The 124,040-nt window shown below is 40.1% G+C and overlaps 2 protein-coding genes across 2 annotated transcripts; one reads left to right on the top strand and one right to left on the bottom strand.

The window, feature by feature from the left end:
- The first annotated feature begins 23,159 nt into the window (after positions 1-23,159).
- On the top strand, positions 23,160-46,402 carry LOC127567990 (filensin). Its single transcript, XM_052011234.1, has 7 exons — positions 23,160-23,515; positions 30,562-30,622; positions 33,803-33,898; positions 37,485-37,574; positions 41,317-41,537; positions 43,094-43,185; positions 45,501-46,402. The coding sequence occupies exons 1-7, from the start codon at positions 23,160-23,162 to the stop codon at positions 46,400-46,402; spliced, it is 1,818 nt and encodes a 605-aa protein (XP_051867194.1).
- A 4,866-nt stretch (positions 46,403-51,268) lies between these two features.
- Positions 51,269-120,412, bottom strand: pcsk2 (proprotein convertase subtilisin/kexin type 2). Its single transcript, XM_052011629.1, has 12 exons — positions 119,831-120,412; positions 102,629-102,733; positions 96,577-96,690; positions 94,450-94,558; positions 94,082-94,119; positions 79,895-79,971; positions 74,883-74,971; positions 70,965-71,140; positions 66,588-66,803; positions 66,277-66,377; positions 60,521-60,748; positions 51,269-52,174 (listed from the first exon to the last, which is right to left on the bottom strand). Exons 1-12 carry the CDS (start codon positions 120,014-120,016, stop codon positions 51,679-51,681), a joined length of 1,935 nt encoding a protein of 644 aa, XP_051867589.1. The 5' UTR covers positions 120,017-120,412; the 3' UTR covers positions 51,269-51,678.
- Between the last annotated feature and the right edge of the window lie 3,628 nt (positions 120,413-124,040).

Genomic DNA, 124,040 nt, shown 5'->3' with positions numbered 1-124,040 from the left:
AATACATGACAAATAAAGATCTCAGTTGCCTGCCTTTATTAAAATGGAAATGTAAAATTCAACAACTGGAACTGACAAGAGGCCATATGGGTAGAGCTGAGGAACAGGAAAGGTGTGGCCACACTAATAGGGTTGTATTATAGACCATCCAATAGTCAGAGAGAATTGGAGGAACAAATCTGTAGTGAGATAGCAGACCGATCTAAGAAACAGAAAGTTGTAATAGTAGGGGATTTTAACTTTCCACATATTGACTGGAACTCCCACACTGCGAAAGGGCTGGATGGCTTGAAATATGTCAAATGTGTTCAGAAAAGTTTTCTAAATCAATATGTAGAGGTACCAACGAGAGAGAATGCAATACTTGGTCTCCTATTAGGGAACCAGACGGGTCAGGTGACAGAAGTATGTGTAGGTGAGCATTTTGGGTCCAGTGACCATAAACTCATTAGTTTCAAGTTAATTATGGATAAAGACAGGTCTGGTCCTCGAGTTGAGGTTCTAAATTGGAGAAAGGCCAATTTTGTGGAAATGAGAAACGATCTAGGAAAAGTGGATTGGGATAAGTTGTTTCTGGCAAGGATGTGTTCAGTAAGTGGAAGGCCTTCAAAGGCGAAATTTTGAGAGTGCAGAGTTTGCATGTTCCTGCCAGGATTAAAGGTAAAGTTAACAAGCATAGGGAACCTTGGTTTTCAAGGGATGTTGACGATCTGGTTAAGAAAAAGAGAGAGGTGTATAGCAGGTACAGGCAACTAGGAACAAATGAGGTACTTGAAGAGTATAGAAAAAGTAAGAAAATACTGAGAAAGGAAATCAGGAAGGCAAAAAGAAGACATGAGGTTGCTTTGGCAGATAATGTGAAGGTAAACCCGAAGGGTTTCTACAAGTATATTAAGAGTAAAAGGATAGTAAGGGACAAAATTGGTCCCCTAGAAGATCAGAGTGGTCTTCTATGTGTGAAGCCTCAGGAGATGGGGGAGATCTTAAACAGTTTTTTTGCATCAGTATTTTCTCAGGAAACTGGCACAGTGGATATGGAAGTGAAACAAGCAATAGTGTCATGGAACATATAGAGATTAAAGAGGAGGAGGTGCTTGCTGCTTTACAGCGAATAAAGGTAGATAAATTCCACGGGCCTGATAAGATATTTCCTCGGACATTGAGAGAGAGTAGTGTAGGGGCCCTGGCAGATATATTTAAAATGTCCTTAGCCACGGGTGCAGTGCCAGAGGACTGGAGGGTAGCTCATGTTGTTCCGTTGTTTAAAAAAGGATCCAAAAGTAAACCAGGTAATTACAGGCCGGTGACCCTGACATCAGTAGTGGGTAAATTATTGGAAGGTGTTCTGACAGATTGGATATACAAGTATTTGGACAACCAAGGGCTGATTAAGGATAGTCAGCATGGCTTTGTCCATGGTAGATCGTGTTTAACGAATCTTGTAGAGTTTTTTGAGGAGGTTACCAAGAAAGTAGATGAAGGAAAGGCTGTGGATGTTGCCTACATGGACTTTAGTAAGGCCTTTGACAAGGTCCCACATGGCAGGTTAGGTCAGAAGGTTCAGACATTAGGTATCCGTGGAAAGGTTGTAAACTGGATTCGAAATTGGCTGTGTGGGAGAAGACAGAGAGTGGTTGTGGATGATTGTTTCTCAGACTGGAGGCCTGTGACTAGTGGTGTGCCTCAGGGATCTGTGCTAGGGTCATTGTTGTTTGTTGTCTATATCAATGATCTAGATGATAATGTGGTAAATTGGATCAGCAAGTTTGCTGATGACACTGAGATTGGAGGTGTAGTGGACAGCGAGGAAAGCTTTTAAAGCTTGCAGAGGGATTTGAACCAACTAGAAGAATGGGCCAGAAAATGGCAGATGGAATTTAATGCAGACAAGTGTGAGGTGTTGCATTTTGGAAGGACAAATCAAGGTAGGACATACACAGTAAGTGGTGGAGCACTGAGGAGTGCAGAGGAACAAAGGGATCTGGCAGTTCAGATATATAGTTCCATGAAAGTGGTGTCACAGGTAGACAGGGTTGTAAAGAAGGTTTTTGGCATCCTGGCATTCATAAATCAAAGTATTGAGTATAGGAGTTGGGATGTTATGGTGAGGTTGTATAAGACATTGGTGAGGCCAAATTTGGAGTATTGTGTGCAGTTCTGTTCACCTAACTATAGGAAGGATATTTTTAAGATTGAAAGAGTGCAGAGGAGATTTACTAGAATGTTGCCGGGTCTTCAGGAGTTGAGTTACAGGGAAAGATCGAACAGGTTAGGACTTTATTCCTTGGATCGCAGAAGACTGAGGGGAGATTTGATAGAGGTTTACAAAATTATGAGGGGTATAGACAGAGTTAATGCGAGTAGGCTCTTTCCACCTAGATTAGGAGAGATAAGTACAGGAGGACATGGCTTTAGGGTGAAAGGGGAAAGGTTTAGGGGGAACATTAGGGGGAACTTCTGTACTCAAAGAGTGGTGGGAGTATGGAAAGGGCTGCCATCTGATGTAGTAAATGTGGGCTCACTCTTGAGCTTTAGGAATAAATTGGATAGGTACATGGACGGGAGAGGTCTGGAGGGTTATGGACTGGGTGCAGGTAAATGGGACTAGTGGAATAACGTTTCGGCAGAGACTAGAAGGGCCGAATGGCCTGTTTTCTGTGCTGTAGTGTTCTATGGTTCTATGGTTAAGGCACAAAAAGCAATATTAACCCAGGTAATGAAAAGCTTGTTCAAAGGGGTCTGTTTTAAGGATTGTCTGAAAGGACGAGAGAGAAGCATGGTTTAGTGAGTGCTTAGAGCCTTGATTCTGGTGTGGAATTCATTAGCTAAGATATTAAGAATAAGTTCTGATAAGGATATGAGAAGTCTATTTCCTACTAATTTCTGCCCACAAATTATTATGTTGAACTTTTCTATTACCTACTTTTACAGAGATTATCAAGGTACAAACTGTACGAATGAAGTGTCTGTGGACGAAGTCAAGACAAAATTATTGAAGGAATTTTATTTTGGAGCAAAACAATATTGCATTTCATTATTAAAGTGATACCAAATAAATGTGACATGTGTAATAACATACGAATGGATCACTCATCCCTTGAGCATGTTCTGCCATTCGTCTGGATCATGGCGAATCAGTATTTTAACCCCTTCTATCTGCTTTGGTTCTGTAATCTTGAATATCCTTGCCCGATGGACTGTTCTCAGTTTTAAAAAGCTATGAAGGTCATCAGGCAGGAAGGAACTTTGTGACTTCAAAAGGGTCAGATAGAGGAATGATGAGGGAGTGGGTTTGCAGGGAGTCAAAGTGGGAATCAAGATACAAGGTGGTTTGAAGATGAAGAGCCTTAAGAAGCAGCAAAAGTGAAATTCATGGTATCTAGTTATGTACAAAGTACCGTTTTATTTGTAGTTGACCAACATCAAAATAGACGTATGCCCAGTATTTATTGTTAGTCACTTGAACAATATTAGCTTGTGTTAAGTTTTATGCAAAGTGTTTTATGTTTAGCAATATATACCATAATGTATTCAAAGTTATGTAGTCAATTATACTGAAGTAACAATTGCAGAACATCTTGTGAGACAAGATGTGTATAAAGCCTTTCTGGAGAAGTGATCCACTGGAATTATCTGTGCCTGGAGAGAACACTTCTGAGATGTTAAATAATGGTCATAATGAACAGTATTCTACATGAGATAATCAAGGGACTCAGTCAATTTATAACTGGTCAAATATGTAATATAAGACTTAGTTGACTGTAGTGATTCATTTATGTAAATAGTTAACTGATTATATATTCTATGATTGCTGACAGTTTGTTTGGGTTTATCACTTTTTTAAAGGGGACATGGTGTCATATATATAAATGTAAGTACACCTTTAAGAACTGAGGGTATCATGTGCTTTGTTATTTGATACATTATTACAACCATTAGTTAAGGCTTTACTGCTTTCAATACAGGATGTTCTGTTAATAGCTCTATCTCTGTTTTTTGACTTAGTGAACAGCAATGCCAAAGGGAAACAGACATTGCTCAATGGCGTCATCTTATTGGAGACATTCATAGAGTCGTAGAGTTTTACAGCATAGAAATGGGCCCTTTGGCTCAACACACCCATGCCCACCTTTTTGCCTATCTATGCTAATCCCATTTAAATACTATTAAAAATGAATAAACAACTAACACATGATAAAAGTCACTTTTTCAAAGAAAATTACCTAAAAGTATGCCTAAAGAATTAAATGCATTACCAGCAAGCACAAATAATTAAAAGTGTAACTTATCATGTTCTTAGACACAATAAATTCTGCAGGTGCTGGAACCTGGAGCAATACACGATAAGTGCTGGCAGGTCAGGCAACATCCATGGAGGGAAATAAACAGTCTATGTTTTGGGCCGAGACCCTTCATCAGGACTGAGGGCAGAAGCCAGAATAAGAAGATGGGGGGAAGAGGAGGAGCACACACAGGCAGGGGGTCGGTGAGTTCAGGTGATAGCCGAGTCCAGGTGAGAGGGGGAAGGCAGTGAGTGAGAAGTGTCAGAGATGGACCAAGTGAATCTGAGGATAGGGTGGAAGTTGTAGGCAAAGTTGATGAAATTGATGAGCTCAGCATGGGTGCAGGAAGCAGCCCCAATGCAGTCATCAATGTAGCGGCGAAAGAGTTGGCGGGGGGGGGGGGGGGGGCGTCACCTGCGTAGGCTTGGAACATAGACTGTTCCACGTAGCCGACAAAGAGGCAGGCATAGCTGGGGCCCATGCGAGTGCCCATGGCTACACCTTTAGTTTGGAGAAAGTGGGAGGAACCAAAAGAAAAGTTGTTAAGAGTGAGTACCAGTTCTGCCAGACCCAGGAGGGTGGTGGAGGGGAACTGGTTGGGCATTTTCTTACCTTTTTTCCTCACAGTTTCAACACCCCCATAGAATCTGCATTACACCTAACCGGTTTGTGAATGTGATTGACAGTAATTTTCCTTCTGGGAGCAGGAGAACTCCTTCATGTAGTTGGGGTTAGGGGTATTTGAATCTGACACATTCTTGATGACTAAAGCACAATAGCGTAAGGGGCGGCACGATAGCGTAACGGTTAGCGCGACACTATTACAGTGCTAGCGATCGGGTTCAATTCCCGTCGCTGTCTGTAAGGAGTTTCTACGTTCTCCCATGTCTGCGTGGGTTTCCTCCAGGTGCTCCGGTTTCCTCCCACATTGCAAAGATGTACGGGTAGGTTAACTTCGGTTTAAAATGGGCGGTGCGGACTCGTTGGGCCGGAAGGGCCTGTTACCATGCTGTAAATAAAATTTTAAAAATTTTTTTAAAATGCACTGGTAAAGCAACTTCTGTGTGGCCACTTGGCAGGTGCTTTCATGAAACAGCTGCATTGAGGATATTGGGAGAGGTGATCAAATAGTTTGGCTGAAAATGTAGGTTTGAAGGGGCATCTTAAAGGAACAGAGAAGTTTAAGGAAGAAATTCCACAGCTTTGGGCCCAGGCAGCTGAAGGCATGGTTATTGATAGTGGAAAAACTGCGATGTGCAATAAGCCAGATTGGTAAAGCACAGAATTCTGAGAGGGATTTTGAGCTGGAGGAGATTACAGATACAGGGAGAAGGCAGGGCCATGATAGAGTTTGAAAACAAGCTTGGGAGTTTTATAACTGCTCTTGCTTTTAAGTACAGGAACAATCTATGAACTGTAAATGGAGAAATAAGAGTAAATTGGTAAATTAAATGGTTTATTATTGTCACATGTACCAAGGTACAGTGAAAAGCTTGTCTTGAATACCATTCACACAGATCAATTCATTACAACAGTGCATTGAGGTAGTACAAGGGAAAACAATATCAGAATGTAGAATAAAGTGTTACAGTTTGTATCGGTTTATTATTGTCACTTGTACTAAGGTAGAGTGAAAAACTTGTCTTGCATACCGATCGTACAGGTCAATTCATTACCCAGTGCAGTTACATTGGGTTAGTACAGAGTGCATTGGGGTAGTACGGGTAAAAACAATAACAGTACAGAGTAAAGTGTCACAGCTACAGAGGAAGTGCAGTGCAGGTAGACAATAAGGTGCAAGGTCACAACAAGGTAGATTGTGAGGTCAGAGTCCACCTCATCGTATAAGGGAACCATTACAGCAGGCAGACAATAAGGTGCAAGGCCATAACGAGGTAGATTATGAGGTCAAGAGTCCATTTTATCGTACTAGGGGACCATTCTATAGTCTTATAACAGCACAGATACTGGAGCAAAAAGTAAACTGCTGGAAGAACAGAGTAGGTCGAGCAACATTGTGGAGGAGAAAAGAGATGTGTTGACATTTCAGGTAGAGGTGCTGCATCAGGACTGGGGGGAAAGAGGAAGGATGGCCAGTATATAGGTGCAGGGGAGAGGTGGGGCAGGGGTTGGTAGGTGATAGGTGAAACCGGATGGGGAGAGGAATGATGGGCAGAAGGAGCTGGGTGGGGGGGGTGGGGGAGGGATGGAAAAGGTGAACACTGGGACAGAGATCCTGGGTTGACTGGCAGGAGTGGGAAAGGAACACTGGGGGTGTGGGTTACCTGAAATTGGAAAATTAAGTGTTTATACCATTGGGTGCAGTGTACTCGTGAAATATGAGGCGTTGTTCTTTTAGTTTGTGTTTGGCCTCACCATGAAGGAGGTGCGAGTTGAAAAGTCCTGCAACCAGAAGCTCAAGATGGCTGTTGTGGACAGAGCGCTGATGCTCTGCAATATGATCACCTCATTTATGTCTGATCTCACCGATGTAGAGGAGGACACATCGCGAACACTGAATGCAAAAGACCAGATTGGAGGAGGAAAATATGAATAGCTCAGCAAGTGTGTTAGAAGCTGCCCTGGGAAACTTCAATAGATGGTTATGGTACTGACACACAATGAAATATATCTCCTACTGGATATTTCATACAGTCATAATTCCTTAACTCTGGTGGCTAAATTTCTCACCAAGTTTCCTTTGCATGCTTGACAGAACTACAAAGTTAGCTGCTGATGTTAATTCCACCTTTCAACAATCAGCAACAATTGTAAATGTATGATTTAATCCTCAGTTAGAAAATGACACAAAATTAGTTTTGCAGAAATCCATCAAGTATCTGACATGAGGGGTATTAAAATGTTGGTGCACTAGCACCATGTAATGTCACTTACAGAAAGTTAACTTGTTTTACAAAAGAATTTATAATGTACTATATGAGTAAAATGTCTTTCCCAAATTTGAGCTCAACTGTAATTCATTCATGCCATTAATGCAAAAGCAAGATGCTGAAAATCTGAAATAAAAAAGATAAATGCTAGAAACATCTGGCAGGTAAGGTGGCATCTTCTGGAAAAGTTAGCCATTAAGATAAATGGCCTTTGAATTCTGAAAACGTGGCCACGTTAGACGAAATAGTTGAAAGGTTGATGATAATCCTTTGCATAAGCCAATTGGTAAACCTTAGCTCATTGGAAACATCTCTGCCTGTGTTCTATGCCACGCTTATCCATCCTCCTGTTCTCACTGATATGGTTCACATTGCCTTAAATTTAACAATCTCATCCTCCGTGGACTTATCATCATCTAGTAACCCAGTCCAGCTCTATATCCTCAGCTACCATGCTGCACTTCATTTGATTTGCCCCTTGTACACTTGTCCTGCCAGTGCTTTCAGGTATGTTGTCTTTTCCTTGCATTTCAATGAAGCACCCTGGAACATCCAGCAGAAAAAAATAAATGTAAATTGAGGTTACCCTGAGGTTTAGATTCTTGCCAAAGCTACAACCTTCACATTAGTAACAGATAAAATGTCTTTTCCTTAATGGTACAACGTGTTAACTACTGACAGCTGATGAACAAGATTGCCAGATGAATAGAATATAACAAAGAATCGGATACCATGCAGAAGGCAAGATAAGTATATCTGTGTGCTTTTGCATAGGATTTAAGCATACAATGGTACAACACAGGAGAACGACATTCAGCTCATCAAGCCTACAACAGCTCGTTAGAGGAACAATACAGTTAGTCCCAATCCTGCTCCTTTGCCAATATTCCTATTTTTTTCTTCTTCAAGCATCCAATTCTCTTTTGACGGCTACTATTTAATCAAATTCCATTGCCTTACCTGGCAGCACATGGCAAATCCTAATATCATTATGCCATCTCTGGTTCTTTTCAGCCTTTTGAAACTTGCAGAATAGATAAGGATGAATCAGTAACTGTGGTGCATTTGGATTTTCAGAAGGCTATCGATAAAGTGTAACACCAGAAGTTAGTCCCTGCCATTGAGGATACCTTCAAGATGCGGTGCCTCAAGAAGGTGGCATCTATCATTAAGAACTCTTACCATCTGGGACATGCCTTCTTCACGTTACTACCATCGGGGAGGAGGTACAGGATCCTGAAGACCCACACTCAACCGTTTCAGGGATAGCTTCTTCCCCTCCGTCATCAGATTTCTGAATGGTCCATGATCTCATAAACAATACCTCGTTATTCCTCTTTGGCACTATTTATCCATTTTTGTAACACTCAGTAATTTCTATGTCTTTATGTCTTGCACTGTACTACTGCCGTAAAACAACAAATTTCACATGTGTCAGTGATAATAAACCTGATTCTGATTGTGATTAGAGTGCTTGGGATTGGGGTGATAGATACGGGCATGAACTGAGTGATCAATGAACAGAAAGCAGGCAGTAGGAATAAACACTTTTTTTTAGATTACAAGGTTTTAACTAGAGAAGTGCCTCAGGGAACAGTGCTGGACCCCAGCTGTTCACAACTAGATCAATGATTTGAATGAGCAGGACAAGTGTTATGCATCCAACTTTATTCAATGTACAAAGGTACATGGCAGTGTGAGATGTGCAGATAATGCAGAGGGCTTCCAAGGGTACATGGACAGACTAAACAAATAGATAAGGGCAATGCAAATGGAATATATTGTGGAAGTTATCAGGTCATCCACTTTGGTTGAAAAAAAATGAAAAAGTGGAATATATTTGAAATGATGTTAGACTGAAAATTGTTGGTTTGAATTACTGTAAAGTTGGTTTGGAATTACTTGTTATGAATTACTGAAATTTAGCATGCAAGTAGAGCAAGTAATTAGGAAGGTAAAAGGCATATGTGATTATTGTAAGAAAATTCAAATGCAAGAGAAAAGGTGTCTTTCTGCATTTATAAGGGGCCATGGTGAGACTGCACATTGAATACTCTATGCTGGTATGGAATTCTGCCTTATGCCCATTCGGTTAAAGGGAGTGAAATGAATGGGCATCAGATTGATTTTTTGGGTGGATGGGAATGGGGGAACGTATTCTACTGTGAGATGAGATAAAGCAAGTTAAGTCTAAGGTTTCTTGAGTTTAGAGGAATGAGAGATGTTCTCATTGAAATGCAGAAAATTCTTACAAGATTTGTTAGGGTGGATGTCTGGACTTGGGGCCACAGTCTCAGAATGAAGGCTAACCTATTCAGGACTGAGAGGAGTAGAATCAACCAGCTCCATCACAGGCACAACCCTCCCCACCATCGAGGACGTCTTCTAGAGGCGGTGCCTCAAGAAGGCGACATCCATCATTCATACCATCCAGGACATGCCCTCTTCTCATTTCTACCATCAGGGAGGAGGTACAGGAGCCTGAAGATCCACACTCAATGATTCAGAATCAGCTTCTTCCCCTTCCCCATCAGATTTCTGAACGGTGCACAAACCCATGAACACTACCTCGTTATTCCTTTTTTTTTGCACTATTCATTTTGTTATTTTTGTAATTTTATGTCTTTGCACTGTACTGCTGCCACAAGACAACAAATTTCACATCATAAGTCAGTGATAGTAAATTTGTTTCTGATTCTGAATTTTATAGCACAGAGACAAGCCATTTGATGCGACACCAGCCTCCCCTCCTTGGACTCTTGTCTTTACCTCTCATTGTCTTGGTGTAGCAGCCAGCATAATCAAAGTCCCCACCCACCCGGGACATTCTCCTCTCCTCTTCCATCGGGTAGAAGATACAGGAGCCTGAGGGCACGTACCACCAGACTTAAGGACAGCTTCTACCCCACTGTGATAAGACTATTGAACGGTTCCCTTATATGATGAGATGGACTATGACCTCACGATCTACCTTGTTGTGACCTTGCACCTTATTGCACTGCACTTTCTCTGTAGCTGTGACACTTTGTACTGTTATTGTTTTTACCTGTACTACATCAATGCATTCTGTACTAACTCAATGTAACTGCACTATGTAATCAATTGACCTGTATGATCGGTATGCAAGATAAGTTTTTCACTGTACCTCGATACAAGTGACAATAATAAACCAATACCAATACCAATACCAAGGCTTTGTTTATTCTTCAGAAAATCCCACTTTCACCTCTCATCAGCATCCTTCTTTACTTGCTCCTCCTGTGTTTATCTAGCTTTTCTTTGCCAGGTACATTTGTGGTGTGAATATCACTTATCCATCCATACCTAAATGTTGTCCAGGTTTTGTGATGAGCAGAAACAGACTTCTTCAATATCTGATTTTTTTTAACAGTATCTGTGCTTTGTTGCTGATCCTCAGGCTTTTTACTGGAAACTAAGGGCAAATAATTGATTCCTTGGAGCATGTCCAGAGACTGTCATTTGTTGTCATCTACTCCTTCAACCTTCCTCTTGTACTCACACCTACTCCAGAATCCATCAAGAAGTGACCAAGTGAGAGATCCTCTCGGTACTGGAGTGTGCCTCCAAACCAGTCCATGCTAGCTAGCTCCATTATACTACTGGTGTTTGCTTGGACCTCACTGCAAGGATGCTTCAGTTTGCTTGTGTGAATTCTGACTGGAGTCAGGAGCTAGGTGTTCAGGGGGAAGTCCCATGCAGCCACTGTTGGCCTTCTGGAATCTTCTGGAATCTTGGCCCAGTCTATATACATGCTGCCCCTCCTACCAGTGATGCTGGAGGCCCAGCAGGTTAGCCACCAAAGGGTCCATATCTCCAAGGAAAGGTGGTCCTTGTGTCCCAGCAACTGCATGCTCATTCAGCACAAATGGGCTTTAACTGCTGTAAATGTAAACTCAGCATTCTTGCCTCCAGTCAGTCACTAATAAACGTCACTTTAATTAGCTCAGGTGGTGGTGGTGACACGGGGTGGTCTTTACTGACCAGGAGTCTTCTGGTGATACCAGGATCATCAAAGTCTGATTTGGCAAGTTAGTGTCAAACTGGTGTCACGGGAGAACTGACAACAACACGAATATCTTCGTAATCCTGGTCTGCGTGTGTGATGCACTTTCTAAAGTGCTGCCCGATTTGCTGAGTAGTGCAAGCCAGGCTAAAAGTGTGTGCTCATAGTTTGCAAATAATATTGAAAGAAAGTTGACAGCCACTGAACATGAAATGTTATTAAGTGGCTAGACTTTGCACGATTATCTGATTTATTAGGGCTGGATTAAAGGTTTCAGAATGGGGAATGGAAGGGCAAAGCACAATAAAGTGTTAGATCTTCAGGGTACTTCTGCTTTGATTGTCTTCTAACCTTGTTATTCACAATACTCCCCTTCTCAAAGTCCTCACCCTACTGACAATCACGGCACCACGACTTACTCCATCTCCTCCTCTATTTACTTCCAATGCCCACTGCTCACCATTACTGCAGCACTCCCTTACCCACATTTCACATCTTCCATGGCAACTTATGAGCTACTCAACCATGACAGGCACATTACTTAACTACCTCACAAGCTATGTCCCCAAGCAGCTTTTCCGATCTAGGGAAAGTGTACTGGCCACGTTAGACAAGACTAAAACCTGAGGGAAACGCAGCTGGAAAAGAACCAGTGCAGTGTTTCTAGGATGGTTTATTTGGCACAACTGCAGCAGATCAAGAACATGGCTTACCACCACCAATCTCAAAGGCAAAAACCCATGCTGGCCTTGCCAAAGAGGTCCGCATCCTAAAAATGAATTTTAAGAGCTTCCCTCAGTAACTGACTCAAAAGATGACCGAATTTTAAATGCAAATTACATCCAGCGCATATCACATTTCCATGTCCTATGTTCCACTTTAAATAAACAGTAGCCTAGAAACAGACCCCACGCACATACCAGACCATATACTCAGGATGAATTGATCACCAGGGTGGAGTTCCACTAATTATGGTCATTTGCCGGCCTTCAAGGTGGCTCTAAAACTTAAGCTGATTTGGGGTGCACATTTTAAAAGCTTTAATTTACTTTAAAAAAATCATCCACTGCCAACCAACACTGCTACCAAATGCTTCTGCCTATATTTCAAATAAATTTTCAGCAGTTTAAAATCTGACTACTCACAGGAGTGAACTAGACCCTCTGATCAATGTGTTTTATATAATAAAACCATTTTCAGCTGTGCTATTCAAAATATACCAAATTATCTCACTTAAATAGATAAAGGAATATTTTCAAAAGCACTTAGTATATCAAACCATATCTTCAAGCCTTTTTCTGCAGGTACAAGTTCTGTCAGGTTTTGTTTTTGACAATATGCTATGATCCAAAACTCAGCTGAAGAAAACAGCTTTCAAAATAGGTTAATTTTGGGCACAATTTGTTCCTGAATTACCAACCACATCCAAAACACAAGTCCTGCCTTCTAATGTCAAAGGTGTTGAAGTGACCTTAACTTCAAAACCCACAAGTGTGATCCAGTGTCATTATCTCCCTGAGGTGAGCTTTGCTGACTCCATGGTGCTGCTGGTGACATTGCCACATGCCCAGCACAGTCTGCTGCTACGCTGCCCCCTACTGCAAAATTGACAACATGTTGCACAGAGCAAGCTTTTCTGCTTTTTTTTATTTCATGGTTTTGATGTATTAATACCCATCACATTCAATGACTTAAGAAGAAAACTGCCACTGGTTTTGAATATTAGGAATAAACAACTGACCAGGGTGGTTCCAGGGAAGGTTGACTTTGATTCTATGCAGCGAGTGGAGAAACTGAGGTTTTTCTCCTTAGCACAGAGAAAGATAAAGAGATATTTAATAGTGAAGTTCAAAATCATGAAGAGTTTTGATTTTGTTAGGATCCAGAATACACTGATATTTCCTGTCCAATGCTATTGAGCACAGTCAAAATGGTCTGCTTTATGTTAAAATTATCCTTACAATCCTTCTGTTTTTATATATGCAACAATCTCTCATGGAAGGCCATAGTCATATGATTAATTGCACATCTGGACCCTGCAATGGGATATTACTTTCAGAATGATTTTTGTTAGGATTTGAAAGCTTGTTGGCTCCAGAAATTGCAGTGGATATGCATTTGGGAAAGCAATATAATTGCTTCAACTTTGTTTTAACTGTCTCTAAGTTTGATATAACAAAAAATGCAACAATTTTGCCAGATTAAATTATGGTTGCTTTTCTGTGAAAGTGCAGTGAGTGGGTACATAATAGTTATGTAATACAAATGAGATGCACAAAGTTACTTAGCAGTGTTCAGACTCCAGGTGTAAATGAAATGATGGCATCTGTGTGAAACCCAAACTATCTTATTTCTCAGATAAAAAGCAGAAAATACAGAAAAACACAGTATGTCAGGCAGCATCGATGGAGATTTCATCAAAATCATACAATTATACAAATTTATGCCAGGGAGCCCTTCAGGAGCATAGAAGGTGTAGTTGGGTTCTTAAAAATGAAATTAGGAGAGCAAAGGGAGGTACAAAATATCACTGGTGGACAACATTAACCCCAAAGTATTTTATAAATGTATTAGGGACAAGAGAATAATGAGTAAGGCATATAAGGGATTAAAATGGGAGTCTGTGCATGGAGCCTGGGAATGTAGTTGAGGTATCAAATGACTGTTTCTCCTCTGTATTCACTAAGCAGAAGGACATTACAAGTGGAGAATTCAGGGAGGGGGATGGTGAAATTCTAGAATAAGTTATCATTAAGAAGGAGGAGGTATTAGATGTCTTAGGAGGCTTAAAGGTGGATAAATTCCCTTGGCCTGGTGAGATGTATCCCAGGCTGCTATGGTCCACAATGGAGAAGATTTCTGGGGACCTGGCAGAGATTTTTAAATCTTTACAGGCTGCAGGTGTGGTGCCAGATGACTGGAGGGCAGCAATTGCTGGTAGATGGGATTGGTATAGATAGGACTCAATAATCAGCAAGGACATAATGGGCTGAAGGGCCAGTTTCTGTGCTGTATTACTCCATGACTCTGACTCTAGGAGAAGACCATCTAGTCCAACATGTCCATTCTGGCCATAGGTTAATCCTAGCTCTTGGTCCATAGCTCTTAGTCCGTAGCCCTGCAGGTGCTTTTAACTGCAATAAGACTTCCTTCCTCCCGCTAAGGTAGTGAGTTCCAGATCCCATTGCTCATTGAGTGAAAACAATTTTCTCATCTGCCCTTTAATCTTTCTGCCAAATAGCTTTAATCCATGCCCCATTGTTACTAACTTCTCTGTTAAAGGAAATAGTTCCTTTCTGTTTACCCTTTCCAAGCCTCTCATAACCTTATATATCTCCATTCAGTCTCCTTTGTTCCAAAGCAAACAGCCCAAGCCTAGGCAGTCTCTCTTCATTATTATGATTGTCCAGGCCTAGAAACATCTTGCTACTATACTTCCAATTACATGCCAAAAAGACTGTCCTTCATTCAATCTGAAGAAAGTTGGCATTTATTCCATGTAGGAACATTTTTTTATGGTTGACTCTATCAGAATCATTTTCAAATTTATTTAGATTCCAATATGCAATTTTGAACCATTTGAATCACCTTCCATTTTCTCATAAGTGACTTAAAGCTACATTTAAAGTGGCAGCTGAAACTTAATCAGCTACATCTGACTCTTTAAGATCATTAAAATCATTTTTGCTCTATTATATTTACAATCCACTAATAAAATAATGGGAGCATGCTTTTTAAAACATCCAGTTTAAGTAACCATGAATCTGTTAGCAATGACACACTTTAATGATGCTTAAAGCTTCCCTCGCAGCTAATGTGGCACTTAACTTGTATAAATATCATTGAGTCTGTCAATATTTCAGAATCAGAATCAAAATCAGATTTATTATCACTGTCTTAAATGACATGAGACTTGTTGTTTTGAGGCAACAGTGCAGTGCAAAGACATAAAATTACAATAAATTACAAAACAAATAAATAGTGCAAAAAAAGGACTAATGAGGTAGTGTTCATAGGTTCATGGACCATTAGGAAATCTGATGGTGGACGGGAAGAAGCTGTTTCTGAATTGTTGAGTATTGGTCTTCAGGATCATATACCTCCTCCTTGATGGTTGTAACAAGAAGAGGGCATGTCCGGGATGGTGAGAGTTGGCGAATTTATTGATGGTGTTTGAGCTGTGCTTAGCCATGCAGTCATGAATGTACAGAGAGTAGAGCAGTGGGCTAAGCACACATCCTTGCGCCTGTGTAGATTGTCAGCGAGGAGGAGATGTTATTACCGATCCACACTGACTGTGGTCTCCCGATGAGGAAGTTGCAGAGGGAGGTACAGAGGCTCAGGTTTAGAAGCTTGGTGATTAATGTTGAAGGTATTGAATGCTGAGCTGTAATTGATAAACAGTAGACTGACATATGTTTTGCTATTGTGTAGGTGCTCCAAAGCAGAGTGGAGAGCCAGTGAGATTGTGTTACCTGTTGTGGCGGTAGGCGAATTGCAGTGGGTCCAGGTCCAGGAGTTAATTCTAGTCATAACCAACCTCTCAAAGCACTTCATTATGGTAGATGTGAGTGCTACGGGGCGATAGTCATTGAGACAGCTCACCCTGCTCTTCTTGGGCACCATACGATTGCTGCCCTTTTGAAGCAGGTGGGAACCTCAGACTGCAGCAGTGAGAGGTTGAAGATGTCCTTGAACATTCCAGCCAGTTGGTCAGCACAGACTTTCAATACCCAGCCAAGTACACCATCAGGGCTTGATCTTGCGAGGGTTCACCCTCTTGAAGGATGTTCTGAAATTGGCCTCCGAGACAGAGATCACAGGATCGCCGGATGCTGTAGGGATTTCCACAGGTTTAGTGTTATTCTCCCTTTCAAAGCATGCTTAAGAGGTGTTGAGGTTGTCAGGGAGTGAAGCATCACTGCCATTTATGCTGATAGGTTTCGCCTTACAGGAAGGAATGGCATGCAAACATTGCCACAGCTGTTGTGCATCCAATTGTGTCTAATTTCACATGGAATTGCCTTTCTGCTCTCACAGTGGCCTTCTGTAGGTCGCACTTGGACTTTTTGTAGGATTCTGGATCGTTGGTCTTGAACGCCACAGGTCTAGCCCTCAGCAGACTGCGAATCTCCTGGTTCATTGAAGGCTTCTGGTTTGGGAAAACTCAGTAGGTTCTTGATGGCACACACTCATCCACGCAGGTCTTGATGAAGTCAATGATGGCCGTGGCATATTCATTCAGATCTGGAGATGAATTGCTGAATATGGTCCAGTCCACAAATTCAAAGCAGTCCTATCAACGCTCCTCAGCCTCCCTTGACCATAACTTTGCGGTCCTCACCACTGGTGTTGCGGTCCTCAGTCTCTGTCTATGTGCCAGGAGTAGAAGTACAGCCAGGTGATTGGACTTGCCCAAGTGCGGGGACAGAATGGCACAGGAAGCATTCTTGATGATAGTGTAACAGTGATCGAGTGTGTTGGCTCCTCTTATTCTGCAGGTGACAAGTTAGTGGTAGTTGGTCAGATACTTCTTCAAGCTGGCCCGGTTGAAGTCCTCCACGATGATCGTTAAAGCATCAGAGAGCACTGTCTCATGATTGTTGATCATGGTGCTCAGCTCCTCCAGTGCCAGATTGACGTTTGCCAAGGGTGGAACGTACACCGCTACCAGGATGACGGCAGAGAACTCCCTCGGCAGGTAGAACGGACAATACCTCACTGCCAGATGTTCCAGGGTGGGGGAGCAGGATTGAGACAGAACTGCCACGTCTGTGAACCATGAAGAGTTAATCACGAAGCAGATGCTGCCGCCTCTGCCTTTACCTGATGCTGCCGTCCAGTCCAAGCGCTGTGTCTGGGGCTGAGCCATGTCTCTGTGAAGCATATTTGCTTTTAATTGGATGATCGATGTGTCCACCCTGTAGAGTGGCATAGTCAGAGAATGGGAAATCATAGACTCATATCATACAGCACAGAAAGAGTCCCTTTGATCCACTATGTTCATACCAACTATTAAGTACCCATCTATACTAATCCTATTTACCAGTACTTGATCCATAGCCTTCCACACCTTGGTGATTCAAGTGCTCATCCAGATACTTTTTAAATATTGTGAGAGTGCCTGCCTCCACCACCTTCTCAGATCCTCCGTCTGACTTTTTTTTCTTCAGATCCTCGATAACCCCTCACTCCTTACCTTAAACCTATGTTCTCTGGTTTTAGCCATCTCCAATATGGGGAATAGTTTCTTGCTGTTAACCCTATCTCTTTCCCTCATAATTCTGTGTGGCTCTCGGGTCAACCCTCAGCCTCCTCCACTCCAAAGAAAACAAACCCAGCTTATCCAGTCTCTCCCTGTAACCGAAGTGTTCCATCCTAGGCCCATCCTGGTGAATGTCCTCTGCGTCCTCTGCATCCTCCCCAGTGCAATCATTTCCTTTCTATAGTGACCAGAATTGCATACAATGGTCCAATCCTAAAGATAAAATTAATACATATTTAAATTTGCTTCTGACAGTACTGGCCAATATTCCTCACTCAGATGCAACCTCACTATCCACAGAAAGCCTGTTACACTTACTTATGTGACAACATTGCTAATGTTTCAGCATCACAACATTTGAGACTCTTTTTAAAAATGTGGTTTGCTACAATGATATTAGAATTAAGAGGTCTGGAGCCATGAGTCCAAAGCCCACCGTGGCAAATAGGGAATCTAAATTCAGGTTATCTAATAATCTCCATCACTCCATTCCCTGCATATTCATGTGTCTATCTAACATCCTCATAAATGTCACTTGTCGTACCTGCTTCCGTCACTTCCTCTGGCAGCCCGTTCCGGGCATCCGCCACTCTCTGTATAAAAAACCTGCCCAGCACATCTCCTTTAAACATTCTCCCTCTCAACTTAAATGTATGTCCTCTAGTACTTGATATTTCAACCCTGGGAAAAAGATTCCAACCGTCTCCCCTATCTATGTCTCTCATAACTTTATAAACTTCTATCAGGTCTCCTCTCAGCCTCCGACATTCCAGAGAAAACAACTCAAGTTTATCCAACCTCTCTTATAGCTCATACCTTCTAATCCAAGCAGCATCTTGATAAGCCCCTTCTGCACCCTTTCCAAAGCCTCTACATCCTCCCTGTAATGAGGCAGTCTGAATTGCACACAGTAATCCAAGTGCAGCCTAACAAAAGTTTTGTATAGCTGCAATGTGACTTCCTTACTCTTATACTCAGTACCCTGTCCAATGAAGGCAAGCATGCCATACACCTTCTTTACCATTCTTTGTGTGGCCACTTTCAGAGAGCTATGGACTTGAACCTTGAGACCGAACCGATTCTTCACTTCACTATTTCAACCAGGCTTGGAGTCCAAACATGGGTCAATGAGGCAAGTAGCAGAGCATTATCGGACATACCTAAATACATGCCAGAGTGGCAAAGCAGAAACACAAATCTAGATGCATGCTCTTTTTCCTGTTAGCATACATCTAAACCTGTGTTTCAGCTTTGGCAGTCTGCTACACAAGCAATGATCCATATTCCCAAGTACTGCAGAACCCTCACATCCAATTGTGAATTGTGGTGACTCCCTAGCAGGAGAAGGAGAGTCAATGAACATCCACATTCTCAATGATATCAGAGGCCAGCATGTGAGTGCAAAAGATGAGGCTGAAATGGTTTAAACCAGTGGATGCTTCATTTTGATCTCCCCTGAGGTCCGCTCATCATAGAAGCCCATCTCCAGCTAATTCAATTCATTCAAGAGGTAGCTGAATCCACTGGTTGTGGCTGTGTTTATGGGATCAGACAACATCTGACTGTAGTACCAAAGACATGTTCTGGAACTAGCCATGCCTCTGGACAACTATTTACAGCTACAACATTGGCATCAACACAACAGTCAGGAAAAATCTGACCACTCAATCAACTGATTCTCAACCATCAGCAAATTGATAGAAATGGTTATTGACAGTGCTAGCAATTGACACTAACTCATTAATTGCCTGCTCATCAGTGGTCAGTTTTATGTTCTACCGGAACCACTTGGCTCCAAGCAACAACACTGCATCAGCCCAAACATAGACCCATGAGGGAATTGTGAGATGAGAGTGACTGCCTTTGACTTTAAGACAGCACTTCAACAAATGTGATAATTAGCTGCCCTGAAATCAATGGCAATCAAAGGGAAGACTGGCCACAGGTGGGGGTCATATCAACGCAAAGGAAGATGGGGCGGGGGTGCAATCATCTCAGCCCAAAGATATCACTCCAGCACTTCCTCAGGATTGTGCCCTATGTTTAACCATCTTCAGGTGCTTCGTTAATGATATTGCTTCCATCACAAGACCAGAAGTCACTCAAGGAATACTGCAGCTCATTCTGGTAAGCTCCAAGACATAGACAATATTCAGGACTGTGTCAAGTGACATTTTGCCGCACAAGTGCAAGGCAATGACAATGTCCAACAAGATAACTACCTGCACTTTCAATGGCACTGCCATTCCCAAATCCCCCACCATCCATGTCCTGTCAATGGGGCAGTCGAGGGAAGGGTGAGGGGTTGAGAGGGGGGAGGGGCTGGTCATCATTGATCACAGATTTACCACATAACTCATCACTTAAATATTGTCAACTTGAGAAAGTGTCAGAGGATAGATATCCCTCTTCAAGTGACTCACCTCTTGGCTCCCCAGTGACCTTCTACCATCTGAAGTCAGAAGTGTGATAAGACATTCTCCATTTGCCTGGTCCAAGAGCACTTAAGAAGCTCCACCCAAGAGAAAGCAACCCACTTGATAGCCACCCCATCCACTATAATAGACACTTATTCCCTCCACTACTAGTACACAGTGGCTGTCATGTGTACTAACTGCAAAACGCACCACAGTTATTTGCCCAGTCTACTCTAACAGCACCTCCCAAACTTGCAACATCTGACCTTCAACAATAGATGACCACTGCAACATCTCAAAGGTCAAGGTTATCAGGTGCAGGGAACGTCTCATCTCTCCAAGTCACACACTTGCCTACCTAGGAAATACGTCATTGTTCCTTCATTGTTACTAAAGGTTGAAATTCCCGACCCAACAGCACAGTAGAAGTATCTGAACCACAAGGCTGCAGTGGTTCAAAAAGGTGGCTCACTGTTACATTCTCAAGGGGAACTATGGACATTAAATGCCTACCGGCAACTTCTCCCCACATGAGAGCATAAAACAAGGGCTCATACCAATCAGGGAAGATGCAATGGATGGGGTTTGGGGGGTGGTCATCTTTAGACGGCAGAACACTGGTCACCAAGAAAGTAGTTATCATGGAGCAATAGTTAAAGCAAACAGGAAAAGTATAGTTAAGAGTAGGCAGGAACAGGAGGATAAACAGGAAATTAAAAATTGGCCTAGACTTATTTGGGCAAATGGCCTATTTCAGAAGTACAAATACTTTGCATTGGGTACAATGCAAATTTGCAATTTGTACTGGAATCAATATTAAAGGGACTATATCCTCATAACCAGTATTAGGCAAACCCCTATAAATTCTGTACATAAAAAAACAATTTCTTTTGAAAAGTGAAAAAACTAAAAGTGCTGGAAATTTGGAATAAGACCCAAAAACTACCAGAGATAAGCAGCAGGTCAGGCAGCAAATGTGGAAAGAGAAACAGAAATAAAGTTTCAAATTGATGACCTTTCATCAGAACTGAAAAAGTGAGAAAATGGAGGTGCTTTAATTTGCAGAGAGGGGTTGGGAATGGGGCACACAAAGGGAATGTCTACAATAGAATGTAGACTGAGATTGTCCAGGTGATAGAAGTGCTGTTGGTACCATCTAAGAGAGGGAAGTGAATGCTTGTTAATCATAGCTGATCTGTCTGAAGGAGCATAAGTAGAAGGAGATGAATAAGTTCAAAAGAGAGAAATAAAAACATTGTTGGAACAGTGAAATGTAGAAAGCAGAGGCTGCTGGAAATCTGAAATAAAAGAGAATGCTGGAAATACTCAGCAGGTCTGTGGAGAGAGAAAAACTTAGTTAATGTTACAGCTGGATGACCTTACACCAGAACTGGACAATTCTGCCACAAACAGGAAAGAACAATTATCTAAAATTGTTGAATTCATTCTTGCATCCCATGGGCTACAGTGCACCTAAACACAAGATCAGATGCAGTTCTTTGAGCTTATGTTAGGCTTTGTTGGAGCATTGCAGGAAGCCAAAAGTAGGAAGGTCAGAGTGGGAGTCAGATGGAGAATTAAAGTGACAGGAAACAAAAAGCTCAGAGTCATTCTTGCTGACTGAACAGAAGTGATCCGCAATATTCACCCAAACTGCAATTGGTTTCCCCAATGTAGAGGAGAGTACATTGTGAACACCGAATGCAGTACACTAAATTCGAAGAAGTGGTAGTGAATAACTGCTTTCCCTGGAAGGAACGTTTGTGTCCTCGGAAAGCGGGAAGGGAAGAGGTAAAAGGGCTGGTGTTGCATCTTCATAAGACCATAAGACAAAGGAGCAGAATTAGGCCATTTGGCCCATCGAGTATGCTCCGCCATTCAATCATGGCTGATTTATTTTTCCCTCTCAATTCCATTCTCCTGCCTTCTCCCCATAGCCTTTGATGTCCTTACTAATCAAGAACCTATCAAATTCTACTTTAAATATACCCAATGACTTGGCCTCCACAGCCGTCTGTGGCGATGAATTCCGCAGATTCACCACCCTCTGGCTAAAGAAATTCCACCACATCTCTGTTCTAAAGGGAATCTCCTTTGGTTGCATGGAATGGAGAGTGTTGATGGAGGTAGAAGAGTAGATCAAGGAATCGATAAGGGAAGGGTCCATTTTGGAATGCTGAAGGGGTGGGAGCAGGAGACTTGTCTGGTGGTAGAATCTCGGTGACAGAAATAACAAAAGACGGTGCGTTGAACAAAGGTAGCGCTCTCCTTGCTCTCGCTGGGGGGAAAGTGGGTGACAGCAGAGATGTGGATTGAGAACCTTATCAACCATGGCAGAGGGGAAGCTATCGTTGAGGAAAAGGAAATACCCCAAGAAGCATTGTTGTGGAACATCTTGTCAGTAGAACAGATACAATGGAGCCAGAGAACGTAATGGAGTCCTTCCAGGAAGCAAGCATCAACAAGGCGTTTATTGTTACTTTTGCCGCAACTGTCTCCCATCAACTCCCCTTGACATTATGGATCTACGTAGCACTACCATGTACTTTAATGTTTCTTTCTTATCCATCAACTCTCTGAGCCTGAAGACTCAACTTTTCAGGAACAACTTCTTCCCCTCCGCCATCAGATCTCTGAACGGTCCATGAACCCATGAACATTACCTTGTTATTCCTCTTTTGCACTATTTATTTTTGTAACTTACAGTAATTTTTATGTCTTTATGTCTTGCACTGTACTGCTGCCACAAAGCAAGAAAGTTCATGATGTATGTCAGTGATAATAAACCTGATTCTGATTCCGCTTTGAAAATGTGTTTCAATCAACCAGCTCATTCGTTGTTTACTGAATTCTATCTATAAAGTGCTGAACAATGCATTGTGTCACTCACTTCTTCCACAAACAAATAATTTAGGCATGGCTTGCAAGTTTTAAGCACATGAGCTGGCTATGTGTGTCAATGGAATTTTCAATGCAAGCGTTTTGTGGAGACACATGATTAATCCCCGTGAGCAGTGAAATGCTCTGTCCATCCATGATTAATTTATTGACAATGCGTTTGAAAACTGCTGGAAGAAAATACAATGAGATCTATACACATATTGCCTGGGACTCTGCATTGCTTTGAAATGTATTTATTCTAGTTGAAGGGGGTGCGCTGGCCCTTCAAATACTGTTGATGCGGTCCAGTAGAGGAGGAGTCTGTTCAATGCATTTACTCTGATCCAAAGCATCCTGCAAACAGGTGCAGAGAAAGTCGACGTTTCCTCACGCACCAGAATGTCTGGAACGTGTGACTTACATGAGGTGGAGAAGGCAAAAGATGAAAAATCAGACCCGTTCAGTGTGTGGACCGGGACAGATTTTGCAAAGCCAGGTTTGCAAAGCTTAGAAGAGTTCAACATCCGCTTTAGCAGATACGTCAATCGAACCCGGACCTTTAACCAAAGTAGCACTTCACTTGGCAAGCAGCTGGAGAGTCTGCGACAGGTCAAAGAGCTCTCGGGTCTTGAGGATGTATTTACTGAACAGATTAAGCAGAACCAGCAGAGAATCTGGGACCTGCACAATGAACTTAACCGTCTTGAACAGGAATTGAAGGATGCGCAGCGTGCCCTGGATGACTATCGCACCCAGTAAGGATTCTTTTCCTTTATTTTGTCCCTGTGCGTTATTATAACACAACACTGAGTGTAGTGAAAAAAAAACCTTCTTTGGGTATTCTCATGCGGATACAGATGCCCAGCATTTCTGTAGTCTGGATGAGACCATTTATCATGCACATTGGAATGAGTGAGTTTGTTGTCCATGTTGAGCATTTGAAAAGGTTGCTCCTCTAATTGCAATCCAGTCTCTTGCTCCTAATCTATGGATGTCCAGTGCAGTGGAGAGTGAATTGGTTGGGAGACTTGTCATCAGTCTGCTCCTGCACCTGGCCAAAGTCCAAGCAGTGAGCCGTTTGGATCTCCATCCAAGCTGACTGACTGCTCCTCTTCCGAGGTTATATTCTTGCCAAGATGTCACTGGAGAGAGAACGAGCAGTATCCTCTGGCATACTGGAGGCATTCAAGGACCAATGGGCATAGCAAGGGCTGGAATCTATCTTGCAGAAGGAAGATAATGTTTTATTTTAACTGTTGTAAATGAAGTTATTTTAAAATTAAAGAAAAGTGTATTTGACAAACCCAGACTAAAGTAGGAAGGTTTGATACTAAGGCACGAGTAAAGTGAAAGTAGGAAATCCTTGTGTTCCAGTTTTACGTCTTAGGACTTCCACATCACCCAAGGTGTTTTATAGCCAATTCCCAATATTGAAGAGTGGGCACTATTGCAACAGGGGAAACATGTCAGCTAAACTCCCAGGTAAACAGCAACGTGGTAACAATCAAATGATTGTTGTATTTTTAACTGATGTTCGTTGAAAGATAAGTATTGTTCAGGTCACCAGGGAGAACTACCATAGAACCATAGAACCATAGAACAATACAGCACAATACAGGGCCTTCGGCCCACCATGTTGTGCCACCCTTCAAACCACACCTAAGACTATCTAACCCCTTCCTCCCACATATCCCTCTATCTTAAATTCCTCCATGTGCTTATCTAACAATCTCTTGAACTTGACCAATGTATCAGCCTCCACCACCACCCCAGGCAGCGCATTCCATGCACCAACCACTGTCTGGGTGAAAAACCTCCCTCTGACATCTCCCTTGAACTTCCCACCCATTACCTTAAAGCCATGTCCTCTTGTTTTGAGCATTGGTGCCCTGGGAAAGAGGCGCTGGCTGTCCACTCTATCTATTCCTCTTAATATCTTGTATACCTCTATCATGTCTCCCCTCATCCTCCTTCTCTCCAATGAGTAAAACCCTAGCTCCTTTAGTCTCTCCTCATAATCCATACTCTCTAATCCTGGCAGCATCCTGGTAAATCTCCTCTGCGCCCTTTCCAATGCCTCCACATCCTTCCTATAATGAGGCAACCAGAACTGGACACAGTACTCTAAGTGTGGCCTAACCAGAGTTTTGTAAAGCTATATCATTACTTCACGGCTCTTAAACTCGATCCCATGACTTATGAAAGCTAACATCCCATAAGCTTTCTTAACTACCCTATCTACCTGTGAGGAGACTTTCAGTGATCTGTGGATATGAACCCCCAGATCACTCTGCTCCTCCACACTGCCCAGAATCCTGCCATTTACCTTGTACTCCACCTTGGAGTTTGTCCTTCTAAAGTGTACTACCTCACACTTCTCTGGATTGAGCTCCATCTGCCACTTGTCAGCCCAGCTCTGCAAACTTGCTAACCCACCCTTCCACCCCCTCATCTAAGTCATTAATAAATATCACAAAAAGTAGAGGTCCCAGAACCGATCCCTGCGGGACACCACTAGTCACAGCCCTCCAATCTGAATGCACTCCCTCCACCACAACCCTCTGCTTTCTACAGGCAAGCCAATTCTGGATCCACACAGCCAAGCATCCCTGGGTCCCTTGGCCTCTGACCTTCTGAAGAAGACTACCATGCGGAACCTTATCAGACACCTTACTAAAATCCATGTAGACCACATCCACTGCACTACCCTCCTCAATCTTCCTGGTCACCTCCTCAAAGAACCCTATCAGGCTTGTGAGGCAAGATCTTCCCTTCACAAAGCCATGCTGGCTGCCCCTAATCAGTCCATGATTCTCTAAATGCTCATAGATCCTATCTCTTAGAATCCTTTCTAACAGCTTACCCACCACAGACGTAAAGGTCACTGGTCTGTAATTCCCTGGACTATCTCTTGAATAAGGGGACAACATTCGCCACCCTCCAATCCTCTGGTACCATCCCCATGGACAACGAGGACTCAAAGATCCTAACCAATGGTTCAGCAATCTCCTCCCTCGCTTCACGAAGCAGCCTGGGGAATATTCCGTCAGGCCCCGGGGACTTATCTGTCCTAATCTTTTCTAACAACTCCCACACATCCTCTCTCTTGATATCTACATACTCTGGAACAATACCCTTACCAACACTGTCCTCAGCATCATCAAGACCCCTCTCCTTGGTGAATACTGAAGAGAAGTATTCATTGAGGACCTCACCCACTTCCACAGCTTCCAGACACATCCTCCCACCTTTGTCTTTAATCGGACCTACCTTTACTCTAGCCATCCTTCTGCTCTTCACATATGAGTAAAAAGCCTTGGGATTCTCCTTAACTCTACTCGCCAAAGCCTTTCCATGTCCCCTTCTCACTCTCCTCAGCCCTTTCTTAAGTTCCTTCCTTGCTACTCTATCTTCCGCACGAGCCCTGTCTGATCCTTGCTGCTTACACCTTATGTATGCTGCCTTCTTCTTCCTAACTAGTTGTTCCACCTCTCTTGTCACCCATGATTCCTTCACCCTGCCATTCCTTCTCTGCCTCACTGGGACAAATTTATCCCTAACATCCTGCAAAAGATCCCTGAACATCGACCACATCTCCATAGTACATTTCCCTTCAAAAATGTCATCCCAATTTACACTCCCAAGTTTTCGCCTTATAGCCTCATAATTTGCCTTTCCCCAATTAAATACCTTCCCGTCCTCTTTGCTCCCATCCCTGTCCATGACAATTCTAAAGGTTATGGAGCAATGGTCACTGTCCCCCAAATGCTCACCCACCGATAGATCTGTCACCTGTCCCAGTTCATTACCTAAAACTAGATCTAATATGGCATTCCCTCTAGTCGGCCTGTCAACATACTGTGTCAGGAATCCATCCTGGACACACTTAACAAGCTCCGCCCCATCTAAACCTTTGGCACTAAGTAGGTGCCAATCAATATTTGGAAAGTTGAATTCTCCCATTATAATAACCCTGTTATTTTCACATCTTTCCAAAAACTGCCTCCCAATCTGTTCCTCAGTATCCCTACTGCTACCGGGACGGTCTATAGAATAATCCCAGGAGGGTAACTGCTCCTTTCTTGTTCCTAAATTGCACCCATATTGATTCTAGCGTGGATCCTTCTACGTTATCTACCCTTTCTGCAGCTGTAACAGTGTCCCTGACCAGTAACACCACCCCTCCTCCTCTTCTTCCCCCCCATCCCTTTTAAAACACTGAAAACCAGGAATATTCAATATCCATTCCTGCCCTGATATCAGCCATGTCTCTGGAATAGCCACAATATCGTAGTCCCATGTACTTATCCAAGCTCTCAGTTCATCTCCCTTATTCCTGATGCTTCTTGCATTTAAGTAAATGCACCTTAGCCCATCCACCTTACTACTTTAATCTTTTTCAAGAAGTGCCTTAGGAATCTTTTAGGTTTACCTGAGAGGCCAGATTTAACTTTTCATCCTTGGGTGAAATTAGACCATGCTTTGTCTATTCCTTGGTAAAAATTATAATCACAGGTGTTCAAATTCAGGGAAAAATATGCTGTAAGCAAAAGGATGTTCATCAAATTAATTTGATCACTGATGGCAGTGTAAATCATCCTAGGTTTTTGTTTTCCTTTTAATTCAATGTTTCTTTCAGCTTACTTTTTTTCAATGACCATTTTGTCTTTCATTCACCCTCTTCCTTCATTTATTTGTTTCTTCCCTCATCTTTAACCATGATTAGTTAATGAGGGACATCATCAATCCCACTACTCAATGAGATCCCAGATCTCCCTCAGCCCTCACTCTGCCTGTATCAGCTTGTACTTCCAGCATATTACACCTCAAATAGTAACTGAGCTGACGAGTGCAGGAGAAACATCAAGAAGTAGTGAGGTGCCAAAAGGTGACCTGTTCCAGCAAGAAGAGGTACAGGGCCTTACTAATGTGCTTCATCTGGGTATGACTGGCATTTCTGGGCAGGGTACGGAGATGTCTCATAGTTCAAACATCTTTTTACTTTCTCTCCTCTATTCTCATTCATCTCGCTCTAAGTCTCCACCTCTCTCAGCTGGCATCAACATCATCTTTGTCATTTAGTAACCCTTGTTCTCCACCCTATCATGGAAATGCCCTTTGTTCTCTCTGGCTCGCTCCAGTCTCTGCAATTTAAAACGTGCCTGTTTTCTAAATCTCTGGGTGCTGATAAAAGGCTATAGACCTGAAACATTAACTCTGTTTCTCTCTCCATAGATGATGCCTGACCTGCTGAGTATTTCCAGCATTTTCTGTTTTTATTATGACCAGGAGCTTTACACTGACACCAGAGGGTAGATAGTCATTTGCACAAAAGAGGAACAAAAGTTAGCCTGGTTTATAGAATGTTTTTATTCCTCTGGGGCCTGATAGAAAGAGGCAAAATATAGGAGGTGAAAACATTTCTCTGGTATGATTAATGGCAGGAATCAGAGACTGTGGACATGTTATAATCAAGATTGAAATGAATCCAAGAGTTATCAGTAACAATTTATGGTTAAAAGACTAACTTTGTTGCCCTGCTGACCAGTTTGATTGCCATTTCATTGTTGCTTTCAGTTCTGCTAATTAAGGTAATAAAGCTGTTAACTGGCATTTAATCAATGAAATTGAAAGAGACAATGGATTCATGATTAAGTAGTTTTAGTAGAAGTTTGTGCTACATTCTGATTTTGTGAGGGAAACGTGAGTTTTCAGATCACCTTCTTGAACTGTACATGCATTCCCTGGAATTTTGAGGGCTGTGGGTAAGTTGATCACATACAGTATTAAGATAGGGGAGATCAAGAAATCATTCTTGATGGTTGGAGAATGGAACATAACCTATAAATTAAAGTCATGTCTTTGAAGACAAGTAAGGAAACCCTTCTGTACACAAAATGTGGCGGAAGTTAGGAACATGTCTGAAAATGGTACATGATGTTCAGCCAATCATTTCTTTGAAATACAAAATTGACAAACTTTTTTTTAACCATTGCTAGTGAGGTTTGGACAGAGATATGAAGATAGGTGAAAGACCAACCACAGACTTATTAAATGTTGGTAAGGGTTTGAGGGGCTAAGTATCCAACTCCTGTTCAATCATCTGAGAAATTATACTTGACGCTTGTGACTAATTGGTTCTGTGTATCCACCTATATGTTCTCCAAATTAAGCATGGCACTCAAAGGCAAGCAAACGGCTTTTAATCCAAATGTTAAATAATTTCACCTTCTGAAAGTAAAAGCATTCAGGGTTTGCTAGCAGTTCTGTGCATAACTTGCCATTATCTCTCCAACCAACTTCCACGAGGTTTACAACTCCCCATTGTCTCTCCAAGTAATTTCCACAAGGTTTACAACTCCCTCATATCTTGAACTAAGTGGTACCAGTTCATCTGTGTTTTCCCATCCGTACTCCAAATTTGGACTCACCACTAAACTCCACGTGTAGTAAACTTTGTAGCTATTCCTCAGCAGTTACACTGCAGACTCCCTCCAAGCAACCTTTGCGGGGTTAGATATGTAAGTAGAGCAGCCTCTCTATTCACTTGAATGGGGATAAACAACTATGAGGGACTATAAGTTTCAGTTAATTTATATTTCAATTGTTTTAGTTTATTTAAGTGTTATAATTGCTTTTAATTACTTTTTTCATTTTTAAAGCTTTGTAATTTTTAATAATTTTGAAGCATCTTAATTGTAATAGAGTTGATGTTTTTGACTTTTTCTGAATGATAGAAACATCCCTAATGCTCCAACGGCATTGATAGCCAGCCAACCATGGGGAAAGCTCAGTTTTTCTCTGCATTTCCCTTGTATAAGATTGGTGTAGACTTGTTCTGGCCTCCTACACAAAGGACTAAAGCTCAGATTGCTCTGTCTTCACAAAGACAGCATCTTTGGAGATGGAGCCAACATTGTGCAAAACATGGCTTTGGGAGATCTATGCTCTGTACAGACTTTTTTTCATACATTAGCATCATGTGCAGGTGATTTGTAGGTGATCACAAAATCTCCTCTCATGTTACTACAGTAGGATTATGGATGTGATGTTTTTAGCTTAGGAATCAAAATTACATGTTATATTAATCTTAATTATTACATATATTCCAATAATAATAATTATTATATCCTTAAAATGTCGTCGGGCCATTCAACTGCAAAAGTTGCAAACTGATCAAGTTAAGCTTCCTGCCAGCTCTCTTCATCCAACCCGATCAATATAAAATCCTTTGCTTGATTCCACTTCTGCTTTTTACTCATCTGCAGCAGTAAGTTTAATATTGCCCCTAATCTCTGGATAAAAAGCTTGCTCCTGAATAAACCTACTGGATTTATCAATGACAGACTTTAAAAATTATATTACTGTTTTCTGATCTCCCCATAAGTGGAAGTGTCTTGCCTACATACAGCCAATCAATTTAAAACAAATTTTAGACTTCTATTACCCAATTGTAGTCATTTTTGCAGTGTAGCATCCAGCCTGTTCAATCTTTTCTGCTGTATGCACTTCCATTATTTTGCTAAATTGGCCATTTTCAGTATGTTTGCTGTGTAATCTTCTCTGTGCCTACATGAGACCAAACACAAAAATATTCCCCTGCTGCAGGAGATCACTTAAGAGAATTAGGCCCAATTTAGTATAGTAACAGATTTTGTTCACAAGGGTGAAATGGAGTATTCTAAGTTGCTCTGGTTTTTTTGATTATGTTTTGTACATTAAGGCTGCTTTATAAATAACAGTGGTAAAATGAATGCACTGTACATTTTCTGTACTTCAAACATTCTGTTTGTCCTTTCAGATACAGGACTGAATGTGAACATCATGAACAACTGCAGGATAGTGTTGCAGACCTGATTAAGGTGAGATCATTCATTTCTACTGTTCACTGCAAGTATGTACAACTATGTCTTTGTAGGAGCTTTGGGATATAGCTGGTGATTGGTTGCTTTGTAGGAAGATGGTACATTAGTTGACCAGGAATCAACACTAATGCTAACAGCATCGCATAAGAGAATAGCCAAAAAATGTCATGCTAGATTGTGCCTCCTTATTATAAAAAACAGTGAATCCTTGAACTGGCTACTTGTTTTAAAAAATCTCACTCTCTGCAACATTACAGTGCTGAACTTTAACATCATAGAATGAATGGGACTTAAAGATAAGTGCAGTAAACTTAATTGATGTTGCATTCACCTATTGCTTTAAGAATGAGACTGAAAGAAATTATACAAAAATAGAAAGACTTTGCTTCATATCATTTCTATTTTACTCTTTGAATTTTACAATTTTACCTCTTATAAAAAATATTTTTAAATTATATTCCACTTTTTACATTTTCTAGATGCATGTACCATATACCATTTTCAAGGTCTTTTTGCAATCTGGCACCTGTCAGCCAGAATTCACTGTAAAGAGGTGTTTTGAACTCTGAAGCGATACCAAAAGGCATTGTGTGCTCTTTGAATAGGGGCATGGAGCTCAGATTGCATTAGAGATGTTCTATGTCCTACCAGCGAGTATCAGACAACAGCTGATCACTGTTGCTGAACCACCAGTTGCAGGATGCTTTGTCTAAAATTTAGCTTTTCATGATAAATCAGGCATCTCTATGTGACTCCACTGATTTTATGTCCAAAAGTCACATTAAATAGTCTGCAAACTAAACAACGGAACAAACTAAAGAATGAAATAATCTTTTGAAACAAAATAAATTTAACATTCAATTTATCTTTAAATGAATTAATCAATGGAGTTTTGTACAACTAAGAACAATAGATTATACAAAAGATTTTTTGATAGTAAACGATACAGCATGTTCTCAGTCAGATAACTAAAAATACCTGCTACCATTCAAAGTTTAGAATGGGCAGCAATGCAATAACATTCTGGAAGGAGAGGAGGCCTTCATGGATGCTTCCATTAGTAGGAGAGTTTAGGATCTGAGGCCATAGCCTCAGAATATAGAGCTGAGATGAGGACAAATTCCTTCAGTCAGAGAGTGGTGAACCTGTGGAATTCATTTTCGTGGAAGGCTGTGGAGGCCAAATCATTGGGCATATTTAAGACAGAGATTGATAGGTTCTTGACTTGCAAGAGGATTAAGGGTTACAGGGAGAAAGCGGGAGAATTGGGTTAAGGGGGAAAAAATCAGCCATTTAATCAATGGCAGAGCAGACTAGATGGGCCGAATGACGTGCTTCTTCTCCTATATCTTATGGTCTTATGGTGATATGGTCATTGAGACAGTTCCGCCATTCAGTCAGATTATGGCTGATCAGTATCTCAACATGCAGTTGTTTTCCTTCAATATTTTTTTTACCAGACAAGATTATTGACTTACAACTAGTCTTCAATGAAGTGAGTAAACCAGTCATTGCAACTGAACACCAGAGATGTGCAATTGAATTTAATACAGGGGTTGATTGATTCCTCAATGACTGAATGTTTTATATGGTTTAATACTGGGCCATTAGGAAGGAAAAATATCAATTTTGGTTGAGTCGCACTTTTGCCTCTCAGTAAGACCACAACTGGCTCAAGTCTGACTCCACAGACTTGAGCACAAAATCAAGGTCGATGTGCAGTACTAGTGAAATGCTGCGCTAGGAGACTGAAAGTGATGTCTTTTGGCTGAGATGTAAAACAAAGGCCCCATCTATAATTAAACAGAAAATGCTGGAAATGCTCAGCATGCAGATATAGAAAAAGAAAAAAACAGAATTGCTGTACACTCATCAACCTGCAGCATTAACTCTGTTTCTTTTTCCACAGATGCTACCTGATTTGCTTTTTCTGTCTTCAGTTTTCAGCATCTGTAGTATTTTGCTTTTGCACCTGCAGTGTACATTCATTTCTGCTTATTAGTTCAATCAGTGACAACCTAGTGTTTGATTAACTAATTTGCCCCTCTTGCCTCAATTCCAACTGGCTTCACTGTACCTTAATTTTCTGACAGTTATGTGAAACGTTACAGCATTTAGGTCTTTCAGCCAAAGTAAGTCACATTCTGCTTTATGCTCATTCACATTATAAACTCCAATGAAAAGTTATGAAATGAAGCTGAAGCAAGCAGTATTATTTGTCTGAGGAGAAGACTGAGGCAGAATATGATGATTCAGAGCAGACTGACATGTAGCCAAATCAGGATCCATATTAAACTAATCCCCAAAGTGGCTAGTTACACCACTACTATGCAGCACCTGTGGTTTGAGAGAACATGGCAACAACAGAATGCGAGCAAGTGATTCAGTCCCTTGAATGTCGATGAGATCATGACCACTCTGTGACCTAACCCAATAATCCTGTTTGCTGCATATCCCTCAACAATTTTTCTAACAAAAGTCTATCAGTCTCATATTTAAAATTAGCAATTTTTCGTCATGGAAGAGAGTTCTAAACGTTAACGAGCCTTTGCATGTAAAAGTGTTTCACTTCTGAAAGGCCAGGTTCTCATCTTTAGACAGTTTCCTGGCCATAGTCTCCTCATAATTAGGTTGCCCTTTGGAAGTCTGGAAAAGATGAAGAACAGAGTAAGAAGCTCTATATGGTTATGAAGACATCAGAGCATACTACAGACTGAGGCATTACATAGTAAAAAGGAAAAGCACAGAAAATAGGAGCAGTAGTAAGCTGTTCTGTCCTTCAGACTTGCTCCACTGACTGTGGCTGATCATTCACGTCAGTACCCTGTTCCCGCTTTCTCCCCTTGGATCAGCATTAAGAAACATACTTCCCTCCTTCCTGAATATAATTAATGAACTGCTTTCTGTGGGAGAGAGGATTCCACAGATTTACCATCCACTGGGTGAAAAACTTTCAGTTCAATGTAACACAACCCATTACCAATATCCTGAGAATGTGCCTTCTGGTTCTGAGCTCCCCAACCACTGGAAACATCCTTCCTGCATCTAGATTGTCTAATCATGTTAGAATTTTATAGGTCTATAAGTTATAGTTGGTCAGTTTAAGGTCTGCTTATCACTATAACGAATAAACCTTCAGGCCTGTATAAATGTCATGAAAATGTGACTCCTCCATAGGATATAAATGAAGCTTTATTAAGGAATCTGGAACTCCAGGTCCGTACTCAGTTCCTGCAGGAAGACATAGACTCCACTAAAGAAAGAAACATGAAGGTATGTTCAAGCATCATTCTTTGAGCAATCACTTATTTTCACACAGTATTGGTAAGCAAAAATATTCAATAATCAAAACTGCTCATTATATTCATTCTGATTAAAAGCAGATGAGGTTCAATATGGAGAAGCATTAGACGAAATATCTTGGTGAGCAAAACGAGGAGAAAAAATGTAATCTAGATAGTACACTTTAAAACAAAACTTAAGAATAAGGGGACACTGGAATGATGTTGCTGAATACGTTAATGAAACAATTACTAAAGCATATGGGAACTTGTCCTTTATGATTCAAGGTATAGTATAGAAAGCTGTCCTTGGTTGCAATGCTAGCTATGTAATGTAGTAGCAACTGCACATTGTACTCTGTTTCACAAGAGGAACTTAATTTTGATAACTGGAGCTAGTTATAAGAAACTAGCTGGACTTCAACTGGAGAATTGTGTCTAATTCTGGCACAATACTTTCTGAAGGAAGTCAAGGCTTTGTAGGAAGATTAGAATTGTTTCTATGATGAGGGACATGAGAGATCATCGTTCACATGATAATGTAGAGAACCTGGGTGTGCTTTCCTTAAAGCAGGGAAGTCTGAGGAAAGTTTTTTGACATCAGAAAGAATTTAAGGAAGTGAAAAGAAACTGATGTCAATAACTAAAAGGTCAATAACCAAAGGGAACAGATTCAAGGTGAGAGACTAAACAACAAGAAATAACTTGAGAAAAACAGTTTTTACACAGTTAAAAGTTAGTATACCCTGCCTGATAAGACAGTGTATGCAGATTCAAAAGCGTAGTTGACAAATATTTAAAAGAGAAAAAAATGTCAAGATATAGGCTAAGAGTTCGGGAAGTGGGCCTGACTGGATTGCTCTTCACTGGAACTGACACAGATTTGATGCAATAAAAGACTTACTTCTGCAATCCACTCTTCTATGATTCCATAGTTACCTAGATCAAAAGCTCTGTGAAAATTATTGAATGACCTAAATTTTCTGTGTTTGCCTTTGGGTCTTCCTGATTCTGAATTCATGATTGTAAAATTCATACTTGTGAAATTTATTTTTCACCAGTAAGGAGAATTTGTCAATTGAGAGAAGCAGGTTTTTGAAGGACAGTTGTTGATGCGATATGTTAAAACAATATAGATCCTAGAATCATAAAAAAATGATGGAATGAGGCCATCCGGTTTACAGTGCCGGTACCTCTGCTTGCTGTTCAATTAACAACCAATACCACTGCTTTCTGTTCATTAACCTGTACATTCCTCCTCCCAAAAATATCTATCCAGCTACCTTTTAAATCTACTTACCGAATCAACTTCAACTATCTTTACAGGAAGGGCACAACAACCCTTCAGCCAAATAAAAACTCTTCTCTTCCCTTCATATCTTTGAACTTTGAATTTATGACCTCTAGTAATTGGCCCACTCACCTGTAAAATCACTTGATGGTCTTACTTGAAGGTGGTTCAAAGGAGCTGTATGACTATATCTGCTCCATCAAAACCACTCATCATCTTGGAATTTAGATTAGGTCAGATCTTCACATTCTCTGCTCCAAGGAGAAGTTGTTATTTTCCTGATATGTCCTCATGCTGTTTAATTTACCTGTCCTATTGTTCATTCATAACCTCAATAAAATTGCCACAGATAAAACTAAATTTGGGCCATTTTCAAAATATTACTGGATATGCATATTGTCATACTTTCTTATGACATTGAAGGAGGCCATTCAGCCCACCGAGTTCATGCCGACTCTCAGACCAATTCCATTCACCTTATTTTACTGTAACCTATTGTCTCTCAGTTGCCTATTAACATCCCCTGATTTTATCACCAGCCACCTACATTAGGGGTAATTAACAGGCACTAATTAACCTCCCAATCAGATAAATTTGGGATGTTGAAGGAAGGTGCAGCATTGGGGGAAAACCCAAACAGTCACAGAGAGAATGTGCAAATTCTGACAAGTGCAGCAAAGGAGGTCAAGATTAAACCTGGGCTGCTGGATCTGTGAGGCAGCAGCTCAATTCTCTTTTGTAAAGAAGAGAAACACTCAACAATACTGCTGAACAATTTTAACAATATCTCTGTCTAAATAATAGAATAAATGCTGCCTACACCAACTGAGCAGCACAGTTGTTGACCTTAATGCTTTAGGCCAGGTCTGGGATCTCTGCCATGTGTTTAACAGATATCATTGATAGAATTTGTCAGCAGGAAGCCAGCATTGTTTCAACAATAACGATAATATATTTATGTAGCAGTTTTTTTTCCTGCGTGTCATTCCAAGATGCTTCACAGGAGCAAATTTGACACTGAGCCATGCAAAGAGATGTCAGGAAAGATGACCAAATGCTTTGTCACAAAGGGAAATTTTGAGAATTATCTTGGAGGAGGAAAAAGAGGTAGAGATATGGGGACATTCCAGAGTTTAGGCTTTAACAGCTGATAGCGCAGCTGTTGGTACCTGTTAATTACCCCCAGTGTAGGTGGCTGGTGAAAAAATCACGTTAATGGGAGGCACAAGAAGCCAGAATTGGAAGAAGATGGGAATCATTGTAACTTATGCTAGTGGAGGAGGTTACAGAGATAGGGATGAGGTGAGACTCTTTATGCATGTAAAAACAATGATGACAATTTAAAAATCAAAGCATGGCTTATTCAGGTGTCAAAGTAGGTTGTGAGCTCAGGGGTTGAAGAGGGGTCTGGACATATTGCAGATTAAGACACTGGGAGCAGAATTGTGCATGACTTCAGGGTTTGAGGTTCACCAAGTTCTACAACTCATGCTCCTGTATCAAAATGCTCTGGCAGTTTTATTTTTTAATAAACTCCATCTTAGATGCTGAGAACATCAGACTGAAATCAATGCCAGCAGGACAGCAGACCTTCACCATTCACAAACACCTCCTTATTATGAGTTAAATAAATAATGAAATTGATGCCATTTTTTAAGATTTCTTCAAGATAATTGTGATCTAGACTTTGAGGGGGACCTTGGGTTTATGGGTGAAACAAGGTATAGGGAGAGAAATTGGTATTAAAGCCAAATCTAGTAATGAAACCAGGAGAAATGTGTTCATAGTGTAATTACGATGGCAAATTCACTACCACTGGAGCTGGTTGATGTGAATAGCTTAAATGAAAAGTATCTGGATACATGAGTAAAGGGAACAGAAAAATACTGAAAGGTGGAGACGCGGTAAATAGAATGAGAGCAGGCATGTCCCTGGCATAAACATCAGCCCTAACTAATTCAGCAGTATGTCCCATCCTTGTCCTGATTACTTCCATGCAGAAGACAGAATGGAATTATGATATGACACGATAATTGAAACATGCAGAAAATTGGAAAGATAGTTAAATTTATTTTAATTTCTATAGCTTTTGTGGAATTAAATATCATTTTTGTTTAGGGAAACTACAGGACACTGAAATTCCACAGGGATTCTCCTGCTCCCTTTTTAAAATATACAGTATCAGAATGGTACTTGTATCTTGGAACTGAAATTTCAGGGCTAAGTCTGTTTCAGGCTAAGTCTGTTTCAATTTCTGATACCTTTCTCTGCTGTTCTCTCTCCACAGAACCTAGCTGAGATTCAGAGCTACATGAATATCCTAAAGCAAGTCCACCAGCCCTCAAGTCATGAATCACCAGCTATGTTAAGCTCCGAGGTAACCACCATTCCAGTGCAATGGAAGGGAATGCCCATTTTTGCCTTCCTCAGCTTGAGATATGTAATCTCTAATGTTTCAAAAATATCAAGTTTCAACTCAGTCACCAATGTGTAGATTTGATGTCAGCTCTCCTGTAAGAGTGGTCCCTCCTCTTATAGGGAGAAGAAGAGCTACTGCTTGAGAAGATGGGCCCTTTGATGGAATGTCTTTCAGATGGTTTCAAAAAGGGTGTAGCTGCAGTGGAGGAATAGTGGAACGTAACTATGTTTCTCTCTCCACAGATGCTGCCTATCCTGCTGAACACATCCAGCATTTTCTGTTAATACTTCTCATTTACAGAAGTTGTCCCTGTATGTAACAGAGCCAGGTTAAAAATTAAGTCAGTTGGTGTGTAAAGTAAATCCAGCAAACCTGAGTTCATCATAATAAAATCCATCTGGGCATTAGTGTGAAGGATCCCTCTGCAATTATTCAGTTTTATTGAGTTAAATGCTAATAAACTGTTTAATGAGGTGCAGTTTATTAAACTTTGAACGGAGTTGCCACTGGGTCAGATATTGAAGAAAAAGAGTTTGCATAAATGCAGCACTTTAATATAGGAGGACATTGCAAAATGCATCATGGGAGGACTATTGTCAATCAACAATTTCCCTTTCAACCTATTGTAGTGGCACTTGAACTCTTGAGGTAAAAACACAACTACAATGGTGTACTGCTTTTGAGCACTGATTTTAAAGGTGTCATGAGGGCCATTATCATGGTTGGTTCCTCAAGTTGCATTAAAGCATCATGGGACTGAAATGGCCTATCCACATAGGAGGTGGCTCCTAGATTTGGAGCTGTTACTACCTGCATTTCTGAAGGATGTTTCAGGAGAGCCTGACTTCACATTCCATGTGCCTCTGTCATGGTACTGTGAGGGGAATGAGGTGGCGTTGAGATTTGCCCTGCACCTAAACTGGAGCTTATCCAAAGATCTGCTGCCCATATCCTAAATCCCCTTCACCCATTTTACCTTTTAACCTAGAGTGGCAAGACCTAAATTTCAATATTCATGATATCCTTTTTAACAAGTCATTCCATGGTCTGATCTCTCCTTACCTCTGCATCTCCAGCCCGACAAGCCTATGAGATCTGGGTATGTCTCCAATTTTGCCTCTTACTTGTTATCAATTTTTAATTGCTTTCCATTGACAGCACTGCTGTTACCTACTTAGGTCTTTAACTCTGTAAACCTCTCTATCACTTTCTCCTTTAAGGCATTCCTTAAAAACCTACTTCTTTGACTGGTTTTGGAACTCTGTGCTGACATCTCCCTATAGGCTTAGTTTCAACTTTTGTTTGATAATGCTCTTACGAAGCACCTTTGATATTAAAGGTTCTTCATAACCACAAATTCTTGTTACTGTGCAACGTAGCTGTATTTTCAAACCATGCACTAGATGGTGCTATGCAGCTTTGGACGCAGGTGCATTATTGTACAAGGTTTGGTCACTTTTATTCCTGTTTAATTTCTTTTTATTATTCTTCCCTGGCTATTTGTCCCAGTGTGGATGTGTATCATGCAGTAAATGGATAAATAACTCGCAACTAAATATCCATTAAATCTGATATTAGTGTTTAAAATTTTTATAGGTCTTGAAAGATCACCACAACTGTATTGGCACTTCTTAAAAATATAATGTCAAACTGTATCAGCCTCTGATCTATTAACTTGTAGACTGTACGCAATGATTATGCATATTCAGCATAGCTAGTTAAAAACTCTTGGCAGTCTGTCAGAATATAGTAGCTTCAACTCACATCAGTTTGGTCAGGGCATCCATTCCAATTTATTTTATTATAAGTGGGGAAAAAAAACTTTAATATTGTTTTTCTCTCATACATAAAAATTAAATGCATTTTCTGCCATTAAATGGCATCTGGATTTCATTTTATAACCTTGTAAAGGTCAGCTTAATACAGTTTTAACCCTTGTTATTTAAAATCTGTCTCCTGTGCCTAATGATAGCAACATGCCTTATGAAAAGCATAAAAGAGATTAGTTGGGAATGAGACCGTATATCAAATTGTCCATATGGTTCCTGCTGACGTAACATATTTTATGCAGTATTTTCATATTGTTAAAGAAATAATTGGATGATTATCTTCTCAGGCAGGTTATCTGTGGAAAGTATCATTGAATGATATTGCACATGAGGCAATTTGGCCCATTATATTTGCACCAGTTCTTTTAAGAGCAATGAAATCCGCTGCTTTTTATGTTCATTTTTTTGGAGTGCAAGTATTGCTGGCGAGACCAGCATTTATTTCCCATCCTTATAAACCCAGATTTCTTTCCCCTTCACGTTCTTAGCCAATTCCAATTTCAAAAGTGATTATTGAGTCTGCTTCCAGCAGCATTTCCAGGACTGCTTTCCAGGTCATAACAACATGCTGCATTTTTAAAGAAAGGTCTCTCATCACATTTCTGGTTCTGGGTTTGGTGTTTCGCAGCCTGTGCGGACATACAGTATATGGAGCCATTGCCATTGCTCTTGAGGGCGCACTTAGCCACTTCCCAAGGGCCGATGCAATTGTCTGGCTGTTGGATCTCCAGGAAATAAATGGTGCAACACTTATTACAATGGGTTGAGCAGGAAGCCTCACCTTCCACAGGACTGAATACATTCACAAAGGTGAAGGGAGCAGGAGACAGCCCAAAACCTTTCCATCCTGAGGCCTTAAGGAATCTGGGAGTTTCAACTATTAAGGAAGAGCAGCAGTTTGTGTTTTATGTACCTCTGCACTCTCTGTCTCTGCTATCATAGAGAATTTCTTTCTTTCACATTTACACCTGATAATGAATTGATGGTGTATATTTATGAAAGGGAATGGCTGAGGGCCATTATCATGAATTGGTCAAATGTAAGTCAGTGTTTGATAATGCTTTATTATGCGTCTTTAAGTTCCTTTGTACCTTCCTCTATATTTCTGTGGTTAGGTCAACTTCTTGTACTTTTTACACTTAAGAAAAGTGAGGAAGGGCTGACTTTGCTTGGTGACAACAACACAGTCCAGATTTCTTTCTCAAAGGGCTTGTTGTGCAATGCTGCGAATCATGCAATTATTATCTTCAGGTAGATTCCCAAAGCACTTGCATTCAATTAAATGCCTTTTTGAAATAGTGCAATAGATGACTCATGCAAGAAAGGTTTCTGAATCAATTGGATAATGATAAAATAACCAGTTTTGTAAAAGGATAAATATTGGCTGGGGCACCAATAGTATTTTCTTAGACTTCTATGTAAAGTGCTTTTGTATCTTTTGTGTCTACCTGAGAAGACATACAGGGCCTTGGATCAATAACTACACCAAACACCATGACTTCTGAAAAAAAACTATATTGGAATGTGAGCATAGATTCCTGCATTACAGAAGAGGCAGCTCTTCAAAAGTACCCTAGTGATGGTAAAATGCATTAGGATGTCCTGAAGTCATGAAAGGCTCAATAGAAATGTGTTTAAGTCTCCATTGTGAGACTCTATGAAGGTGAGTCCAATGTCACAGAATGAAACACATTTCTGCAGGGTCTTTCATAACCTTAGCGTCTTCTGATCAAGGTGAGAGTGATACCACTGAGTTGAAGACAATAGCTCTGGTAGTTATCACCTGCTGCAATAAAAAACACTGATTAAATAATGAAATATGGTATAACAAAATGATTAAGGAGATTATTTACATATCATTGTGTTCAAAGGGTGCAACACAAGAGCAGATAGCCAGGACCGTGGAGGGGCATTACTTGGATCAGATGCAATCATACAATGAGCAAATAGAAGACCTGAGGAAGAAGACAGAAGAAGCTGAGACAAGCTTGGAAATGTGTGCCAATGAGTGTCGACAAGTTGTTATGTACCAACAATCGTTGGAAAATGAGCTGGAGCGCTACAAGCGGTTTATTGCAGACGAAGATTACCAGTAGGTTACTGGATTATTATGGTTCACACTTTCAATGCTCCCTAATTAACATATTGAAGTTATAGAATCATAGAGTGCTAAAACATGGAAAGCGAACACTTGGTTCATTTTAGCTTTGTCAAAGAACTGTCTAATTATTCCCGCTCCCTGCTCTTTCCCCATTGCCAAGCAAATATTTTTACCTTATTTCCTTTTGTAGGTGTACTTCAGGATGATAGTATGCCGTGGATCATCGTAAAACTTTCAGCTTTGGTTTCACATGAACTTTTTTGATCTTAATTGGGCACAATTTAAACCATTATCTACTGGACATTGTAACTGTGCAATAATCTATCCCTTTGTCAATTGAGACAAGAGACTGCTAGTAATCACATACGACAGGTGATAATCACCCTCTGAATACTGACAGAAGATTTATAAGCAAAATACCATTCATTCTTTATTATGTGGAGCTACAACATACACAGAATCTCTGGATCTTGAACTTTTCCAGGCACACATTTACTTTTTTCATTTTTGTGAGTCAGGTTGAGGTCGATTTCCCCCCCACCCCTACTTTTTATTACTTTCATCCTTTTCTATAATTGACATGATGCCAAGAGCTCCGAGGGTGGTGAATCCAACCAGCCACTGGACCACTACCATTATCTCACCACAGATGAAACTGCCGGGAGCTGCTTACCAAGGCAGAATTCTCTCATCCAATTTTGTTCACTCTACCTGGATGTTAAACTCTGCAACCACTGCTCACCTTGCAAACTAAGCTGGGTGGCAGCTAAAGCCATCAAAGATAGCCAGGGGCTATGTGCAATCATACCAACACACATTGCCAACCTGCCTTCCTGCCAACCTTATGATTTTGCTTTATTATATATTCATTATGTATGTCCATCAATGGTAAATAGTAGTGTGCTGCATTTTTAGGTCATAATATTCATAATGGGAATATAAATTATTCCCACATCTTGACAGTAAGTTTTTTTTGCACACCAGGCCCACAAGGAAAAAATACTTTCCTTTTTTTTTAGAAGTATGCCTTTTGTGCTTCTTGATCCAGCTCCAGTTTCCTGCCAATCAAGCTGGAACCTACTCATAATATGCACATTGGGATTCTATGCAGCTGTATTTTTTGAGGTACCAGTGCCTGTAGCTTACACTGTGTATGCTCTAAGCTTTGATACTTACTGTTGAGTCCTTAGTGGCCACAGTAAGCAGCACACCCAATTGTCACATTGAACTCTGGCTTGATAATGGAGGTTCGAGATTGAGGATGATGGAAGCAACTTTGGAACAGGATTGTGCTTGTGTTCATGTATCAGAAAATATGATCTATCTGGTAGTGGCACTGGTCAAACCAATAATGTAGCAGGAAATTCAATGGATCCTTCCAGTTCCATGATAAACATGTCAATTGGAGCCTCATGATCCAGTCCTGCTCTTCCTACCTAAGTCAAGTTGGAACCTGCTTGTATTATGTAGATGGGAATGCTATCCAATTGTGTTTCTGGAGTATCAGCAGTTATCCAGCTACAAAATGGATGCTTTTCATTTTTCAGATTGCAATCCATAGTGGTGAGTGAAGCACAAACTAGCCCTTTGGACACAAGTTCTCAATATGAGTGTGTACAAGATTCTCCAGAGGGCAAGGGTAAGACTAAAATTAAAGTATGGTGTCATTAATGTCTGACAGCTCTGTAGTAATTCTTACCTCACTTTAACTATGCAAGCTGGAGTTATTTTGTAATTTTTTTGCAGTTGAAGTTCTGTATTGGCTATAGTTAGATGTAGACAGAATCTTCATAACCTTGAAAAGACTCCCTTGACATGTTTGGCTTTTTTTCTGAAACTGATTTAATTTTTTATAAATTCAGGTTGAGAATAAAATTAAAAATGTAATGCAGCAATTTGAGAATCAAAACTGTAAGAGGAAGTTGAGGAGACACCAATGCAATCTATAGACTTGTAATTTGAGAGTAGTGGAAGATCTTGGGGATGAGCGATGGGGTTGTGAAGGCAGATCATATTTGGAGCAGGAGGTTCATTCCACTCATATTAGAAACTCCCTGCTGTCATTGGAAATCCCAAACTTAGCATACTATATGTGGCATTCTTACTGGGTCTAGACAACAGTGGAGGCGGAGGCCCTAAAGGTCCTAACCCCATCTTGAGGACAGGCATTAAAAATATCTCTCCACCAGTGCAACTAATTTTATCGTTCTGCAATCAATCTCATTACAGTACCATCTGTGAACTTCAGAGTGCCAAATATCCTATTATGAAATGGATAGATAAGATAGAGACAGGAAAGTTGTTTCCACTGGTAGAACCGGGGGACATAGCCTCAAGATTCGGAGGAATAGATTTAGGATTGTATGAGGAGAAGCTGCTTTTCCCAGAGAGTAGTGAATCTGTGGAATTCTCTGCCCAGGGAAGCAGTGGGGGCTACCTCATTAAATATATTTAAGACACAGTTAGATAGATTTTTGCATAGTAGGGGGAACTAAGGGCTATGGGGAAAAGGCAGGTAGATGGAGCTGAGTCCATGACCAGATCAGCCATGACCTTGTTGAATGGTGGAGCAGGCTCAATGAGCCAGATGGCCTGCTCCTATTTCTTATGTTCTTATCCTAAAGCGCGCAGCTCTGCTGGACACTAAGAGCTCATAGAGTCCTTCGCACTCTGCACTGTTATAGGTTTAAATATAACTGAATTATATTTAACATAGTTTAGGAGCAAGTTGTAAACTTAAACAACCACATAAAGGAATTTTACTGGAAATAAAATTAAAGTTTTTTCAAAAATTTGACGCTGGGGTGGGGGGGTGGGGTCTTGCTGCAGCATCTGCAGTTGTTTGTGTGTTCAAACATAGCTGCTGGCTACTTAGGAGATTTTCTTTGGAAACTGACAAGGCAATCTCTAAAGTGTCCCCAACCCCCTCACCTCCCCACCATGAATCAGTAGCCTCAGTACTATTATTACAGTTGAGAGAAAAAACACATCCTGTAGGATCACATCTCCACTTATAACATGGGATTCAACGGGAAAGAGAATTTCTCATTATAGAAAATCATGATATGGATGGTTTTCCAGGAATGCAAACCCTCCATAATGCAGGGGTCACCTGTACATCTAAAAGCTAGATTTGGTATTACTTGTAGTACTTTAGTATCATGTTATTTTTTGAATTTTTTTCCCCAGTAGTTTGACATTGACTAGTTTTGAATCTATTGCAAAGGTTACCTATTTGTTGATCCACAATATCTGCCACTTCAACTAATCTATTTGCTAAAACCGTCATCTGTGACTTTGTTACCTCTAAACATGATTATTCTAATCGATTCAGATTTGTCACCTAATCTCACCCCAAAACCTACTGCCCATATCCTAACATGTACAAAGTTCCATTCACTCACTACTCCAGAGATTGTTGACTTACATTCACTTTCCAATAAGCATTTTTAAAATTCTCATCTTTGTTTGCAAGTATTTCCAAATTCTACATCTCTAATACCTCCATTCTTCCATTTCTGTGCATCTTTAATTTTATTTGATCCACCATTTCCATCAATGCCTTTAGCTATGGAATTCCTCACTCTCTACCTTTTTCTGCTCCTTTTAAAATGCTCCCTAGAATGTTCATTTACCCTAACATCGCCTTTTCTGTTTGTATTTTGATTGACAGCTCTTGTCCCTATGAACGTTTTAGTAAGTTTTACGTAGAGTACATAAACATAAGCTGTGATTTTTTGTTAGATAATTATATATAGATTTATTAATAACTAGTTTATTGGTTCAACTATTATTTTATTTTAAGAATGATTTATCTAAAGCTATTCAAGAATTGGTAAAGTAATCAGCTTATAAGGAAAATATTATGTTATCTTTATTGATGTATCTTTGGTTGTGCCATATGCCACAAGTCAAATGCCACTTTCAAGGAAAGCAAAGATGTCCTGTTTTCAGGTGCCAGTGAAGAGGAAGGAAAACTGGAAAGATATTCAGAAATCAATGTTCAAAATGGAAATATGAAAAGTAATGAGGATAAAGAGGGAGTCTGGGATGCTGGCCTGGATGATGTACCAGATGGAGCACAGATAAGTAGAGTTTATGATGCATTGTGTAACATGGTGAGAGAGAGAATGAAAAAGGACAAGAGACCAGTAGTACCTGCAGCAGAGTTCTACACCAAAGGGCACCGTGTGCTGGTTACAGGTGAAGCCAGTTATATGGATCCATTCTTCAGTGCATCAGTTCCTGCGAGGAGTCAAGTTATTGTAACTTTTGATGATGATCGCCATCCAGGTCCCATTGATATCCAACCCCAACCAGGCCTGCCCACGCCATTAAAACACAATGGAAATGGTGATGGAGAAAATGGATTTGACTCCAGTACTGAGAAAGATGAAGACAAGTTTGAAGATAAAAAGCAAGATGATAGAAAATCAGATGCTAACGGAGAACCCAAAAAACCTCCACTTCCACCATTAGTACCACCCCCAGCACCACCACCATCAGTGCCAGAACCCTCACAAGTCTCAGATAACAAGCCAATACCTTTCAGTGGTCCATCTCAGCCCCACCCAGAACCAAGTGCCCCTGACGATTTGAGATCTAAATTTACTACCGATCACAAAGAACAGAAAGATGGTGAGGAACAAACCAGAATTATCACGCCAACACAGCCACTGTCATCAGATAAGAAACAACAAAAGGAGCCGAAGTATAAATACTATGAAAAGATAGAAATGGTTGAAGCAGTTGAGACATTCGCAGACAATGAACTGCAAGGTTATGAAGAAACCTCCACGATTGTTGAAACCACTGTAGAAAAAACAAATCAAGATATGAGAGCAAAGAAACTTTAAATGATTGGCATTAAAATAAGCATATTTTAAAAAAATTATAATTTGCAGATCGGAGCTAAAAACGGTAATTTTATAACAGTGTGCACCTACAGTAAACTTTAAATAGTTCTCCAAAAATTAAGTTAATACCAGCATCAAAAGTTAGATTAGCAATTAATGTGTGTGCAATTGATGAAAATGACTGATTGAAAATCTTTGAAAACATTAATGTAGACAATACGGAGACAGTGTAGATCGCACAGTTTAACATCTTCAATGAGCCTTGTTTCATGTTGTAATTCACATTTAGTTTCTGAAGTAATTAGAGTTCATATTAAGGTTTTAAGAGAAGAAACATGTATTTATACATACAGAACTTTTCTAGGAATACTTAATGATAATTAAAGGGCTTTATCTTATTGGTCAAGTGTGTGATGATAAGATAGAATAATTTTAGAAAGTTTAATTGGTTTAAGTGTTTCAAAAGCCCTGATTGAAAAAAATGATTGAATATCTTCCAGTGATCAATATGTGTTTTGTAAAGCAAAATATAATAAATCAAACTGGTTGAAGTTTATCTGCTGAAGTTGTCTTTGATGAAATTATTTGCATTATGTTTCAATAAATTCTGATTTACTGGTGTCAGAGCTCTTATATAGTTGACTCCCTTCACTCCACTCTTCCAATTTTTCAGTACTATTAATTTCAATTGGTGGTTCAATTGATGTTTTTGTGCCTTATTTCAAATCAAGTGAACAGATAGTTGAACAACATCAAGTTAAGATTTTACACTAATACACTGTGGTCAATGAATGCAAACCTAAAATTATTCTCCAATCAACACTGGCAAGGAATCATTTATTATCTGTATAGGCTGATGTTCTCTTTGCAGTACTAAGGAAATGCTACACTGACAGAGGCACTGTCAATGACTTGTTAGTGTTTATGTTTATGTTCTGTGCATCTGTTCCACTTTCTTGTGTGGACTTAGAGGATGCAATACATCATTTTGTGCATTGACAAACATTAGTCCAATGCTCAACATTACATAATCAAATTATGTGCTTATTATCACATTGGTACTTGCATGATTTTGCTGTTTGCAAATTGGATACTGTGTTTCTTGCACTAATGCGGCAATTATACTTCAAAAGGAATTGCACTGGCTTTATAGTGCTTTGAGCTGCTCTGTAAATGAAAGTCTTTCTTTTTATTCCTGTTTGTTGGCATTGTGATTAACCTAGTGGTGTGGACATTTAGTGCACACTTAGCCTAGATTAGAAAGAACAGCTAGTTTCCTTTGGAGAGGAAATAAGTGAATAGTTTGGATTGTTTTCACAATCCAATGGCTCTCATGGTAGATTTCCTGGTGAATTTACAAGATTTATTAAATCTTATTTCTCAACTTGCAAAAGGTAAGAACAAATGTCATAACTTCAGGATTAGTAGTCCTGCATCAGTACCAGCATTAATCTGAAAGCAAAGAAGCTGAAGATGTTGGAAATCTGAGTTAAAAGCAAAATGCAGGAGACACTTATCAAGCAGCTTCTGTAGCATCTCTCCACAGATGGTACCTAAACTGCTGAAAATTTCCTGCTGCCACTTCCATCATTTTCTGTTTTATTTAATTTCTAACATAATCCATTTAATAACAGCTTTGTATCATCTTACAATGCTGTCTACATTTCAAATGTACTTAACTGGCTGTGAAGTACCGTGAAGTACCTCAAGACTCCACGAGATCATGAGAAACATTATATAAATGTAGTTCTTCCTTTTGGTCACATTGGACATAAAGAATTGGCTATTTCTAGAAGGGTCCTCAGGAGAGACAAAAAGATTATAGCGGTTGGTAAGCATATTATTTAAAATCTACAAATGGCTTTGGTAAAGGAGTAAACAAGAAGTATTTTATGATGGCTTATGAAGGTAATTAGTTTAGGCTTAGTGTTATAATGTTAAAAGAAATGGCAAATGTGTCATATCTCAGAATTTCAATATGTTGTCTCCTGTCTACCAGTTGAGAACTCTTTTAAAGAGAAGGCCTCCATAAGGATGCATAGCCTTGGGACAAGGAGTCAAACATTTAGCACGCCAATCAGGTGTTTTGTTACTCTTTGGAATTCTCTTCTCCAGGAAGATGTGGATGCACAGTTATTTACCATAACCAAGGCTGATTTTTGGAGTTCAGGAAAATTAAGGAATCCAGGGCTCAAGTGGGAAAGGGGCATTGGGAGCAAAGCTCAGCCATGACTTGTCAAATGGCACAGGAAGCTAAATGGATTCTGTAACCAACTCCTGTGCCTACTTCTTATGCTTGGCTGAATGTTAAAAATAGGTGTTAAATGCATTATCTGGACATGTAAAAATAGGAAGTATAAGGATAAAGCTTCTTAAACTTTGAATTTTCCTAAGTATAGCATGGACAAGGACAAGTAAGTATTAACTTCCCTTGGATGAAATGAGATAATTATCTCATGCCAAAATAAGTTCCTTGAGGACAGGAACGATGATTATGAGCTTCCACTTGACGATTCTGATGTTAAAATTGCTCAGATTCTTTCCTCTCGTAATTTGATGAATAAGAGACTTCTTTTACCTGAACTAAAATTGAAGCTAAGAGGTCATAATGCTTCTGCAGTTTGGTAAAGCATTTCTGTATTATTTAGATTGTATCCTTTGACATTAAGACATGTTGAATGGTTTGAATTTGAAATGGTTTAAATCTCTTTCTAGAGATTTGATCACAAGAGCTTAGGCAGAACCCCAAGTGTATTGCCCTGAGAATGCCACACTTATAGACATTAAACCAGCATTTACAGTTGGGCATAAAAGATCTTATGGATTATTTTAAAGAAGAGTTGGGGAGTTTGTCCAGTGCCTTGGCTGATATGATCTCTCAATTAACATTACTAAAACAGATTATCTGATCATTCTGACATTTTAAATAAGAGTTTGCTTTGCATAAAATGACTGTTTTCTACATTATGCCAGTGACTGCACTTCATTGTTTGTCAAGCATTCTTGGATATCAAGAGGTTGTGAATATATGATGACCTTCTGTGGTGTCTGAGGGAGACCACTGGCAAAAAAAATTTTCTTTTTGTGGGGTTGGGGTATATGAGCTCCCATCTTTAAGAGCATTTGTATTCCATAAATGCACATGGCTTGAGAGATTATTACCAGCTCACTGACATCAATTAGACACCAATATCATGCAATGGTATGGTAACAAGGAACCTGTTTAACATCTTGCTGCTGTGATGATGGTACAAGTGAATGCAGCAAACAGCAGTGATATTAATTGAATGTTTTGTCTGAAACAAAGAAGTAGTCTGCACAGAATAGTGTTATATTATGGGTCTGAGAATAAAAGTGTTATATCCCTAATCTCAATTACTTCTGTATCCAGTTACTCCTTTGTTTCCAAAATTTGCTCTGGCAAACTTAGCAGTTTGTCACTAAACGTTTCTCCTCAAGCCAGTATTGATGCAAGAACAACTTACAGGGGAAATTCTTTCATATAATTTGTTACTAATTCATTGTTCAGAACACATATGCCACTGGCGGTCAGCATTAATTGCTTATCCATTAGTGCCCTTGAGGAGTGATGGTGAGTCACTTTCTTGAAATGCTGCATTTTTTCTGGAAAAGTGACTCCCAGAATTGGGTCAGGAGTTCTAAGATTTAGACAATAATACAGGAAAGAAAATATATTTCCAGGTTAAGATGATGCATGACATGGAGGGCAGCCTGCAGGTGGTTGTGTACCTACTTCCCTTGTATTTCTTGCTGGTAGAGGTTGCTAGTTTTGAAGGTGCCAGATTAGGTAGATGAGTAACTGCAATGCATTCTGTAGATGGTAAACACTGCAGCCAGGATGGGCTGGCAGTCAGGGAATGCATGTTTCAAATGGTCGATAGGGTACAAATCAATACCATGAATGCAGAAGATTATGGTCTACTTAAGATGTTTAAGACAATTAAAAATAAATTATTGTTTCTTTCCATTTATCCTTTCTCCTCAAGAGGGTCCACGACAGTAGGGGTGATATAACAAGATACGAGCTGGGCCATTTTGTGGTGATTTCAAGAAGCAACTCTTCACAGAAATGGTAGTATAAACCTGGAACTCTTTTTCCCAAGCAAGTGTTGAGACTGGATGCTAAACGAAGATTTTATCTCTGAGATTGCTAGCCTATTGCTACACAAAGGGCAATGAAGGTGGGTGGAGGGAACTGATCAAATGATCTAATGAATGAATGGTGAGGCTGAGTGTCCTTCTACTGTTTTATGAGTTTGGGACTGCTTGTTTCTTTTCCATTTCACTTTCCAAATGCTTGCTGAGATTGTTCTATTTCAAGCACAGTAATGTGAATTTGATGTAAAAACACTGCAGGTCAGGCAGCATCTGTGGAAAGAGAAACAATTCACATTTCAGGTCCTAGACCCTTCATCAAGGAAGGGAATGCTGCTCACCAGAATATGCAATTCAAGAATTGTAAATTTTGCACCAAATGCAATGTAGTAACCATTGTACATGACAAGTGCAGGGATCAGCATATGAAGAACATATTAATGTACAGAATTTCTGTGCTACTATTTGATACCACTGTTTTGGCTGAAGATGCAGATATAGAGAATTAGAAAGCCAGGCTTTCATCTTCAAAGTTTTGACGTCAGGATTTTTTTTTAATATGGCAGAGTGGAAACTAAAATAAGTACTCACAACTACAATATGTGTCAAGTTTGGTCACTAAAGAATAATCTATTAATGCACCATTGGTTTTATTTTTAATTATCCATAGTAGAGAAATAAATCATTATGTGGGCTATTAGTTATGATGGAGGTGGGTGTGTATGACTCAATGTTATCCACTCAGAATGTAAAGTGCTTTTCCAGCCAAGAAAGGTATGGTTTTAACTTGGATAAGCTAGAAGAAATATGCTCAAACCATTGCCTGTAAATTGGAAACACACTTTTTTTATATAAACATTTACCACAAAAATATAAAGAAAAACTGTCACTGCTTTGCTTGCAAGATTTCACTTTTAAATTTCACACACCAAGATTCTTTTACAGTGTCACAAACTGTACATAAAATTTGCGGAATTAACAGTATCCGTGTAAAAAAATTGTCATTTAAATTTAATTATTTACTGACAATATGCAACAGATGAGTTTAAGACTGCGACAAGGTGTGATTACTTTGCTACAGGAAACATTAACTTCAGTAGTTTTAAATCACAAAGCTGCTGGGATGTACGATTTGGGGATGTAAGACTGACATGCAGTGTTTACTGAGGGTAGTTTTCCTTCAGCAGATTCTTCAAGCTTCTCTCCACTGCTTCATCTAGTTCTTCCTCCAGCTCCTCCTTCTTAGACATAGCCAGTTTGGATTGGTAATCATTCACTATTTGGTCTATGTAAGGAGCACTTTGAGTCCCATGTAACATCAGGGTCCATTCCTTGAGCACACCTTTCTGTATGGTGTCTCCAACAAAGCCAACTTCTATGATCCAAGTTCCTCTGGGGTCTTCTCCCCAAGTGTGCGTTGTCATGAAAGGCCATTTATCAAAGCCCACCTTGGAGTCATCATCCCTAGGCCTTCGACTGAGCAGAATGGATTTTGTGCCCATTGGTGAAGTCATGTTGATATTCAGGGCTCCTCGCCTGGTGGCATTTACGGTTATCACAGCCTGAACATGTTCGAGATAGCGGACAAAATTACTCCTCCCTTCACACGCGTCAGCTGATATTGTAAGGATCAGCTTGTCTTCTGATGAGATTGTCCTGGGCAAGTGAATGAAAGAAAAGTATGATTAAGAAGAAGAAAAGACTTGGACTTACACAACCCTTTTCCCACCTTTAGGACATGCTAAAGCAATTTACCATGAATAAAGTGTGGAAATTATTTCAATAAAGGAAACATTGCCAATTTTCACACAGGAAGATCCCACAAACAACAATGTGATAATGGCCAAATAAGCTATTTCAATTACCATTATTGAAAAATAAAGATTGGCCCGAAAAATACCTGAAGAGGAAGTTGGTACCTCGGTTTAGCACCTCATCCACCAACCACCTCCTTTGGAAGTGCAACACTCTCTCAGCATCAGCTTGATTTTTGGCCTCATGTCTTTGAAGTGGGACCTGAATCCCACTCTAAAGGCATGGTAGTGTAGCAGTTAGCATAACGCTATTACAGCGCCAGCGACCCAGGTTCAATTTCAGCTGCTGTCTGTAAGGAGTTTGAACGTTCTCCCCGTGTCTGCGTGGGTTTCTTCTGGGTGCTCCAGTTTCCTCCCACATTCCAAAGACATATGGGTTAGGAAGTTGTGGGCATGCTATGTTGGCGCCGGAAGCGTGACGACACTTGCAGGCTGCCCCCAGAATGCTACGCAAAAGATGCATTTCACTGTGTGTTTTGATGTACATGTGACTAATAAAGATATCTTCTCTTATCTGCATCCATCTGACTTTGAGGTCAGTTGGCTGCCAGCTGAGCCATGTCAGACATTTCACCTTCGAACACAAACAAGATCTTAACAACAATCCTAAATAGCAAGGTTGTTGCTTGATAGGTTGGTTATGTTTGTAGTTTAACTGAATGTTGCAGTGTGCTTTGAACCTATCTTCCATGGATAGTGGTTATATGCCCTCCATGGTACAACTGTGAAGAACAAAGGCTCAGTTCAAGAAACTCTTGCAATAATACCACTTGAAGATACAGCTGGAGCATCCATGTCGCACTTAAGAAATCTTTCTGACTGCCAATCCTACTAATAAAGTCAAAGTTGAGTTTATTGTCATGTGCACAAGCACATGTATGCACATGTGCAACGAAAAACTTACTTGCAGCAGCATCACTGACACATAACATCAGAAACACAACATTCACAAGAAAAAACATAAATTGTACAAAATTATACAAGAAAGAATACAATTAGAATTTAAAAAAACAAAGTCCATTGTAGTGCAAAGTGATCATAGTGTTGCTATACTGAGGTAGTGATTAGGTTTGTGCAGGTTGGTTCAAGAACCGGATGGTTGAAGGGAAGTAGCTGTTCTTGAACCTGGTGGTGTGGGACTTCCGGCTTCTGTACCTCCTGTTCGATGGTAGCTAGACATCAATCACCCTTGTGAAAGGACACAAGAAGAAGTGACAAGATAACCAATCATTTGTTCATATGACACCTGTTATAATTTTATTACAGGCTTGGTGTAAAGAGTCATATTTCTACTTGAAATTATGGACATTTTTGTTAACTTTGACTCTAATTATTAAAGAACTGATCAAGAAGCTCTCAGGGGAGCTATTCTTTGCAATCTCATCCAATTAAGAGCAGAATCGTATTGGACAATGTTTCAGACAAACAGACTTAGCATTGACAAAGTGGAACTGCTCTTTACATCGTTGCCAGGACTGATCCTTCCCCATCCACCATCCAGAAATGATGCTGAATGAGTCAGGAATTGTTGTCCTGGTCAATCTCTTTGCTCTCATAAGCATATGGCAAAAAAGCCCCTGAAATGCCTGTCAGTATCCCCATGGAAGGGGTTTGTTAAGGAATTTTCTAGTGGGTCAGCGATCAGAGGTTACAGGATTAAAGTGACTGGTGCATACACATCGAGAGAACATCTTTTACACAGCAAGTGATGATCCAGGAAGCACTGCCTAAAAGACCATTGGAAGCAGATTCAATAGTAGACTTCAAAAGGGCTACAAGGCTTTCAAGTAAAATACTTGAAAGGAGAAAAAGAGCAAAAGGGCTCCAGGGAAAGAGGAGAGTGGAACTAACTGGATCACTCTACCAATGAGCCAGCACAGAGGCGTTGGGCCAAATAGCCCCCTTCTGTGTGGTATCATTCTATTGTTTTATGATTCTACAAAGTCTTCTTCCTCTCTCAACAACTGGCCCCTGAGATTTGCCTGTAGAGCCCTGATATAGGTAAATATACTGCATGCCCTTAAATTGCATCTTTGGTCTTTGAATGCAACCTGGGCTAGAAACCCCTGCCTCATAAGACACGGTCAAGGAAAATGGGTCACATCACATCCTGGAGGAGCTTACGGCTTAGCTTGAGAAAAGCCAATGGCACAAATATGCAGCGGTAAACATTTGTCTTTGACTCCTAGTGCTAAACAAATGCAAGAGTATTACCCTTCTACTATCCTGCCATTCGGTCCCATTGACTTCAAGGGAGGGGAAACACAATAGATAACTGATAATCTACTGCACCGAATTTAGCACTAGTGACCCAAGACAAGTTTGTACCTGATAAAGCCTGCTAAGTGTGTGAAAACGTGCCAGACACAGAAATAACACAAGATCACAAGATCACACAAGATAAAGGAGCAGAAGTAGGCCATTCAGCCCATCAAGCTGCTCCACTACCTCACCATGAGCTAAACTATTCTCCCATCCAGCCCCAATTCCCGGCCTTTTCCCCATATCCCTTGATATCTTGACTAATTAGATACCTATCAATCTCCTCCTTAAACACCCCCAATGATCGGGCCTCCACAGCTGTATGTGGCAATGAATTCCATAAATCCACAACCCACTGGCTAAAGAAATTTCTCCTCATTTCTGTTCTAAATGGGTACCCTCTAATTCTAAGACTGTGCCCTCTTGTCCTGGACTCGCCCACCAAGGGAAACAACTTAGTCACATCTACTCTGTCCAGTCCTTTCAACATTGGAAATGTTTCTATGAGGTCCCCTCTCATTCTTCTGTACTCCAATGAATACAGTCCAAGAGCTGACAATCGCTCATCATACGTAAGCCCTTTCATTCCAGGAATCATCCTCGTAAATCTTCTCTGTACCCTCTCCAACATCAGTACATCCTTCCTAAGATAAGGGTCCCAAAACTACACACAGTATTCCAAATGAGGTCTCACCAGTGCCCCATACAGCCTTATTAACACATCCTTACTTTTATACGTTATACCTCTCAAAATGAATGCCAACATAGCATTCACTTTTCTTACTGCTGATCCAATCTGGTGGTTAACCTTTAGGGTATCCTGCACGAGGACCCCCAAGTCCCTTTGCACTTCTGTATTTTGAATTTTCTCCCACCTAGATAATAATCTGCCCATTTATTTCTTCTTCCAAAGTGTACAACCGCACATTTCTCAACATTGAATCTCATCTGCCATTTCTTTGTCCATGCTCCTAAACTTTCTAAGTTCTGTTTCTTCAATACTTCCTACTCCTCCACCTATCTTGGTGTCATCTGCAAACTTAGCCACAAAAACCATTTACTCCATAATCTAAATCGTCGATATACAGTGTAAAAAGCAGCCCCAACATCGACCCCTGCGGAACACCACTGGTAACCAGCAGCCAACCAGAACAGAATCCATTTATTCCCACCCTTTGCTTTCTACCTATCAGCCAATGCTCCACCCATTCTAATATCTTTCCTGTAATTCCATGGGCACTCATCTTATTAAGCAGCTTCTTGTGCGGCACCTTGTCGAAGGCCTTTTGAAAATCCAAATACACTACATCCACAGCCTCTCCCTTATCCATCCTACCTGAGATTTCCTCAAAAACCTCCAATAGGTTGGTCAGGCAGGATCTTCCCTTCATGAAACCATGCTGGCTTGGACCCATCTTGTCATGCACCTCTAGGTATTCCATAACCTCGTCCTTGAGGATCGACTCCAATAACTTTCCAACCACCCATGTCAGACTAATTGGCCTGTAATTTTCCTTATGCTGCCTCCCTCTTTTCTTATACAGCGGAACTAATCTCCGACCTTCCAGTCCTCCGGAACCATGCCAGAGTCTATTGATGCCTGGAAAATTACCTCCAATGCCTCCACAATCTCTAAAGCCACCTCCTTGAGAACCCGAGGGTACACTTCATCCGGTCCAGGAGACTTGTCTGTCCTTAGTCCACTTAGCTTCCCGTGCACCTTCTCTCAAGTAATCTTGACTGAACTCAATTCTATCCCTTGAGACCCCTGACTATCAGGTATATTGCTGATGTCTTCCACAGTGAAGACTGATACAAAATACTCACTTAGTTCCTCTGCCATCTCTTTGTTACCCATTATAATCTCTCCTGCACCATTTTCAATTGGTCCTATATCTACCTGTGTCTCTCTTTTACTCTTCATATATTTAAAAAAACTCTTAGTATCCTTTGTATATTATCTGCCAACCTCCTTTCATATTCATCTTTTCTTTCCTAATGACCTTCTTAGTTTCTATCTGTAAGTTTTTAAAAGTTTCCCAGTCTTCTGCTTTCCCACTAGTTTTTGCTTCCTTGTATGCCCTCCCTTTTGCTTTTATTTTAGCCTTAACCTCTCTTCTTAGTCACATTTGTGCCATTTTTCCATTCATAACTTCCTTCTTTCTTGGAATATATCTATCCTGCACCTTCCTTATTTCTTGTCGAAATTTCATCCATTTCTGCTCTGCCGTCCCTCCAGCTAGCTTACTTTTCCAATCAATTTGGGCCATTTCCTCTCTCATGCCACTGTAATTTCCTTTGTTCCACTGAAATATGGACATACCTGATATCAGCTTCTCTTTTTCAAATTTGAAACTGAACTCAATCATATTGTGATCACTGCTTCCTAAGGGTTCCTTTACCTTTAGTTTCCTAATCACCTCAGGTTCATCACACAGCACCCAATTCAAAACAGCTGATCCCCTGGTGGGCTCATCAACAAGCTGCTCCAAAAAGCCATCCCATAGACATTCCACAAACTCTCTCTCCTGAGATCCAGTACCTTCTTGGTTTTCCCAATCCACCTTCACGTTAAAATACCCCATAATTATCTTGACATTGTCTCTCCGACACGCTTTTTCTATTTCCAACTGTAACTTGTAGTCCACATCCCGGCTGCTGTTTAGGGGCCTACATATACGTAACTGCTATTAGGGTCCTTTTACCCTTGCCATTTCTTAACTCAACCCATAAGGATTCCACCTCTTCTGACCCTATGTCCCTTCTTTCTATTGATTTAATATCATTGCTTACCATCAGGGCCATGCCACCCCCTCTACCTACCTGCCTATCTTTCCTATACACTGTGTACCCTTGGACATTATGTTCCCAATCACATCCATCATTAAGCCATGACTCTGTGATTGCCACAATGTCATTTTTTAAAATCTATAGCTGTAGTACAAGGTCATCCACTTTATTTCTAATGCTACGTTCATTTAAATACAATACATTTAGACCAGTATCTGCTATCGATTTCGATGTATTTCTATTGCTCAGCAAATTATCTTGTCTTTTCACCTGCCTGTCCCTCTTATCATCTTTGCTGCACACTATCTTGGACTTGTTTCTATTTTCCTCTTCTTCTATCCTAACATCCTGTTTTCCTTCCCCCTGCCAAATTAGTTTTAAGACTAATATAACTATTTGCTGGGCTTTCAGAAGTCAAAGATGCATTCATCAGGACGATAAACCTGTAGATACAATATGCCTGAAGGGACTTTGTCACAATTGTTGCTTTAAAGAACTTCATGGTGAAAGTTAATCTAACAATCCACCCATTCTTTTTCCTTAGCCACAGGAAGCTTTTTCCTTCAGTGCAACATAAAGCATCATGATAGTTAAGTTTTGGAACCAAACAAATTTGTTTCTCCAGCCAGTTTTTCCAATAATTTTTTCATTTGTTCTGTTTTTTCATAGTCTATCTAATCTAGTTTGAGGCCTAGCCAGCTATTAAGGTGTTTGATCGTAGACTATCCACTCCATTCCAGCACTGCAACCACAACTAAAACAACCTCTTGAAAGGTGAAATTAAAATCATTCATTACATGTAGCAGCACACTCAAGAGGATTGCTCTGCCACTTCATATGGTAGAGGTGCTACATAGATCTCTGGATACAGTGGCTCCATTTAATGTACAGAGTAATTGCACCCCTAGTAATACTCATAAAAAATATTACGTACTCAATAGGGAATCATCCTGTCTAATAAAAGCCACTGCATTTATTTTGTATGTACTTTGTGAGTCAGCTTAAAAATATTACAAATTGTTGAATTGTTGAAGGTTCCAAGATAAAAAATCCTGAATGTTTACAGGGAAAAGATCTTTCTCACACAGCGAGCTGTAATGACCTGGACACACTGCCTGAAAGGGTGGTGGAAGCAGATTCAAAAATAAATTAATTAAATGTTTAAGGGTAAGAAAAAGCTCAGGGCTACAAGAAAAGTGCCAGGGAAATGGGCTAACTGGACTGTTCTTACCAAAAACCAGCATGATCAAGGCCATGCCAAAGCCAAAGGTGTAAATTAAGATACTAATATTAATTACAACATCCCTTTCCAAAAAAAGTCAGCAATGAGCTTGGCAGGCATGTTGTCACTTAACAATAAAGTTGCCATAAGAGTGTTACCATCCACTCTTGGTTGGTATAAAATCAGGGTCAACCGTATCATAGAAGTGTTATAAGAATGGAATTTGTCAGCGCTTGTCTGCACCAGTGCAAGGTTTACATATCTACGATATATATTGAGGTTGCGACAGTGAGAAATTAAGAATATAATAATTCAACAATTTATTTACACAAAGTAGGTTTTAACTTCAATAACTTAATGAATCCAAATCCTTGGTCATCTGTGGCTCACTTGAGGACTGAAGCCTGGGTCTTCAGCCTTTGTCCCGAGGACAAATGTCTGAGCTGCCCTCTGGTGTGATACTGAGAGAGGGTTGCACTGCACTGTCTTAGCTGCTGATGGATGAGATGTTAAACTGATCCTGTGTGCTCCTCAGTTCTTTCTAAAAAAGCTGGAAAATTATCTCTAGTATCCCGGTCAATGCTTATCCCTCAACCAACATCATTAAAACAGATTAAGTGGTCATCATCCTGTATTGCACATGGAACCGATATGCAAATTGGCTGCTGTGTTTCCTGTGTTGCAGCAGTGACTGGACTTCTGAAGTATTTCACCAGATGTCAAATTCATTGGGATGCCCTGTGGTAGTGAAAGCTCATTTATAATTGCACGCCTTTCTTTTGTCTTTAATTAGACTGAAAGGCAACATAACCAGAGTACCGCAATGAGATTGTTGAGTAAGAGAAGGGTGTGTTTAGACAACAAACTTCTTATATAAACTGCAAATTGCAATATTTGATGGCTAGGATACACTTAGTTTTATGTCCAGACAATTACAAGTTTGACAGTGAATTATCATTAATTATCATTGATAAACAACTCCATTTGAAATTGTTGATTACAATATTGACCTGACCACATTTAGAGCTCTGGATACCTAACCATGGGAAGAAACAGAGATGAAGATCCAAAATGACGCTACATCACAAGAATATAGGTTGAGTGATCTGGTGCTCCTCTCTTTGGAGAGAAGGAGGATGAGAGGTGACTTGATAGAGGTGTACAAGATGATAAGAGGCATAGATCGAGTGAACAGTCAGAGACTTTTTCCCAGGACGACAATGGCTAACACAAGGGGACATCATTCTAGGGTGATTGGAGGAAGGTATAAGGGGGATGTCAAGGGTAATCTTTTTTTTACACAGAGAGTGGTGGGTGCGTGGAACGCACTGCCTGCAGAGGTTGTGGGGGCAGATACATTAGGGACATTTAAGAGACTCTTAGATAGGCACATGAATGATACGGAAATGGGGACCTATGTGGGAGGGAAGGGTTAGATAGATCTTACAGCAGGATAAGATGTCAGCAAAACATTGTGGGCCAAAGGGCCTATACTGTGCTGTAGTGTTCTATGTTCTGTGTAATAAGGTGTGAAGGCAGATAAAGAATACTGGGCTTATACTCTTTTGAAAAGATTTCAAGATGAACTTATTGAAGTTTTTATTTTTATGTTGGGAATTAGTGAAGTCAGCCCAAGTTAATAGAGGGTGGCTTTCAAATATGAAAGGACATAAAGTAATATGGGTAGAGAGAGAGTTCAGGCAAATTTTTGCATCAAGGATAATATTTTGTGGAGAAGATTAGAAAGGAAAGTTATTGATTCATTGATGCAAAAAGCAAGTGGCTATTTTTCTTGATGATAAAAAGTATCTGGTAAGAAGACATAAAAGTAAAGTTGTTGGGTGTGTTTTTATAGGTTTTTAAGGTCTCATGGAAGCACAATTTGAATAGAAAAAAAAGTAGACTACTACTTACTGTGGCTCTTGAATCGATCCTCCAATACAATGGAACCTTTCAGGAACTGTCTTCCAGTCTTTGGCCATTTTTACCATAGCTCCAGCGTCAAGTACGCCATAGCCAAAGAGGTGATTAAACTCCAGCCCCACACCGTTTCTTCTCCATTTGTGGACATCGTCATGCAGCTGATTGCGCTTAGATGTCAGCACAGTCAGGTGTTGCATGTCTCGCCATGTTAGATTTGGACTGAAAGACAGAAGAGTGGGAACATTGTATTAGTTTGCATGGCCATTGTCAGAGGCAGCTTTCAGAAAGAAAGACTTGAATTTATACAGTGACTTTCAAAGCCACAGGATCCCACCAAGCACATACAAAGCAACAATCAAATAACTTTTGAATTGTGCCCATGTTGTGATGCAAGGAAAAAGACAGCCTATTTGCATATATCAAGATTCCACAAAGAGCATTACTTTAATGATCAGGTAATCTGTTTTCAGTCATTTTGGTTGAGGGAGGAAATTAGCAAACACATCAGAAATGGCTGCTCTGCACTTTATCCAAATAGTGCCGTAGCATCATTTACATCCTTAATTCAACAACGGAACTCAAAGACAGCACCTCCAGCTGTGCAGTGCTCCCTTAGTATTACACTGGAGCATCAGCCTAGGATTTTGTGCTCAGGATTCATAAATGGAGCCACAACTGACAATATAATCACTGGTGTAAAAATGGGAAATAACTGAAAAAAATGTGGTACAATCTACAAAACAAAAGTATTTTCCAAAATTAAATGAGTGCGACTTATTACTGGATTGGTTTGGCCTCAAAGACATAAGGCCATGGAGTCACGACCCACTTCAAAGACTTGAACATAAAGCTTTAAACTAATGACCCAGTACCAAGGTAGTTGGAAGTGTGGTTTTTCAAGGGGCAAGTGAAACTCCTTCTCCTTCTTATGTAGATGGTGCAGGGAAGTCTCCTCCAGAGTTCTGGCCAATATTTTTCTACAAACAACATCACTAAAACAGATTATCTGGCCGTTGTGGGAGCTTGCTGTCTATCTTCTTTTACAGGAACTATACTATTAGGTGCTTTATAACACACTGAAATCATGGGAGGTGTAATGTAATTGTAAATATCTTTCAAAATGCATGATTTGCTATATTTTGCATTTGTTTTGTGAATTTTGTGAACATCAAGGTAAAGGATGTCTCTATGCAGGTGAAGGATGTCACTGTGCAGCAACTCTTTCATGCACTCAAGCACTCTTTCAAGTGGCAATTTTAACTGCAGATTGAGAATATGGTCAATAGAGTAGTGATCTTGTTCAGAGTGCCTGCTGGAATATGTGGCAGTTTTTAACAGCCAGGCCTCCTTATCCTACCAATGGACAATTTCCCACCTGAAACACTGAGTTGTTGGTAGCAGCTGCAACAGAACTGAGCAATAGGAAAGTGATCAGAACTGCTTTTGGTCGGTTGTGGTTTACTGGGGATGGGTAATGTTGTTCATGAGGAGATTCTGTGGGATTGTTGTTAGGTCAGAGTAGGAAATAAAGTGCAGCTTGAATGGTCTCCTTGTGTGATATCATTCTCTGATTCTACAACTACAGAATTATTCATACCTCTCACTCTTACCCGAGTTGACCTTTACCTCCCAATCCGAGCTGCCTTAAAAATCTACAAAACTGCCAGTCATCTTGGAGACTACATGTTGAAGCCAACTCAAGATGTTTCTATGATTCTTTTTGATATCATCATCCCACTGAATGAAAACCCTAAATAAAGACCTGCATTTGGTCATTAAATCTTACTTTGCTTATACTTGATGTTGATGGAAACCTGAAAATACAACAAGTGACAAAAGTTATGCATGTCACATAGCCAATTGATTTGGGCTCCTGTTGCTTAAACTTGAATGATTCTAACCCACTCCTAGCATAAAACTCACCTCTTCCTACAACCCCCTCTGCCCACCTACCATCAACAAACCTCATTTTTACAGGTTTTCCAAGAAGGGGAGTTTACCTTCCATGCCGGCCTATGGGGGCATCATCATTGCTCCCCACTTGTTCCCACAAGACTTTGTTGTCTCCAAGCCATCCATGCGAAGTCCACCTGTGCACAGGGCACTCTGAAAGGGGAGGGTGAGCAGCCAGAGTTTGTTGTCCATATTGGTACTAACAACATAGGGAGGAAGAGGGATAAGGTCCGGCAAAGGGTATTTAGGGAGTTAGGTAGAAAGTAACATCGGGTTGTAATCTTAGGATTACTCCCTGTGCCATGTGCTAGCAAGGCAAGAAATTGGAAGACAGTACAATTGAGAGCATGGCTAAAGAACTGGTATAGGAAGGAGGGCTTCAGATACCTCAATCATTGGGCTCTCTTCCAGGGCAAGTGGGACTTGTACAAGGAGGACCAGGGGCACCAAGATTCTCGCAGGAAGGTTTGCTAGTGCTACTCTGACAGGTTTAAAATATTGTGGTAGGGTTGGGGGGAGCGGGGGAGTAGCGGGGTGGAACCAGAGCAGCAAGTTATCAGGTGGAGAGATTTAGGAGAAGGTAAAGCTTAGGTCAAGTAAGTCTAATAGGAAGAACAGGCAGGGCCAGGTTGATGAACACAGCAAGACTAACAGTCAGAAGTGTGTTTATTTTAAGGGAAGAAGTATAATGGGTAAGGCATATGAGCTTATAGCCTGGATTAGTACATGGAACTAAGAAGTTGTAGCCATTACAGAAACTTGGTTGAGAGAAGGGTAGGACTGGCAGCTCAACATTGCAGTGTACAGATGTTTCATCTATGATAGGAAAGGGATTAAAAGAAACAGGGGAGTTGCACCACTGATTAGGCAGAATAGCATTGAGAGAGAACATCTTGGTGGGCTCATTCAGCAGGCCCATATGGGTAGAACTCAGGAATAAGAAAGGTGCAATCACTATGATGGGATTTTACTGTAGGCCTCCCAATAGCCAATGGGAGATAAAAGAACAGATATGTAGGCATCATGGAGAGATGGATTGTTGCAGTAGGTGATTTTAACTTCCCCAAAATTAACTGGGACTCCCTTACTGCCAGGGGCTTGGATGGGGCAGAATTTTATAGCTGAATCCAGAAGGGTTTCTTGAAAAAAAAGTAGATAGCCCAATGAGGGAAAGAGCCATACTAGACCTTGCACCGGGAAATAAGCCTGGTCAGGTGATCAAAGTTTCAGTGGGGGAGCATTTTAAGCATAATGATTATAATTCTATAAGTTTTAAGATGGTAACGGATATGGATAAGACTGGTCCTCAGGTGAAAGTGCTAAATTGGGGGAAGGCTAATTCCAACCGTGTGAGGCAGGAAATGGGGAAAGTAGATTGGGAGTGGCTGTTTGTGAGCAAGTCCACATCTGACATGTGGGAGTCATTTAAAGGCCAGCTGGTTAGACTTCAGAACCAGCATGTTCCTGTGAGGACGGATGAGGATGGCAAGGTTCGGAAACCCTGGATGACAAGAGATATTGTAAGCTTAGTCAAAAAAAAAACGAAAGGAAATATATATACAGGTATATATAGATATATATAGTTCTGGAAGCTGAAATCAGACAAGGCCCTTAGGAATATAAAGGAGGCAGGAAATAATTTAAACAAGGAATTAGGAGGGATAGAAGGGCCCATGAAATGTCCTTGGCAAGTAGGGTTAAGGAGAATTGAAAGGTATTTTATACATAAATTAGGAGCAAGAGGGTAGCTCTGGAAAGGCTAGGTCCACTCAAGGACAAAGGTGGGAATTTATGCATGAAGCCAGAAAAATTGGGTGACGTCTAAAATGTGTAGCTAGAACATAGAATAGTACAGCACAGGAATAGGCCATACAACCCACAATGTGGTGCTGAACTAACTCAGCTAATGATGCCTAATTACACTAATCCCTTCTGTCTGCACATGGTCCATATCGCTCCATTCTCTGCACATTCATTTGCCTATCTAAGACCTCTTAAATGTCTCTATATTATCTGCCTCCACCACCACCCCAGGCAGCAGATTCCAGGCACCCACCACCCTCTGTGTAAAAAAACGTGCCCTTCACATCTCCTTTGAACTTACCCCCACACCTTAAATGCATGCCCTCTGGTATTAGATATTTCAACCCTGGGAAGAAGATACCAGTTGTCTATTCTATCTATGCCTCTCATAATGTTATAAACTTCTATCAGGTCACCCCTCAGCCCCCGCTGCTCCAAGGGAAACAACCTTAGTTTGTTCAACATCTAAATACCTCACATCAATATTCACCAAGGAGAAGGACATGGATGATAGCGAGATCAGGGTGGGTTACGTTTATATTCTAGGACATGTTGATATTAAGGAGGAGGTATTCAGTGCCTTGAGAAAAAGCCCCCAGTCTCTGATGGAATCTATCCCAGGATCCTGGGGGAGGCAAGGGATGTGATGGCGGGGGCCCTGACAGAGATGTTTGTGTCCTCTTCAGCCATAGGGAAGGTCCCAGAAGAGTGGAGGGATAGCTAATATTGTTCCTTTGCTTCAGAAGGTCAACAGGGATAATCCAGGAAAATATTGGCCGGAGAGCCTTACATCAGTGGCAAGGGAATTATTGGAGAAGATTCTAAGGGACAGGGTTTACCCACATTTGGAAAAGCATGATCATTAGGGATAGTCAGCATGCTTTGTGAGGGGGAGGCCATCTCTCACAAACAGGAGGCGATGACAAGGATGATTGATGAGGATAGGGCAGTGAATGTTGTCTATACGGACATTAGTAAAGTGTTTGACAAAGTCCGTCATGAGAGGCTGGTCCAGAAGATTAAGTCACATGGGATCCACAGTGAGTTAATAAGTTGAATCCAAAATCGGGTTAGTCGTTGAAGACAGAGGATAATGGTGGAAGGCTGTTTTTCTGACTGGAGGTCTGTGATCAGCAGTGTTCTGCAAGGATCAGTCCTGGGACCTTTGTTGTTTGTGATGATCCAGATAAGAATGTAAGTAGCCTAATTAGTTAAGTTTGCAGATGACATGAAAATTAGTGGCATTGTAAATAATGAGGAAAGTTGTCAAAGGATATGACAGGGTGTAGATCAGTTGGAAAGTTGGGCAGAGAAATGGCAGATGGAGTTTAATCTGGACAAGTGTAAGGTAATGCATTTTGGAAGGTCAAACGCAAAAGGAAAGTATACAGTAAAGACAGGACCCTCAGGAGCATTGATGCATAGAGGGATACAAGTCCATACCTCCCTGAAAGTGGCCACACAAGTGGATAGTGTGGTAAAGAAGTCATAACGCATGCTTGCCTTCTTTGGTCGGGGCACTTAGTATAAAAGTTGGCAAGTCATGTTGCAGATGTACAAAACTTTAGTTCGGCCACATTTGGAGTACTGGGTGCAGTTCAGGTCAAAACACTGAGGAATGATGTGAAGGCTTTGGAAAGGGTGCAGAAGAGGTCCAACAGGATTAGCTATAAGGACAATTTGGGCTTGGATTGTTTTCACTGGAACATCAGAGAATGAGGGGTGATCTGATAGGAGTATACAAAATTATGAGAGGCATAGATAGGAGAGGTAGTCAAAGACTAGTTTACATGGCCTGAATGGCCTCATCCTATGCCAAAGCAAATTTACATATAAAAATGTTTTATGTTGCACTTTTATACACAACAACTACAGCCTGCAATAACATCACTGGATTTTAAAATGAGTGAATATGGTGTCACGGCCACAGTAACAGAAGTAATTAATCCGGATGAAACGTTAACAAAAGAAATAAAATAATCCATACATACTTGGCTTCCAAAGCCAAAGCAAAGACGGCAGCGGCTTCTGGTGCTGCGGCAGAAGTTCCAGAATGGCGGAGAGTGCAGTTCCCATACAAATCAGTTGTTGCCTTCCATAAAGCAATTAAAAATAATAATTAGGTCATTTACCTAAGTAAACAGCTCATCTCTCACTACCGAGGGTCTTCAATTATACATGTCACCAACAACAGCCTCTGCCAACAACAGCCTCAGTTATGCATTTTGAAAATATATCCAACAAAGAAACAGTTGCTGTCAGCACAAAGAAGCCCGAGTTGAACAATAATATCAAGGCTCACCACACCAGCTTCCGGGTTTCTCTTCCTCCCGTTGCTGAATGTGGACGCAAGGGTTGAGGAGCAGCTTTCGTCATAAAGGGCTGTCCTCCCGTCATTGATAGCAGAGTTGATGGAGATGGTCCACATGCTTGATGCATAGCCATCACAATTGCAGTCATCATAGCTGCCTCCATCGCCCGAAGCCCAGACATAAATGCTTCCCTTTCCATTCCGACCCTATGACAGAGAATTCATCTGTCAGATTAAATAACTCGCTTTAGTGGGAAGGCATTGCTCATCAGACAAAGGCAAAGCACCACGGGGGAGAGGGATTGTGTACAGTCAGATTATTTCTTTACTTGAAATAAATCTATTTTTGGATAGGACATTAAATCAAGGCCCTGTCTGGCAGACAATCAAGTTCCCAGGGCACTATTCTGAAAAAGAGCAGAGGTGCTCTTCCCAGTATCCTGAGAGTAATGGTTATCCCTTGATCAACCTCACTAAAAAAAACTGATCTGGCGTTTATGTCATTTTGTGTGTGGGAGCTTGCATTGCATAAATTGGCTGCTATATTTCCTACATCGCAAGATTAACTGCTCACCAATGAAGTTCATTGGCTGTAATGCACTTTGGGATGCCCCAAGGTTGTGAAAAGTGCTACAGAAATACAAGACTTTTGATCTTTTATTTGCTTCATAATCTTGCACTGAGAGTGACAAGTATGAAAATGCCAAGAAGATGTCAGTTTCAGAGACATGGCCACAAAAATCATTATTTAGGGATTACCTGAGCAAAATTTAAGGATAATCGCTTTAAAAAATATTGTAAAAACCAGTAAAAAAAAATCCCTGTAATTCTATGAATTCAATAACATCGGTGGAGTTGAAGAAATTTACAGATTAATGATAGCAGATTTACCAGCAATCCACCAGAAATTCTTTCATGCCCAAACAAGTTATCTCATGTACAATATGTTCCAGCATTTTCTATACTTATTGTGTTGCATACCTTTGGCAAGTTACTAAACACACTTCCATGCAAGGGCACATGGAGTTCCCTAAAATTAATTATTTTTAATCTCTGCCTTCAGAGACACTTATTTAAATCTTTACAGGGCAGAAGTGCAATAGCTTTAAGTAAAACTGGAATTAGTCATGGGCCAGTAACCCAGATTGTAAAAAGACCAGATTAAAATAGCAAGAATATAAAGAATACGGACAAGTTCCAAAAATGATTGGGAGAAGATTAAGTGAAAAGGTAAAGGAAATAGATTAAACCAATAAGAACTGAGTGAAGTGCAGGCACAAGCAATGGATGACTTGGGCCAAATGCCCGTTTCAGTGCTCGATATTCAATGAGAAAAGGTGTGTACTTGCAGGAAGAGGATAGTGAAGCTCAGGGTAGCTAGTAATTGAAGGAACCCAGCTAATAATGAATGACTAAATGAGTAGAAGAAACCACTATGTCGGGTGGTGCTGCCAGTTGTGCTGCCTCACAGCTCCAGTGACCCTGGTTCAATTCTGACCTCTGGTGTTGCCTGTGTGGATTTTGCAATGTTTTCCTTGTGATCACATGGATTCCTTTCAGGTGCTCCAGTTTCCTCCCACATCTCAGAGATATGCTGGCTGTTAAAGTTAATTGACTACTGAAAATTACCCACAGAGTAGGTGGGTAGTTGGAGAATTTGAAGGAAAGGGGGCTGGTTATTAATGAGCATGTGTGAGAGAATAGGTTACAGAGAGCAAAGTGGAGAAGTGGGATTGATGGGATTGCTCTGAGAGTTGGAATAGAATTGATGGGCTGATTGGCCTCCTTCTATTTGGTAAGGAAAAATTAAATATGTAATCAGAGCTGAGTGTTGAACAGTTAACACAAGCCACTAGTAAAAGTCAAATGGTGCTAACTGGATGCTCAAATCGAAGATGCAAGAAAAGTTGGCATCAGATTCTTAACATTTGCAAATTCCCAGGATACCCAGAGAAAATATAAAAGAGTCTAACAATAAAGTCTATGGCAAGGCAAGCTATGCCTGAGAAAGTCTGAACCCAGCTAAAGCTGGATATTAGTTTGATTAGTCTTCAGCTATTGACTTGCTGTGTGAGTTTATAATAGAGGTTGAAATATTGAATGTTTGGAGAGATGTATGGAAATAATAGCTAATTAGAGCCAGGCAGCATGAAGTTCAAAAAGGGAGACCGTGCTTGGTCAAGTTGAATAAATTCTTTGAAGAAATGACAGTGAAAGTAAATTGAGAAAATACAAGCCGTTCCATTTATATGGATTCTCAGACTGAGACAGACTTCAAAGTGGTGTGTCCAGCTACAGATGAGCTTGGGCAAATTCCTGCCAATGAGAGGCAGCCGCTTTATTTTTGTACCTAAATAGGCTGCTGGAAGCTGCAGAGGTACCTGGGAATCACATACCTAGTCACTCCAGGCAAAGGTGGCCTCCACCTCAAACTCTGGTGGGCTGTGTGCAGGAGGGACAAACCCAGTGCAAATACTTGGAATGCAACCCCTGGATCATTGTGGAATTCAGGTTTCGGAGCCCCAAACGTTTGACTCGAGCAATGCTGGTGAAACACAGGCACCGTGGCAGCCAATGAGTCCATAACAAGATCTCACAAAAAGCAAAGAATCAATGAAAAAACCCTGATGATTATAAAGTGCAGGTTGAAGATTAAGTTATGTGGCAGGTTAGTTTTACGCTACTGATGATGTGTTATTGCAGTAGTAATCCTGTTCAGTACAAGAGGTACAATAGTGTACATGCTTGGCCGAAGAACCAACGGTGTGAAGCTGCCAGCAGTGGGAACATGACTAAACATCTCTAAATCGGAGTCTCATCTAAATGCTGAAGGACTGATTATTCTGTTTGCCCCAGAAACCAAATGATTTGCCTCCATAAGTACTCTCCCAATGAAGTTAAAAGGGTCTTATTCATGCAAAACCCTCATGAACTGGTCAGATAGCATAACTCAGTTGGCATCAGCATCACTGACAGAGAAAGGAAACATTCAAACCATCTGTCTCCTCTGGCTTTTAGCCCAGGATCCACAGGAAAAAGGGCAACATCTCGACTCACCACATAAACAATCAAATACCCAGATTTGATTTACATTGATAACGCGATACATACAACATAATGCTTTCACGCTCATCACAGCAGCTCATGGACAACTGTGCTTTATCCTACAGCCACTCAGATTCATTTGTCAGAGGTGTTGAGCCATAAGTAACTTGTAAATGCAAAAAGGATTATTCCACATACATCCCACAAAATGCCTTCCGAATACAAGGCATAACACTTTGTTATACAATAGGTATCGAAAAGTTTTATGCATTTGAAAAGTTAAGTAAATACTAAAATATTATTTACCTGCACCTCACCCGCTAAATCCATTCAGTTCTTTTCATTCATAGGATGTGAGTGCTACTAGCAAGGTTGGCATTTGTATTTACTTAATTCTAGCCTCACCACCAGCAACCCCACCTCCCACACATCTGAATCAACATAAATAGGACCACAAAGCTGCACACCATGACTGTTAGGGAATATCTCTGTAGAACTGGGCACATATCACAACACGTTTTTATTTAAATAAACATGCTGTCGACATCAGGAGACCTGATTGAATACTTTCAGGATATCTGCAGGCTGCCCAAACACCTTCCAGCACTATGTGCTACACTTAAACTGCTGAGACAGCCATTCCATGATACCTCAGTAATGATACCACTGACAGCAATCCATAACTCTCAGCATCATTAAGGCCATGGCTGACCTCTCAGGGTGGGTCAGGGATCATGCAGCAGGAGGCAAATTCTTGCCCATCCGCAAAGACCCTAATGCAAATTGGAAACTCTTGGATTATTGCACAACATCACAGCACAATTTCTGTTTCTACACAATCATATTCACCAAAATATACGATAATCAAGAATTTATGTGACTATACAGTATATGTCACTAGTTATATAACTAGGTGTGGAAGTTCCACAGATTTCAACAAGTCCATGGCACTAATAAAATACAATTTTGCTAAATGTGGGAGAATGTAATTGTCTTTAAATCTTACTCTCCCCAGCTGACTCCTCAACATAATTTGTCAGATTTTGGCTCAGTTCACTTTACTGGTAAATATGGAAGGGTGAAACAAAAACATTTCATCTTATTTCTGCCATATGACAACATGATAATCATCAAATCATCCACCTAGAGCTTCATTAATAGCATTACGTACACTATAGTAGTAGCTGAACATTTTGCACTGCTCCCAAAATTTATTTCCATGGGCCAATCAACCCCTCATATCTGCAAAGGTAATCGGCATCTTTGCTTTCGTGCAATTTTAACTATTTCTTAGCAAGGTAATCCCCTAACCCCAGGTCTTACCTTATTAACACCATCAGCCATAGCTTGCAAGGTCAGTTCACGAGGTCCATCTACAGTTTTGCCATCATCAGTTGGTCCCCAACTAGCACTATAGATGTCGATAACTTGAGGCATGTGACTGATAGAAGAAGCTTCTATAATGTCCGTCATGAATGGTTGGTCCAGCATACGAATGCCTTTGAGGTATTAAATCGTAATATGAAAGATAGCTTCAATCTATTTCTCAATGTAATAGCAATGGTTAATTAGAAATATGGCAATTTATTTGACTTGAATAGGCATTTTTTTCTGAAGAAGATAAAGTAAAAATTTCCAATTATAATGTAGAAAGTTCAGAGGGATTAATATTCAGACTGAATTGATTGAACTTTACACAAATCACAAAAAGTTAAGATGCAGGCATTGCAAATAGTTTGGAGGTTTAATCAGGGGTCACAGGGCTGAATCTTCCAAAGACAACAGAGTTGCCCAAGCTGATCGGTCACATTTGGGAGTATTTCCATTTCTTCCAGCATGTTACTCAGGTGCAGTCCCCTGATAAACAGCTGAGTCCAGCTGAAAGGCAAGCCTTTGTGTAGCTGACCATTAGTGGATGAGTTCAGACTTAAATGGCCTTCACCAGGTGTTAGCCCTGCCCATCAGCCATCATGCAGCCAGTGGCACTGCAGAAAACTGTGGATGTACTTTACAAGGTCTGTTTTAAATCCTTAGTTCCAGTATCTGTTCTCCTGATATTTGCTTGTCATTAAAACACTTGATAGTGATTATTCGATAGTGAAAATTTTGATGACAAGTTTCATGAGCTTTATCTTACTTAATAAAGCAAGATATTTTTAAAATCCCAGTCAAATGGAGGTGTCAGAGAAACCAGCACCAATTTCTGTAAGGAATGGTAACCAAGTTTGCTGAGTTTTGTTATGGTTCTGGCTTCCTTTCCTCAGCTGTAAACCCAGGGAAACAGAGCACGCAGTTGGGCAAGTGATCACACTCCTATAACTCATGTCAATGCTGCCTGGATGGCTGGTGGCAGGGACCACACACTAACACAAGTGCTGATTCTGCTGGGACACCAAGCTCTATGGAGAACTCATTTGCCTATCTTCCAATAATAAAAGCCCATAAACTTTCAGGAGGAACAGTTGATTTTGGCCCAATGTTATGGGATACACAGTCAATCACATAGAACGAGGTGAGGAGGAATTTGAAACAAAAGCAATGTTGGAAACACTCAGGCAGCATCTGAAGATAGCGAAGAAGAGGTAATGCTTCAGGTCAAAGACATTCCCTCACTGGGTGGACAGAAAATCTCAATTCTCCATCCCACAAGGCTGTGGATGAGAACTTTCTGGAGTCTAAGGAAATCAAGGGATAGGGGAATAATGCAGCAATATTGGGCTGAGGTCAAAGTTAATGATCTCAATGAATGATGGATTAAGGAAATGTTTAACTTACTCCTATACAGGCACAGTAGTGTAGCAGTTAGTGTAATGCTATTACAGTGCCAGCGACCTGGGTTCAATTCTGGCCATTGTCTGTAAGGAGTTTGTACGTTCTCCCCGTGCCTATATGAGTTTCCTCCAAGTGCTCCGGTTTCCTCCCACATTCCAAAGACGTACGGGTTAGGAAGTTGTGGGCATGTTATGTTGGCGCCGGAAGTGTGGCGACACTTGCGGGCTGCCCTCAGAACACTCTATGCATAAGATGCATTTCACAGTGTGACTAATAAAGATATCTTATCTTATATCTATTACCCACATTCTCTGTTCCTAAATAAAATGAAGTGCACAGTTTACATTGAAGAACAGCAGGTAAGTTGTACGTTTTGAAGAGAAACTGATTTGTGATTGAAAAGCAAACAAAAACTGCAGATGTAGGAAAGCTGAAATAAAACAGAAAATGATAGGGATAATCAGCTAGTCAGGCAGCATCTGTGGAGAGAGAAATTATCCTTCATCAGAACTTAATTTATGCTGTTTTGTTGCATGAATAGGATGAGTTGAGTACTCTATTATTTGCCATTGTCTTTTACTTCGTAGTAGTTTTTTTCATTAATGAACTAATTTCTGTATTATTTAGTTTTGAGATAAATTAGTATTGGCAGCAGCTTAAATTGGTATTTCTCTGTGTCAAAAGCTGCTTCACACCTTAAGACATCTCTGACTTGAAAATCTCCTCACTGGGAATTAAATAATAACTTCTCAGGGCTACCTCGTCTGCAAAAACTATCTCTAACTCCAACAGTGGAGAGAGCCATTATGTTAGTTTAGCCTTATCTTTTGATACACAGACAAAACAATGAACATAAAATATAGAACATTACAGCATAGTACAGGCCCTTCGGTCCACTATGTCTTGCCGACATTTTATCCTGCTCTAAGATCTATCTAGCCCTTCCCTCCCACATAGCCCCCCATTTCTCTATCATTCATGTGTCTATCTAAGAGTCTCTTAAATGTCACCAATGTATCTGCCCCCACAACCTCTGCTGGCAGTGCATTCCATGCATCCACTGCTCTCTGTGTAAGAAACTTACCCCTGACATCCCCCATATATGTTTCTTGAATCACCTTAAAATTATGTCCCCTCGTGTTAGCCATGATTTTAAAAATTTGCTCACTGATATTGTATGACACAATAGAGACTGCAAACTGAATATAGAAGACAAAATGTCCCAATTGTGCTTGATGTGTTTGAAACGGAAGGTCAATTCTCCACGTAACATGCACTGTGAGGACAGAGGTAGTTGTATGATTCGTAATTCAAGACCAATTTCTTGTGCCAGGTATGAAGACAGATATTTTTGGAATCATTTCATTTTATTATTTTTGGGTTTTTTTCTATGCTATCTGGATATTGCAGGTTATACATTTAATTTTGTTCCTGATCTGCAAGGACAGTTGAGATTCAACCACATTAGTGGGTTTGGTGTCACTTTTAATCCAGATCGTATATGGCAGATTTCCTTCATTGAAGGACGTTAGTGAACAGGTTTTTATAACATTCTTGTAGTTTCTTTGTCACCACTACTGGTACTGCAATTAGATGTAGGCTTGAAGATTTGAGAATTTCATGCTGTGCAAGAATTGTGTTGAAATTTTGCATAAACAGCTTTAACTTCTAGTGAATTAGTGGAAGCAATGCGATTGTCTGAATCTAATGAGGGATAAAGTTGACAGGATTATGATTTGTGTTGTAGTTAAAAAAACATATATCTATTACCTACTGGATACAGTACAATATTTTCTCACTGAGCAGATACAACAGAATAATGCAGAAAATACAAATAAAATAAAATAAAATAGCAGATAAAGAGCAAGTCATACATGGTGGTATTACTTGCTGTGAGTGCGTTACTTATTCCAGCAGAGCATGTGGCACGCTAATGACAAGATGTTTTTTTTAAAATTGGACAAAGCAAAGCAAAATCACAGTGCGTCAACAAAACAATTACTATCCCTGTGTCCCCAGCATTCAAAAAAAGTCTCCAACTGTGTCACATATCTACATATAATAGCAGGAATCTAATCTCACAGCAGCTCAGGAGGTCTGAATGGATGGAGTGTTCAATTGCAGTCATGTGTTTGCAAATTTTTATTGAATACTCATGGTAACATTAAAAAATTTTGCATTTTAGTTCAGAAAAACATCAAATCATAGAAATGTAAATTCAACATGAAATATTGTAAAATTTTATAGCAACTACATGAAATTTCTTGTGTGTCACATGAATGTATTCAGACAAAAGTATTAAGATCAGTCAGTCATTAAGGAATGTATATTTTGCTAAAAATGTAACTCATGATTACTCAATGTTGTTTTTTGTTCAGAAGTGAAATCTGCAGTTTGATTTTAATACTTCTGTTCTTTCATTTAATTCCTATGGCAGGGCTTCAACCTATCTTTAAAAGTACGCCATACCTGCCACTCTTGAGGAGTAAGCCACCCCGACACCACATATGTTGTTATTGGCAGCAGCAGATACTTCACCAGCACATCTTGTTCCATGGCTGCACAAGAAGAGTCCAAAATCACAAGTCAAAATTAATTCTTCCGTTTTTTGTTTTCTGCTTCTAAAAATAATTATTTTTACAAACATGGCACTGCCAACTTTTGTTTTACAGATTTTTTAAAGTCAATAATCCTCTTTTCTTAAGTCACTTTAAGAATGAACAAATTCCTTATTCAGTATCACACTTATAACCTCCCTCTTGGTTACATTTTTCACAATAATGGGCCGCATGTCCATCTCTTTTTACTTCTGTTTCACTGAATTATTTTAAAGCATTAGTACCCAATTAAGGAACATTTGATAATTTGTTAATTATTAAGGATTTTAACTGTAGAAATGGAAGAAACACAAGCTACCACAGTCCTTAGGAATCCCCAAATCTATCTGTGGTCATAATATGAGGACATGTAATTAAAGCTGTAACTGCCTTAATTATTACCAAAGAAATGTACAACCCATTTTATCGGATTGTAAAGATGAAAACATTTGTGCCCAAGAGCGTAACATTTAATATGGATTATGTTTGAGATGAGTGGTCCCTGACTGTAAATAAACTATTGACTAATACCAATAGATCAATTACGAACTAAATGTCTCTCAATGATTATGTGCTGGTATGTTACATATCTACATGTCCTCCCATTATTTGCCAACTATGAGCTCCTTGAATTATTAAAATGTCTGTAAAGAGCACCATTGGACAGTTAGCCAGCAGCATCAATGCAATGTAACACCTGGATAATTATGATGTTGAAAAGCTTAGCAATTTTTTTCTTCACAAATTCATCTAGAAAGCAAGCAAATCCCCAAAACACCTGCAATGAATATTGAAAACAATTGAACTGAAAACTACAGTTCCGGATGGCGCTGGAGCATGGCGATTCGTTGCAAGCTGCTCTCTGCAGATCTACTCATTACTTTTATTATAATCGTTCTACACTTTTAAATTTAAATTCTATGTCACTATCTATTACTAACAATGTTCTTTGGTCTACCTGCAATGCACCTTCCTGTAACTGTGACACTTTACTCTGTATTCTGTTATTGTTTTTACCCTGTACTACCTCAATGCACTCTGTACTACCTCAATGCACTGGGTAATGAATTGATCTGTACAAACAGTACGCAAGACAAGTTTTTCACTGTACCTCGGTAAAAGTGACAATAATAAAACAATACCAATACCATCTATAAGCCCAGTTCCAAGAAAATTCCAGGCCAAGGATACTACATAGTCCTTTCCATGCACCACTGAGTATAGAAATAGGAGGAGAGCACAGATAAATATGTACCAGGAGGTGGTACAGGAGTGGGGCTTTGAGACTGGATCTGGGGGGGATGGATACATTCCTGATGTATTACATGTCAACAGATCCATGTCCTCGAAGGAAGGTTTACTCCTCCAGTATGGGGAGGTTTAAAATAATTTGACACAGGGTGGCATTGAAAAGGAGAATAAAGAGTGCTAAAAGGATTGGGAAAGATGTACAGAATAAATGATGTTGCAATTCTGTAAAGAGAAAATTTCCCGGAAGCAAGGACAAACATAGGCTATCAACAGTGAGAAGGACAATGAGGAGCAAGTTTGTAGGGAAATTGCTGAGGTGTGCAAAAACCATATAGCAGAAATAATCAGGGTCTTCAAATATCCAAAAGGAAGACTGGGATAGCAATATCATAAGGGGCAAAGAGAAGGAGGAATTTCTGAAGTTTGCTCAGGAGAATGTTCTTCATCTATATATATACAGCCCATTAAGTAAGACTGCATTGTTGAACTTGGTTCTGAGAAATAAATTAGGTGAAATGAAGTATCAGTGGGGGAACATCTAGGGAAAGCAGTGATCATAATATCATAATGTTTAGAATAGCTATGGAAAAGGATGCAGGCTACTCATTGATTAAAATAGTCAACTGGAGAAAGTCCAATTTCAACAGAATAGATCTGACCTGGGTAAATTGGAGTCAAAGCTCATCAGGACTTTAAAGTGGAGATGCTTCAGCTGCAGTCTAGATACAACTCCCATGAAGGAGAAGGGGAGGGAAATTAAAATTAGAGCTCCATGCATGTTCAAAACTATAGATAATAAAACAGAGCAGAAAAGAAAAAGAACACGTGGAGGATAGCAGTTTGTTAACACAGGTGAGAATCAGGTTGATTACAAAATCTTCAAGGGGGAAGTACTGGAGGGAAATACATAGTGAAGTTTCCAGGGGTCAGTGTGAAGACCACTGCTTTCCTTAATATATTTTAATAATTTTATGTGGGCATGTAGGCACAATATCCAAATGTGCAGAAGACACAAAACTTGGAACATAGTGAACTGTGAGGAAGATTGTGCTACATTTGAAGGATAACAGAATCATATACAGAATCAGGTTTGTTATCACTGTCTTATATGATGTGAAATCTGTTGTTTTGTGGCAGCAGTACAGTGCAAAGACATAAAAAAACTATAAATTACAAAATATATAAATAGTGCAAAAAAAAGGAACAAGGAGGTAGTGTTCATGGGTTCATGGACCATTTAGGAACCTGATGATGGAGGGGAAGAAGCCCTGCCTGAATCATTGAGGGTGGGTCTTCAGGTTCCTGTGCCTCTTTCCTGATGTTAATAACGAGAAGAGGGCATGTTCTGGATGGTGAGGGTCCTTAATGAAGGATGCTGCCTTCTTGAGGCACTGCCTCTTGAAGATATCCTCGATGGCAGGGAGGGTTGTGCCTGTGATGGAGCTGGCTGAGTCTACAACCCTCTGCAGCCTCTTGCAATCCTGTGCATTGGAGCCTCCATACCAGGCTGTGATGCAACCGGTCATAATGCTCTCCACTGTGCATCTATAGAAGTTTGCAAGAGTCCCTGGTGACATACCAAGTTTCCTTAAACTCCTAGTGAAGTAGAACCACTGGTGTGCCTTCTTCGTGATTGCATCAATGGCCCAGGACAAATCCTTGGAGATGTTGACACCCAGGAACTTAAAGCTGCTACCTTTTCCACTGCTGACCCCTCAATGAGGACTGGTGTGTCCCGACTTCCCCTTCCTGAAGTCCACGATCAATTCCTTGGTCTTACTGACGTTGAGTACGAGGTTGTTGTTGCGACACCAGTCAACCAGCTGATGTATCTCACTCCTGTAAGCATCCTCATTGCCATCTGAGATTTTACCACCAACATATATATATGAGCGAGAGAGAGAGAGAGAGAGAGAGAGAGAGAGAGAGAGAGAGAGCAAAAGGCAAATGAAATGCAATACTGAGCAATGTGAAGTGTTATCTTTTGGTAGGTAGAATGAGAACAGACAATATGAACTTGGGTGCAGAATTTAAAAGGGGTGGAAAATCTGGTGTTATGTGCATAGTTTGTTGAAAGTGGCAGCAGAATTTGAGAAAGTAATTATAAAGGCATACCGTATGAGATCTTGGGCTTTAAAAATAGTGGCACGAAGTCTAAGAGCAAGAAAATCCTTATAAACACTGATTCCGACACTTCTGGCATATTGTGTTCTGTTCTGGGCATCGCAATTTGGGAAAAAATGTGTAGGTTTTGGAGAGAGTGCAGAAGAAATTAACCAAAATGATTCCAGCAATGAGGGGCTTTATTATGTGGATAGACTGGGGAAACAGGGGTTGTCCTCCTTGAAACAGAGGAGGCTGCAAGGGGATCTGATGGCGGAATTTAAAATCAGGAAGGGTATAGACACAGTAGAGGGAGAAAGTGTTTCCAATAGCAGAGGGACCAAGAAGCGGAGAAGATAGATTTGGGGAAAAAAAACCTTCTGCACGGCAAGTGGTTAGTTTCTGGAATGTACTGCCAGGGTAATGGTGGAGACAGATTCAATTATAATGTTCAAAAGGGAGCTGGATAGGTATCCGAAAAGAAAAGAATTTGCAGGAACGTGGGGAGAAGACAGAGAGTGAGACTAGCTGGATTGCACTTCCATAGAGAAGGTACAGATCTGACAGGCTGAATGGCCTATTCATTCTGCACACTGAATGAACAGGCCATTCAACCTAATTAGTGTTTATTTATACTCCACTCAACCCCCTCCCCCCCAGGGTTCTTTTATCTGCCCCTTCCAGTCTATACCCTTATCTGTTTATTTAACTGCCCATAAAAATCCATCTCTGATATTGGTCTCAACTAGGTACAATATTGTAGTTCTGGTATCTTATAGTTGTAAATTCCAATGTCAGGTGACTGTTTTGGCAATAATGTATGCAGTTTTTTTTACAGACTCTTAAGTACTATGGTCACACATCTGCTCGAGGCATATCAATAGCATACTATTCAATTCCAACAGTGTTTTAAAAAGGATTTTAAATATGAAGTGGAAAATATACAAGGGTAACTATTGTAATGAAAACTACTTTGTATATACTTTGTTGTATCAAATCTCTTCACGCAAGATTGTTTCTGATGGCTCGTGATTGCTGTTTTGTCAGCATTATCTTTGTTGCTATCGTCTTAAATCTGTGCAATTATTTCCTTTTGGGAGATGATTCTTTTATAAATTGATGGGAGGTATTTTAACAAGGTTTACAAGCTTAGCCCTTGAACACAAGATCAGGGGCTTTTTTTTCCTTGTTTCTGCTTTGCTACAGTGGCTTTGATGCAATATCATTGATTAAAAACTGAGGAATTTTGTGTGCAAGTAGCACAAACATTGGCCTTGAACTCTTACAGAAAATTGCAATTTTAAATGGATAAAAAACTATAATACAAAGTACTTTCAAATGCTTTAGTTAGAATGTGTGTTTTAAAAAAAGTCAGTGATGAACAAAACCTAGACAGATACTGCTCTCCACTGTCATTGATCACTACTGAGCACCCTATCACGTTCAGTAAGAAAGTATAGTCTCCATGATACAACCATCCACTAATGGCTTCCTGGCATCATCAGGAAGAGCAGGTTGCAACTACATCACCTGTTAAACCAGTCCTTTGTATAGCGAGGGTATGGATAGGGATCATTGCTGCTGAAGTCATAGCTGGCTTCTGCATTCTGTAAAAGAGAAATATGAAATGTAAACTTAAAAGGATGAAATACTTAAAAATAATTAGCCGTTATGGCCTTCCTTTTTAAGACAGGCAGGTAAAATTTCTTTGTGTAAGTGACCTTACCCACACCTCCCCACCACCACAATTTGGAAATAAGTTGGCATGCGATTACAATAAATTTAATTTGCATAGATAAGGTACATTTTACTTCAGTACATGTTACACACATGACGTGCTACTGAAGTTTTTTTCAGCAAGAAAATGAATACAGATAATCAAGATGGAATTTGACACAGTTGCTACATCCTGTTGGAGATACCATTGCCTGGTATTCGATCATCAATAATACTGTACAAAAAGCCAATAAATGTTCTGGAAGGAAAAGGACAGTCAGTCTGTCCTTAGGTCCCCTGCTGTAAAAGTACTATTGATTTCATTTTACCTTGTAATGATGCTCTTTACCCTTTGCTACTAAACAGTCAATTTAAATGCCAATTTAAAGTAATGGCCATTGAGCAATTAAAGATCAACATTGTTGCTGAAAGACATACTTGAATGGAAACAGCAATGACTTAATGGCTTTATAGTAGTAAAATAATCCCAAATTTGAGCCATATCAGGAGATATTACTGGATCCTCGTTCAAACAGGCAAGTTTTAGGGAGCATCTTAAGGCGAAGAGAGAGGGAGCAAATTTAGGAAGGGAATGCTGAAGCTAACAGGCTCTGCAGCAGAAAGCACTCCCACCACTACAGCCATACAAGAAGCAGAGATGTCAGGTGGTTACAGATGTAAGGAGGGGCAAGGTCATGGAGGAATCTGAAAACAAAGATAACAATTTAAAATCAATATGTGGCGAAGCCGGAAGCTAATATAGTCAATGAAGGGTGGAAGAGACTTGGAGAAAGTGGCTGCAGTGTTTTGGATGAACTCCAGTTGATGCAGGATGGAAAATAGGAACCAGCCAGGAGTGTGAAGCAGTAATTATATTTCTTTCTCCACAGATGATGCCTGACCTACTGAGTACCCCCAGCCTTTTCTGTAAATGAGCTTAAGCAATGGTGGAGAAGGTCAATGCACGGGGGGTGGAAGTGGATCACCATGGTATGGAAAGAGGATATTTGGTCAGAAACTCAGTTCAGAGTCAAGTAGGATGCCAATGTGGTAAAATAGAATATATTCATGATGTGAACTGCAACATAAGCACAATTAAAATTAAGTACTGTCAGTTCAAAATTAATATACTGATGAATAGAATGAATGACTATGAAACAATTTATTAGTCACACGTACATCGAAACACACAATGAAATACATCTTTTGCGTAGAGTGTTCTGGGGGCAGCCCGCAAGTGTTGCCACACTTCCGGCGCCAACAGAGCATGCCCACAACTTCCTAACCCGTATGTCTTTGGAATGTGGGAGGAAACTGGAGCACCTGGAGGAAACCCATGCAGGCACAGAGAGAACGTTCAGACTCCTTACAGACAACGGCAGGAATTGAACCCGGGTCGCTGTTGCTGTAGTAGCATTATGCTAACCACTATACTACAGTGCCTGCCAATTTAGAAACTCACCTGGGGCAGCCATATATATATATATATATTTAGCTCTAAGGCTAGGTATGCTGAGGTGAGTGACTGCCCCCCCACGCCCACCAGACAGCCTTTCTATAATTTATAAGGTGCAAGTTAGGAGTGTGATGGCAAATTCTCCACTTGCCTAGAGGAGTGTGGCTTCAAAAACATTCAAGACGCTTGACATTATCCAGGGCAAAGCACCCCACCAATCTCTCTGAACATTCAACCCCTCCTCTGGTTGTGATGGCCACCATCTACGAAATGCACTGCAGCTGCCTGCCTATGTTACCCTGACAGCACGTCTCAACCCATACCATCAAGAAGGACAAGGGCAGCAAGTTTCCCTTCACACACCATGCTGACTGGTCCATCATCGTGACTGGATCTAAACCCTGGAATTCCCTACCCAACTGTAATACAGGACTCCTTAACAAGAAGGACTGCAGTAATTCAAGAAGCTGGCTCACCACCACTTTCTCAAGTGCAATTAAGGATGAACAATAAATGCCCACATCTTGAAAAATGAATTTAAAAATTGTTAATGATAATGCCCCTGTTTCATTATTTGTCTTTTTGTTAACTTTCAATTGGTATATGGAACAGTTAGGGATATAAATTCACCTTACTCACTTTTGCTAACCGCAAATTTGTAGTAGTAGAATAATAGGAGTACAATAAAACCCACTCCTATACATGCACATTTAACACAATGGCCAAGGGAAAATCTTTACCCTTTAAGGTCAATATTTGGATGACAGGTCATTGACTTGAATCACTGGACTGGAATTCCCTTGAAAACCTTCATTTACTGCCAGCTGGCTGGGGAGCCCCATGTGAATGTGGAATTCCTGAGCCTGGCAACTTTCCAGCTGAATTCCACTGCTGAAATGCAAGTGGAGTCAAAGAGCAGACGTGAATTTGTTGAATTCCCTGATTCATGCTGAAGAATCTGACCACCAAGCCTGTGCCTGGTGAGAGCTGGTGTTTGATCTGCAAGATCATTCTCTTGAATGGAAATAGGATGTTTAGAATAAAGTAAGTTAAACCTTTTTAAACTATTTGTTTTCTTTAATGTTTTTAATTATTTAAAATTTTAAGTGATTTAATTTTAAATAACTTTTTTATTTTAATTTATTGCAGTTTTTGATTCAAGAACATTAAGATCACTCAGTCTTTGGCAGCTTGCAAAGCTTATGGGTGTGGCTTTGCCAAGTATCACAGATTTCAAAGCTTTTCCATGGGCAGTGCTTGTTCTGGCCCACCAACAGGTCCAGATTATGTCACACAAGGCCCTTGCTCCACGTAGACCTCACTAAATGAGTTCTTGTATACCTCCTTCCAATACATACAGCAACCTGGATATGAATCAGGTAAGTGCATGACTTCAAAGTGAGTGCAAGCCATTAACTCCGATTCTCTTTCCACAGGTGCTATTTCACCTCCTGGATATTTCCATTATAAACTATTTTCCAACCTTAAGGAAAAATATAGTAGTTTTAATACAGTAAATCATGCTATAAGCTTCACAAAAGTGGTTATCAAACAAAATTTGGCACTCAACCATATTAGGGCAGATAACCAAAAGCTTGTTCAAAGACATAGGTCTTAAAGAAATATTTTCTATTTTATTTCAGATTTCCAGCATCTGCAATTTTTTTACTTCAGGTATAAAATCAAGAACACAGAAATAGTTTTTATGAAACCTGTGTTTTACAGTTGCAGAACAATAATAAGCAGAAAATAAAGAGAGGGTAAATAGTGTTAACAGTCTGTAATCTATTCACCTTTCATTGATGTTACCTTTTAACAACTGCAAAGTAAGCAGAAATTAGATATATTTTAGTAAATACTACACTTGTAAACATCTCCACACCAAGGTGGATTAATGAATTATTCCCCCTTCAGCCAAAGGGTCACTAATAACGCAATCTTTTTCTGATGTTTCCATAACATACGTGTTGAAGTGATACATCAATCCCAACAGAAAGCACATGAATAGCACAAATGATCTTTTATTTGCCTGCTTTTTTAAAGGAATTGTTTAAAAGTGGGATCTAGACCAAGAATGCATTTGAATCTCTTGAGAAAGGAAACTCTTCAGAGCACAGTTTAAAAACACACATTTTGGATTAATAATGAATCACATGAATTTCTACTTCACAGATTTACACAAAGTTATTCATTGCCGATAGCAAAGTTAAACCATTCCTATTGCAAAGCTTAGTTGAACATATACACTTCATAACATCATGACTGCCACTGACCAGCCTGAATCTTAATGATAATGTCTGGTTTATGCCGAACAAGTAGTGAATTGTGCAAATCAATGTTGATTGACAATACAAAGTTCTGCAGAACAAACTCCTGTTACTAATTGGCAAATTGCACAAGTAATATTCTTGGATCGATGAACAAACTGAAATTTTAATGTACCCATCTCAAAAATGGAGTTTACCAGTTCAATAAACAATTCTAAAATGTTCTGGCTATTGGATTTATTAAGCACATTAAGTAATTGTACATTGGTCTAAACTGTGTGATAGCAGACCGCCAGCTTTTAAGTATCAGAAAGATGCTTCAGCAGCTTTGAAAGCTTCATGCTGGTATCTTAATGCTGTACCCCATGGATTTCCTAAGCCTCTAAATGGTAGTGTTGCTTGAGAAATATAGTTTATTTTCTATGATGTCTCCTGAGGTCACTTAAATACCAAGGCTGAAACAGTGGCCTATTTAATTTCTTTGTGGCAGAGAAGATGTGTGTCTTTGAACCCCACCAAGAAAATCTGGATATCCCCTGCTTCCCAGTTCTCTGCTCCCACCCACCTCCACCTTTCCATCAGGAATCCACACCCTACCCTGCACCTCCACCCACCCAATTGCTCCCTGCTGCCCCACCACCAACTCCATCATCACTTATACACTTAATTTAGTGCTGGGGATTCTTCCCTCCGCCTCTGGCCAACTTGATTTTAACAGCCAGGTACTGTGTCCCACTGGAAATATTGAGTCGATGTGGGGAAAGCAACATGTTAAACAGACCCATCCTTTAAAATCAGCCAGGTCTCAACACCACACCACCTGCCTTGGGAGTCCTGAACATTATAGTAGTGAATACACTTTACAAAGTATTTCATTGCATGCAAGGCATTTTGAGATGTTTTGAAGTAACAAAAGGCATTACATAAATATGTCTTTCTTTCTTACTGGACTCTCATTAAAATAGCAATGAATAGGAAAAGACTGTGTTCTTCCACTATATTTCCAGGAATGTCAAACCTGAATACATTGTTAATGTGGATACACTAAGAGCAATGGGGGTGTGAAGGGATTTGGGTGTCTAATTGTATAAATTACCGCAATGTTAGTGTACTAGTGACAAGAAAGTTATTGAATAGACTAATAAACTGTTGGTTATTATCTAAAAATGATGGAATTCAAATGTAAGGAAGTGATACTTCAGCTATGCAGAAGCTTCCCAAAATTTATTTGGGTCTCTCACCTTAAGAATACTAATTTGGTCATGGGATCTGGATAATATAAAATTACCAGAATGTGAGCAGGGTTTTAAAGCCTAAATTATGAGAACTATTTTATACCTGGACTTCAGGAGATGACAGAGTAATTGAGGTGTCTGAATGATTAAGAGATTCAGCAGGGGAGACACTGAGAAACAATTTTCTCTGCAGGAGGAATCCAGAACAAGTGAGGAAAATTTATAATTAACTGGGCCACTTTGGGGTGCAATGTGAAAAACACCTTTGCATTGCACAGAATTTAGTGGAAACACAACCCAAAACATTGTTGATGCTGGGTCAACTGAATGTTTTGATATAGTTTGTTTTTATTTGATAAGGGTTGCAAGGGAATAAATGAAAGGGAGTGAAGCCAGATAAATGATGAATCACCTATTGTCCATGAATTGCTCAAAGCTGAAGGAACGGAACAGCTTCCTACGCATGGAATAAAGCTGCCGTGAATTCCCTTTGTCAGTCTGTGATCATGCTATGCTTCACAGCAGATCGGTTTACTTTTAGCATCTGACATTGGGTGGATCCATCTTATCTCTCTGCTTACTGCTTGTGTAGAGGAAGGTCAAGTGTCAAGTGCAAAAAATCTATTGTTCCATCCCTCTTCGTCAGCCAATCCCCCTGGGGTTATTCAGTATGATTCAGCTGTTAGCAGATTAAGAATTCTCCTCAACAACAGCTTTGTGTCCAGGGTAATATGAATTTTAATGTGACAAGAGCAACATATGAATCTGCTATTTCTGCTACACTACCAGAGCCTGGAGGAGTTTTAGCTCCCTGATCAAATTAGAAAAATCACTGCATGCATTTAACAATCCCTGGTGCAACCTGCCTTTGTTTTTCTAACACTTTGTCAAATTACAAAGTGAATCTCTAAAACGTGTACAAATGATCATTTTGCCTTGTAATTCAATCTGCTTCACGTCAAAATAATAAAATAAAACTTGGCTCACTTAATTTTTTTCTTATTTATTTCTTGTAATTACTTTCACAAGATATACATTTCATATTGTCAGTGAAGCAAGGCTTTGCGAATCAGGAAGTAATTGTACCAGTACACAGTCAAATGGAGAATAGCTTACTATAGCAGAATTTCCATGTCTCTGCCTTAGGACAAACCTTCATCTTCGGAATCAATCTAGTGAATTTGCTGTGTACTCTTTTCAAGGTAAGTATATCTTTCCACAGATATGGAGACTACAACTAAATATAGTACTTCAGTTGTGATCTTGATAAAACCTTGTACAATTGCTGCATTCCTTCTTTACTTTTGTACTCCAACAACCTTACATTAAAGACCTACCTACCACTTGCCTTCCTTATTGTTTGCTGTCCTTGAATGTTAATTTTCTGTATTTCCTGAACAAAGACATCCAGGTCTTTCCGAGCACCAGTAAATTCCCACCATATAAAAATATTCTGTTTTCCTTTACTTTCTATCAAAATGATTTCTTTCACATTTCCCCATGTTATACTTCATCTGCCCACTTCTTTCCCACTAAATACAATCTCTTCTTTGCTGCTTATTTTCCCACCTATTTTTGCATCATCAGCAAACTTCGATATATTACAATCAATATCTATTACAACCTAACACTGATTTTTGTGGCATACTACTAATAGCATCACACCAACCTAAAAGTAACCTATTTAGTCCTACTCTGTTTTCTGTCCATTAATCAATTTTCTATCCATGCCCTTATCCCCAGTCCTACAAGCCCTTACCTTTGTGTAGCTACCCTTCACAGGCACAATACAACAAATGTCTTTTGAAAGTTAAGATAAGCCACTTTTAATTATTCTATCTTATCTATCTGACATGTTACATCCATAAAATATCTCTATTAGTTTCATCAAGCAAAATTTCCCCATCATAAAACCACGATGGTTCTCTCCAAAAACATTACAGATGCCAAATTCTCCCATTAGCACTTCCTTAATAACAGATTCCGACATTTTCCAACAACTTTGTCGAGCAATCTCCTCTCTTGATTTTAGAATCATTTTGTTGCATTTGCCACCTTCAGTTCCACTGGGACCATTCCAGAATCAGAATAGTAGAAATTTATGACAGGATGCGAGTTGGCTATTAAGCCCAAAAATGGGACCAATTAGTTTACTTCCACTTTGCAGGTCTTGCTCTGTAGTCTTCACGTGCTCACCCACATACCATTTGAATGTACTAAGAGTTTCTGCCATCCACCATCCTTTTAATCAGTGAGTTCCAGACTCACACTATTCTTTGGGTAAACTTTTTTTCAATGCCCTCTCAGCTTTTGACCAACTAACTTATATTCATGTATCATAGCAACTGACCTCTCGGCCAAGGAAAATAGGTTATTCCTGTTCAATTTGTCCAGGCCTCATTATCTTATGCATGATCTCCACTCAGTCTTACTTTTCCAAAGAAAACAACTCCAGTTATGTCCCCAGTCTGATAAGTATCTTCTCATAACTACAATTGTCCAGCACTGACAACATCCTCAGAGAGCTCTTCTTTACTTTCTCCAGCCATCCTGTTTTTTTTTCTCTTTAATTGTGAGCACTCTTGACTTGGGAATTCCCATCAGTTGATGAGGATGTTAAATTTTTTCAAGGAAGCTTTAACAACATCTTTAATCAATTTTTTCAAGGCAGCTTTGAGAATATCTTCAATCATTTCCTCTGTCCTCCTAGTTATCTCTTGCTGTTATAACTGTAATAGAGTTTAAAATGGACAATCTATTGTGAAAGACTAGGTAAGCCAATGGCATAGTCTACCCATTGAACTCAATTGAGTGTGACTGCTGCTGAAGTTGGCCTGGATAGGGCACATGAGATTGGTTTGCTTGTCTTTGGAGGTAGGAAGAGTGATTTACATTTTCCAGGATTTTGCTGTGGATCTTCATTGTTGGTGGTGTTGTACAGCATAGGTATGTTGGTTGGTTGTTTTGCAGATGTTTAGTTTAAGGCCCAATCTCTCATATGCTTCAATAAATGAGACAGTGATGACTTAGAGCTGAGTATTTGAATGTTTGCATATGCAAACATTGTCTATGGGCAGCAGCTCAACTACGGAGATCTTGGTTGTGGTGTACATGTGACCTCGACTGGACAGCTTTCAATTTGTTCTGTGGATCAGCTCCATTCCAGCAGAATGCTTGTTTGAGGTGAGGTGCAATATTACAGTGAGAAATATTGAGGAAAGGGCTGTAGAAATGACTCAGCTTTACTTGACCGCAACATGCACTGGGTATGGGTCAATGTTGGACCCATTGGTTAGAATCACAGGTTGCATGCCACTACATAACAGATGTAGAATAGAGACAAATTTGAGAAGGATTCTCCACAGTTCCTCTTAGTTGACAGTCAAAGGCTTTTTCAAGTCAAAGAAGTCTATATATTGTTAAAGATTATGCTCCAGACATTTCTCTTGAAATTGCTGTGCATTGAAGATAATGTCCAGGTGCCTCTAAGCAGCCAGAATCCACAGTGTGATTTGGAGAGCAGCCCTTCTAGAACCCACTAGAAGCAGTGAGTATTGAGGACCTTGGCTATGACTTTCACAGCGGCAGGCTGTAGGGAGATGGCTCTGCAATTACCACATTGGACTTGTCTGCTTTCTTGAAGGTGATCACAATTACAGTGCCCCTGAGGTCAGCTGGCATGCCCTTCTCTTCCCAGAGGTGGATGGTTAGGCTATGAATTTGTGTCTGAAGCTCCTCTCCACCTGTGACATTGTCTGACATGGAGGCTTTGCTGTTTTTCAGCTGAAATATGGCCTTTTCAACCTCTTGTCAGTGTGCAGTGACCAGACAATGTGCTGGGGTGTTTCCCAATGTACTCCTTCCAACAGGCTTAACTCTGTTTCTCTCTCCCCAGATGATGCCTGGACTGTAGAGTATTCCCAGCATTTTCTGCCTTTGTGTCAGATTTCCAGCTTCTGTGGCTTTTTGCTTGCCAGTCTAAAAGAAATTAGAACTTTACATTCAGAAAGTCATGTGCACTTCAGGTGATTAATCATTGATAAACCTGGACTGGGAATCCAGGTATGAGATCTACTCGTCTCTCCGATGATGCAGGGTGTTGATTATGACTAGGTCATGCTCCAAGCATTTGGTCTGTTTTACCCACTCCCTACTTGTTGATCATGTCTTTCCTGAGGTCTGTATCCTTTACCACTCTGGCTGGCAGTGGCCAGGATTATCAGTTTGTCTCCCTCTGGGACACAACCAGGGTCTCCCCAAGGTCAGAATAGATATTTGCTTCAGCTTTCAGGGTTGGAGTACTGTAGAGATCTGATCCCACATTAGACTGAGCTGGAGGGTCATGACATGCTTAATTATCCCAGAAAGGTAGTCACTGAGATGCCAGATTAAGTAATTCTTGATGACAAAACCCATGCCATTGAGAGGTCTCCTCTTCCAGTTTGCTCTTCCAGAAGCTGGTGCACTTTTAGCCTTATTTTCTGAGTTGGCCATTTCCTACCTGCCATTTCTCACTTTGAGTGGCGACGTCAGTGAGTCTCGGACTTCCCCAGCTGTGATAGCAGAACGATGTTCAGGTCTATCGCTGTTGGGGTTGTCCATGTGAGTGATGCTATTCCAGCTGACAAACTTCATATCGAGGAGTGGAAGATGCCTTTGTGAACTTTTCTTAAAGGTAGACACCAGCTGCCACAAAAGCTTGCCGGAGTGAGGTCTTCAACAGGTGACCAAGCTCTGTTACATGGGCATTAGCACATATGCATACAGAAAGATGTGCACAGACATACATTGGCAGACACACATACACACACAACAGCCCCAATCACATACCTGCAGCTTCACAGCTCTGTCAATCCAGATTCAATCCTGACCTCTAGTGGTATATGTGTGTGGATTTTTACACATTATCCCTGTGATCCCTATCTCCCTTCTCTGGTTTCTTCCCACATCCCTATGATGTGTCGGTTGGTAGGTTAACTGGGCACTGTAATTTGTTCCTCATGCGTGGTAGTAGAATCTGGGGGGATATGTGGGTTCATCCTGGTCGCAACTTTTTTCTCATATTCATTGTTCTCAAATAATTTTTTGTCATCTTTTGATAGTTTCTAAAACTTTATTGTTCTTCATGACATCATTTAAAACCTTTTTTTAAAATCTAATGCTATCCTTAACCTCTTTAGCTATTCAAAGATGGATAAATTGTCCCACTGATAATTTTTTTTGGTTCAATATTTATTCATTGAGAATTATGATATAATTCTTTAAATGATTGCTGTTGTTGATCTATTATTTTAAACCAGCCTTACTTCAGAAACTTCCTATGCAAGTTTAATTTGTTCAACTTAAGTTTAAGACTCTAGATTCAGATTTTAGCATTTCCCTTGATATTAGACTCTATCATATTATGATCCCTAGAGGACTACTCACCAATATTACCAATTAACTCTGACTCATTACCCACCACAAGATCTCTAATGGCTTATGCCCTTATTGGGTCCAGGAAACCATTCAGAATATAATTGTAATGTAAGAAGTTTGGCTGCTGATTTGCTCACAGCAAACTTCCCTAAGTCTATTTTACCAACATGGTAAAGAAATATACCATGAGAAATTTACCATTAAGAAATACACAATGGTCAGAACACTGGATATAACTCCCCTGCCTGGTTTGAAATAGTATTGTAGGAACACTTACATCCGCCTGACAGCACAAACACATTATTGGTTGTAAATCTCATTTGAGGGAAACCACTCATGACAGTGCAGCACTCCTGTGTACTGCATTGCAAGGTACGCTTTGATTTTATGCTCATATCTCTGGAGCAGGACTTGTACCCACAATCTCCTGGCTCTAAGGCAAGAGTGTTTTCTCTGGACCTACAACTGGCAATGCATCTGATGTAGAAAGATATAATCCATAGGGATAATTAATCAGCAATGCTTGTACATGATTGGCCATTCATTCTCTTCTGAATCAAGAACAAAATCACTTGGGTTGCTTTCTGAGTAATTGTTCCCACCTGACTAATTTTCTAAAATTCCAGGGGACAACAAAACCAGGAAAACTAGTTGCATTATTTCCAAGGACAAAAAATTAATTATATTGTGTTGCTATTAAACTTTTCTGTGTAATCCACAGGCTGTTCAAAATTTTCATATAATGTAATTTTCTCTAAGATATGGGAAAGCCAAAATAGTCATGTTATAAAACAAATGTAGCATTGCTCTATCAAAGTAACAACAGCTTTCAGTTTAAGATGAAATTGAGAGTACAAAATAGCTTTAAAACAAATTTTCACCATCATCAACTTTCTCCTCTGATAAGCCTGGGGTTATATGTCACGTTCAATATCTCTCAGTAGAAATGCTGCTTCATACTCAGAAATACATCTGATACTCTTTCAGAAGAAACTCCATGTTGCAAGCAAAATTTTCCTCCCAGCTATTTTGGGAGAAGCCATTTCAAAATCAGATGGCATCAGATTTTTTTGGATGATGCAATCAAAAACATCTGGGAGGATGTTTACTGTTTTGCTTATCATTGAGGCTGCTGAAGCAGGGTTGAATTTTGCTTTCATGTTATTTTTGAAAACGTCGGCTGGTTACCTCAGTGACTCCAACAGCACATAATTGCCTGTCATTATTCATCATGAAATATAAATCAGACTGCAGTTTTGTGCCAACAGATGCCAGCACCTCCTTAAGTACAGCAGTAGAATGTAACAGTGGGTAAATGAGAGGCAGTTTTTTGATGGGCTTTATTTCTAGTCTGATTCTGATCATTTTGATTTTGTAATCACTTGACCTATTACAAATACAAGAGGCTGCAGAGAGTGTTGGACTCAGCCAGTTCCATTGTGGGTACAACTCTCCCTACCATCGAGGACATCTACAAGATGACCTCATGATCTACCTTGTTGTGACCTTGCACCTTTTTGCACTGCACTTTCTCTGTAGCTGTGACACTTTACTCTGTACTGTTATTGTTTTTACCTGTACTACATCAATGCACTCTGTACTAACTCAATCTAACTGCACTGTGTAATGAATTGACCTGTATGATCGGTATGCAAGACAAGTTTTTCACTGTACCTCGGTACAAGTGACAACAATAAACCAATACCAATCTTACCAAAAAAAAATATTTAAATTGAATGAAAGGCACAAAGTTACATTGAATTAGTAAGCATTGATAAGCACACAAACAGGCGATTTTGCACAAAAGGTCCTCGTCAATGTTTATGAGCTCCCTCCCATCATTCTTCATTTAATCCTATCTACATGTCTTTCTCTAGCTTCTCCTTAAAGGTGTTCCTGCTATTGGCTTTAAACATTCTTTGTGAGGCGAGTTCCACATATCCCTTGCTCTCTGGGGGAAGACATCTCTCCCATATCCTGTTGTATTCTTAAGGAACTTTCTTATATTTATAGCCCCCATTTCTGGCCTGAAGCACAAGTGTGATCATCTCTCTGTCTACTCTATCATATCCAGTAGATCCCCACTAAGTGCACCAGAAACATTTAAGGCTTGTCTATTCCATTGTAAGGTCTTAATACTGCCATACAGCCACTCTGAAAGACTGTTCATGGGACTTCAAAAAGGATGATAACAACTTAAATGAGTTTTTCTTTCACAAGCACTTCCAGTAACTGCAAACAAATCAGTTCCACTAGTTTACGAAGCATTCAGGTTTATGCTGATAGATTCAGATGGGTGGACACTTTTGTGTGGCATAAATGTCAATACAGACTGGTTGAGCCAAGTGGCCTGTTTCTGTGCTTTATGCCCTATGTAATCCCAGCAAGCACCGGAAGGAACTCCTGCACTAAATGAAACTATTGAAACTGGGAGTCAATTTTGTATTTCACAGTTGGGATTGACAGATTTTTGTAAGGCAAGTGTCATGGATCCAAAACAGATGATCAGAATTAAGATGCAGATTATCCAAGAAAGAACTACCACAAAGGATTGAATGCCATCCTCCCACTCTTATGTTTAAAACAACTTTACTATTTAATGCAATGAATAACTTGCATAAATAAGCAATTTTAGCAGTGGGCTCTAATGAGGTTATTGCAATGAAAAAGGCTTGTGCTCTGGAGTGTTTGAATCCTGACAAAGGAAAGAAAATGTGTTGGAGGATAGGATGCTCAATGGCATTGAATGCTGCAAAGGATCAAGAATGGTAAATGGATTTAATGTACCACAGGCCCGGTCATGAAGGATGTCATGAGTAAAATGAACAAAGCTACTTCAAATAAAAGCCAGCCTCACAGCCACATCAAGGACTACAAAGCAGGAGGCCAGCTTTTAAATGAGGCCAGGAAGCCACAGTTTGCACCAAAGTTCTAAAAATCCCCAAACAATAGTGATCTAGGTCTCTGCTAGATATCACACATGAGAGTTAACAAATCAATGCATTTTCTCAGACAATCAGATTGTGTAAATCCAGTTGTTACAGCAGCCTCTCACTCTGTAAACTTTGACTGAAAACAGCAACAGGGATACAAGACTGTAGTTATCATTACTTACAGTCTACAGCACAGAAACAGGTGATTCAGATTAATTGACCAATGTTGATTTTTACACTCCACATTCCACCATTCATCTAGCGTATCAAGAGTAACTTCTATTTCACTCTTCCTCATGTGCTTATCTAGCTTTCCCTTTAAATGCAAGAAGGTGTAATTCTGATGTTTTAATCTGGATGATCATGTAAATAAGAAAGAACTCTTCCTCTATGACATTTTACTATGAGATGTCTCCAATCTGAATCTACTTTGAAAAATTAAGCACATCTTCACTGACAACAGATGGAGTCTCTTCTAGTTATAAAGTATTCCTTTATTTTTAACATATATTATATCAATGAAAGTTTGGGAATCCTGCCAAACTACTCCTCGTATTTCAGGAGCATTTTCTTGCTGGCTGAGTACAATCAATCATGTTTCACCTCCTACTACTTGTGACATTTATCAATGCATCTACATTCCTTAACCAAATAATTTATAAAACAAAAAGGGAAACTTATTGCATACTTACATAGTTGTCTGCAAGGTCTGGGTGCAAGTAGTCAATCCCTGCATTGAAACAATAAATAGGTTAAACAAACTGAAAACTGAGGAAGGAGATTCTGCAAAGCATTGAGAAGCAGCATTAGAAATACCATGGTAAATACAGCACATTTGCACAGTTATGGTATCAGCTTCTAGCAGAGAAGAGTGTTTATGTAATCACTTCAGTAGGAGGTAGGTTTATGCACATCTTTAAACTGGCATACAATTAGTGTATGACAATCTGGCAACAGGACAAAGATGCATAAACGCAAAGCTGCATCCTCAAAATACATGATGTAGTAAAAGGTGCAAAACAGCACATGCATACTGTCAAGAGAGATTCTCAGTTCTTACCATCATCCATGATTGCTATGGTTACTCCTTTCCCAGTATAGCCCATTTCCCAAGCCTCAGCCACATTAAGGTCTAACCCAGGAGTTCCATCTATTTGGCCAGTGTTGACCTAATTCAACAAAAATAATTAACCATGTTTTATTATTGACACCAGATATTTTTAAACCTTATACACTGACTTCAACCTTAGTCACCCAGCGTAAGTGGCATGGGTGAAGGTTTATGTTTGGATGATCAGGAATTACTTGTTGCCTCCACTCCACAATTAAAAATGCACCTGTTAAAATCTCTTCAAACTAACCTAACAACATTTTATTTCTTCATTTTCTTTCAACACTTCTGTTGAATGGTCAATGATCTGAAACATTAACTCTGTTTCTCTGCGTGACAGGTGCTGCCTGACCTGCTGAGGATTTCCAGCAGTAGTTTCCATTTGTAGCAATAATTCCTCCAGTTAAGATGATAATTTCATTCCCCACAGAAATTAAGTTACCCACATACTTTTTCACATTCACCTACTAAATATTAAGAAATATTTTACTGTATGGAATAACTTCAGGTATTTCAATCAGTATTGCTTTCACCAATCCTGAGGAAGAAATTTATGAATACATATGCACCGAGATTTTCTTCTGAGACGACACTGGGAAAAAAAAATCACCAGCAGAACGTGCAGGGAGCTTACAGCCAAGTCTCTCTTGGTTCTGTGGTTATCTTCCCCATCTCCCCCATTAGCCCCCTACCCCCACCCCCCAAGTCACAGGATTTTCCTCCAGAGAAGCCATCCATCAATTGAAAATTATAAAACTGGTATCAATTGATTTTTGTTAGCCATGGGAAATAAGAAAATATCACCAAACGCAAGTCAGTAGATCAACTCAAAGTCAGAACGGTAATAAGAGGCTGAATGACCTCATCCTCGTCCACATGTTTCTCAAGTGCCCAAGCATAATCAAACACCATGCAATCGATGGAAAAGTTCTTTAAGTTCTATCCTTTGTTATTAATCAACTATATCATCCTGATAACTATTCTACTCATACTTCAATGAAGAAAATCCACTAAAATGAATGTTCAGTCACCCTGGAGGAGCAATGTACCATTTTTCTTGTTCAGAAAGCTTTTAGCAACAAAGACGAGGTGAAGTATTTGCACCTCCCCATCCATTTACGTTGCTATAACAACAACAGCAACCTGTATTTATATGGCAACTTCAACAGAGCAAAGTCATATAATCATAAAATCATAGAAATGTCACAAGGAGCATTATCAAATAAAGTTTGACACCAAGGCACATAAAGTGATATTGGGGCAGCATGACCTACTAGAAAGGAGCATCTTACATAAGTAAAGAGAGATATTTTGACAAAGAGGTTTAGAGAGGGAATTTTTGAAACTGAGGGTCTTGATGCCAGAAAAACATCAATGATGTGATTAAATTCAAGAGATCAGAACTGGAAGAACAGACATTTCCCCAGAGGGTTGTAAGACAGAGCTACACCCAAAAAATGTACACTATTGACAATGTTTTTGGTCAGCAGCATTAGCCTCTTAATACTTTTGCTAAAACAGCAGAGAAAGTGAACAGATGACCACAGCAGATCATTCCACTAAATGCATAAGCTTCATTTTAGTTTTGATAACTAAAATGAAGCTAACATTCAGGCTCCACACATGCCTCATTCTATCTTTTCTCTTACCAGTATAACCCACTCTTCCCTTCTCCTTCATGTTCATCCAGAATTCCCTCTAAAGCATCCATACTACTTGCCTCACTGACTGCCTGTGGAAGTGAGTCCCACATTCTAATCATTCACTGGGTAAAGAAATATTTCCTCTGAAATCCCCCTCTGACTTTTTTATGTTTTCATATATCAATAGCCCTTAGTTTTGATCATCTCCATACAGAAACACTTTCTCTTGCTGTCAAGAGCTTTCATTATTTTAAAGGCCTCCATTAGGTCACCCCCCTCAGCCTTTAGTTATCAAGAGAGAGGGAATCCACTCTGTGAATCCTTTCCCAATATAGAACTTCATTATTCTGGTATCATCCATATCATTTGTAATTGCACTCTCTCCAGTGTTTGCACACAGAAATCTAATGTATGTAAATCAAATGTTGCTTACAAGATACCATTGTTTTGTAAACAAAGGATCGTTCATCGTGATACCAATTTCGTGAATGCTTCGATATCCTCTCTTCTTTCTGTTAAAAGCTTCTTGCTGAATGGCATGTTTTACCTGCAAAGTAAACAGCATAAATGAGCAGATTTATATATTCTAGTATGAGCAAAAAGCTCACAAAACTATCAATTAAAATGTTGTAACTGATAACTCACATTTCATTCACTGCACAGGCACAAAATCTGAGTGGGATTCAGGGAAAAATGTTTTATGACACATTCTCAACATACTTAAACAAATATTCTGAATATTCATCATATGGATGTATCAACAACACCAGAGGGGAAAAAGAGCCTCAGGTCCATTCAGTTTACTCACAATATTTTTTAGGTAATAAAATGTGCTTTTGCCATCCCATCCAAAAACCACTCAATTTTCTGGGAGAATTGAAAATATTGATGAAAGATGAAAGATGAGAGATGAAAGCATAAGTAAAAACCCAGACTGGCTTTGTGTGTGTGTGTGTGTGTGTGTGTGTGTGTGTGCGCGTGCGCGTGTGCGCGCGCGTGCGTGCGTTTGTTGGAGGGGTGGTGGGAGGAGTGTGAAGAGTGTGGCGGGGGGAGGGGAATCTTGAAAATTCCTTTCCGACAGTCCCACTTACTCCCACCAGTCCAGTACATTATATTAATCCTGAATACTTTCCCTTTTTTCAAGAAGTCATTTTTACCCCAACCAGAAACAGGTTCAGCTCACAGTAAGAATTTTCTCTTCATATATAATCTTTAGGAGCGCCTTGGGATGCTTCTCTCCATTAAAGACACTCTAAATGCAAATTGCTATTGTTGAATAGTTTTATTATTAAAGGCTTCAATTCAGTATTATGACAAATATAGTTCAAAGTGAGATCAGGTACTAAGTTTGCTTAACAAAGCAACTTGCTAGGAACTCAGAAAAGCAACTATTATCAAAATTAGTTATCTTTTGGCAGATTGTGACTGTGGCAGCACCTTGTAAAAAATAATCTCACTCCTATGCATTCTCCCCAAATTCCAGTAAAATTTATCTTCTTCAAATGCTTATCCATTTATTTTTTGAAAGTTATTAGTGAATCTGCTTCCACCACCCTGTCAGGCAGTGTGTTCACAATCATAACCGCTTACTGTATAGAAAATTCCCTTTGACTTCATCTCTTCTACTTCAGGACACCAACCCTTCTGCCACTATAGACAGTTTCCCCTTATGATTTTAAAACTTATTCACACACAAGACCAAAATGAGATTATCCGTTTAATTGGTCATGGTGTTTTACTGAAGCTACATGAGGAATGTTGTTTTTTTCCATCAGCTAAGCAAGGTTAATATATATCAATCCCAATATAGACAAAAATCAGTTGTAACAGTTCAGTCTTGTTCCAGTCCTCATACAACAAGTCTACCATTCCAGGAATCAATCTGACTAATCTTTGCTCCACTCCCTCTGTCTCAAGTATATCCGCCTTTAGTCAGGGGGACAAAACCAGGACACAATATTGCAGGTACAGTCTCAGCAGGGCCTTTTGTAATCAGAGCAAAGAACCTTTATTCTTGAACTCAAATCTTCGTGTAGTAAAGACCAACATAGGATTTGCCCTGCTGAACCTGCATGTTAACTTTCAGTGATTTGTGTACAAGGACATCCAAGTCCCTCTGAACACCAACACCTTTTAATCTGTCACTATTTAAAAAAATATTACAACTTTCTATCTTTTCTACCAAGGTGAATGACTTCACATTTTCCACATTTTATTCACTTACCATGTCTTGTCCAATCTCATCACATGTCACAATCCCCCTAAAGCCTCTCTGCATCCTCCTCATTAATTTTTTTCCTACTTTTTGTTTAATGCAATTTTCAGTGAACCACTGTTGGAATCCAGGGTTCAACAGCTCAACTTGCTTTAATTTGGAGAGACAGGAAGGTGAATGTTCCCATGCATCTCTGGAATGGGCAGGTTGTTTGATGAGGGCAAGTTGGGCAAGTGTTTTAATGTGAGGAGACATTATGGGACTCCCTGTCTGTGAACTGTACCTCTGTAATTAAAGAACATCTGTGTGTAGAGGGATTACTATTTACTTGCATGTCATTATTGTTGATGTGGTCTCATCATGTGTAGTCAAGTCCTGTTGTCAACAAGATGTTACAGGACATCTGGTGTCAGTGCTCTTTAGGCACAGGACAGGGTTAAAAGAATTGGCAAATAAAAAAAAAACTGCAGATGCTGGAAGTCTAAGATTAAAACAGAAAATGCTGGAAATAGTCAGCAGGTCATGCCACATCCGTGGGAAGAGAAATATAACTAATATTTCAGTTTGAAAATCCTTCCCCAGCAAATTTCCAGCATTTTCTGTTTTTATATTAAAAGAATTAGCATCCAATTTTCATTTTTATAAGATAAGATATCTTTATTAGTCACATGTACATCGAAACACATAGTGAAATGCTTCTTTTGCATAGAGTGTTCTGGGGGCAGCCCGCAAGTGTTGCCACGCTTCCGGCGCCAACGTAGCATGCCCACAACTTCCTAACCCGTACGTCTTTGGAATGTGGGAGGAAACCGGAGCACCTGGAGGAAACCCATGCAGACACGGGGAGAACATACAAACTCCTTGCAGGCAGTGGCCGGATTTGAACCAAGGTCGCTGGCGCTGTAAAGCGTTACGCTAACCGCTACACTACCGGGCCTGCCCTCACCCATTTATCAGGAGCTATTTGGTCATGTTAAGAGAACACACACAATATTTTAGAATAGATAAGACCCTTAGCTATTCTGTTCTTCATCATGTACCTTGGCATTGTTGGATTTTTATCCATGCTGCCTAGTGATGTAGAAAAAGTATCCTTAATGCGGCATCATGATCATATTGATAATTTTCTATTTCAAGTGAAGTAAGCATTCAGGTTTATTCTCAGGTGCAAAACATAGCAATTTAGCTTGCATGAGGCACACTCCATTCAGAAATCAAAGTGTGTATTTCATGTTACTATTTACCAATCTAATATAATCCATTTGCAGTCCACAGGTTTGTGGTTTTGCTTCAGCCACTTAATTTTACTCTGAAGGGACTGAATCATTTTAGTTTTTGCTTTCCTGCGAATTGAAATATTGTAACAAAAGCTTTTATAATGGTGAAGAAATTTCCAGAGTTAGCATATAGATTTAGTGGATAATATTTTCTTTCTAACATGCTTGCAGCTTTGCAGACAAAATTCAAGTCGGCACAATGAAAATGTATGTTCCATGATCCTTTCTTCATCCATTTGTGTTGTGCAAATGATCCCTCAATAGGGAAGATATCAACATGCCTTGTCGGGGAATAAAAATAGCTGGAATTCCCAATTTTATTGAGTGATGGTTCCCAGAAGTAAGGAAGTAAGGAAATGCATGAGTGAATGAGCGAGTGAGTATGTCTGGAAATTAGGAGAAGGTGAGGTTGTTGTCTGTAATAGCTGACAGTCTGCTGACATTCATTATGAAGGTTCAACCATGCATATCAAACCACTAAATATATACTGAAAGGTACATCTCCTTGGGCCCTAGCAAGAAGTCAGTGACTTCAGGAAAATTGAGGACTTAAAGTAGAATTGGTAACTGTTGAACATTAGATGAGACTAATAACCTGATTTATGGTCCTGAAACTTTATCTTTTAAATGCACACCCTCTTCACTTAAACACTAGAATAGTTGGAAATGTTCCGTGTAAAAAGACAAACACGTCAAAAAGGAGGAGGTTGGAGGATGGAAGAAAAATACATTGCTTCTTTGAAAACATGCACACAAACACATACAGAATCCTAAACAGCCCAGGCAACAAGGGCAGGGGTCACCCAATGGATGATCTTGTGTTACTTTAAGTTGCTAGTCTCTAACTAGACCCCGCTACTCAGAAGTCCAAGAATGAAGATTGCACTTCAGTACGGTCCCAAGGACATTCACCTTTAACGTAAACTACTCCTCTTTTCTTCCATAGTGTAACAACCTCCATCATCCCTGCCTTAGAGGTCGACCTCTGAAGGCACAATATACAACTGACCATCAGAGGCACATAATGCCCATCCTTATACCAGCCCTGCTACTTGGGAAAAAACCTGCCCAAAGGGGCCATGGTGGATGGTGGCAAAGGCAAGGCCAGACATCTCACATGGCTTTGGACTACCGTGATTCCTTGCACAAGACCTGTAATTGCCAGTTCAAGCTACATATGGAGCATATTGTTCCTCCAAGGCATCAGAGATGCCAGCACAAGCCTCTCACATGTACCACTGCTGTGCGTACCACTGAGACACTGAATAGGCAAAAAACATCAGAGGGAAAGAAGAAACACAGAGGAAGGCCATTCGACTGAGGTTAGGAAACACTTCCTCTTGCCACTCTTCTCCTACAACAAACAGTAGATGCTAGCACAATTAATTATTTAAAATTACTCAAGCTCACAGCTGGAAAAAAAATCAGCTGTCTGAGCAGAAAGAGTTAAGCATGGTTGGTAATGGGGATAGAGTGGAGACTACTTTAAAATGTCATTTTTTGGCTTGTGAATAGAGAATTGAATTAGGGTAGGATTTGATGTAATCTGCTCCTCTGCACAATCTAATTCTGTCTGCAAAATACAGCAATTTTAACGATTTATGTCTGGCTTCATCTCAGTAAATGCTTCAGCCTGTCTCCACAAAGGTGGCTGAGCTGCATGGTGGTTGGGAATGCCAACTCTGGTCGAGCACATTCCTGGAAGTTTTATAATATGATCTTCTACCTCCACTCATTCTGCCCAAACTGTCCCTTCTTTCCCCCTTTCCAGTAAAGCTATAATTAAAATTTTAAATATACTAAGACTACAGAAAAAATATATCTTTTTAAGGTCTCTGTGATTCTTTTTCTTTTGCTTACTCAAAGCAGTGTTCTGAAGATTGATCCTCAACTCCAGGATGGCTGGCAACCCTAATGGAGCATCTGCATAATGCATTGTTTCAGTTTAGATCACATGAAGATCATATTGCTTCTAACATTTGGTTTCGCATTACTAAATATTGGGCTGTTTCAGCACAATCTTAAATACAAAGCATCTGGAATACTCACAGGGTCAACAGATATAAAACTATCTAAGCCAAGCCTGAAATTTATAAACATCCATGTACTTTCATTTATGTCCATAGAAAAAAGTTGTGAGTAAAATTAGATCCTTGAAGCAATAGGGTCATAATCAACAAGTTGTGGGGCATGGAACCACTGGGCTGAAAGACCTGTTTCTATACCGTAAAAGCTACTTAATGCTCTATCTTGATGAATGTTCTGATGCCACAGATGCTAACTTACTTGCTGCACATTTCCAGCATTCTCTGATTTTACTTCAGTTTTCCAGCATCTGCAGTATGTTAAGGCAAAAATATCTCATGACTTGTGAGCCAGTGCAAATGAATAACATTCCTTAATATGACAGCCCATGTCACAGATGATGTAAATGGTAGATTTCCAACTATACGTCGCTTCTACTCAGATGCAATTTATGCTTTTCTTCAATTTGCTGCAAACTCTTCACCATGCATCTGACATTCAACACAAATTTATTATTCTGTACATGAACGATTAGTTTTATCAGCTAAGATATCGTATAATCCTAACCAACTGAATATTATGTCTTCTCAAAATTCAAGTCACACTCTTGCTGCCCTTTGCAGATAAGTTGATTTCCATCCCATAGTGATCCTGCACAGATGTAACAAAATGTCACTCCCTCAGCTCCACATTTCTCATTGTAGTGATGTGACCCAGTCCAGCAATAAATACAATGTAACTGTATCTGTAAATTACATTTGATTTAAACTTGAATGCAGTTAAAAAACAATAATACACTTCAACTTACCAGGTTGTTTCACAAGTCACATATTTCCCTTTCTGAATTTTATCACCACTGACAGAACTCAAACTTGCAATTATTTTCTTGATTCCTGCTGATTAATTGATTATGTTAAGAATTGTTGCCAAAGGAAAAGTTGCTGAAAGATGGAAAAATATTAGCTTACCCTTGTGTCTCTTTCCAGATAGTACTTGTGGCGAACACTACGTCTTTTTCTGGCGGTTGGGATGCCACTATGAGTGAAGTGATAGAGTCCTTCAGCAAATGGAAGCTGTATTAAATAAAAAAAGTCTGTTGCATGACAGTGGGTATCTTGAAATATTAGTAGGGTCTCCTCATGACAAAATAAATCTCCACATATTTTTTATTTTCACTTTGAAATGGTTTACCCATTTTGTACACTGACTCCATGAATTGTAATCTCCAGAAAATACCAATATATTTTACAATTTCTATTATGTTCAACATATGGCAATAAAGAATATCCAGTTGATCTAATTACATGATGCTAAATAGCTATGTTTTCTGCCTATTGAACATTTATAAACTTGTACTTCTTTGCTTTGCATTTCTTGTAATTTCTACCTTAATGTTATCATTCTAAATATAAAGAAGATTTAATTCTGTGAGCAATTGGCCTTAGATAATATAAATAAAGAACTAATACACCAAGAAAAATTGTGCAGCACAGTTTAAGGAGACTAGATATTTTTGGATCAGTTTCCATATACATTTTTCAAGGTATCCTTTGAGACTACAATCTAATTTATAAATCCTTCTACTTTATTAATGTAGCAAGTATCTATTCTATCCCAAACACACCATCTCTTTTAATGCCCTGAAATGGATTCCTTAATGGTTATCGCAATAAAGCACCATAGCTTAAAGCATAAAACTGTTTGGTGTGCAATTATTAAAATAAGACAAGAATTTAGATTTTATCTTTAATAATTCTTCATTTCTTTCCATGTGAACTGCTAACTCACACTAGCAGTTTAGTTCTGTTGGAAAGTTAACAGCTTGGCATCTACAAAAATAGTATTGAAATTGTTTCTGTTTCATCCTTAGGCAGACATGTGATTAGCCCTCCTTTCTTTTCTGTTGTCATAACAATATTTATCTCACTCAGTGTTAAATTGATGACCTTTCTGCCAACTAAGGTTTCCCCACACTTGGAGAAATGTATTCATATATGCCTTTAAACCAGGCCCTCAGTAGTTTTCACTCTCTGTGATGTCTCGATGAATCATTTATTCTCTTCCATACAAAGTATTGATTTGTCGTCATAATTTATTTCTAGTTAGTGGATTGATTAATATGAAAAGGGAATTGTTTACTCCCTTTAGTTGCCTCATTTCAGTTAATAGCTCATTTTAAGTTTGAGTGAAATTTCCCTTTTCCCGTTGCCATGAGAAGCATATGTACATTTTACCATGGGAGGAAGACAAAACGTAATTTAGCCTATTCTGATATCACCACACTCAATTTCTGCTTCGTGCTGGAGATTGATTTTATTCATTCTACTTTCTTGTTTGAGAACATAGAACATTACAGCACAGTACTGGCCCTTTGGCCCACAACGTTGCACCGACATTTTATCCTGCTTTATCTAACCCTTCCCTCCCACATAGCCCTCCATTTCTCTGTCATTCATGTGTCTATCTAAGAGTCTCTTAAATATCCCTGATGTATCTGCCCCCACAACCTCTGCCGGCAGTGCGTTGCACTCACCCACCACTCTCTGTGTAAAAAGCTTATCTCTGACATCCCCCCATATCTTCCTTCAATCACCTTAAAATTATGCCCCCTTGTGTTAGCCATTGTTGTCCTGGGAAAAAGTCTCTGACTGTCCACTCGTTCTATGCCTCTTATTATCTTGTTCACCTCTTATCAAGTCACCTCTCATCCTCCTTCTCTCCAAAGAGGAAAGCCCTAGCTCACTCAACCTATCCTCAAAAGACATACTCTCCAATCCAGGCAGCATCCTGGTAAATCTCCTCTGCACACTCTCCAAAGCTTCCACATCCTTCTTATAATGAGGTGACCAGAACTGAGCACAATACTCCAATAGTTCCATAGAGCTGCAACATTACCTCATGGCTCTTGAATTCAATACCCTGACTAATGAAGGCCAACACACCATAAGCCTTCTTAACAACCCTATTGACCTGCGCGGCAACCTTGAGGGATCTATGGACGTGGTCCCCAAGATACCTCTGTTCCTCCACACTGATAAGAGTCTTGCCATTAACCTTGTATTCTGCCTTCAAATTCGATCTCCCGAAGTGCATCATTTCACACTTTTCCGGGTTGAACTCCATCTGCCACTTCTCAGCCCAGCTCTGTATTCTATCAATATCCTGTTGTAATCTACAACAACCTTCTACACTATCGACATCACCATCAACCTTTGTATCATCAGCAAACTTACTAACCCACCCTTCCACATCCTCATCCAAGTCATTTATAAAAATCACAAAGAGCAGGGGTCCCAGAACAGATCCCTGCGGAACACCACTGGTCACTGACCTCCAGGCAGAATATGCTCCATTTACCACCACCGTCTGTCTTCTATGAGCAAGCCAACTCTGAATCCACACAGCCAAGTTTCCCTGGATCCTATATCTCTTGATTTTCTGAATGAGCCTTCCATGAGGAACCTTATCAAACGCCTTACTAAAATCCATGTACACAACGTCCACTGCTCTACCTTCATCAATGTGCTTTGTCACATCCTCAAAGAATTCAATCTGGCTCGTGAGGCACGACCTGCCCCTCACAAAGCCATGCTGACTGTCCCTAATCAGCCTATGCTTTTTCAAATGCCTATAAATCCTGTCTCTAAGAATCTTCTCCAGTAATTTGCCGACCACTGAAGTTAGACTCACTGTAATTCCCAGGGTTATCCCTACTCCTTTTCTTAAACAAAGGAACAACATTTGCCACCGTCCAATTATCTAGCACTACCCCTGTGGCCAGTGAGGATGCAAAGATCGTTGCCAAAGGTGCAGCAATCTCTTCCCTCATTTCCCATAATAAACTTGGATATATCCCATCCAGCCCCAGTGACTTATCTATCCTAATATTTTTCAAAAGTTCCAGCTCATCCTCTTCTCTCACGTTGACATGCCCTAACATATCAGCCTGCCGTACGCCTTCCTCACAAATGTCTTCCCCCTCCCTGGTGAAGACTGAAGTAAAGTATTCATCCAGGGCCTCCCCTACCTCTTCCGACTCCAGGCATATGTTTCCTCTTTTATCCCTGATCACTCCTACCCTCACTCAGTCATCCTCCTATTCTTCACATACATGTAGAACGCCTTGGGGTTTTCCTTGATCCTACTCGCCAATGACTTCTCATGTCCCCTTCTAGCTCTCCTGTCCATTCTTAAGCTCCCTCCTGGCTACCTTGTAACTCTCCAGAGCCCTGTCTGATCCATGCTTTCTAAACCTCAAGTAAGCTTCTTTCTTCCTCTTGACAAGATGTTCTACATTTCTTGTCAACCATGGTTTCTTCACTCTACCATCCTTACCCTGTCTCAATGGGACAAACCTATCCAGAACCCCATACAAGTACTCCCCGAACAACCTCCACATTTCCGCTGTGCACTTCCCCAAGAACATCTGTTCCCGATTTACGCTCCCAAGTTCCTGCCTAATAGCATCATAATTCTCCCTCCCCCAGTTAAATACCTTCCCATATCGTCTGCTCCTATCCCTCTCCAAGGCTATGGTAAAGGTCAAGGAGTTATGGTCACTATCTCCAAAATGCTCTCCCACCAAGAGATCCGAAACCTGATCAGTCGCATTGCCTAGTACCAGGTCCAGAATGGCCTCTCCTTTAGTCGGCCTGTCCACATATTGTGTCAGGAATCCTTCCTGGACACACCTAACAAGCTCTGCCCCATCTATCCCCTTTACATTAAGGAGGTGCCAATCAATATTAGGGAAGTTGAAATCACCCATGACAACAACCCTGTTATTTTTGCACCTCTCCAAAATCTGCCTCCTGATCTGCTCCTCAGCATCTCTGCTGCTATCGGGGGGTCTGTGGAATACTCCCAATCGAGTAATCGCTCCCTTCCTGTTTCTGACTTCACCCACACTGACTCAGTGGAAAATCCTTCCAGGACATCCTCCCTTTCTCTTTAAGCCAATTGTATTTTGCTACTTTTTCCCCATACCCTTTTACATTCTTCATTAAGTAATTGGCCAGAACCTTCTTATCGCTGAAATCATTTTAGCAAAGATCTGCCCTTTATGGTGATATATTCCATAATCTGATAACAATGGATGAACAAATTTCTTCTAATCCAGTCCTTTATGTAGCTGGTGAAACCTGTGCCTCACTTGGGGTAAAAATCGCCTTAACTGTGGTGGAAAGAGTTGGGACTTGGAGCAGGAGTCAGACACATACTGCAATCTAAATTTTAGATCTTGGCAGATGTGGGAGCTGACGTGTTCACGTGTTTAGGCTGACCTGATATTTTATCTGAAAGACCAGCTTTTACAGGGACAGTTGGCGATGCTGCTGAGAAGGGATTCAATGAATGGCCTTTCAGCTGGTTAAGTACCAGAATATGAAAAACACGATGATGCTGGAGGCCAGGCAGGTGGTCAACGTTTTGGGTCAGGACCCTTCTTCAGAACTTACCATGACCATTCCCATTTATCATTATGGTGGAGGCACACAGGAGCAGGAAAGAAAGGACATGTGAAAGGCATGTTACAGAGCTCACCACTCCCTCAAGGATGTATTAGAGCTACTTAAGGAAAATAGTTCATTAAGGAGGCATGGAAGGAGCTTTGAGCCCCATGGTAAAATATCTTTTGAACATCAGATACAGGCATTGAAGACCAAAATTCACATCAGAATTAGATTCTACAAGCTCACTCTTTATATATAAATTGTAATAAATGATACTTGTTCATACTGTGTCTAGCCTGGGTGCCTCATACTGTCCTTGCACCTATTTTCTTGTTGTGTTGAGGTACCTCCTGTGGGCTGAAGAGCAGTTTTGATAATGTTGGGTATATCTTGCCTTGTCAGAGAGGTGGTACTCTACAACTCACATTCTATCATGCCTTTGCAATGGTCTTCCAATTCCCAGTATATTATCCCAGGAGAGGGTGGGTAGACAAGATCATGCAGCTGCTGCTTGCTCTGGTCCCCACCACATTGTGTCAAGTGATTCTTAAGTATTGTTGGGAAGCTTAACATTGGGCTCTATTTCAATCTTCATGCCAACTCCTCTGCAAAGTGCCTTGATGCCCCTATGTGGCACTCATTCTTAGGAAAGGAATCTAGAGAACTGAGTCCACATACTTTAGAGTTTGGAGCTGGCTTCTGGTGGCTCCCTGGCACCCACAGCTGCTTGTTCATAAACCACTGTTGACCTGTATTTGCATGCAGAGGCCATTAGTTCTCCAACATCCTCAATGTATCTGATTACATGTCTCTTAAGAACAAGGGATTTAGAAATGAGTTGCAGTGGAGGTGTAGGCACCGACTGAAATTTTCAGTGGCTCTAGAAAAAGAAGGCATTAGCACTGCATTTGTCTGTTTACCACAACTCAATTGCACGGATTTGTTTTTCATGCAAATTCTTTGAAACTAGTTCAATAGCACAGAAGATCGTGGAACGTTATATGTAAATTGTATTTCAGTGCTTCTTTGCACATTTCAAGATCACTCTCAGTTCGGCTATCCCACACGTTTTCACCACAAGCTAATTTCTGCTCATTGCACGCACTAATAGATTTTCAAGGAGGCTCCCAGTACCAAAATAAAAGGCAGTTGAAATATCTTAATTTTGATTTGAAGCCATAAGGAGGAAGACAGTTTTGTCTGGTGTTGCCATTGGGTTGGAAGAAAGCTTCATAGCAAAGTCTGGAATGATGAACTGAACCATTTTACACACACAATCCATGGAACCAGTTTAACAGCAGCCAACACCTCATATTTTGCTTGGGTAGTTCACAGCCCAATGGCATGAATTTTCAGGTAACCCACACCCCCCAGTGTTCTCCTCCCACACACAGACACACACATTCACCTGTTCACCCAGTTTTTCTCTCTTTGATAACTTCTCCTATTCCCCTCCCCCCACATGGTTCCATCTGAACATCATCCCCTCCCCATCTGGTTCCACCTGTCATCTACGAGCCTCTATCCCATCTCCCCTTGTACTGCTACATATTGGCCATCTTTCCTCTTCCTTGATGTAGGGTCTCAACCCACAATGTTAACTTGCACCATTTGCCTCCACAGATCCACTGAGTTCTTCAAGGGTTCTGTTTTTTTGTAACTAACAACCAGTGAACTTGAAGCTAGGGCTTTTATTGGGTGTCAAAGCCATCCAAGCCTCCACAACCAGTGAAATCCCACAGGCAGAGACTTTAACCTGAGGATCTGTTAGCTCACTCATTGTTTTGTTGTGACCAATATTTATCCCTCACTTGGATCAGGTTATCCAGTCACTATCACATTGTTGTTTGTGGGAACTAACTATGTACAAATTGGTCACTACACTTAACTGGCTGTAGATTACTGTGTCCTAAAGGGGATGTGAAATGTGGAATAAGAATGCAAGTTTTTCCTTCCTCATGTAATTTTTTTCATCTTTCATGGAAGGAGTTGGAAACAAGGATGAAAATTTTTGAATCAGTAACTTGCCAGAACCTAATTCATCCCTTTGTTACCTCTAAGTATGCTTATGTTGGACAACATGCACAGAGATTACAGATGAACAGGAAGCTTTATCCTTACAATTCTCATTTCCAAAACTTAATAGGTTGAAGGTGGACCATGTTGGGTGCCAGCTTGGGGCATTAGCCCCTGCAATTATTGCAGCAGTATTTCTAGTACCCAACATGTAAACTTAACGCCCATCGCTAAAGCACCAAATCTTGCTACAATTTTCTGAGATTATTAGATCCTGCCAGTGTTAACTGAGAATTTTGCCCGATTACAGGGCACAGTTGATAATATGGATTATGATCTTTTTAGATGTCCAGATTATTGGAGGCATAAGGTCTCATCTCACAGTAAGTGGGTTCAGTTTTTACCATAAGATTCCATTGTGCAGTGACTGGGAAACCAAGTGCCAATGATCTTGGCCATTTGCTACTTGAACCTTATTTTCTGTAGTGCCCTAACTTCTTCCTGTTTTCTGATCAGGTATAATGCATGTAGACGTGGAGTGTTTTGGTGCCCTGGAGTATTCCCTGCCTTTTATCTGAAAATAATAACTATTGTTGCATCATTCACACTGGGTGATGAAAGTAAATGAGAGATTTTCCAAGTCTCAGCAGAACAAAATGATCCTTAAATAATTTTACATACCTTCAAAGCATTTTTGCATTCATAAATTATTTTTACAATTCTGACTCATCTTATTGGTATGTATGTCATTGATCTTTTCAGTACTAGCTTCTAAAATACATTTCTCAATTTAGTAAATTGAATGCCTGTTCCTTTTATAGCATAGAAAAATGGATTGTAAAATATGATGCAGCTAGGGATTCCTGGGAAGTAGGAAAAATTTAACGGGGCTTCATTGACTAAGATTGCCATTTAATCAAATGTAAAGTTTCAGATATGAAATAATTCAAACCAAATAATTTCTAAATGATATAAATCATGTAAATTAGTGCAATAAATTCTCACTCTAAGACACATCACTGAGTACATTGTTTGGTGTCTACATAAACATGAAAATTTACAGGATCATTTCTATTTTAAATTAGGCTATTGGAAAGCATTGGAGGTACTTCAATACTTTTTGATCCTTGATGTAGACAGATATTTATTGTCATCTAGAATACTTGCATCAGAACTTTGGAAAACTTCATATTAGTGATCAAAATTACCAAATTACAGACTTGCAAAGCTGTAGAATTTTTTTAATAAGATGCCATAGAGCTCTTACAAAATTTGTGACTCCCTCAAGATGTAGGGTCCCAGCAAGAAGATAAAACAAGTAATTTCTTTTAATACATAGAAATCCTTCCATTATACATGAAATTACTCACAAACTTCAACACTAAATGGGCCATTCAGCCCTTCCTATCAGTTCTGTATTGATTGATCACATGAACAGATAAAATATCAAATACTTGAGCATTTTGGCATTCGGTAGAGTACCAAGGAACAGGGGAATCCCTCCTGACCTCACAAAACCACTGCTAACCATAACCAACTCATCCTTACCACTTTCTTATTCTAGTCACCTCCCTTCCCCTAGATAAGTAGTGAGCCAGAATTAATTCTGACTGAGAAGAATCATGTTCCCATTAACTTGATGATTAAATCTGATAACTGTTTTTAAATCAAACAGTTAAATTTGAGTTAAGTAAACTTAAGTAATACTCAATTGACAGCACTAAACTAGACTGAACTATTAATGAGCAAACACACAGGACAGTGGCAGTATATATTTTAAGATTTCTTTAGTATAATGCCAAACCAACACACTGCCTTGAGGTAGTTATTCCAACCATGGCTAACAAATGAGGGATTGGATCGTAATAAACAAGAAAAGGTTTACACAAATGCAAAAAAAAGTGAAAATAAACAGTATATATAAAAAAAACACAGAAATGAGTGATACAAAAAGAGGATCCAAAATAAAACATACAACAGAAATCAAAGATATCAGAAGAAATTATTGAATATGAGAAACTGGTAGAGAGACTGTAGCCCATTAAAGGTGAATTTATGATGGAGGTTAAAAAAAGAACACTGTTAAAACGTACTTTGTCTCCATTTTCACAATGGAGAAAAAGACAATATACTAGCACTGCAAGAAAATCTAAAATGTTAAGTATTGATATTGGTATTGGTATTGGTTTATTATTGTCACTTGTACCAAGGTACAGTGAAAAACTTGTTTTGCATACCGATCGTACAGGTCAATTCATTACACAGTGCAGTTACATTGAGTTAGTACAGAATGCATTGAGGTAGTACGGGTAAAAACAATAACAGTACAGAGTAAAGTGTCACAGCTACTGAGAAAGTGCAGTACAATAAGGTGCAAGGTCACAACAAGGTAGATCGTGAGGTCAGAGTCCATCTCATCATATAAGGAACCCGTTCAATAGTCTTATCACAGTGGGGTAGAACCTGTCTTTAAGCCTGGTGGTACATGCCCTCAGGCTCCTGTATCTTCTACCTGATGGCAGAGGAGAGAAGAGAGAATGACCCGGATGGGTGGGGTCTTTGATTATGCTGGCTGCTTCACCAAGGCAGCGAGAGGTAAAGTCAAGAGTCCAAGGAGGGGAGGTTGGTTTCCATGACGTGCTAGGCTGTGTCCACAACTCTCTACAGTTTCTTTCAGTCCTGGGCAGAGCAGTTGCTGTACCAAGCCATGATGCATCCAGATAGGATGTTTTCTATGGTGCATCTGTAAAAGTTGGTGAGTGTCAAAGGGGACATACCAAATTTTGTTAGCCTCTTGAGGAAGCAGAGGCACTGCTGAGCTTTCTTGGCCAAGGCATCTACATGATTTGACCAGGACAGCTGTTGGTGATGTTCACTCCCAGGAACTTGAAGCCCTTAACCCTCTCGACCTCAGCTTCATTGATGTAAACAGGTGCATGTACACCGCCCCCTTTCCTGAAGCCAATGACCAGCTCTTTTGTTTTGTTGACATTGAGGGAAAGGTCATTGTCATGACACCATTCCACTAAGCTCTCTATCTCCTTCCTGTACTCCATCACATTGCAGTTTGAGATACGGCCTACAACAGTGGTATCATCTGCAAACTTGTAGATGGAGTTATAGCAGAATCTGGCCACACAGTCATGAGTATATAGGGAGTAAAGGGTTTAATCTAATTTTTAAAAAAGTGATTGTGAAAAATAACAGGACTTATGTGGAAAATTTTCCAGGATCTGATAGTTAACACCAGAAGGTTAGTGAAGAAAATGTGCGAGGAAAATGCGAATGATTTAGTCAGCAGTTTCCAAAGCTTCTAGATTCAGGCACTGCACTTTTTGATTCAACAAATAAAAATGTCAATTCACTATTTAAGAAGCCAGGTAAGCAAGGATCTGCCATCTTAACATCAAATGTGGACAGGTTCTTGAAATCATCAATCTGAGACAAAGTCACTGAATGGATATTTAAACATCCATCTGTCCCTTGGTGGCTCTTTCTGTGGCTTAAAACCAACTTGTTTTCTATCTTCAGATAAAGGTTCTGTGACCTGAAATGTTATCTCTGTTTCCACAGATGTTACTTAACCTTCTGAGGTTTTCCAGCTTTTTCTAATTTTATTACAAAAATAATATAGATAGGAGCGAGAGCTTTTAAAGGAAGATAGATATATTAGTGAGTGACAATGCTACAGCAGATGGAGTTCAGTATGGAAAATTGCTAAGACAAGGAAAGCTTTGAAACATAGGTAGAAAAAAATTAAAGTGCCACATAAACAGAACGTTAAGAAACAAGTACATTGGTACAAAAATAATTTTGAAACTGACTAATAGAATATTTATCTTCAGGGATTTAGAATTCCAAAGTAAGAAATTGATGCTTCAGTTTTACAGAGCTTTGAGTAGAACCTATTTGAACAACCTGTGTTCATGGTGAACACCAAATCCATGAAAGACATGCTGACCTTGGAAGGGAACAGCAGAAATTTATCTTTAAGGTTGTAGGACTTAAAGAGTTATATCATATAACTGTATTCCCTTGGTTTTAGTAGATCTGGGTGATCTAATTGAGTCATAAAAATGATAGAGTAGTTTGACAATACTGATGCAGAGAAATCATTTTCCATTTGTGAGGGAATGCTGAAAGGAGAGCAGAATCTTAAAGTGGTAGCTAGATCATTTTGAATTAAAAACAGGAAGCACATTTTTCCATGAGCTGTAATGTAAATCTTAGTCCAAAAGACTGGAAATGCTGGATGTTGAAATATTGGAGGCGATGACTGATTTTACTTTTAGTGAATAAGTGATATAAGGCAAAGGCTGGTTAACTACAGATTGATTCAATTGAGTGCCATAACTGCCTTGAGAGGTTCAATGGCTTAATCCTGTTCCCATGTAGATTATGTCTAACCTTGACTTTGTAAGTAACTAAATTGTACTGAAAATGTTGTCAAATATTTGCATACTTGCTTCATGTGTTTTGCACTATCTGCATGATCTAATATTTTTTTTGTTCAGGTTACCTTCAAGAGGCATCCATAAGCAGTTCAGTAAAAAATGATTGGCGGGGATAAAATTATTCAACATAAGATGCATGCTTTGTTTCTCACTTTTCTATTTCAAATGAAGGGTCATTAATGTGAAATGTTGACTATATTTCTGGATGCCACTTGGCCTGCTGAATTCTTCCAACATTTTCTGTGTTTGGTTTAGGAGTTCCAGCATCTGCAGTTTTTTGCTCCAAATGCTAATATCCTGGTCTGCTTTTTAATTCTACAGTGTTGACTATATAGGCAGTAACAATTGTAAGTTTTGTTTGTAACTCTTACAATTACATAGCAATTCAGAAGATTCAGTTGGTGTGTTGTGTATTGATAATGACCCAACTTGAACCGACGGCCTTGATTTCAAGGTCAGGGTCAGAAGGACTGTGCTCACCACTGACCTTGAAAAAAGCTGCCCTTGAAGATTCAGCAGACTCTTGAGCACTGATTCCTCATATTCTGGCATCATATTGAATCTACCAGTATCTGCCTGTGGTCATTAAGTAGGCTCACTGGCCAATCCGATTGAAGAATGTCACAAACACCATATTGGGAGTTAAAATATCAGAAGTGTTAAGTGACATTTTGAGAGAGTAAAGTTTAGTTTCAGGCCAGAGAGGATGTTCAGCAGTAATTATGACTTGGAACCTAGTTAAAAGCCAAGTTACGGCTCAATTGTTTTCAATGATTTTTACAGCAGAGAAGTAGGATATTGATTGTTAAATCACTGATTCCATGGTGATTGTATCTGTAAAGACCATTATAGTGTAGCCCATGAAGGAGCAGGCCATCACTGACAGCACCTTCCAGTTTTCCACCTCTAACTGTCTAAGAGAGAGAGAGAGAGAGAGAGAGAGAGAGAGAGAGAGAGAGAGAGAGAGTGTGTGTGTGTGTGTGTGTGTGTGTGTGTGTGTGTGTGTGTGTATATACTCGCACGCAGATGTCAGATGTTATTTCCAATATTACAAGAGAAATAACTGCAAAGACTGACTGCTTTCCATTGTTACAGCGGCATATTCTGGTTCATTAACTTGTTTGTTCTCTAAACAGACACTGCCTGGCTGATGAATAATTCTAGCATTACTGAATATTGCATCTGTGGGGCAGTTTTCATAGCTATATCATTGTACGAGTGCAAAAGAGAACACCATCGCTGTGAATACGATGAAGTCAATAAAATGGTTTACATCTATAATATAAACCATAAGTTGTGAAATACATTGCACAACAGAAATGACCAACAACAAAAATAAACCCTTCAATCAGTCACAGTCATGCTTTGAGCAAAATGTTAGAGTAAAGTGATGTTTTCAGCAGAATATTTAGAGCCTGATCTACTTCTCGTGGGTCAAGAAATGTTAATTCAAAAATAGCTGCTGGTAGCTTTTTAAATCATAATGGTTTAGCTACTCTGCTGGAACATGGCTTTCTCACACCAGACAAATCTATCTTTTGACTGCTACATATTTCTAATATACTAATGTATTCCAATGAACAAAGATAAAACACTGAAGAATAAAATACAGTCCAATTAGTCTTTTTGGAAAACAAAAGCTCTGCAAGTGCTAGTTGACCGTAAACAGTTCTCCCTTAAATTATATTTTTGTTTCATCATAAATCTGCCTTCATTTAAACTTTAATCAAATTTAGAGTTCCACAAAGTGTATCACTTTTTGCTGTCATGAGTTTAGAAGGGCCTACATAAAATATACATACCCTACCATGTTGAAGTTTTTGATAAATGTGCATAATGTATCTAGAAAAAATGCAAGGCAATAATTTTAAGGAAAGTTTGCAATATATTATGGTATATATTTCTGACCATAACGGTTAATTCAAATACTTAAATACATTGCTCTGCTAGCCATCTTTCATTTATATGAGTGTTCTCTACTTACTCCTTCTGAAGTTGCAAATAAAATGATTGCATGAAGTAGTATTTATTCTTTCTGCCAATTGACAATTGTTTATCAGTGCGTGGCTGCTATTTATGTAGTTACTGAGCATTAAAGCCTGTTGTACAATCTAGATATGTTACAATGGATAGGAATGAGTTTAGACTTGATAGTCATGCAATGACGTTTTTATATGAAACCATAAAAATAGAACTTATTTAGTAAGAAAACAGAATGCATTAATTTGTATAGAGTTAAGTACGAATATTGCAATTATGTAATGCAATTCCATTGTATAAGTAGCACTGTGGTTTCTTTATAATATTGGGTTGCCTTGGTAGATCTTTTCATATATGCAGTACATATATAACTGTGGCACAGTGGCTCAGCAGTTAGTATCGCAGCTGTACAGCTCCTACAACCCAGGTTCAATCCTGGTTTTGGGTGCTAGCTATTTTGAATGTTCACATTCTCTCTATAATTGCATGGGGTTCTCCAGATATTCCAGTTTCCTCCCACATCCCGAAGTTGTGCTTGTTGGTAGGTTAATTGGCTATTGTAAATTATCCCAGGTGTAAGTGGTAGAATTAGAGGTAAATTGGTGGATATGTGAGAGACAATAGGTTGTAGGGAAACAAGTAGGGGAATGGTACTGACTGGATTGCTCTGAGAGCTGGGGTAGACTCGATGGGGTGAATGGTCTCCTACATCTTAAATAAATATGAAATATTTCATTTTCTATCTATAATGACATTGTTTTTAGCACTGATTGTATTCTTTAACATTAGTAAATAACTTTAATTATTTTGTCTTGTTATCAATATATTGTGGCCCACAAACAAACAAACTGAAAGTAGTTTTATCAAAAATTGAATTAGGCTGACTCTAGCAGACAACATTCAGCATGTAGCGATTATGTGGCGTATTTACTAAATCCAACCGGTGTGAGAATCTGTATTACAGTCAAATAGATAACGGCAGATGCAATGTCCACTTCATACTCCAGATGCTGATTAATATCAAGTGACCTGGTCAGGCTTCTCATCAGCAGCCTGAACTATCAGACTGCAATTTACAAAATAAATCAACAAGCAAGCGTCGATTTACCTGAGACTGCGTTAACTCAACAATTAAACCACTGGGAACGCAGATAAAATTTAACAGATATTTTTGTTGCATGCCGAAACGTCGCTGTGCTTAAACTGTAGCACTGCATCCGAATTTACGATGACTGCCACGTGTGGTTCACTAACAAAAATATAACTCCAAAATGTGATTCAGATATCTCAAAATATGTGAGATATCTGAATCACATTTCAGGAGTTACACGTCACCAGTTCAACTTTCTGTTGTATATTTTTTCATTTAAAGTAGGAAAACTCTAAAAACCTCCGAGACAGAAAATAAAACTTTTATTGATTTTTTAAATTACTTTTTTTAAAAAATGCACGTGTTATGTCTTGGCGTTTAATTGATTATTGGATCTATTCGAGAACTATTCAATTCTAATCAATATTAAGAACAAAAGGAGGAGAATGGGGTTGAGGGGGAAGAATAAATCAGCCATGATCGAATGACGGAGCAGACTTGATGGGCCGAAAGGCCTAATTCCGCTCCTATGTCATATGGTCTTAAAATAGGGATTGGTAATACAAGTGATCTAAAGTGAAGATATAGAATTACATGGAACCCACAGGACAGAAACAGGGCATTCAGTCCAACTGGTTTGTGTTAGCTTTGTGTTTCCACGGGATCCTCCTCCCACTGCTATAACATCTCATACCTTTCACTCTCATGTTTTTATCTCGCTTCGCCATAAATTAATTTATGCCACGTGCATCGATTACTCCTTGTCCCCATTTTCGTCTCTACTTCGGTGAAATTGTCAGCGAAGCATCTATATATATATAAAAGACAGGTACTCATCGTTGATCACTCACTCTCATGTAGCCTGTTGCTCTCCCCTCATATTAAGTTCCACTGAAAGGGTACAACGGGTGGCCACTGCGAATTTAGTGGTAAATGCCATTTAGCGCTAAAATAAATTTCAGCCCCAGAGATGATTTTCTACCTCCGTGTTGTTAACTGTTCTAATATCCGGCCGGGTGAACAGGTGAACTCCTACAAGAAGGTGTTTGCCAGAGCGTCGAGCTTTGAGTTCACTGTGAGATGCCCTACCCCTTGAGTAGTTTCCCTAAGCCAAAATACCACTTCAAAAAGAACACAAATGTGGAGAAGCCTTAAATAAAGCATGATTAAAAAGCAGAAATTAATGGTTTAATAATATAGACAAATGCCTCTTTTTAAAAAAAAACTAAACGTGAATAAAACCTTCACTTGAAAATGTTGTTGAAAAACAAATCCAGGCACAGAGGTCGGGAAGAATTCAAATGCGGCCGAAGTTTATAAAACGTCTGTGTGGTCTATGTGTGTATAAGTCATCTATGATGGTCTCTGCAATGTTATCAAATGCCGGCGGTGACAGACTTCATGATAAGAAATCTGCACCAATACGACATTGATTTGATTTTTGGCAGTGCAGTGTTACGTTATTGGAAATGTAATCCTGTTAAAAGCAACGCTGTTGATAAAACGGAATGAGATCGCCGTGACATTTCCCTCCTGAAACTGGTGTTAAATGCAAACCTATCCACCCGCTACCCCCACCAACACCAACTCGCCTTGCAAGCCCACGTCGAGGAGGAGGACGATGAACCTGGTCACGTCCCATCGTGTCTTCACTTAGTCTTTCCTGCTCGGGGTGAAATGCCAAGCGGAGGAAAGACAGAAAATCCATGGCATGGAAACAAAATAAGAGGGGTGGACATCCTGCAAACTAACCTCTTGCTGACAAATGGCATGTTTTATGAGCAGTGGCAATATGTACACTCTGTACAGGGTGCGAGTTTATTACGGCTCCCTTCCTCTTCCAATGTTAGGGGTTATAGAACACCGGGAACTACAGATTCAGCACCATGGAGAATGCAAAATGAGAATAAAATCCACTACCCGATTTGGACGCTGAAAGAGACTATTTCCCAACACAACCCTTCGCATGAGAGTTGGTGACAATGCACCTCCTTTCTCCAACACGGATTTTGTAGCCTTCGCTAGAGTATCTAGACGCAACTCAGAAGCTGGATTGGCAGTGAGCATTACACGCTGACAGCAATCGGTTCTTTAGCTGGAAGGAATACCAGGCGCTCATATTATTAATTCAGTACGGCCCTGGCTAATATCTCTGGCAGAGGGGTCACATTGAGGCGTCGGCTTTGCGGTAGACAACTCGCTAAAATATTTAACCGCTGTGTATTGTGAATGCTTTCTTATACTTGCGCGTTTATGTCAGATTTTGCCGTTTCATAACATCAAAGAAACAGCAGCTGCATTAGTGATGGGGAGGTGCTGGTGGAGTGGGTGGGGGTGGTGCTTGCTGCTGTAGCACAGATCAAAGCACCAACCCATCCCCCGGCCATGACCCACATCAGGGTGGCTTCAAAATCCGCCACAAGATCCCGTCTCACATTGTTCACTTTATACTGATGCTCCGTGCGTTCCCAAGAGCGTTCTTTATTCATGTAAATTTAGGCTCATTTCACAAAATCATACATGTGCCAAGATAAATGGGTGAGCACATTTGATTGTTCACATTTAACCTGATGGGGACCCAGAATAAAGGACGATCACAGCATCGATTAGTAAACGGGAAGGATATGTAACAACTGACAATTTGCTGGTAAATTAATGAACAATTAATTCCAGTGTAAGTCAGCGCCGCTAGTTTTTTTTTGGCACTTATCGAGACACTGAAAGCCCAACATCTGGGTAGTACTGATGGGCTTCACTCTTGTCCATTGTTGGTTGATGTGGGAGCTCTTTTGCAGTTAGTTCGTCGGTTGAAATGCCGAACCGGTCATCGAGAAGCCGTTTGAGAAGCTCTGAGATAAAACTTTCTGCAGCCGCCAATTTCGGGTTCCCTTTTGGAACAAGAATTGACCGAAAGGCTGCGACTTCGGCACTGCCAGCTCTGCCCGAGTTAGGTTAAGCAGTGTGGCCTCGAGTCAGTGTCAGGAATAATTCCTGCAGCTCGTTGCTAATTAACAAGACGAACAAGGGAAGAGAAGACGATGGGTTATGTGTGGGTTTAAAATAGAACGCGCACACAAAATACCTTCGGATAAATGAGGCAGAGGCGGCCGGCAGCTGGCACAGTTACACCTAACGTGATGCACGTTGTGCATTTTATTGACAGGAAAGCGCGGTTCCTACCTTTCTAACAGCAGTAAAGCCAGTATCTGCAGCAACTCGCCGGGCTATATCGTCTCCGCCTCGGTGCAACTCAACCAAGAAGTGGTTGGTGTAAAGCTTCGGATGGATCGCCGACGTTGCAAAAATAACCGCATTGAACAAAAGAAGGACAAACGTGACCCCATCCTTGACATATTCCCGCTTCATCTCTTGCACTCAAAAAGCAATGGGCTGTTATGACGACGGAGGAGGCGAGGAATGAAGCACAAACGTTAGCCAAGCCGCTGACTACACTTCATTTAATTCGCTTGTCCGAGTATCCGGGCGGAGTATGGAGCTATGCAGTTCAGGAGACCGCCTAACCCTTCTGTGTGTGGTGGTTAAAAGGAGCCCGCATTTTTACCGGCTGATCTATAATTCATGAAGAAATCGCCGAGCTTTCTCACTGGATCACGTCGCAGCCGCGTCAAATGCATTAAACATTCAGAATAATGCCCAGCAGCTCAATGCGAGGGGGAGGTGGGACTACATGGAGGTAATGTCATGAATGCATTTCAGAAACAAATGCGTAATTTATATCGTTGCACACCAGGGTTACACAGAAGTTCAAAAAGATCCTGTAAAGTATTACCGGGCATCATACTGGCCCGAAACTGAATTGCGGCCCATTGTAGAGTGGAATAAAGATGCACCCGAACTGCACACTGCTCGTTTTATCTGGTTCTTGGGGTGGAGGACAGTCCGCTCTCGCTGCAGGTCTGTGGGTTCTGGGGTGGCTGCGGGGTATTTTGGGGAATCTGCAGCTGGGCTTGACGGCAGGTGGGCGGTGGGAGGGGTGGGGTTGATGAGGTTCTCGCAGACCCTTTCTTGTGCTTGCCCTTGGTTTCCACGTGCTCCGGTGCCCGGAGACACAGTTCTCCACGCCCTCCTCGATGCTTCTCCATCACTTTGAACCAGGGATCCCTTTGATTCAATGAGGCTGTGGCGTTTCCTCAAGGAAACTTTGTAGAAGACTCTTGAAGGCACTTTGTTTTCTGTTCTCCAGTTAGCCTCTTGCCATTGCGAGAACTCGGCGTCCATTTCCTGATTTGGGAGCTTGGGCCTGCAGATGACATTGCTCATTCATTGGAGGTGTCTGAGTTTGATTAGAGCATTGATCCTGAGGATAGTAGCCTGGGAGAGAATGCTGACATTGGTTTGCCTATCTTGGCGGTGGATTTGGTAGAATGCGAGGAGGCAATGTTAGTGGTATCTCTCCAATGCTATGAAGTGCTTGCTGTAAGAAATTTCTGAAGCAGACAAGAGGCCAGGGATCACTGTTACTTGATGGCATAGTGCATATGGTGTTGAGCTTGATGTCCTGGCTATCAGACAGACGTTTTAACAGGCAGCTGAAGATTGTGCTTGGTGCACTGGAGGTGCTACTGGATTTCGTAATCAATGTTCATCCTTGCGCAGAGGTGGGTTCCAAGGTATGGGAAGCAATTCACTTTGATCATGACCTTGTCATGGACCTTAATTGTTCAAGTCATCTTGATTCTGAAGTGGAGGTGATGAACATTAAACAGTTTCCTATCAGATGTTCCTATCAATAGTTTCCTGTCAACAGTGTCCTGCAGATTAACTCCATTCCAGTAGGGAGCTTGCTGGAGGCAAAGTGAAATAATGCATCGGGGAAAATGAAGATTACAAATCTTTGGAAAAGTGTAATCGGTGGTAAATCCAACTGAGTCCTTGTCCTAATGAAATGCTTAGAGCATGGTCCTGCCATACCCAACACCTTGTTTCATCAAAGAAACAAGGACAAGGTTCCAAGATCAAAACATTGGCATCTGTTAGTTTACATGATCATCCTAGCAAGGAATCACAAGGACGTCTGTGTTACCCGCACTACAGTGGAAGACGACAACTGCTGGACTACTCATGCTTAATCCATTCCGTCATCTCCATTAATCCAATACCCTAAATAGTCAGAGCAACACAAATGCCACTGCAGGAATATCAATATCAAAAGACTCAATGACTCCAAAAAGAAAGTTCTGCTCAATCCATGTCTTATAGACAATCACACAATTCCCAATCACAGGAGGCACAGAGTATCCACAGTGCCTGAGCTGCCTTGAAATCGGTGGAGAGACTCTTGATTTCTCTAATAGCAAATACTGAGGTTGGTTTGATGAGAATAACCAGAAAACCAAAGCAAATAATGCTAACAAAGCTAACAACAATGTTCTTGGACAGAAGGCATTATCAAAATTCAAGGGGTAGAAAGAAGATCTACAAACACCCGAATACTAATGTCCAAATTAAAAACATGTCACTTAATTATGGCATCCATCAAGACCAACTATGACCCAAACACCCCACTGAGAGCCAAGAACAGAAGAGAGCTCAGCAGGGACAGGGAGGCAGTAAGTGCTCACTGGAAAAGCACTTCAAAGAGCTCCTCAACCAAGGTTCAGTTTTTTTATGCAAGCGTCCTTGACTCCATCCCACAGCACACTATCTGCCACTAGGGCAGTACTACACCAGCCAGGCAAGAGGCTGAAAAGACCACCAATCAGCTGAAAAACACCAAGGCCCTGTAGGAACTGAATCTTCCAACCCTTCCCTGTCTTTTATAGGATTTTGACCTTGCCATTTACAAGGTGGATTATTAATAACTTTAATTAAATAACTTTACCAAGATCATTTCTGATAGATGCTACCATTATTGCAAATCACTTACACTACTCTTAGATCAACCAAATTATTAACAACCTACAAATCTCTAACTTAGATCACAGGTGCTGTGTACAAACATTCCTCAGTCAGTCAGCTTGGGCCAAACATTCTTTCTCAAGTTGACAGACTGGATGGATTCATCCTCCAACTGTAGCTCATCTCCCTCTGAATGCAGTTCCACATATCACCTTTATGGCAGTATTCACCAACTATGGATGCTCACTTCATACCAGCACGGACACCAGCGGAAGCTACTCAGGAAAAATGAGAAGATATAGGATGTGTGCCATTATAATGTCATTCCTCCCTGACTGCCAATCAACTGCCAAAATGTCATGGCATAATCCTCAATTAATTGTCACGTTAAAGTTGCAAAATTGGTCACTTGCCAAAGTTAACGGAGTTCTCACTGGGCAAAATTTCTTCCAGTGTGGCACTCATGGTGCCACAATAGATGGGTAGAATTGGAAAACCTAGAATGACTCTTTACTTTTTCCTGAGAAGACTTGTGTTTTTCCAACATTTCCTTGGTTTATCTTTGTTACCTTTCAAATTATTGTTGCTGGTGCCAATGTTAAGTTGCTTCATATCTTCACTGATGCAAAACTGGTCATGTAAATAAAGAATGAAGTTAGTAATCTCATTACTCATAAGATGTCTGAGACCATCCATATGATATGGTCTTAAAAGGCTTGGATTTTGCATCAAGGGCAATATCCTGTGGAAAGTCAGAATTGAAAATGGACCTCTTGAGAACTTTTAATACTAATTTTCAATATTTTTAATAGTTGTAGAGGTTCAATTAGATTGGCAACTCTCTTTTAACATACAATGTAACGATAGGCAGGGTGACACAGGATCTGGTAACATTATTTGGAACTACAGTTATTTACTTTTTCATTTCAGGTTAGAATGTAGGACCATATATCTGGGCTTTTTACTTTTAAAAAATATTAATTACTACCTTGCCATGAAGAAGATTGCACTCTGCAACGGCCAGGATCTCCCGGTGGCCAGACATTTTAATTCCACTTCTCATTCCCATGCTGATGTGTCTGTTCACGGCCTCCTCTACTGCCAGGTTGAGGCTAGATGCAGACTAGAGGAACAACACCTCATATTCTGCCTTGGTAGTCTCCAACCTGATGGCATGAACATCGATTTCTCTAACTTCCGTTAACTGCTCCTCTTTGTCCTCCCTTTGTTTTCCCTTATCCCACCAGCCCCTTCACCACTTCTCTTTCCCTCAACCACCCTCTTGATCTGCCCATCACCCACACATTCTTCCCTCTGATTCCCTTCCCCACCTCCTTTCCTTTATTCCATTGTCCTCTGTCCTCTCCTATCAGAATCCATCATCTTCAGCCCTTTGTCACTTCCAACTATCACCTCCCAGCTTTTTGCATCATTCCCACTCTCCCCCTCCCCCACTTGCCAATCTTTTCCACCTCACCTGGATTCCACCTATCACTTGCCAGCTCTTGCTCCACCCCTCCCCCACCCTTTT

The sequence above is a fragment of the Pristis pectinata genome, chromosome 3 (genome assembly GCF_009764475.1).
Source record: "Pristis pectinata isolate sPriPec2 chromosome 3, sPriPec2.1.pri, whole genome shotgun sequence".
In the NCBI taxonomy this organism is placed as follows: domain Eukaryota; kingdom Metazoa; phylum Chordata; class Chondrichthyes; order Rhinopristiformes; family Pristidae; genus Pristis; species Pristis pectinata.
The sequence above is the reverse complement of the archived record's forward strand: the minus strand, read 5'-3'. Positions and strand labels throughout refer to the sequence as shown.

What these genes read in the sequence shown, in the direction of transcription:
- LOC127567990 (XM_052011234.1), top strand. Translation starts at nt 23,160, where the DNA reads ATGTCTGGAACGTGTGACTTACATGAGGTGGAGAAGGCAAAAGATGAA. An exon ending in CTAAAGAAAGAAACATGAAG is followed by an intron (nt 33,899 to 37,484) that starts GTATGTTCAAGC and finishes CTCTCTCCACAG; the next exon opens with AACCTAGCTGAGATTCAGAG. An exon ending in ATTGCAGACGAAGATTACCA is followed by an intron (nt 41,538 to 43,093) that starts GTAGGTTACTGG and finishes TTCATTTTTCAG; the next exon opens with ATTGCAATCCATAGTGGTGA.
- pcsk2 (XM_052011629.1), bottom strand. Translation starts at nt 120,016, where the DNA reads ATGAAGCGGGAATATGTCAAGGATGGGGTCACGTTTGTCCTTCTTTTG. An exon ending in ATCTGGAAAGAGACACAAGG is followed by an intron (nt 96,691 to 102,628) that starts GTAAGCTAATAT and finishes TTTACTTTGCAG; the next exon opens with GTAAAACATGCCATTCAGCA. An exon ending in CAGACCTTGCAGACAACTAT is followed by an intron (nt 79,972 to 94,081) that starts GTAAGTATGCAA and finishes TCTCTTTTACAG; the next exon opens with AATGCAGAAGCCAGCTATGA.